The sequence below is a fragment of the Brienomyrus brachyistius genome, chromosome 13, assembly GCF_023856365.1.
Source record: "Brienomyrus brachyistius isolate T26 chromosome 13, BBRACH_0.4, whole genome shotgun sequence".
NCBI lineage: Eukaryota > Metazoa > Chordata > Actinopteri > Osteoglossiformes > Mormyridae > Brienomyrus > Brienomyrus brachyistius.
This window is the reverse complement of record NC_064545.1, coordinates 18,338,845-18,444,167: the sequence shown is the minus strand read 5'-3', so window position 1 is coordinate 18,444,167 and position 105,323 is coordinate 18,338,845. Positions and strand designations below refer to the sequence as shown.

At 44.9% G+C, this 105,323-nt stretch overlaps 6 protein-coding genes and 1 long non-coding RNA gene across 41 annotated transcripts; 5 read left to right on the top strand and 2 right to left on the bottom strand.

Moving 5' to 3' along the window:
• Positions 1-10,930: 10,930 nt before the first annotated feature.
• On the top strand, positions 10,931-16,716 carry LOC125705902 (nuclear receptor-interacting protein 3-like). 27 transcript variants are annotated; one of them, XR_007381758.1, is made up of 9 exons: positions 10,931-11,290; positions 12,476-12,658; positions 12,782-12,864; positions 13,139-13,278; positions 13,387-13,439; positions 13,532-13,629; positions 14,332-14,863; positions 15,084-15,171; positions 15,216-16,716. XR_007381758.1 is itself a non-coding variant. In XM_048972245.1 (7 exons), the coding sequence occupies exons 1-6, from the start codon at positions 11,126-11,128 to the stop codon at positions 13,625-13,627; spliced, it is 720 nt and encodes a 239-aa protein (XP_048828202.1). In that variant the 5' UTR covers positions 10,931-11,125; the 3' UTR covers positions 13,628-13,629; positions 14,332-16,716. The 27 variants fall into 27 exon arrangements, 1 of the variants encoding a protein (XP_048828202.1); XR_007381749.1 differs by adding an exon at positions 14,996-15,039 and having other exon boundaries at positions 15,084-16,716; XR_007381752.1 differs by adding an exon at positions 14,908-14,951 and having other exon boundaries at positions 15,084-16,716.
• Positions 16,717-18,494: 1,778 nt separating this feature from the next.
• On the top strand, positions 18,495-21,163 carry LOC125705905 (transmembrane protein 9B-like). Of its 2 annotated transcripts, none has more exons than XM_048972248.1 (5): positions 18,495-18,766; positions 19,102-19,193; positions 19,417-19,525; positions 20,000-20,134; positions 20,393-21,163. In XM_048972248.1, exons 1-5 carry the CDS (start codon positions 18,674-18,676, stop codon positions 20,546-20,548), a joined length of 585 nt encoding a protein of 194 aa, XP_048828205.1. In that variant the 5' UTR covers positions 18,495-18,673; the 3' UTR covers positions 20,549-21,163. The 2 variants fall into 2 exon arrangements, with proteins under 2 accessions (XP_048828205.1, XP_048828206.1); XM_048972249.1 differs by lacking the exon at positions 18,495-18,766 and adding an exon at positions 18,855-18,971.
• Positions 21,164-21,293: 130 nt separating this feature from the next.
• c13h11orf16 (chromosome 13 C11orf16 homolog) lies at positions 21,294-26,607 on the top strand. The gene is made up of 8 exons (XM_048972244.1): positions 21,294-22,180; positions 22,372-22,600; positions 22,786-23,142; positions 23,283-23,419; positions 23,841-23,994; positions 24,168-24,399; positions 25,056-25,667; positions 26,049-26,607. The coding sequence occupies exons 2-8, from the start codon at positions 22,397-22,399 to the stop codon at positions 26,216-26,218; spliced, it is 1,866 nt and encodes a 621-aa protein (XP_048828201.1). The 5' UTR covers positions 21,294-22,180; positions 22,372-22,396; the 3' UTR covers positions 26,219-26,607.
• A 2,488-nt stretch (positions 26,608-29,095) lies between these two features.
• Positions 29,096-77,585, top strand: LOC125705856 (DENN domain-containing protein 2B-like). Of its 2 annotated transcripts, none has more exons than XM_048972143.1 (20): positions 29,096-29,242; positions 47,125-47,229; positions 52,824-54,083; positions 55,959-56,092; positions 60,092-60,225; positions 60,769-60,972; positions 61,527-61,623; positions 61,743-61,787; positions 62,260-62,444; positions 63,964-64,073; positions 65,037-65,106; positions 65,845-65,922; positions 66,860-67,000; positions 67,282-67,430; positions 72,493-72,670; positions 74,321-74,362; positions 74,626-74,737; positions 75,584-75,823; positions 76,610-76,696; positions 76,988-77,585. In XM_048972143.1, exons 2-20 carry the CDS (start codon positions 47,156-47,158, stop codon positions 77,020-77,022), a joined length of 3,375 nt encoding a protein of 1,124 aa, XP_048828100.1. In that variant the 5' UTR covers positions 29,096-29,242; positions 47,125-47,155; the 3' UTR covers positions 77,023-77,585. The 2 variants fall into 2 exon arrangements, with proteins under 2 accessions (XP_048828100.1, XP_048828099.1); XM_048972142.1 differs by lacking the exon at positions 29,096-29,242 and adding an exon at positions 35,309-35,514.
• On the bottom strand, positions 63,036-63,957 carry LOC125705858 (uncharacterized). Of its 2 annotated transcripts, none has more exons than XR_007381718.1 (5): positions 63,858-63,957; positions 63,634-63,689; positions 63,373-63,493; positions 63,214-63,316; positions 63,036-63,157 (listed from the first exon to the last, which is right to left on the bottom strand). It is a non-coding gene; the product is annotated as an uncharacterized LOC125705858 (long non-coding RNA). The 2 variants fall into 2 exon arrangements; XR_007381716.1 differs by having other exon boundaries at positions 63,036-63,120; positions 63,233-63,316; positions 63,373-63,465.
• An 897-nt stretch (positions 77,586-78,482) lies between the features above and the next one.
• Positions 78,483-80,203, bottom strand: rpl27a (ribosomal protein L27a). The gene is made up of 5 exons (XM_048972144.1): positions 80,115-80,203; positions 79,613-79,676; positions 79,440-79,515; positions 79,126-79,300; positions 78,483-78,653 (listed from the first exon to the last, which is right to left on the bottom strand). Exons 1-5 carry the CDS (start codon positions 80,115-80,117, stop codon positions 78,525-78,527), a joined length of 447 nt encoding a protein of 148 aa, XP_048828101.1. The 5' UTR covers positions 80,118-80,203; the 3' UTR covers positions 78,483-78,524.
• A 21-nt stretch (positions 80,204-80,224) lies between these two features.
• On the top strand, positions 80,225-103,755 carry LOC125705854 (tripartite motif-containing protein 66-like). 6 transcript variants are annotated; one of them, XM_048972138.1, is made up of 20 exons: positions 80,225-80,245; positions 81,117-81,246; positions 81,787-82,066; positions 84,032-84,144; positions 85,365-85,518; positions 87,135-87,264; positions 87,733-87,849; positions 88,404-88,518; positions 88,641-88,787; positions 89,026-89,143; positions 89,312-90,204; positions 91,568-91,732; positions 97,259-97,376; positions 99,526-99,595; positions 99,696-99,876; positions 100,382-101,253; positions 101,390-101,522; positions 101,637-101,711; positions 102,278-102,430; positions 102,550-103,755. In XM_048972138.1, the coding sequence occupies exons 3-20, from the start codon at positions 82,012-82,014 to the stop codon at positions 102,784-102,786; spliced, it is 3,846 nt and encodes a 1,281-aa protein (XP_048828095.1). In that variant the 5' UTR covers positions 80,225-80,245; positions 81,117-81,246; positions 81,787-82,011; the 3' UTR covers positions 102,787-103,755. The 6 variants fall into 6 exon arrangements, with proteins under 6 accessions (XP_048828095.1, XP_048828093.1, XP_048828094.1 ...); XM_048972136.1 differs by having other exon boundaries at positions 81,114-81,246; XM_048972137.1 differs by lacking the exon at positions 80,225-80,245 and adding an exon at positions 80,252-80,579 and having other exon boundaries at positions 81,114-81,246.
• Positions 103,756-105,323: the final 1,568 nt, after the last annotated feature.

The following is a 105,323-nucleotide window of genomic DNA, read 5'->3' as shown; positions in this document are numbered from 1 at the left end:
ACTGCCAGATCTCCTGGATAATTCACACCCAGATCCGCTAAAAGTATATATTCCAGGAAACATTCCAGTTTTGACTGTCCAAGTGTAGGAATTTGCACTAGCTTGTTGGGGTCTTGCCCATCACATATCATTCTCTGGATATTCTCTTTGATCTAATTAAGGGGTCTGTTGTATCGCTTCCTTTCTGGCTCACTTTCACGTCCGGGAAATGTATATTTATGCTCTGAGGTAATTACAAGAAACAGCCTGAGGATGAATTTATCTTGATAAGACTACAGCTTCTGCAGCAGAGTGATACTTAAGCTCATGTGCGCAAAAGCAAAGGCTCGCTGAAAGTTCACACTGAACCTTGCATATGCATGTTCGGGCTGATTTAGGCGTACAAAGGCTCATTTCACTGTGGCGACTGATTACGCTCCCAGCATTTGGATTGATTCAATGGAGGTGAATGAATGTAAACAGAGGTGGAGGCTGATAATAATGGCTTCCCACTGAATGTCTGGGGAAGCCAGCATCCTCAGGGCCTAAGCAAGTGATAAAGCTTAAACATGTTGTGCTAAATTACATGAAAATCTAAAATTACAGGATAACTCCCACCACTGTTTACGATAATCCATTGGGGGATGATAGGCTCTTTGTCCAATTACTCATAGTCACATGGCAGGAAATGGCTGGTGCTGCTCGGTCCGAGCTTAAGATAAACAATCCCTTTTGTCCTTTAGTTGTCTTTTATGCTACTTGTTCTATTCCATTGACGCAACAACAATCAGCCTCTTATTCATATATTACATTACGGGGACCAAAAAAATGCACCCTACAATGTAAAAATAACAGGTTTTTATCACATTGTGGGGACATTTGGAAGCTCAATTTTATTTTTACTGTAGGCTTATGCCCATAGAAACAAATAGATGGTCTCCATAAAGATATGAATGCAAACTGTGTGTGTGTGTGTGTGTGTGTGTGTGTGTGTGTGTGTGTGTGTGTGTGTGTGTGTGTGCGCGCAGATCTCCTACTAAGCACTGCCACCATCCTCAAGGGCAGCGTTGATACACAGTGACCCTGTGTCTGATGAGTGAACTCCACCCCCCCCCCCCCGCCCCCCCCCCCCACTCCCCAAGGCCCCAGAAATCAATTGAAAGGGCATGTGGGTTTCCATCTGCCAGGCCTCACCGGGGCAGCTCAGGACAGTTATGTCACCAGCGGCTTCTCCTGCACCTCAGACCTCAGTAAAAGCATCTTCTTAAGTCAGTCCCCGAAGCCTGCCAGGGTTTAATGGAAGCATCCTCCTGTATTAACGCATGCCAAGACACTGAATAATTTAGCAAACTAATTCATTGACCATCAGCAATGATGTAGTTCTTTAAGGAGTGAATTCATAGGGCTTCTCTTTGCATTGCGCAGTTAGTAGGAGCAGCTGGTGTTGTTTATGTAGCATGTTGTTATGCGTTTCCAGGGCACGGGGCCCCAGGATCGTATCACCCCAGCGGCACAGCACCGACGCTCCCAGTCAGAAAGGGAAATCCCAGGGGACTGTATCACAAAGCAGGGTATCTTGCTTAGGTGGCTAACTTGCTCGATGTAAGGCACGCCGGCTTAAATGGACCATATCTTTGTTCACTTACATTTAGCCCAGATTACCTTCAATCCAACAAGTTATCCAGGAACACAAGAAATCCTGCTTTTTGATACAAACCCTAGAGGCATGTGTGTATGACAATATAAATAATATGGGTTATTCTTATTATAAATACATATCATTTGTTGTGTTGCCTTATGCCTTCTTATGCCTTTACTGGAGAAATTCAAGGCAAATGATACATTTTGGTTAAATTTTGGTTAAGCGTACAATTGCAGGGGCCCATAGGAAACCCCCACTAAGAAAGGAAGGTCGTGTTATTAATGACTTACACTTTACTGCTAACTTTATATAGAACAGTGAGATTAACATGTTCATCAAAATAACATATCTCGCATTAGTTTGCTATTTCCTTGAAATTTGAAATTTTTATTTATATCTTATTTTCATAGCAGGCATGCCTATCCAAAACTGCCATCGTGTCCTGTATCAGTGGGAGCCAAATCTGTTTATAGAAAGTTATGGTCTAGTTTGTTTTACATTTGGCCCATAATAATCCTTCTGGAGGAGTAGAAGTCGGTCACATGACTACTGCTGAAAGCAATGTAAACAGTGTACAGTCTGGGATGTGAAATGCTGTCAGTGAGGCTTATTTCCACATCCAAACTGCTCTACAAACAACAGCAATTAGCTTAATCATCAGCGATCTACTTGTGTGTGTATTAGCCGTCAAAAACAGGTTATTGTTACTGACATGTAAGACCAGTCTTACTGTTTGAGACGTTAAAAAGTAGGGCCCAGTGTAATTCAATTATAGGGATTTTCTTTGTCTGAATGAAAGGTTAGTCATTTCCTCTCCTCACGAAGGTTATGTATCTTTTGAATAAACGGATGCTTTATACTATGAGTTGTTTTGTTTGTTGACCGTGCCAACCTACTCTGCAGAGGGAAAGGCATGAATTAATGGCAAAATGCCAGGGGATGCAAGATTGACGGCTTCATCTGAGCGATAGCTTTCATACTTCATGGTAGCATTAGGAGCCGAGGTGGAAATTTCATGTCCAGAAAGTACAAATCCAGACCACAATTTTGTTTCAACCAACCTGTGGAGTAGTCTGTAACTATGACCCTTTATCTTCAACTGATTGGCTGAAAATAAATCATGGTCTGGATTTGTACTTTCTGGACCTGAAATTTCCACCTCTGGTTAGGAGCCTGGGAGTAGATGTCAATGTCACAGGTGCTGAGCTTGGTGTGATCTGATGAATTTACATCCAACGGGTTTATTGTGAAATTTGTCCTCCTTCTCTGTGTACCACAGAGAAGAGTTAACACAATCACACTGCGTCAAATCCTTCTCTAAAAATAACAAAGGTCAACTTAAAAGCCCCTTGGCCTATTTGTGACGTTGGTTGGTTTGTTTGTCCAAACTTAGATCTTTCTCAGGGACTGGGACGAGACCTTTGACAACATCCTGCTTCTGGCAGAGGGGCGTGGTCTCCACGGCCAGCAGAGGGCAGGGATAAGTGCATGGGGTCATGGGAACTGGCCCAGAGGGGGGGGGGGGGTGACTCTGTGGTCATGGGTCCCACACACAGAGAGAGGACGGTGTGTGGGAGACCCAACGTGGGAGCCTGGAGAACAATGTAGCGCTTACCGGGGGGAGGGAACGGCTTAGGTGGATTCGTGCGGCATAAACGGTGGAGGTGGGACATAAAACCTGCCCTCTTACGAAAGAGGACAGCCTGCTTCCTGCTAACGATTCACAAGCCACAATCCAGCCTCCCTCTACCCTCCAACTGCACAATGCCAGCACCCAAAACATGATATAATTTCCCTGTTTCTGTCATTATTAATGTGCACAAAAAAGTCAATGTTTAACTCTGACTCTTAGCATAAGATTTTGTACAAAAACAATTCTTTCCATTCATCTGTTTCCTAACTGCGTATCCTGTTTCGGGTTGGGGGTGGGGGGGGGCTGGACTCTCACCAGTGATTTTTAGCGATGAAAATGTTTTCATTCCTACATTTTTTTATCTCCTGATTTCACGTGCAATGCTAAGGCGTAAAGTGGAAGACCACGCCTATCAGCATCAGGCTAACTGCTCATGGTGGATGAGCAGTATATATTGGACCTGTCTGCATCATTCTCCCAGTGACCCGGGCTGGCGCAGAATGCTAATTACTAAAATCCATTCATCCACAGGACACCTATTGTGACCTTCTTCCATTTCTGTCCCTGCTGGTCCGATGGTGCTGTGACCATGGCAACAGAACCATGACAGTCACCGAACAGGTGTGGCATCAAACACGGGGGACTTGGGAGGGGGGGGGGTCATCATCATATACCTGGGCAGAATAAAGAAACGGTATTGTCTGATCCTCCTGTGATCTCTGTTTTGCACATGATGCCCCAGGCACTTCCTCTCACTGGGCCCAATGATTGGCTGCAGTAGGAGAGAGTTACTAAACAGTGGCCATCATCACTGACAAGCTGATATCTTGACATGTCAACATTACTCTGTAGGCCTCTCAGAAACGGAAATCCAGTAAACTCGCTTGAAACCACTTAAAGTTCTCCTGGTACAGTGGGCAACATTAGTTCATTTTCCAGAGCAAAGTACTAATTGATATTGCTTCAGTCAGTACTTCATAGGAAAATATTTGATAAATAAATAATATGCTCATATGCGTTAAAGATGATTGGATATCCGCTCTTTTGCTTAGAGTAATTTATTTCCAGCGAAAATGAAGGGGGATTTGAGTATTACGCTGTATACTTTATTATACGTGCACTGGACATACAGGAGAGGGCAAATTATGCTTCAAGACATTTGATCAGTTGTTTGTAAACAGAGATGATAAAGTAATATGAGAAATGGAAAATGTAGAGAGTTAAGAAATGTCTGGGATGAAGGGCACGGTTCCCAACCAGCTGTAAATTTGTGGCAACAGCAACTGTGTGCCAAGGCGTAAACGCACTGTAAACACAGAGCTAATTAGGTTCTGTTTACCATCACAGATGAAGGTCATCCAGACGAAGGGTCACCCAGTAGCTTAGCGAACTTAGCATACTTTCTGAGAGTACATTGACTTAAGGGAGGGTTTTCCAGTCTTAAGCGCTGCATGCATAAAGAGCACCTCTCAGAGGCTAACTGCTCCAAGTATGTAATGGTGAGCTGTTTACAGCAATAGTGGCCAGAACACTGAATAGCACAAGATTTATACAATGGACTTGAGATCTACTGAAGGGTGATATGTGTGGATTTGGTGAAACTCAAGTGCTTGGGGCTGAATACGTGCAACTCGAGAGTTTGTTTCTCTCTAAGAGCGAAGGTGGGAGGAGCCGGGGGTGGGAAGGATGTATGTTAGAAGCCCCGGGAGGTCTTGGTGGGGGGGGGGGAAGGGGGGGGACAGGACAACCAATGTTATGGAAGGAAGGACAGACAGAGTACGTGACTATCAGCCTTGCTCTCTGACTCCCTGGTTTCCTCACACTTTCTGCAACACACACAAACACATGCTTCTTGGATTGCAAATCCATCCAGTCCACACGTAGTTTCCTTCTCTTTGATAACATTCGTGTATATTTGTGTTTGCTGTGCTGATTTTAATTCCCGCACAAACTGACCATTAGAGAAAACTGACCTTGGGAAGCTGTTGTTTTCCTTACCTCAGATCCCGACGTAAACAGAGTTGACGCCCAGCTACCGAAGCCTCAAAGAAAATCTGAGCTATTTAAATGGCTCTTTGTGACTGCAGCTCACACTTAAAAATAGTCAGGAATTCCTGCGGCTTGGACGTGCAAGGCTCGTTCTCCCCTCCCACACATCACACCCTTTTTTCTGCTCCGTCTGCAATAACAGCACCGCCTCTCCTCTTTTGACAAGCCACCGTTAACCTTGTTTTGCACTTGTGTTTGGCGAGAGCTGGACTATTTATACGGTGATTCTGAGCTGTAGTCCAGTCAGGGTGCTTGTTTTTGTGGAGTCCAAAGCATTTTTGCAAAAGATTCGGTAACATGTGTCTTATTACCTGTAAACGGCAGAGGTGACCCTTTACCTCAGCAGTTTGTGCTATAGTAGTTTTTTTGTGGGATTGGACCAGAACGGGCAACTCTACGCTCCCCACACGCACCAGTAAGCCTTGTGTACCCATGACCCTGTCCCCGGGTCACGGTTAGCGTTACGCGGTCCATTTATAAGGTACTGACCACGGAATACCGGGAACACCCCACAAGACCTGCAGCTTTGGAGATGCTGTGACCCAGACTTCTACCCATCACAATTTGGTCCTTATCGAAGTCACTCAGATCCATACTCACACATTTTTCCTGCTTCTAACACATCAACTTCAAGAATTGACAGTCCACTTGCTTGACCGGTGCCATTGTAATGAAATAATCAGTGTTATTCACTTCACCTGTCAGTGGTTTTTATGTTATGGCTGATTGGTGGATATTACATGTAGCTGTTATAGAGTCTCGTCAGTATACAATAGCGCCATCTGCTGACATTTTCAGTCCTCTGGTACAGTTCATTAGCCACGTGCTGCTGATGCGTTTACTTATTCTTGTTATTCTAAATTCACATTATTACAGAATTGCTACCAATACTAATGCCATTGAAGTTTGCGCGTGTCATAGGGTTTCCTCTGGGTTTCCCTACATGATCCAAAATCATGCTGCAACCTGGTCCTTCTCACTGTATTGACAAGATCTGTTTTATTTATTTATGAGCTATACCTTTATATTTATCGTACTTTATTTTGCTTGTTTACCTTCTCCCCCTTCCCTTAATTTATATTTTCGAGTTATACGTATTTGGTATGTGTGTTTGTATGTGTAAATATTTGAGCATCACCTCTAGCATTTCATTTTACGGATAGCAGTACCATACTGATCGTTTGACAGATAAAGACTTTGACGTTTCAGCGGTTTTTTTTACGTGGTATAGAGAATCCTGCAGCTTTAAGAGAAAAGCCGGGGAAACGTCACGTACCACCTTTCTCCACTAGGTGTCAGTGTTGCTATACAGAGCATCCAGCTTTCATCTCATTTGAAAGTCTGAATTCCGCTGTAAAACATAAAATTCCTGAACTTGTCTGGGTTCTCCTACAACATTTTTCTCAGTCTCTTTCTATGTGAGTGTTTATGTTTGCCGTGACGTAAATCGTGCAGACGCTGCACGGCCCATCCCAGAGAGAAATTGTTCGAAGCCTCATTTCTACAGGGCCGTATTCCAGAAAGCGGGTTTAGCAAGTAATCCCAAAATTATAGCTCAGAACTCGAGGTTTTTCGTTACAGAAACTCATTACCGTAGCAATGCATGACAGAATATCCAGATCTAAAGATCGAGGTTGCGGCTTTTCGTTAGTTTGCGGTCTCGGGTCTTGCGCTGAAGCGCTGATTGCATTTATGCCCGGACTTTTATTACGGTTTCCCTGCCTGCACTTAGGACATCATTTACAGTGCTCCTGATTCGTGTGCACTCTCAAGATTATTTCGCTGCACTGTGCAAGCGATATTTAATATCCACGCGAAATGGCGAGGCTCTATGTACAACTTATATATTTATTAGGGAATGGGAATTGCATAGCAATTGTACACAGGGTCTGTAACATCAATTTGTAGCTTAAATGAACCCAAATAGAAATGTGTAGCATGGTGATTATTGGTTTCCACTGTAGCCTCACCTCTGGGAGCCGTATCTGAGTGTAAACTGAACTGAAATTGCCAAATTGTAAGTTAAAATGATGTAAATGCCCTGTGATGAATCCTGGATGGATGGACCACTGGCTCACAGACCACTGAGACGTCATTGTATTTTTCTCACATATTTTTTACAACCACCACAATAAAGGAAATAAGTGAAGTTTCATGCATGATCTCTGTATTGCTTGAAAACAAAAATGATGAACTTTCAGTTTCTTGGCCATTTCACAACTTGGAAGAACTGGCCATCTTCCAACAATCAAAAAAATAATTATTATTAACTGGTATTCTAGCAGTTCAATTTCTAAAATAGGGCTTCCCGAATGAAGATCGGCCATTTCTCCTAAGCTGTCATGTAACTAAATACCCTTGCTAAATAATAATAGTTATTATTATTATTATTATTATACACTATATGAACCTTTACACTTGCGCCTTATACTAACTAGTACATTATATCATTTTAACAACAAACTCGCCGGTGCACATAATCAATGCCTGCACTTTGCTAATGTCTCAGTTCAGAAGCAGATTTTTCACAGAACACCAGTCGCCATGTGCAAAATAAACAGGCCCCGCCAAACTGTTTAAGGAGGTATGTGTGATGACATGAATCACATTTGCAGTTATGTGTGGAAAGCAATGAAAAATGTCCCCTACATGAGAGCAACGAGTCATGTAAGATATTTGCTGGGATGTATGTTAACTAATGTGAACAGGAAATGGGGGAAGATGATGTTCTGCATTCCCTGGGGCAATGATGAGAGCAGCTTGAGCAGAACAGAGAGGTTTACTGCTGATCTCAATCGAACTGCAGAAATCACTGCTGCCTGCTGTGTCAGTTTTTAATGGTAAGATACCACAGTGAGACTCACTTCTCACATCTCAGGGGCTGACACTTCCTTAGCAGAGGACTGCAGAATCAATTTGCACATGAAAGCAGACCTTGTCACTCAGTCTTACAAACCTGCAACAGTCCCTACTTTTTGTGCTTCAAAATTAAAAAAGACAAATTAACGGGTGCTAGTTTATTTAATATTTATTTGAATATTAAGGACTCTGATTCAGGAAGGTAAATAACTGTCATGATAAATACGCATCCTATTTCTACACAGTCTGGTGGGACTTCTGCTCCAGTTATCAGCCAGTGTTATTTTTAAATCCAGTGCAGGAAAGTGCAATTTTAAAAAAAGTCAGGAGAAAGTGATGCAGGACTATTTGTCTTTTTTGTACAAACAGGACTAGCTATAGATAACGTTCTTTTGAGTTACAATTAATGTAACTAAGCAATGCAGTTCTATTTCCGTAATATAGAATGGCAAGAGGGGCGGCATGGTGGTGCAGTGGTTAGCACTGTTGCCTCACACCTCTGGGACCCGGGTTCGAGTCTCCGCCTGTGTCACATGTGTGTGGAGTTTGCATGTTCTCCCCATGTCGTCGTGGGGTTTCCTCCGGGTACTCCGGTTTCCCCCCCCCAGTCCAGAAACATGTTGAGGCTAATTGGAGTTGCTAAATTGCCCATAGGAATGCATGTGTGAGTGAATGGTGTGTGAGTGTGCCCTGTGATGGGCTGGTTCCCCATCCTGGGTTGTTCCCTGCCTCGTGCCCATTGCTTCCGGGATAGGCTCCGAACCCCCCGCGACCCAATAGGATAAGCGGTTTGGAAAATGGATGGAATGGCAAGAGTTTGGCAATCCCACTGCATACATTGTTCTCATGGTGGTTTACAAAATGTTACATAATTTCACTGCAAGGTCAGTTCATTGCTTTTAAAACACCAATGGCATAAAACGGAGTCTCATTAACCATTGTGAAATTACTGTGTCTCTGTCTTTATTACTGTATTGCGAACTACTGGGAAACGGACCTGATATTTACTGATACGCCCAATGCGTGCATGCTTCACTTTGCCACATGTGCTTTTTGGTTGTGGACGAGGGGACATAATGTACTTTTTGTCATCAGAGGTAGACTGTGGACAGCTGTGGTCAGTGTGCATGTAGGCCAGATTTTTGTATCTAGTGGAAACCTTGCGCGACTGCGCGCGTGCAAGATAATTGATTAGGTATTTCCAGTATGTGGCAGCACCAGCTTTCACAGATCAGCGGTCAACGACAAAAGAGTAGAGGAAGAAGAGCTGTTGCTGTTGTAGTTACAGCGTTACCAATTTCACTACACTGCTTGTATTTGTGTTTGTTGCAGTACATCTGGCCTCCCTTGGTCTGCTGGAATATCACTGCTGTATGCAGCACCGATCGCAACCACCCGCATCCGCAGCCAAATGTAGTATGAACGCAAGCTGCCACACGTGATCGTCTGCAGCCCAAAAGCACACTTGGAAAAGTATCAGGTTGAGTGGATAGAGGCCATGCCAAGGATGCAAACAGAAGCACCTGATGCTGGAGCACCTTGAGGACCAGTGTGACCTTTAAAGCCTGCAGCAGAGTGGTGTGTCTGTGCCACATCCACCCGCTGTGTAAATCCTGCTCCATTCTTACTCTCCGGCGATCTCCTGGCCACAGAAGCAGACCCCGCCCGCTAGTTCCACTGGAGAGCTTGCTAGGAACCAGCTTCCTCTGGTTGTCGGAGGCAGGGAGCTGCAGAAGTGAGGAACTGGGTCTTGAGGACAGTGAAACCTTCACCTGCAGCTCGTTTCACAGAGATGGAGGACTCTGATTTCTTCTTCCTTAGTGTCACTCCCCTTAAAGGGCCAGTACACAGAGACCAATGATTTGCCGTTGACTATTTGAATGAAAACCATCCCATTTATTTCCATCCACCCATTAACTTTGTGTAAACGCTTGTTCTACTGAGGGGGTCTGGAGCCTATCATAGAGGCTATGGTTGCAAGGCAGGGAACAACCAAGGATGAGGGGCCAACCCTTTGCAGGGCACTTTCACACACCATCCACTCACAGATGCTCACCTATGGGCAAATCGACAACTCCAGTTAACCTCAGCATGTTTTTGCACTGTGGGGGGGATCCGGAGTACCTGGAGGAAACCGCAGGACGACACGGGAGGGGCGTGCAAACTTCACACTCACAGAGCCACTATGCGCCCCCCCGCCCCCCCGTTTGTTTATTTAAAAAATATACTATTGTAAAATAGTAGCTATGATACTGATATACTGATTTGTATAAGCAAAAGTTAATCTAAATTATATTATTTATCCATTAGAGGTATTTTTGGAATCCTGGATATATAAGGTAAAGTTAAGAACAACTAACAAGGAGAATTGTTTTTACTCTGCCTTTGCCCATTTTAGTGTAAATTCATCGTGCAGTATTATTCTGCTTCATGCAGCAGTGTTATGATGTCATTATATAGCTGGTTAACTGCACATCTGATTAGTAATAAATTTTCGTGACTCCTTGTTACTACCCTCTATGTACTCAAACGTACCAAAAGACTCGACCTTTTTCTTCGACTAAGTCAGAATTTTGATGTTATGTTGTAATCTACAATAGATATTACTGAAACCTTGGCAGAATAAAACCTGTCATCACTTTTCGATGACTACTGTCGTGACTTGAAAATGTCTATTCTTCCCCATCTTTTCTGAATAGAAATCAATCTTAATAAAGGAACTCCTTCTAGTCAGTATTATGTAACAGAGAAAAAAATAATCGATTATTTGACGCAATAGTGTCAAGAACAGAACTGAGGCTAGCGGTTCCCCCCACGAAGCTACACCCATTTCTTGAAGTCTGATGTGACCGGTGACTTCGATCTTAGTCATCGTGCGACACGAGTCACGTACGTCAACACGCCGCACCTGTGCTGATATAAAGCGGCGATCGCACCGGCTTCCCCCGCCGCTCGGAGCTGCGATGCTTCACCCCAGGATGCGGAGTGACGGGAACATGGAGAACCGGGAATCTGCAGCCATACGCCAGCAACGGAGGATGAAGCAAACCTTGCAGTTTGTTCACAAGGACTCTGCCGACCTACTGCCCCTAGACGGGCTCAAGAAACTGGGAACCTCTAAGGAAATGGTAACACTGGTTTTGTTGCTAAATGTATAAACTTGGTAGCATCGTCGGTGGCGACGTTTATATTCTACGCCACCCAGAGTCCTTGGTCACTAAAGTAGAAGTATTGAAGGGTGCAAATCAAGAGCAATTTAGCTTTAAAAGCCTTAATAACAAAAACTCAGAGCGCCACATTTTAAGTAAAATATTGTAAATGTAGTATTTTGGGAATGTATTTTCTTTTTTAGTACATGCATCTAAAGTGACGATTGACTTTACTTTGCCGTTCATATACGATTATTACCCACTAAGACCTTTATTGCGGGAGATTTACTGCCTCCTCATGGACTTGACGCGCTGGTAAACATCAACAGCTGTTTTACTCCGGTATGATGAACAATTGCAGTAAATATCGTCTGTTTTGAATGATAATTAACAATCCAGCTGCTCATTTATACATGCAAAGATGCGAAGATTCTTACGTAAGGCTGTCATGGTGCTGAAGCAGCGGCTCCGCAGAGGACGGGGGGAGGGGGGGGGTACAATGAAATATCTCCCGGGGGTCTCTCACTGCCCTGCGTGTGTGTCAGTAATGGGGTGGTGAAGGCATGGGGGGCGAAATACCTGAATATGAGCAACTTAACGTATGGATTGCAAATCGTGGGGGGAAGGGGGGGGGCACAAATACTTTGTATTAACTCTGTTACTATTGAAGTACAAACCAAAAACAAATATAGTCGCCACTTAAGACCCGAGCTCAGTATTTCACTTGTTATTCATTTCTTATTCCTTCAGTAGATCACAAAGGTTTACAGAATTAACAAATATAGTAACTGCTTGAGATAAAACATGCGTCACGATTCATTAATGATAAATTAACAAGCGATCAGTATGTAACTAAGACTTAGTTTGTGGTTAATTAATACATAAGTAATAACGTAGTACTACATTATTTTTGTAATAATGTTTAACATGCAAATCTAATGTATGATCACGTAACTACTTCTTCCTTGTATTTAAGTTTTCATCTGGTGAACAGACGGAGACCCATTTCACCAGCGCATGTAACATGTCTTTTAAAATGTTTTATGGTTATTGAATAGATTTGGATGTCAGTCGTCAGGGTGGTACCAATTAAAGTACTGGATTTATGCTGAAGATATATGCGTGGATGCATCAACTGGAAGACTCGTTTTTTTTTTCCTGCAGCAACCGCATAACATTTTACAGAGACGGTTGATGGACGCCAATCTTTCAAGATGCAAACAGAACAATCGCGGCGTTAAACCGCTTAACAATGGTCCTGTACTGCAAAGCATCGGGCCTCACCTGGGAAAGCAGGAGAGCTTCATTCAGCCAGAGGAAGACGACTATGTACTTGTGAACTGCAAGGTACCCAACAGCAGCCTGCAAACGAGCGACTTTAATTAACCGTCCTCCCTGTCGTGCCGATAGTTTTCATTTAAAGCCGATGTGCTAGTAACTGATGACATGCATCTCTCTCTATCACTTCAGTGTTGGGGGCGGGAGATGAAGGTTTTGATTGACACTGGCTGCAAGGCCAACCTCATGTCCACAGCCTGCGTTGAAAGACTCGGGTGAGCAGTACATAAATCAAATGCTTGATTTCTTCATTGTAGGGTCGTTTAAATGTTAACGAAGACAAAGGATAAAGTGAAATTTTGCATTAAAAATATAGACCAATGCGTACAATTATTTCTTACCTTACAGACACATTATATTCCTATTAATTTTTTTGGATATTGAAGGATTTATTTTGGCCCCAAACTATGACAAGTTTTTTATGAAGTCCTGCTTTTGCTGCTGTAACAGCCATTTGAAGATTACTTAGAAATGTACCGTCTTTTTCAGCTTAAAGGAAAGAGTGAACATGAACAAAACTGAGACGGACTCCTTGCCACTGTGCCGAAACTATCAGCCTCAGGGGCACATCGAGAAAGTCGCGCTGGTAATCGGACAAGTGAAGATCGAGTGCACAGTGACAGTCGTTGGTAGGTCAAAGTCTGTAATCAATGACAAAAACTGCATGGTTGATTTTTTCCCCCCAGATTTGCACTTAAATTGCATTGTACTGAGGTCATTTCAATATATCTTTGCAGAACATGAGAAGCCTTTCATGTCTCTCGGTGCCAGAACCTTGAAATCACAGAGGGTAAAAGTTTACTACCTTGATTCCCCTTGATTTCAGGCATGCGATTAATATAATGACTCTAATAGTTCTGCTTTTTCACTGCGTTGTTCCAGTGCGTGATTGACATGGAAAAGCAAATGCTGGTGCTTGGCAGGGTGGAGAGGGAGCAAGTCCAGTTTGTTGATTGCAGAAGTGGACTGCTGGACTAATGGTGCGTATTGATGATTGAGACTTTGGTCTCATTGTGGTAATAGTGACTGAAAGACTATTATATCAGCTGTTCATATTGTCTCTGACAGTTTGGAATTTACTACAAGAGTAGTATAATGAAATAGTATTTATTATCTGAATATGTAAGGATTTTTGTTACTGAAATTTTGAAATATCTCAGAATTTATTATATTTTGTATCTAATATTTTTTTCAGTTGAATTTGTCCACTTAATGGCTTTTAACCATTAAAAAAGGGTCACACTTTCTGTGAGGGGACATGAACAATGTAGTAGGACATGCTTACTTAATGCATTAATTAACCAGTAACTAAGTGTTAATTACGTACTGAGCCCATGTTCATTGATCATTAATAAACCACGACAGTTCACATATTCTATTCAGACTATATTAGTTAACAGTTAACTAATTAGTTAATGGTAAGACCACATGAGGGGGCAAAAATTACTATTTGCTCGTTTGCTACTGAAGAACAAATTATGAGCAAATCGCTGGTTTCCCCATGAAATACATGAACTGTCATGATTGATTAATGGTGAATGAACATGGGATCAGTACTTAACTAACAATTAGTTACGGGTTAATTAATGCATTAAGTAAGTGTGTACATTATTCATTTCCCACTGGATCTACATATGGTGCAACACATCATACATCTCTTTTTTCCTGTCCTCATCTGTTAGGTCTCCCTGACTCCAGGAAGTCTGGTCCCTCACCATACTGTGTGGAAACAGATCTTGAGGCCTCTAGCCATAGGAATGAAAAGATGCCCCCCTCTGCAATAACTGTCTCTTCACAGAAAAGTAAACAGGAGTCACCCAGCCAGGTCAAAAACGGAGGTCCGCATTCAAGTCCTGCTCCTGCTGCCTCAGGAGCTCACTGCCCTAAAAATGGCCACCTGTCTCACCGTTGCCAAGCTGAACTCTATGTAAAGTTGATTTTTTTTATATGTATACATATAGTAATATTACAAAGCAACACCAAATAATCCAAATATTATTGGTCAGTACTGTTATTTTTTAGGTAAAAACAAAAAAACAAACAAGTTAGAAAAACAAGTGCTTTGTACAAATGGTTGTGTACTGTTCATAGGACAAACGTAGCTATAGGAACATGTGTGTAGGATAGGTGTAAATCTCCACACTGCAGCCCTGTGTTGTGTGTAGGATAGGTGTAAATCCCCACACTGCAGTCCTGCCCCTGTGTGTAGGATAGGTGTAAATCTCCACACTGCAGCCCTGCCCTTGTGTGTAGGATAGGTGTAAATCCCCACACTGCAGTCCTGCCCCTGTGTGTAGGATAGGTGTAAATCTCCACACTGCAGCCCTGCCCTTGTGTGTAGGATAGGTGTAAATCCCCACACTGCAGTCCTGCCCCTGTGTGTAGGATAGGTGTAAATCTCCACACTGCAGTCCTGCCCCTGTGTATAGGATAGGTGTAAATCCCCACACTGCAGTCCTGCCCCTGTGTGTAGGATAGGTGTAAATCCCCACACTGCAGTCCTGCCCCTGTGTGTAGGATAGGTGTAAATCTCCACACTGCAGCCCTGCCCCATTGTGTAGGATAGGTGTAAATCTCCACACTGTAGTCCTGCCCCTGTGTGTAGGATAGGTGTAAATCTCCACACTGCAGTCCTGCCCTGTTCATCCTTTAGAAGGTTTTGCATTGGATCTGTGTTGTTATGAAGAGACTTCCGTCTTAATTCATCATCATCTACGAACACAGTTTTTTTCCAGCAACTGAGTTGTTAGTCTAGTTCAGCACTTCTCTTTTTGTTTTCACAGTCAAGGTTAGTATTTTAAAATGTTTTTGAAGTATTTTTATAACTACAGGTAAATCCGCTATATGTGATGCTTTAGGATAACTAGATACCAATAGTTTGCTAATTTACACAAGCTGTACCTTTCTCACTAGTTTTGCTATAGTATTTTTATAGGGATACAACGTTAACACTGATCTTCACACTTAAATATGAGTAATGTTGTTTTGTAATTTGTATAAAGTACTGTAGTATATTGCTTATGATACATATTTTGTGTACTTTCAATGATGTCAATCTGTACAATTTATATAGATGCATTTATCAATGTTATCAATACAGTAAGTGAATCACATTCTTGTATTTTTAATGTGAGTAAAACTGATGTGGGAATGTTAACAGGGGGCAGCTTTTCCATTACGATCCAAACATTTGGTGATGTTCACGTACAGAGATTATGTCACTGGCATCTTTATCTTATTATTTATGGAGAAGCCAGATGACAGATTACAATTTCAGCATCAGATAATCCCTCTGAAAACGACCCTTACTCAACTCCTGTGTGTGTGGTTATTTGGTGCCTAAAACGAATAAAAGAAAATCTTCACTGATCCGTTATCTTACACAATCACAGGGCAGAGGAGAGAGCGTAGCACATCATATAACAAAGCATATTCAGAGGCAACACATTTCCAGAACATTCTTAGAACTGCAAAGGAATCATTCGGTGTGCTCCTGTCTTATGGTTGTACATTTCCAGGAGGAAATTCAATAGGGAAATCCATTTACTGATCTTCTATAACCACTTAGCCAGTACAGGGTCACATTGTAAGCAAAATTCAGCCAGAAGTAATTACTGATTAAATGGCTGAGCGGTGCTGCTGGAAGCAGCCATGAGATAAATATGTGTGGGTGTCATTGTTAATGATCTGGCCAGTAACAGGTGTGTGTGCAGGGTGACAGACCGTAGGAAGCTTGTTAACAACCGCTAAAAAATAATTGTCAGGCCTGACTGGATAGGAAACACAATTAACCAACCAAACGCAACACGAGCCCAGTCTCTGAGGCAAAATCTTAATTACAGACAACCAGATGGACAAAATTTACCTATTTCTAATCCTGAATAGTGTGATTTCCAGGTGTTTATAAATAACAGCCATGTCTCAATGCTCTGCTCCCTAAAGGGCAAGTTGCAATTGGTTCTATGATTATGATCTCTGTCACTTTGAAGAATGCCTTTTGATGTGGTTACGTTCACACTCTGGGCCAATTACAAGAGCTCAGGAAATGAATCGAGTTAAGGATTAATAAAGCCATCATACTTATTTATATACAGTAAAATGACTTCCATGTTATTTCATGAACAGCTTGTCTAATTGCTGCAATATGATTAATGCATTTGATTTGAAGATTTTTTTTTTTTTTGGACTGAAGCACCAGAGAAATGTTTCATTTCCGTTTGCCAGTGGACCTGGTCTCACCCTTTCTGAAACTCCCCATGTGGGCTAAACCAATTTGCAATGTGACAAACAGTGTATAAAAGCCCAGACTCGACTTGCTGAATCACGGGTACCATCACAGGGCCGTGTAATGAATGTGAGCAGGGCGCATGTAATTTTCTGCTCCTTTGGTCACAAGCCTGGTGAAGGTGAGAGAACTTGCAGTCTATCATATCCCTGGTACTCTCACCTTTCCTGGTATTTAATAGGTTCCAGGAAACTATTACCTGAAGTCCATGTAGTGCTGGACTGTAGAAAAGAGTAAATCAACTAACAAAAGTCAAACGGTATTGTTTTAGCTAGAGATGTGGTGTGGTGATACTTTACTGTACATTATCTACTTACACTGCAGGGCTATTTTCCAATAGTTTCAGGTTAGGTCTTTGGTGCATAGAGGAAATGGCAGAATTCCTGGGGACTTTGACTTGCAAATATTTAGTGATACATACAGGTCTTTTCCCACAAGAATGTATGCTGTAACAGGCAAGTTTGGAGAAACCTAAAAATGAATTTCAACCACTGATGTACTTGAAAATGTTACTGTGGGAGGTAATTGGCTAGAATTATAATTGGTGTACATTATATTTCAAATCATCTCGTTTTATTTGGGGGGAAATAAGTCGGAAAAAGTACACGGCTGAATACTCAGTCTGAGATGATGAGAAATTTACTAAACATTTAGTTAGGCTGCCTTAGCACATATTTATTCATAACAGGCTTGGATGCACAATATATTTTACAGTTATATCAATAAAGGCCACGAAAGTTAAGAGAATAGGATAACATCTGTTTCAGATTAAATTTTCATTATTGGGATGCAGGATGGACCATCAGTGAGTTAGGTCAGGGGTTCCCAAAGCTCTCTCTTCCTCCCCCCTCCAGTCAGTGAAATAGGTTGTAGCAAGTCTCCAGTACTGTTATTTTGGGTCATGGGCTGAAAGTCCAGGAACCCATGATCTCAATATATTATTGGGTCTTGCATCAATACATTACATTTATCTTACATTTACATATATTTAGCAGATGCTTTTGTCCAAAGTGACACGCAGCTGAGGATCAGAGAGCAGGGTTAGCCAGTGTCTCTGGCCACAGGATTTAAACCAACAACCTTATGGACACGGAGTCCTAACTTGGCGAGCTGCAGATGCATCAGGAAGCTTTTTGAAATACCACATTTTCCTTTGTTATTAAAGCTCCCTAATAAATGTCATGGTGGAGCACAGCGTGATCTACAGTGCTCAAAGACACAGATGGCAGGATGTGGGAGGGGAGGGGGGTTGCGTAAGTCAGACCCTCGCTGAGAGATAAAGAGGGCTTATGAGTGCTTTTATTATTTTCTACCTCTAACCAAGACGTGAAATGTTAATAAGACTAAACTTAAATATCCCGGCTATATTGATCAGTAATGGAAAAAGTACTTGCACAAAAAATATACTTTTAAATTCACTACTTTAAAAAAAATTGTAAAATGCAAGCTTTACTTAGGTAGAATAGAACATTTACATACACTGTATAGCTCATTTTGGCCCACGGTATACATACATTGGAGAGAGGACATGGGGCAGCGTAGACCGCGTCGCTTGTTTCCGGGGGGAAATATTACCGGGAACACCCGGAAGCATTTGACAGTTTACGAAGCGATATTACACGTCCAACGAAAACAAACCTATCGAAATTCCACGCAGCACTTTTTCTTTGTGCTTAAATAAATACATTTTAAGCGCATAGCTATATCTAGTAAAATCGCAGATCATCGTCGAGTTGACAATGGACCAGACAGGCACTAGGACCTGCTTTCGGTTGTTTTTACTGGCCTGTTTCTTGTTTATTTTTGCAACAGCGCCAGTAACAGATGCTAAGGTACAGTGACAGTTTAAGTGTTTACCGTATATTTTTTATTGTGCTTGTTTTAATCTGCTAATCTTTCTGTAATCACATGGTTATAGATCCTGCCCGCAAAAGCCCATTTAGTTAGCCGCTGGCTTTAGACTAGCTAGCTGCCATTCGCTTTTGTACGCAGACTTACAGTGATTACATCTTTTACGCTATTGTAATGACCTTCTCAGTAAGCTTATGTAGTATGCCCGACTAATTCAATTAGTCTAATATATAGTGACGTTATTTCTTATAAATATGTTGTAAAAAAATATTTTTAATGCGACCTGGCGTGATGCAGTTTTCTTATGTCTTTACAGAATTCTGAAGACATCCGATGTAAATGCATTTGTCCGCCGTACAAAGATGTCCTTGGACAAATCTACAACCAGAATGTCTCTCTGAAGGACTGGTATGTGCTTTTCCTGCATGCTGCTGTTTCTCATTAAAGAAAAATGAAGCGGTCTATGATGTTTTATCGAAGTAATACAATATGTCATCGTTTGATTGGTAGGGCTTAGCCAAGGCCCCTTACGTTTACAGTATCTCATGGCATTATGCTTTTCTTGGCTTTTGAACATAGTAGGAGGGCATGTGTGTGCGCTGCTCACGCTGCATGCATTGTGTTCCCGCAGTAATTGCTTGCATGTGGTGGAGCCCATGCCGGTGGCGGGGAAAGATGTGGAGGCCTATTGTTTGAGATGCGAGTGCAAGTATGAGGAAAGGAGTTCTGGCACGATTAAAGTAAGCATCCACCGTTCTGCCTTTTGGTGCCCGGTCACTGCTGCAGTGTGCCTCTGTATTTTGAAACCCTTTATTGTCCTGCCTGTGTTCTGGTTGTTGGCATCTTTGTATTTAACAAAGTTGGGCTTTTTAATTGTGATTATGCTGAGAGAGACCACTTTTATCCAAAACTAACTTTGCGAAAGTGTTCGTCCAAAACTGCTTTGCCCTGGACCTTGATCTAATTTGTATGTCTAAAGGACAAATTCCCTCCTTATGGAGTTTTTAATATTTTGTTTTTAACCCTTATTACTTAACAAAAACTACCAACATTTCCTTTTAAGATGCAATACGTATAGTTAAATACAGGATGAGTACTGATCTTGACGGAGTTAAAGTATTTTAGAAATTCCTACATAAAACGACTTACTGAAGCGATGAGTTCCTGTCCAGTCCACCCCCCAGAAATGACCCACCCCCTCTTCTCTGTTCCAGGTCACCATCATCATTTACCTGTCCGTCCTGGGTCTGCTGCTCCTCTATATGGTGTATCTGACCCTGCTGGAGCCGGTTCTGAAGAGGCGGCTCTTTGGGCACTCGCAGCTCATTCAGAGCGACGACGATGCTGGGGTATGTACTGGGGACGATGTGCAGAGAGCTTTCGCATGCCGCCCGGGTTGCGTGTGTTCTGTGTTTCTGTTACAAATATGAGAGGGCATACTCTGTCTTTCATTTGGTGGTACAAGCTGATACATAAGATACGTAAAGAAATGTGGATCGAGCAGAGAGGGCTTAGTTATCCGACGATATTCTTACGACTGCGAACAAATGGAAACGCAGAGTCTGGTGGCTCAAACGAAGCACTACTGACACGTCCACTGTTCCCAGGACCAGCAGCCCTTCGCCAACGCCCACGATGTGCTGTCCCGCTCCCGGGCACGACCCAACGTGCTGAACAAGGTGGAGCACGCGCAGCAGCGCTGGAGGAGACAAGTACAGGAGCAGCGCAAGTCCGTCTTCGACCGGCACGTGGTGCTCAGCTAGGCTACGCCGGCTGGATGGACAGAGGGAGGGGAATTGCTGCAACACAGTGTCCCATGCCCTCTTGTCCCCCCCCCACCCTACTTTCTTTTTGTCATGTGAATGCAAATGATGATGGAAACAGCTGGGTCTTTCTAAATTGCATGTAGGAAAAGTGATTGATTTATGCGTAAAATCCGTTCAGTACCGTGGGTGAAGAACTGTTAAAAAGAACATACAATAGGTTACAATAGATTTTGCTTAGTTTTCCTGCCATATGTTGAGTTAAATGTCTGTCCGTTCTCTACAAGCAAGAAGGTATCGAGGGGATAAAACAGATTTTCAGATTTGTGAAACTCAATGCACTAATTAATACTGTTGACTGGGGTTCGAAATAACTGAAACATTTTGTTCAGTTGCACTTTATTTTACAAAAAACAAAACTGCAGACTCCTTTTTCTTTATTATTGCCCCTAGCTGGATTTGCAAGCTTTCCATAGAAGTCTGCTTATGCCACTGAAATTATGACTGGAGAAACGTATAATGCGTCTGTTTTTCTGAGTTTCTTTAAAATCTGTGTTTTTATGAAATATGTTACCTAATGTAAAACCTTGATTAAATGTGGAGTATTAAAATGCAGACGCTGCCATTTTGATGATTACTAAATATTGCATGTTTACTCGTCTCAGAAGTGAAGCTTTATTTTCTCTATGTGGTGCAATGAAATACATGGAACTAGTTTTTATGGAGGAGTGTTTAGAGATCCCTGAGCCCCTTTTGAGTGCCGCACTACATCCTGTCTGTCTTCACTTACGTCCAGATGGAGGGTCAGCAAACTACCGCTAAAGAAACATTTAGAAACATTATTCAGACATTTAGTTTAACAGCAGTATACCCCCCTCGATTTAGTTATTTGTTGAACCTATGCAATTATTTAACAGTATTAAGTGCTGCATCTAGCAGCCTACAGACCATTTCGGTTTTTATGTGCATGATTTTTTTATACGAATCTTTAAATGTTAATCTTGGGTTATAATTTTGTGTTATGTAAAATATGTACCTACCCACAATCCCATCTGCCATAACTGCATATTCAGTACAGGATTACACTGAGTCTTAAGCCTGATCCAAGGAGGCGTAAGGCCTGAGGCAGGGAAATGTGGCTATAACGATTCCAATTTTCATTCCGAACACTCCAGATGGGATGCTAGAATGATCCAATAATCCACTGACTAGTACAGTTTGCATTACGAAGTATTTCAACTGTTTATTTATGCATTATACGTACACAGGCGTGTGTGTATATATAAAATTACAGCTGAGCCCTTATGTGACACTGATTATGCTCCCTGTGTCACTTCCGGTGGATGTTTTTTCCCCTACATGGTATATCTGTATTTTAAGTTTTTATTTTATTCTTCAAACGTGTCTTTTTAACCATGAATGGTAATTATTAGTTGTTAGCAGTGTGACTCGGTGTGAGCTGGGCCATAGGCTGTGTGGGGGTGTTGGGCCCACTGCACGCGCTGCAGACTGGAGAAATGCAGGCCTCTGTGTTGCCAGGGCAACCACCATAAACAGTAAAACAAAAGCTCCCATTGCATTCGGTGGAGACGGACGTTCAGCAGATTTTAAATCCCAGGGGAGACCACACTGGTAAGTAATTATTAATCATTATTACCTGCAGTATGGTTTCACTGTCTTGTATTTAATCTCGTCAAAAAACATAACATGTTAAAAGAGGACGATACTTTGCTGGATAATGTCATTTTTCATTTGTTACTTCTGCCTTTAAACAAACAGGGATGGATAAATCATTCAATGTAGGCTGTCTTATTTTATTGCAGTGTTAGGGAGCCATACAGGGAGAAGATGCCTGTTAGTGCACAATCACTCTCGTGCCATAGTGCCCTGCCTTTGTTAATGGGGCTGAGGCAGAACGTCACCTTCGCCATCGACACCTCAGAGGGCATGTACTCCGTGCTGCGCGCAGCCAAAGACCTCCTCGTTCAGACGCTGGCGGCCAAGGCAACACTCCGGGACTCTCTCTTCAACCTCATTGGCTACTCGCACAAGGTGAGTTAGGCTTTTTTGACTCTAACACTAGGTCGCTAGGACAGTCTCTGTCCTAGGACAGTCTAAGTCCTAGCTATGTCCAAGCTTAATCAACTAACTCTAACTACAGAAAATGTGTGCCATCAGTGCTGGCAATCCCTGGTCTTATGGACGTGCACGGTCTGTGGGTTCCCCCTTCTCGCCAGGTGACAAAGTGGCGTAGCCATATGGTCACCTGTTGTCCTGACTTGGCCTGTGAGGCACAGGGCTGGATCCATGCCCTATGCTGTACCCCGGGCAGGAATCTTCTGGCTGCTCTGTCGGAAGCCTTAGCTGACCCTGCCTGCCAGGTAGTCCACCTACTGACCAACGGCTTGCCGGATAACCCTCAGGAGCTTTTGCGAGAAGTTCCTCGCATGGTGAAAACTCGTCGGGTGCACATCTTTTATCTGTCCGATAAGGGCTTTCCAGACCGCAGGACACGGGAGTATCTGCAGTGTCTCTCTCTCTCCACCGGGGGGGGTTGTCATGTCCTCTCCCTCTGCTCTTCAGGTGCTGTAGAGGTAAGAGCATGTCGACCGCAGCATTTGGGATGAGTTTTAAGTACATCCATGTGTCAGATCAGATCGGATTTAACGTTATTGTCAAGTACAATGCCAATGAAATGTCTGTGTCAGCCTTCATGTATTGGTATGGTTGATAGGTAAGGCATCTGTACTTGAAAGAATGCTGTCCCACAATGTCGAGAGCCACTGATGTTAAGTACTGCAGTGCAGCTGGCGCTCATAACACCCCCCCGTCCTGGGAGCCACACGTGTGTCTGTCTCACCTTCCCCGCAGGTAGGTCCCATCCCATTATTTCCAGAGCCTTAGAGATATGCATAATTTTAAGTCATTCTGTACGGTGGCCCTGAAAGCCCAAAATACATCAGCATCACGTGGTCTTTTTGCTTTTCCTTCTTCAAAGCCCTAGCTTTGCTTAATTTAAAAAAAGAATAACATCTCAATTAAAGGAGGAGCCGTTTGCTGTTATATTTCATCGCTTGCCGGAAAAAAGTCACACTTAAGGTGTCCAGTTTTTATCTATGAACCGAACGCATTTTTTCACTCTTCATCTATTGGGTGACTGTGCGACTGATTAAACTTCAGATGTTTCCCTGAACTTTGGCATTTGGGTAACAAATGAGTGACGTATCTAATCACCCCAATCAGGAGCATCAGAGATAACTCGGGTAACTCTGTGGTATTTTCCCGTTTTCAGGTGGACATCCCCGGTTTCTACTTGTCACATGTATTCCTGTGACCTGCAGAGGCGCTGCCTGAGCAGCCCAGAGTTAGCGACAGGGAGTCGTGTGCTAGCGCAGAGAGAGCTGGACGGATTTTACTACCTGGGCACGATAAAAGACATAGTACAGGTGAAGCCAGATGTTGTTTATAGCGAAAGATCTGTATGATGCTTAATAGATCCATAGGATGTTTTAGCTGTTTGTCTGGAGATACAGAACATTCTATAAATGGTGTGGGGATACGTGAACTTTGTGGGGGATGGAGGACTGAGCAGATATCTCTGTGATGTTACGGCCCACAGGGCAGAAGAGGCGTGTTCTTGGTTGAGTTTGACAGGCCGACATGCAAGGGAGCCCCGTGCGAGAGCCTGTCCCTACAGCATGCCAGTCTGACTAACATTGTCCCTCACGTGGAGGCGCACCAGCACTGCCTACGCCCCGGGGACAAGGTGCTGGCCCCCAGCGATGAGCAGCTCAGCCGATATGAACCGGGCAGCGTACTCCTTGGGGAGGAGCTCAGGAACCCGCTTGGTGGTAAGATTTGGGCTAAATTTCGCTTATGGCAGGTCTGTGGCCAAAAATAAATTTGATTTTGCTGACTGGGGGGGGGGGGGGGGGAAGGTCTCTGTCGGTGGAATGACCACCTGTATCTACCCATAGTAATGCCCCCTCTCCCCCCACGTGAAAATCTTGTGCCTGTCCATCAGATTTGTTCAGACACCGACATTGACACATACAATTCCAAAGACTTCTTGCTATAGTTCTATAAGTGATGCACTTATAACTGATATTTTTGCATCGCAGAGGTAACTCTGCCTGACCGAGCACATCGGCTACTTATTGAAATAATTATGAGGAAACTTTTTTTTGCATCAAATAGGGAAATGATAGCATTCTTATTGTGTAAACATTTAACATAAAGCACAAAGCAATTCTTAAATAAAGATTTAACGCAAAGCAGTTTTTATGAGTAGGTTTTTCAGGGGCTGTTGTAGTACAGAAATAATCACGGATTGTAGGTAATGAGTAATGGCAGTGTGTTTTGAGTGCTTTGATTTAAAGCCCAAAGTTTTCTCGAAGATCAGATAAAGGTCCTATAATGGAACCAGAGATTAAGTGCTCTATAGCAGGAAAGGAAGAGTAGTTTTTGGGAGAGTCCCAATATTGTGGTTCTAACTCATCTCCACCAGCGAGAAATATGAATAGTCTCCAGGTGTTGTTCTGGAACGGACGGCAAGCCATGGTACCAGGGGATCTGGCAGTGTGGATTTCGCCTTCCCTGTACGAGCGGATTGTGAGAGAACTGCAGTGGTCCCCGCCAGGAATCCCAAGAAGGTGTTTCCCGGGACAGTGCCGCCATGGTGACATGTGTCACCCACCCTGGCCGTCTCACAACTTTAGCTGCAGCCCGGGTTGCCCCTTTCCTGCTTCCCCGTTCAGCTGCCCATGCAGGCAGTGGAGGCCTCTTCCCTTGTCCACGTGTCATGTGATCAGCCTCAGAGATGAACGAGACGAAATGCCCTGGGAGGACCTGGAGAGGAAGGTGGACTTCCAACTGAAGGAGCTTCAGGAGGAGAGGAAAATTCCTTCCTCCTTCTATTCACACTCATCTGGGGGCAACAGTGAAGCTTCAGATGGAGCTTTAAAGTCTTCTGGAGTGGAGATGGTGAGCCAGGCAACCAACACTGACCTGTGTCTCCCGCAAAAGCCAAGTTCAGCATCACCAGGACGACCTCAGTGGAAGTACTGGAGAAGAAGTCAGACTGAACCCCAGCGCAAACTGTCCAGTGTCCCTGTGCACAGTAAGTATCCTGCATTAGCTGTTAACCTAAAATGTCAGATCGAGGACAGTTAATTTCAGCAGAATTTTCTCATACCTCAGGCAAAACAACACAATTTCAGCGCTGAAAGTAAAAACATTTTATTTGTTAACATACATTTAATAATATTGCAATCTAGTTTAACAACCATTCTCCATATTGTCAATCATCAAACTAAAGATTCATCGCTATATTATAATTATCTAGTACAGACTCACATAAATAGTTGCAGTAGTAAAAGAAATTACAGAAGTGAAACCAGCTGCAGTGGGATTGTGCATCATCGAGGCTCAAGTCCACTGACGTGCAAGCTGAGTTTTTGTAGTTCTGCAATTTATTGACTACGCTATTTATTTTTCCCAGGTAGCCTGAGGAAGAAAACTTTCAATGCAAATCGAAAGTCCGAGAATGGAACGGAGAGCTCGACCAATCACAGCTCGCTTTTTCAACCAGTCCCAGTTTCTGGTCGAACAAGAACCACGGTAAAGGATGCGATAGGTCAGAGTGACATCGCAGAGTGCGGCTTCAGCTAGCCCGCACTGCTGAAACTGTTTGTGTTGGACAATGGTGAGATCTAATCAGCTGACTGAAACTGGCAAACGTGATTGTGCTGCTATTACCAGATGTTTCTGCATCGCATTTAAGGTTTCAGTCTTTCAGTCACGATTGTTTTTCAAATTATGTACAAGGCTTTTTGAATGAATAAACATGTCAGAAGTCAGTAAGGTAATAAGGTTTTGAAATGTTATTGTAATGGGTGGGTTTAATGTGCTCATTCAGGGATTAATACAATAAATTTCACATATCTTTTGTAAACATGTCTGCCTTTTGTATATTAATATCTGCTAGATATTAGGCTTCTATTTAATATTATCCAGACCAATGAATAAAATGTTTCTCTTGCGGCTCCAATAAGATGGACAGTTGGTGTTTTTCTGCCTCCCCATCAATCACCTACAAGGGCAAATCTTTCTTGATCCAAGATACACAAATGCATTGTGGATGTAATTTGCGAGACTTGTTATTCTAAAGTTGGGATTTTTGGAAAACCACATTCCATTTCATTATGTTATGGATATGTAAAACAGTAAAACTCTAGTGAGTAGTCAAGTTAGTAAGGGCTATTACATCTGTTCTTATTAAATTTTACGTTAAAATAAGAAAGTAAGCTTTGAGTTTTCTGGCATACCATCGCATTTAATTCATAAACAGGCAGATAGGCATGAAATAAATTTATAGGATTAAGTTGAATTGAACTTAAAATAATGACGACATTATTTCTACCTACTGTAAGATCAGTCAACGTGGAACCAATATGCATGTGCCCAAATCCAGATGTTTCCCTAACAACCAATGTTCACAATTGTATTTTTGTTATGAGAGATGTCTGCCCGTTTCACAGTGTTAAGATGACCCTGATCTATCCCAGACAAATGATCTCCTACTAATATATATATGATTTTAGTGTACTTCAGATTCAGTCTGGCACTTCAGATGTAATATGTTACCTTAGATTGGTGTTTAATTACGCCTAAAGGCTTAGAAAGATCTGTGCCAGTATGGTCTCCTTCTGGAAAATGGTGTTCTGCCATTTTTTTGCTGACTTGAAAGAATTTGCCTCTAGAGCAAAAATCTTTTGTTATATTTGTCAGTTTTTGCTTTCAAAAAATCCTACTTATAGATTTGAATGGACATTTAAAAGGGGTAGCAAGCTAGAAACTGCTACCTATAGTTTTTGGTGTGGCATTATAATCTTGGAACATTAACTTTCTTTTATCAGTAAACTCAACTCTTTTTGACTCATAAGACATGGACATGGGGACATGGTGGTGCAGTGGTTAGCATTGTTGCCTCACACCTTTGGGACCTGGGTTCGAGTCTCCGCCTGGGTCATATGTGTGTGGAGTTTGCATGTTCTCCCCATGTCATTGTGAGGTTTCCTCTGGGTACTCCAGTTTCCTTCCTCAGTCCAAAAACATGCTGAGGCTAATTGGAGTTGCTGAATTGCCCATAAGTGTCCTACGATGGGCTGACCCCCCCATCCTGGGTTGTTCCCTGCCTCGTGCCCATTGCTTCCGGGATAGGCTCTGGACCCCCGCGACCCAGTAGGATAAGCGGTTAGGAAAATGGATGGATGAACACGCAGACCTCGCTTTCAAAACATGTTGTAATGTTTTGTGTCGAACAAATATAGTTCCAGGTGAAACAACAGGTTTACATTTCTGTTTAAATGAAATATGTATATTATACAAATTTTTATAATCTAAAACAAAGACCACAATGTATATTAGTCTCAACAAATAGGTGTACCGTCGAGTTTAATGGTAAAAATCTGGAACTTGGAGTCCGTAAGAATACAAACATTATAACAATCACCTCGATTTGTTTAATGCACGTAATAATCACAAATTCCAACAGAATATGAATAACGTTTAATATAATCCACGTTAAAACTAACATACAAGCCCCCGCTTCTGCAAAACACGCAAGAGGAGCAATCTCCAGTTCGAGCTACCACAACTCGGAACAAACATGGCTGCCTCCATGAATACGATGCTGTGTGTTGTTGCTTTATATTTTAGCAGTTTTGGAGTAAGATTATTATTTCCGAGAGACAAACAAACAAGAAACAGGAACTAGTCAAACCATATTAAAAGCTTTTAAAAATATTTTAGTACATTCCTAGCGATTTTCTCTTTTTTTTCGAGAGGCAAACAAACTACAAACAAACCAAAAACACTAACAAGTCTGGTAAAAATCTGATATTGCATGCTAGGATACTGTTTACGGTCACGATACGGTATTCTCTAAATCGAACAGGTGCAATTACATTTATAATTGTTAATATATTTAACAAAATAAACATTTTTAAAGATTTGTAAAATAGAAGTACTGTTGAGTGTGTAGGCTACCATGATGAAATTACGTCACTGGGGCAACTCGGACAAGAAAATGAGGGAACTTCGTGCAGTGTTTTTTCCCGTTACTCTTGTCTTTCCGGGGGGTATAATGAGGAAAATTCATCCCAATTGTTGTTATTAGATTAGGACACAGCCATACATAGCTAAACCTGGAAAAAGAAAAAAATTCCAATTGGAAAAGATATGTAAGACGTGATTATGTATTTGTTTACATTTATTTTAGTTAGCTTCCAGTGGGTTTTTTTGGAATTTTTTATTCTAATATTCTAATTTTCACTCTTCAGCAGTCAGTAATATAAATTGACTCGTTTCGAGAAAGTGATAACTCGTGATTTTTTTATAGAAACGTACTTATTCAAACAGTCCCCTATAAAAACGAAAAGCGAAAAGACTCGGATATCGTTCTGCAGTTCCACATAACGTTCCCAGAGCAGCCGTCATCGCTTCCTGTTCTTTTCCCCTTTTCGCTCTTTTTTCTTTCTTTCGTTCTTTTTTTTTTTTTTTGCATTTCGCTATGCTAACATTGTAGCCTGCGCTGCTGAGGCAAACCTTCCACAGATGCAGGACACAACGCTTCGCTTCACCATGGCTTTATGAAAAGTGCTGTACAAAGAACACATTACGAACTCCTAAGAGGTAAGGCACCTATTCCGTGTTACTCTTTTCATAATAAAATGTATCTAAATTACAACCGTGGGTAAGTCTGGTGAAATAATTCCATGTATATGATATTTTCTAAAGTTTTAAACAGCCTATGCTTTAATTAGCGAATGCGATCACTAAACGAATTTGGTTTATCATGTAAAGTATCTGGACGGGAAGAAAGCATTAATCCATACTATTATAAGAGAACAATTAAATTTGTATATCTGTTGTCTCTAGTCTTTGTTCAACCGTTATGTGTTTCATCTGGCACAAACGGCAGTGCTACTGGATACTTTGCTTGAAATAACAATGATGTAAAATATTCCTTATATGAATATGAGGTATTTACAGTGGGACCCTCTCCAATTATGCATATTATCAGACACCACTTCGCTTTTAAACACTTAGAACGAGGTACCCAGCGGCGTTGGTACAGCGGTAATGCATTAGGTACGCTTACCAGGGGGCGCCATTTAACCTAATATGAGCCTACATTTGTCCAAGTTCAAGAAGAAAATTTTTTTATTAGGAATTGTGGTTAGAGATCTGTACGTGAAGATTCTGCATAAAGTCAAAGCAGAGAGGAGTAAGTCCATCTGTTCCCCGTCTTGTGTGCAGTCTTTATTTCTGTCAGATTAACGACCCTACGAGGCCCCCACTATTCGCTCTCTTGCCCAAAGAGTCCGATTATTTTTGAAAGTCTCCCTTTGAGATTTTCAATGGCAGCCTGATTGTTTTTCAGATATGCGCTGGGTGAATATTGGTCTGCGGTTTACTGCGCAACAGTGTCGTTTATGAAATTCTCCGTGCGATTATTATTTTATTCGATATTATTATTAACGCAATTGTTTCATAACGCTCGGACACGTCGCACAAAGCAGCACCCGCAGGTCAAGACATTCACAATGTCCTTCCCCCTTCAGCGGTGCAAATGACAAGCCATGATAGCAGTTTATGAGCATATGGAAGTAATCTAATTTCAGAGGAAATAGCCAGGCTTCTGGCCGCTGTTTCCTTATTTATTGCCACTGTCAAGTGTCAACAGTAATAGTATTTAAAAAACTTACTCTCAGTCCTCTTTATCCTGGTACTGCTTAATAATAAATAATAATAATAATAACAATAATAATAATAATAATAATAATAATAATAATAATAATAATGGTACAATTGTAAAAACATAAGAGTATGCTGGGGGATGGATGATTTTTTTTTCTGTTGCCATGGTGATACTGCACAGTTCCCAAATGGTTATATAGTTCCCTCTGCTTGAGACCTGCTCTGTGGGTCAAGGGAAATGATTGCACTCCATATGGACTGCTGTGGTTCTTCAAGTATTATCTGTAATTATAGGTTTACACCCAGGTCCCTTTCCCAGCAACTGTGTTTTGTTTAATTCTCCGATTACATCTTTCAAAGTTGCTTGCGGGGTTGGTCTTCCACCTATTTGCTTGGTGTTGCATTTCCTGATTTTATGCATGCTGTCCTTACATTTCAGTATGACAGGGAGTGTCGCCAGTGTAGTATGTGTGGGCTGTATAATGCTCAGGTACTTTTATCTGTAAGTGTTCTGATGGCATTTTGTCCCCCTGCAAGCAAAAACCCACGAGAGCAGAGTATTAGCTCCAACAATGTAGTCCAGTGCTTGTGCGGTTTCTCTGCATAGAACTGTGGGACGAACACCAGAAAACGCAATCGACCAAGGAATATGGGAACAGTTTTTGTCCTTTGAATGACTTCAGCAGGTGTTCATTGTGGACTGAGATGGTCCTTCGGGACGTTTGTCTTGAAGTGGATTTACAATGTGAAATGAAGACGTACTAGACGCCGCGATCGTATTTTATTCAAATCAGCGTAAGCCTATTTGTAAATAAAGCCCTATTTCTATCAAACTTTTCCTTAAAATGTATTTATGGTATGAAATTCTTTATTTATCTATGTGGAGCATCGCAGTTCTATCCGGGGAAGCAATATGGCAAATAGCCATGCCGTTAAACGAATATTGAGGAAGATTTGGAAGCAGAGCCTGGAAAGTATTGGGATGGATTCCAGACATATCAAGTTAGCCTTTAGCTGCCCATCAACAAAAGAGCTGCCTTTGTTTCCATGCTACGGCAGTGCAGCTGTTGACAAACATCATCAAGCCGCCTTATCACTAGACCTAGTGGTAACACCTCGGGAGAGGTCTTTAAAATGTTGGTGCGGTCTGCCTCGTGGCAGCCAGACAGCTGACTTCCCTGTCTGTGATCCTGAGGTCTGTATGGGGCCTGATTTCTTTGTCCTCAAACGGACAGGGCTCTGTAGGCCACACGCCAAGGTATGCGGCATTGTGCTGCGTGGCTCACAGAGGGGAATTTTCTGATCCCACTTCTCTCATTTCTACGCCTATCTTTTATTTTTCCTGTGTGAGGTGTGGTCCATCTGGATCTGGTTTTAGCAGCTGCTTTCTTAAATTATCTTAAATCAGTTTGACCAAGCTAAGGTCATACAATAAATGTATAATGTGAGGTAAACAATGAAGCATAACTAAGTGGCCCAACCATGGTGCATCTTGGCACAACCCCCCAGGAAAGAGAAGCCATGTATTTGGACTGTAATGCTTCGGCGTTGACCTGGTTGGGAACTTAATAAAAAGAAGCTGGGATGGAAGAGCTGTCAGACTCTGACACAGACTCCAGAATGCCTGTACTATCCCTTGTAATCCCCAGCTCAGCACTCCAGCATGTCAAAGCCAAGCTGTGGATTGGATGGAGATGGTTACTCCAAGAACTTAGGCAGGAATATGTAATTCACCTTAAAAATGCCTAACTGAATTATTAAATTATCTATGACATGTAATCACATTTGCAAACAAATTGTTGTTCTGTGCTTCTTTTGTTGTCTTGTTTCTTTTGTGTAACCTAAATCGAAATCACCTCTGCCTGCCTCTTACAGAGCCCCCCAGGAAAGTACTGCTTCAAGGTAAACGATGGGTCCTCCTTTGCGGCCCTCTCAATTATGACTCGCCATACCGATTGGAAAATGGTGTGCATAGCTTTGAGATAGCCCAAACTTTAGCAACAAAACGACCCACAAATATTTGCATCCTGATGTTCCTAACAGGTTTCCGGCAATGGGACATATGTAGTCTATCTTCGTCCAGTAAGCTTACTTAACGCAAGGGAAGATCCAGGGTGGGAAGGTACAAGGTGTCTATCTGTCTATCTGTCCGTCTGTCCATCCATCCATCTATTTATAGTTGGATTGGTTTTTGATTTCCCCATATACGACTTGGAATTACTGTTTATCTCATTGCTTAGACTTCCTCCCCTAGCTTTTGTTCAGTCTGTAAACATTGGCTGATATTTTGCTTATCCCCGAATGAAGTCTCATTTGAACCTTCAAACTCCCATCACCTCAACGGCGTTTTCTGCCCAAATTCAGTGCTAATCGGCCTGGATTTTGAAGGCCCAACTTGACCTCATCACCTGGAGCTGAAATGGGTTTGGATCATTGTGAGCCACATGTCTAAAGGGTAGCAGTTTGGTCTCATAGAAAGCCACAGATTTAAGCTGTTCTAATTAACATCCCTCTAGTGAGTATGAGTTTCCAAACAGTGTCTCTCCGCCACCATCAGACCTGGTTCTCTGTGCGGAAGCTGCATTTAAATTAAATACAGAATTTCAAAGCAGACATATTTATAAAATTTGCTATTAAAACAAAAGGATCCTGAACACTCTTAGTACAGGAACCAACTTGGATAATTACACTTTTATCTACCTGTACTCTCTATAAAAGCAATGAAATGTGATTTATTACACAAGTGAAACAATCATGTATATTTATTGTTGCATTTGTGCATCGAATGCATGGAAAGTACCCCAGGTTCATTAGCTCTCCAGAACTTGGACTACAAACAGATGTCTTGACTTCCATTCCTGTTAAAAATCCTATACGCATATACTTCATACGTTCCAAAAAGCAGATATTCCTCAGTATTCTTATAGGTTTCTGACAAAATGTGAAATGACTGACAGCACGCTCATTCTTTCTTTTCAGCCCCTTCTCTCTCTGTCGTGAGGCTAACTTCCCTCAGACTCCGTCAATTAGTTACAGATGTATGGTCCATTCCAGAGAAACTTGCTTGGCTTATAATCACACTCTGATGTCCACTCTGTCCATCTACCATTTCAGATAAACCGAAGGAAGGGAAAAAAACGTCCTTCACTTATACACATAGCATTTAGCACCTCTCTCCTCTCTCTTTCCCAACTTTCCCAATTTTTGGAGCCTGCAGTTCTCTTGATGAGGCTGTTTGGACAGTACTAAGTATTTGTTAGAGCAGTTGTTAAAGGTTACAGTTTTTCTTTCATACCAGAGTGAAGCCAAACCTAGATTGAATTGCCATTTATATTTTGCAATGCTGTGTTGATGATTCACCAGGCAATGACTTGTAAACAGCCTTGTGTGTGAGATGGAGAGTTGACTCCTGATGTGCCATTTGGTCACAGGACCCCTGGCATGGTTTATGACTAGCTGTTCCTCCACTGCAGCCAATATGTTCAGTCGGCTTACTTTTATTCTCAGTGATTTTTATCAGCATGTCTTCCAACGAAGGCAAAATTTTTCTGTCCGCGTCTTCTGATGAAATAAACTTGTCTGATCGGATCATAGTGCAACAGTGAAATGTGTTTGCAAACATGACAGTTAAACAGAATCTATAAATATTCCTTCCCTTTTTCTTTCAAATAACCCATCTTACATTATTATGCAAATCATTCTAAGCCTCATTGTTAAGACAGTTTTTGAAAACCCTTTAACTGTTTAGGCATGTACCTCTTGTCAAGCCAAATCTGGAAGATGTCCGTACTTGGACACACCATGTAAACGCATCACGTGAGCCTACAGAAAGCATATATTTAATGCTCATGAAAATCTGCAAGCTTGAACAGCTACAGCAGTTAACAGCGAACAGTATTGGCCTTTCATTTACTTGATACTGAAACAGAACTCTTCAGTGCTAGAAATTGTTTCCAAAAGGCTGTTTATATCCCCCTCCTAACATCAAAAATGCACTATAACTTGGAGATATTTCAGATTTTCAACAACAGGACAATTATCCAAGCCTGTACATGTTACACAATATATCAGGTTCCCCAGTGGAACATTCCAGTGGAAATCAATAGCCCTAGTAGTATCATTTCAGCTTGATTTATGGACTGACCTGTTCTGCCGTACTAGTTATGAGGACATTGCAACTACTCTTTCTAACCCACACCAACAGACCTACTGGATAGTAACAAAGGCCAGCCCAGCTGCCCTAACCCCCTGGAAACCAGCTGAAAAATCGTTTCCACATTATTTCAAATTACATTATTGAATTGTTTAACAGCCACGTTTTTCCAAAGGAACTATACTTAGTTTTAGAGCTTTTGAGCTGTATGTCAGCATGTGAGCAGTATTGACATTGTCTAAAGAATGAGATGCATTGTCCACAATATAAGCCCTAATTTATAAAGCATGTCCTATTTGTTAGGTTTCCCCAATGTACGGCAACCTAAGTAAGTTTGCCATGACTGTTCTATGTCCAGCCAATCCGTTATTTCCTCGTCTTAATTAAAATGTTTTTTTTTATCTTTATCAGATCTCTCAGCCAAATATGGGTTTTCTGTTTGCTACATACTGTAGTTAATCCTTGTTGCCGTTATTAATCTTTGCCGTCAGACCTGAAATGCTTATTCCTTTTGAAATGGTGTTACCCTCTGGATTGCTGTATTACATAGAGGGTCAATCGTAATTCTCTCCGTACAGTAACGAAAGATAAAGAGCAAAGTAAACGGATGAGAAACAAACTTCGGGTAAACTCCGAAGTGTCTGTTCAGGCAAAAAACAGCCTCGGACTTCCATAGAATACGTGGACAAGAAATCCAGATGAAACCTTCTAAGAAATCTGTTTAATGTTTGGAAACGTGAAGCGGAGAGTCGACCCCGCTGGTGATGACGGGCGTGTGAAGGAGTGCGTGTGTGTGTGTGTGAGAGAGAGAGAGAGGACTGAAAGCGGGGCGAGTGTAGATGCGGGGGGGCAAAACACACATCTCCACGGATACCAGCTCTAGCTTTCTCGTGGGGGAGGGATTCAACTTGGAAGGTCATGCTTAGGGAGCCGAAGTAAGAGCAGCAACAGGCGTCATAGAAAGGAGAGGATGGTTACAGTCTAGCCATACATCTGTCTGGGAAATATCAACATAAAAATGGCGTGGGAAAGGAAACATTACCATTTGGAGGTAACCTTTTATGATTTCGCTATTGCAGTGGATCGCTTGTTCTATTGTGGTTGCAACACGCAGTCTCCAGAGAGGCTTAATGAATTTTATATGACTGGTTAAACATGATAATGCCGAAGCAGTGGAACCCCGTAGCAGATGTGTACCAGAACAAGAAAAGCGAGACTTTTACAGAGATGTGACCATATTTGGCCATTTTCTCAGCTCGTTGACTTTTCTTTCTTTTTTCTCCGTGGCACCGACAGCAAACACCGATTGTGTTTCGCTGAACTTGTAAGAGCCGGCAGCGTTTCTACGAGTTGCGGTGTTTTCTTTGAGTGTCTTTAAATGAGGTGATGGAGGGGGGTTCACGAAGTACGAGGTGATCCCAGTGCTCGAATGTTTTGTGAGATAAGGGGGCACGTCTGTGGATGACATGTGTAAATCCCATTAGCGCGTGTTGCCCGTGCACCGGCAGTTCGCTGCGCATAAAGAACAGCAGCAGCGCACAGACAAATTATATTGTGACTTTTTGGGCACCAAAAATAATGAGAAACACAATCCGTTATTATGCAGGATTTATATAAAACAAAATCCTTGCAAAACATGCATTTAGCTACATTTCACTAATCAATCGGTCCCATGGCGGAACAGGACTTCCCCAGTTAAAAGCGTGTTTGTGCGGAACACACTGACCGCCTAAGGGATCCAGCCTGCCCCCTGCTATCAGCAGCCGGAGAAGGCTCTCTCTCCTGAAGCCTTCCGAACAGACGGCCCATTGTGTCCGAGTAACAATGACCTTTCCTTCTGATTGGAGCGAGCCGAGGAGTCCCACACACCCTCCGTGTGTTTTCTCAGGCCGGAACCTGCGCTGGGAATATGACGGCGCCAATTCGGCATGTGATCCGTGTCAATCGGACTCTGCGCAAATATGTCAAAAAGGTTCTCACTTTACTTTTGGGCGTGTTTTGTTGTCATTCCATAATGATTGCAAGCTGTAATAATAAAAATGTGTTTTAGATAATTTTGTCAAGACACAATACACAGACGCCTCTCATCTCCAGTGGGGTCGACTCTCCACTTCACGTTTCCAAACATTAAACAGATTTCTGTAATACAAATCCTAAGCTGGGTGCACTCTTCCTCTAGAACTGAATACATTTTGATATATACTATCTGTATATAATACAGCTTTCCAGGCTAAGAGTGTCATCAGCTAACAGTGAGTTTTCCCCCTGTTCTTGGTATGTGTTTTTCTTGTCAAATTACAGGGTTGAGTTTGACGAAACGGGTCATAGGCTATGCTTACCATGTTTTTGTGTCCAAAGCTGTTTCTTGCTAACCGCCGTTATGAGATACGCTGGTTTGAACACAGAAATCCTTGAGAGCACCATACATTTAACATACTTCTCAGAATAACGCCTCAACCAAATGAGAATGTTTACACTTTGCCACCCAGCTGTTCGTCAGGTCATGTAGTGGGATGCTTTCTTTGAAAACTGTGGAATTTCTTTATTTATTTACCTAATCACAGCCGATGTAAAACCGGACTTCCATCCTGTGGCACTCTGGAGATAAAACATCAGGATTGCAAAGGGAAATGAGAACCCATGACCAGTTGAGGCTTATCGCAAAGGCTTATGGGAACCCAACATCAGTTGCATTCTACCCCCATGTCTTGATATTTAACACCGACTAGAAAAAATGACTTTGCTGGATCAAGGTCACCTTGAGTGTGAGAGCAGCCCAGCGGAGTCTTTGACAAACATTTAGAAAACTCCAGAGGTGTTTGTGCCATTTATGGCTTGGATGGAGAATAGTTTAATGTGTGTGTGATGAGGGGGGTGGTTGGCCTGTTTATGCAAGTTATCCTTTGGGCAAGGCTCCTTTTGGGGCTAGGGTTCCCCTTCTGTGTCTCTCCTGGGAGTCTGTTCAGCCCCGTCTCCCTCTCAACTTGCAGTTGGGAAGCCCAGGGCACAGATTGCTGAATCACCCGATGTCCCCTCCCCCACCAAACCACAGCCACTTCCTAGCAATAGACAGTCACAAAACCAAGGTTTTCCCAGATGTTTCCTGTCTTATTTTTGTTTGTCAGTTCAGGCAGGACTTTGATGAACTTCTGAGTTTGCAAACCACTTATCTTCTGTGACCATATGCAATGCCTGAGTGACGTGTATCATTACCCAAAGAGTACTGACTCAAATTCTGCTTGAATGACTCGCCTGTCATCCTACTCACCATATTCATAGCCTTTAAAATAGAATTAAATTCAGTTTGGCTTGAAGTGCAATAGCAGTGAAAACTGAAAGAAAGACAGCAGTGGCATGATCATGATGAATACCGAGTCATTTTTAGATGCAGTCATGGTTATGCTTGTACTTATTCTGGAAACTGAGGAAGTTCACCCTTTCCCAGTCTCTGCTCATGCAGTTCTACTCTGCCAACACTGAAACCAGCAGGTCAACATGTACTCCTTCCACGAACAAGCTCCAGCGGCCTGTGTGGTCCGCAGAGGAGGTCATCATCTGCCCAGTGGAGGTTCTAGACCATTTCAACCTGGGGGGGGATTGGGTCCAGATGCATTTGATCTTAATGTCTTCCACACTAGATTGCCAGCATTAACAACAAAAGACAGTTTTGAAAACCAATAAGTTACTTTCAGCCCTGGAAAAAAATGAGAGACCACCCCTTCTATTTTTTTAAATCTGCATTTTTAAATCCTGGTTTAATCATGGTTCTGCTGGCCAAATGCTTTGCTAAGCAGCAGGTTGCTTCCAGATTCCAATTCCTAAGACAGCAGTACTCAAGAACAATGTGAGATGAGGAAGGTGAGGAAATAGGCTGGAGTTTGCAAAAAATATTATTCACAGACGCACAGCCATAAACTGAGTTGAGTGAAACAAATTGTGTGGTGATCTCTTAGGTTGTATCCAGTGCTTTGCTGTTACATTTTACAGTTTTTACAAATACGTAACTCACTCTGATTTCTTGTTTAGACTGTCTTGCTTCCACAAGCTTGATTATTTTTTTCTGTCGTTAACTTCACTTTTCAGGATTCAACACACCCACGATAAAGAGTTCTTCAAGAAAATGTGCTTACCTTTACATTTCATCATGCCGATGAACTGCTGAAGCTGTGCAGTGTTTTCACAAGTGACGCAGAGTATTGAGTACATTCGTCATCGTGAACCATTGTTGTCCATAAATTGGGCGTTCTTGGCCTGGGGACAACCTGGATTGACTCTGCACTTTATCTGCTATCCACCTTACCCTCAAGCACTGCCGTCCTTCCATACCGTTTCTTTAGCAACATATAATCCTCCATGACTACTTGCTCAGCTATCAATCTTCTCCCATAAGATCAAACTGTATTTATTTATTTGAATATTCTAACACAACCCTAATTATCATGGTTACGTGTGTTTGTATGTATGTATCATGTAATGTAACCACTGGGGGAAAAAAAATCTTGCTGTGAGTGTGTGAATAAAAGTGATTATGACCATACAAAGATATATAAAACAGTTGCATTTTGGTGATGATGATGACAGCTAGCTAGTTGTTTCAGGTGACATGTGGAAGGAACAGGCAATGGATTTTTTATGATGGATTACAGTAAAAGCTTAGTTTCCCCTCTGCATACCATTTGCTGATATGACTGGAACAAACAGAAACATAGTTTGTTTCCATGAATATGGCACATTCTTGGGATGCCAGTCGACTTCTAGGGAAATGACAGACCTCTTTTTTAGTTAGCAGCCGATGAAACAATCTAGTGTTGAGTGCCGGCAGTTACTCAGTTTGCCGGAAGCCTTGCGTCGTACAGGATCGAATTTGGCTAGGAGGTGATGTACCGTGTTTCCTCGAAAATAAGACATGGTCTTATATTAATTTTTGCTCCAAAGGATGAGTTAGGGCGTTTTTTCAGGGGATGTCATTTTCCCATGTACACCAAACTACAGTACATTTACTGGTATTGATGAACAAAAATCCACTTTTATTCAAATACAGACATCACGTCATCTTCCAACCGTATCTTTCCATGTAAATAATCTAACGATACATTTATTCTTGAACAAAAATCTACCGTGTGTACATTTATTCAAATATTAAATAGATAAATATTATCTCCTGTTTCCTGTTTACATATAATTGCATCTCGTTCTAGTTACCGTACAATCCGTGGGACAGTAACTAGGGTTTATTTTTGGAGTAGGGCTTATGTGAGCATCCTGAAAAATCACGCTATGGCTTATTTCCGGGGAAACACGGTAAGATCCTCCAGACCATCAGACTGCTCTTCGATTTCCACCAACCGCTATAAGATTGCGTGTTTAATATAGGGCTATAAGGGTACACATATTCGTCTAACTCTAACTCATTATACTCCACTGGTTGATTTTTACTTTTCTGGACATTAACTTTCCACCTCCTTTAAAAAGACGCATGGCCTTTGGTTTACAACTGTTCCTAAGTATGTTTGAGTTTTAATAATAAATAATTTCAGTACAAAATATGTTTTCCCTGTATACCAAAATTGCACTGAATCGTGAACCCATAACTGAGGTTTGTGCCGAACAATGAACTTTGTCCATTACACCCCTAGTTTAATATGCATAATGTAAATGCATGATTTTCCTCGCATTACTTTACTGAAGAGATGCCATAGTACTGCCTAATCTAATCGTTTCTACGGACATTCTACAGTTATCCTTTGGAAGTACCTGATAATTACCGGTGGCTTAGGCTTAATGACCACTTTGCAGACTAAGCTGAACTTACTTTGCTCTCAGTGCTGGGAAGCCGTAAGTCCCGTGAACCTCCTTTATTTACATACCAGACCAGTTATAACACTCTGTTACGTTCCTGGGGTGATCAAACTGAAAGTGAGACTTTCACCTATGTAAATACTAGCTGGAGGCTGTTTGGTTTTTACTGTGCTTACTCGCTTTGTGCTGTGTTATATGAGAGGCGTGCCTGCTCAGGTGGGGCACAGCTTTCTCTGTGTTCTACAGTCATTCGTTGTCTGGTCATATTGTTATAACTCCTCCTGAGTGGGGTATGTTGGATGGGGAATGACTGTTTCATCACTTCTGAGCAAGCTAATGGCATTGAGGGTCACGTTGTGGAGCGAGTGACGAAGATACATAACACAAATGGCTACAGTGTTATAGCCAGCAGTATAAGAGTAGTTTGCTTAATGGTGCATGCTGCCTGTGCTACAAATCACTCTGGGCAATTTTTGGAGTGCTTTGCCTTGCACTCCCCACCCTCCCAGCCCTTGGAGGTGCACCAGGTGTGCTATCACCTGGAGATTTGTGTGAACACTGAATTTGCGGGAATTAGAGCCTCTTCCAAGCGATGCGCGTGAGAAGTTCTCGTGTCCCCGTGGGAGGACAGGCCGCTCCGGTGCACAGATCCCGACAGCTGCAAGCAGTCGCGTCCAGGTCGCGCTGCAGAATCTTCGAAAAACTGAAATCTGTCTTTGTTTCCCCCTGGAAAACAAAAAAAATAAAAAAATCCGTAAACAGCTGAATGCAGGAGAGAGAAGAATGAATAGAATAAGGCTTAAAGAATTGGTTCCATCTGCCCCGTGAAGTGAGTGCAGCAGCAGCCGGGAATCGTGGGTATTGTGCTGGCCTCTTCAGGCGCCCCGAGCCATGAACGCTCGCGCCCCGTGATCTGCTGGAAGGCCGATTGAGGCCCTGCAGGATACCTTTCAGAGGGGCCTTATGCAGCAAGGCTCCCCCTGCTCTGCTCCACTCCGGCCTGCTGGAACTGTGTCTGAGGGGCTGTGCCGTTCAAAACCACTGCGAGCCCCCCTGCCTCCCTTCGGAAGGAAACAAAGGGCGGACCAGTTCGACACCTGGGCGAATTGAGAAATCCTCCGTCTGGATGATCGGGAAGCACAGGAAGGACTTTGGAAAGTTTTTTTTTTTTTAATTACAAACATAAGGCTATTTTAGGTAGAAACTTTTTAGAGGAAAAAGGGAGACATTTTTCATGTCCCGAGCCGAAGCACAGCATACTTTTGTAATGATGGCAGGCATCACGGACCCATACCTCACAAACAGCCCCACAAAGCCTTTATGAGGACCATATGACCTTGTACTATGGAGTCCCCAGTGGCTCCTCACTCCCCCCCCCTCTCTGGCATATGGATTTCTGACCAATGGAGGCCGTCGTCTTGAGGCAGGTTCAGAAAGCCCTCAGCGGGTGTTAGCTTATGAACTGACAGGCCTGTTCAGTCACGTCGCATCCCCCTCTACGCATAATGGTTTCCCTCCTCACAGCTTCTAGATGTCATGCTTTGCTCTGCCTGAGGTGACAGACATTGTAGAAACCTTAGGGCAACTTCACTGCCGTGGACACAGGGCTACACAATCGGGCAATTTATAATTTTTTTTTGTGAATTTTTTTCTTGAGTCTTCCAAATGCACATTTATATTTTGACTGACTGCTGTATGTTTTAATTTTTAATAAAAAAATTCTTCACATTTTCAAGAAAGATAAACTCTTAGACGGTCTGGTTTCTAGCCTAAGGCCTACTAATCTCCAGTTCGGTACATCCAGGAAGCTGTGTGATACACACAGCCTTGTTATTAGACCTTGCCAGTAGAGTGAAGATAGCATCCAGGGTTCATCCCCCCTCATTGTCAAACACTGAGTAACGTGTTGGGAAACCAGACCGATGTGGCAGAATTCCTGTCTGGCTTGTTACTTCTCGGTGAGCATGCCAGGGATCGACACAGTCAGCGACCTCTGCTTACCTCTTTAACCTGCTAACCTCAGAATTCCTGTTCTGGGGATCTGTGACTGCACCCAACTACCCAACCTTCAAGGATCCAGGACTTTTTCCCACTCCCCCCCCCCCCCCCCAATGCTCAAGGACAATGAACAAGTAGAGTTTTCAGTATCCTGATAGTTTCTCCTATCACAGGTACAGAGAGCTCTTCGTATCTAGACGTAAGAAACTCCTTGGCACCACACGTGAACCGCCCGGTTAAACACTCGGCTTGCAGGATTACAATGTTAAATAAACCACCGTAAGTGTCCAGGACCATAGTAAGATCCGCTGTACTGGATGTCATCAGAAAAGCACATGGAGGGCATTTCAAATGCAAAAGCAATTTCAGTCCCTTCAGCTGAGACTTCTTCATTAGGACATTTTTAAATGGCCGGGTGAAGACAATACTTTCACAGGTGCTTCTAGTGGAGCCTGTCAGCTATACCTTAGCCAAGTAGGCCACCACAGGTCACATGACCTCACTTGTGTTTGGGCACCATTGGGGTGACTTGTGATGCTGTCGGCAGTGTCTGATTCGGTAGCGGATGTTGCAGGGATAGGCTTTGGCAGACGTCCTGATGAATGCGGCTGACACGTTGAGGAAGAACAGCAGAAGGCGAGCGCTCATCCGCCATTTTGGTGCACCTCGCGATCATCTAAAATGTCCCCATACACGTTTTCTTCTTGGACTTAGACTGTTGTATACAGCATGTAGACATTGTTAAAAGTGTTTTAGTTGTAGGGTTAGTTCAGTAATTGTTAGAAAAAGTACATCTTCTGCAAACAGAGAGAATGGTAATCAAAATGGTTTGGCAGGGCTTCGACTATTTTTTTTAACTGGGTTTTATTTTCTCTTGTGAAGTTACCTTCTGGCAAAATTGCCACATCAGTGAGATGAAACAAACCAAGGCTCTTGACAGTTTTTTGGGGCCTGCTACTTCATGTTGGAGTTATTGTGAAAACATGGCCGGTTCTCCCCAGGGGACGTACAGAATGTTACCTTCATACGGGCAGAATAACGAGTCAGCTGGTGCAGACCCTTTTTTGCTGAGCAGTCATGAAGCAGCTCATTGCCTGCGCAGCTATAGTGCATTTTGTTCACCTGACTGCGGAGCAATGAGACTGCATCACAGGACTGGAAGCTTCCATTGTTACGCCTGCGCATGTGACAGTGCTTTGGGTCTGATTGACCACATCAAATTACACATCAAGTTATAAGGCCATGAGTGAAACATGGTAAGCTAATTGATGTCCATGCCGTGATGGGTTGCTGTTTATCCTGGGAGATTTGTGTACTTGTGGTCATGGCAGTCAGGTGAACAGAATACTTCTGGTATTAAAATGAATCTGTTGACGAGACTAATAGCAACCTGCAGCTATGCACTGCGGGCCAGGTGGGTGGGTCAGAATGACATCATCTCTGGGTGGTAGTAATGCAACCGTCTCTTCTCTCATTGTGCAAACCTGCTGTGATGCGTAGCGTTCCGGCTGCGGTAGTTCAGCTCTGCGGTATAGGGGCATACAGGGTACTGACATCCGTGTTGCACGTGTGTAGGAGAGCGTTGGTGAAAGCGTGTTAAAAATGCGTGCTCAGGCATGGCAGGCAGGCAGGAGTCAGCGTTCAGTGAGTCAGCGTGGGAGGGACCCTCTGACTCTCACACCATGAGCTCTGAGGGTGACTTTATGTCATTACAGGAGATCACTCACAACACTCAGAATGAGCTGAAAGGTTATTCAAGGCCACTAATGTAGGACAAATGTGTCTCAACTTGTGATTTTCAACAAAACATTGTACTAGAGTTTTCATAAGCTATAAATTTACCAGTTGTTTATGCTTAAGAGCAAACCAAAAATATAAACAATTAGGCACAGTACAGTACCGTATATATCTCTGTTAGAAATTTTAAAGGATGGATGAATGGATGGATGGATGGATGAATGGTTGGATATATTATCAATCATCATGTGCCTGGTTATATACCATATCCTACTGCTTCAACTCAATACCCACCTTTGGTTCATCCTGACCGCTCTTCTTTGTATTTAATTTCCCAGAATGTCTCGCAAACCAGTAACCAGATTTTACTGTCCATCAGTTATAAGACACCATTGCGGTCTGATTTATGGAGCTGGGCGGGAAGCCATAACGGAGAAGGGAGTTAAGCAGTCCAGATCTTTCCTGGCCTTAAGAACCTGCTGTTGGTTCCTGCTGTCTCCGCTCCTCTGGCTGTGAGCTGCCATTGGCCAGTGGCCTGCACACAGTCACCAAAGCGACACTCAGCGCGACTGAACATCACTGCGTCAGGCTGCCGTTCGCGATACACGCACACTCTGAATGTTCAAGTTCGGCCATTTAATTCCCCCGTGTTCGCACTTTATTAACCTGTAGGAGTAAAAAAGTGTGGCGGCTACAAGTAACAGAGGATGGGGAAGAAGGAATCATCTTCATACTGAACAATAACTAGGACTCTCCTCTTCCAGTTCACCGGGCAAATGGTATGCGAGGTCATAAACTCTGACAACCAGCTTCAAATGTATCTAGAAGGCTGGGACTGAACACAGATGGAGGCGATTATATGTCTTCTTAGACATCGTTTCTATCGGATGCACAAAGCTGCATTCCAGGAGTGGCGAGGGAGACGACGCAACAGTCCAATCACATGTGATGGAGCAAATTTTTCGCAGTCATAGAGAATGTCAAGAACTCTTTGAATGATTCCTAGAACTAGCATCCGTAAATGATCAACGTCCCTTTCTGGATTTTTCACTCCGCCCCCATTACAGGCTCTGAGGGTCAATATGTGTGGCTACTGCATGTTTCTTACTTCACTGCAGATGGCTACATGACAGTTCACTTTAAGGGTTATTGTCTGTTTCTTTATCGATGCCCAACTCGTTCATCCATGGCTTATAAACGGTTTTGTTTTAAGTTTAGTTATTTTTTTTGACTGTCATTCTTGTGGCAGGAGGAATCAGCTTGACCTCTGTCATCAGACCTGCTCTATTCTTCCTCTCCCTCACCATAGTCAGAGATGGAAAAATACTTTCAGGATGAATAGGAGAAGGAGCTGGCCAGGAGCTTGCCAGCGCTGGACCGAAACTCAGCTCTGTGTCCTCCACTGTCCTCCGAAACAGGAAATTGCTGACAGAAAGAATGTGGCAGACTTCTCCCTCTTTACCCGCGTCTGTGTAAAGTTCAGCCATCGCCTGCTTATCCTTTAGATGAGGCTTCCTGTAAACAAACAGCTGCTCCTCTGGCTCGCTGCTGAGACTCATGCTGACTTCTGTGTTGACAGCAATAAAACCGTAAAAGGTTATTTTTTTATTTTCTTCTTAAGAGGAAGAGAGAGCAGGAATCCAGTGGGGGCATTTCAGTTCTCTCTACTTCTCTTTCATTTATTTTGATTGACCTTGGGAGTTGTGGGAACAGACGTTAAGTCAGTGGAATATGGCAGCTCAAGCAGTTTATTCGGATCCTGTGAAGACAGTCCACGGAGGCCGGCTTCGACGCTGAGTTTAACGATAAACCAGCATCCACACAGGGAGCGTCCCAGCGGCTGGCCGTGTGCGGTAACGATCGCGGTTTAGCTGCTGTTCTTCCCGTGCGGCATTTCTGTTTCAAACCCGTGCATAAAATGGACACTACGTGTGGTCAAAGTAATAAGACTTTGGTGTTTTGAAGACAAGGCTCCAAACCTCTGCTTTCATCAGCTGTCCCTTGATGGTTGTCAACACAGTCGTCAGAGGAAGCGGCTCTCGCAGCGTCTCGCCGGAGCGCCGAAAGTGCCGCTCTCCTGCGCACCTTATAAAACTAATATCTGCAATAAAAACACAGCCAGGCCTTCTGAGTGCACATGTTCATGGGGAAAAGTAATCAGGCATTAATGGGCCAGGAGAGCAGCCTGTAACTGTTAATCTTGGCTGCTCCCTTTGAACAGGTAAACAAAACCTTAAAAACACTCAAAGCTTTATTTCACTGTTCCGCTTAATGCAAAATAGTTGGCTACTCTCGCCAGTGGCATTTTAAGAATGCTGAAATTGAAGGCCACACCATCGCTACCTCTTGGATCCCGCCGTTGTGTTTATTTAATGCTACCTTTAAACAAGTTTATCCGTATTGCAGCCTCATATCCAACACGGGGTCATGGGGCAGGACTTAAGCAGGTGTACAGGAAATTTATGGGGGGCAAGGAGTCAAATTTGAAATGTCATTGCAAACAACATTACCATAAGGTTATTGTTGAGTGTGTGTAATGAAACATTCTCGGCAACAGATGGATCTTGTATTGGGATGTTGGGCTTTGATTCCTAGTAAATTCTTCAGTGGAGTGACCTCAGTTATTTAGATAACTACAAAAGTTTATCACTCAGTGGTAAGTTTATAATAATAATGCAACTATAAGAGCAAATTGTGTGAACATTTCTTTTTCCCTTTGTTTTGGGGGGGGGGATGTTTGACAGTTCTGTGAGGTCACATGTCTGCCTCATCTTTGATTTAAGGTTAGTATTCATCGCAGAGTAAAGCAAATACTTATTCATTTGCTCCAGGATCCTCATGGAAATAAGTTACAGCACATGTGGTTTCTCTGTGGTTTTCAGTGCACTGGCAGTATCTGTTTGTGGGGGGTTAACTGCAGCGTGCATTTTTAAACACGTGACGTGTCTGTAGCGTGTCTGCACACTTGGATTTTTAGCAAACTGAGGACAAAAGTTTTCTGGAATGTCGCCTCCGGAATGTGTCGCCCAGCCTCTCCCAAGACCGAGGGCTGAGATTGAGGCCTGTTAGAGGGGACTGTGAGTGGGTCACAGTCATAAACCTGATCGTCCTTTCCCCTTCTCATCAGGTGAGCCGGACATCGCAGAGCAGAGGCGACGATGACCGCCAACAAGAGCGCCAAGGCTGCAGCGCAAGCTGGAGAAAGTAAGATCCCTCGGGAAGTTCCTGACAGGTGAGTGATGTCAGCCATTGTGGGAATCTGGCAGGGCGTTGTTTGTGATGGGAGAGGCAAGGCTTGGAAACCTGCGATGGGCGGGGTTTGTGTTTGCTTTTAATCACAAACAGGTTCCAGCCTAATCTTGTTACTTGCTTTACCCAGTTCTTGTGGAGTCACACCAGACAGTGATTGACAGTGCTTAGTAATTCGGCTTGCTGTGGGTTTTCGCACATCTGTGTCTTCCCAGGTTAGTAGGTGCGGGATTCGCTGTGGGAATATGCATTCAGGCAGGTATTTATTTATCTTCTTTCAGGAACTGAGATCGGTCCATTGCCATAGCTGCCTTGATGCTGCATGTTGACAACAGACAGCTGAGAAACTGAGCACTTTGTCACATCTGGGGCATGGGGCTGCGTTTGTAAACGGCATGCCTCAGGAACTTCCCGCTCACAGTCGTATCGTCTTATGTTCTCTGAATTTGGTTTGGGCATCTTTCTCTCGAGAGCGAACCAACCAAAGTCGCTTGACGCTGTTTTGTGTCTTCGTGTTGGTGTGAGTGTTGCGTCGGCTTCAACTGAACGCACTCCTGCATTTTTCGCAAGCAGGGACAAGCCCTTTTATCTTGCTGCTATAGGTGCATGTTGCTCGTGCTCAGCTTCACGCGTGCAGATGCCACCCTGGCGCAGAACATGCCCGGCACTGGGTTTTAGAAAGGAGCCATGCAATCATAATCCTTCACGTTACCTTTCAGTAATGTTTTTCAGCTGAAGAATTTCAACTGCGACATATTATTAACTATGGTGATTAGACATTGAGGGCTGTATTGTTCCTAAGCATGATAGACTGCTTCTATGATGCGTTCTAGCATATGGAAATTTTACGTAAGTTTAACTGTAGTATATTTACTTATGTGCTTCTAAGAAATCTCTGTACATGACAGGCAAAAGATGATCAATATTAGTTCTCAGCATCTGTAGAAGCCAGTGGATAGAGAAAGCTTGTCTACATTACTTTCAAGCTGTAACTCTTGCTGTCTAGTTGTACATGACCTGTTCATCTAGTGGCTGATGTGGAAAAGTGAAGTAGTCCTCAGTCACTGTTTGCACAGTTTGAAGATTGATCATTATGTTCTCTGACCACATTGGCAGTAGGTTGGCCTGCTCATTCTTCTGATGATTGTCGTGTGGGCTGTTTATGACTGTTCCGATCTTTCCAAGTGATTAAATTGAGGTGTTGGCCAAAATATTAGTACAACACCAGGATCCTCCACGGGTGACCGTCTGATCCTGAGTCAGATGGATGAAAGAAAAAATTTGTGATTTGCCCACTAAAATTACATCCATCTTTACTTTCCCTATTAAAAAAATTTAGTAGGAAGCTAAAACTGTATGTACTTTTCAGATACCAAAGATTTTCATGCCTCTGTTGCAAAAACTTTCATTTAGAGGAGAGTTAATCTGTTTTCGGGCTGAATTTTCTCCACTTAAAAAAAAATGAGTCTTAGTGCACTGTGAAATGTGATATGTTGTTCAATAATTCGATGCGAGGAAGGAATGCTAAAGAAAGTTAGACTGGCGGGGATCGGGGGGGGGGGGATGAGTTTTCCTGGCCCTCTCACTTTTGACCTGCGTAACTTTTAACCTCGGCTGTAAGTTATATGCTTTCTGACCCTGCCAACAAACAGGAAATTGCTGTTATCGGACACACCCGCCAGCTCTTGTCTGGGCCATGACTGGCACTGCATGCACTATGTTCCTGTCATTCCTTGGCACCGGTTCTGGTCTTATTCGTACTGGTCCATGCCTGGCACTGGCGCTTTCGGCCTTCAGTCCGAAACTGACCCAAGGAGTCCTGGCTTTGGAAGCGACACCCGTATTTTGCCGGGAGAGGAACTGAAGGCCTCGTAGGGGCTACACGTGTTTAATCGCTGTGTAAGCCATTATGGCAGAAGTGTGGACAGCGGTTATTTTTAAAACGTAGTCTGCCACTCTACACCATGTTAAATTTCTATCTGTGCTAAAGATGTATAATAAAGGCGAAGATAGATAATTAATAGGTAGAGTAGCTGAACTGATTATACTGCAAGCGCAGTGAGTTAGTGTTACCTACATAATGATGAAAACAAACATGAAAAATAGGAGGTAATTACAGGCAGCAGAAATGTTATAATATATGTTCTTTTTTGCTTCCTTTTGTTTTCGTTTCAGGGTTACAATTTCATCTGCTGGAGAAAGGCTTAATATGTCATCTGGGGTGGTAAACCCTCATATATATATATATAGGAACAGGGCATTCCGGGTAAAGGAAATATGAAAAAAATATCAAAATAACATGACAAAAAATGATGTATGATTTATATCCAGTACGGTCAAAAGACAGTAAAAGAAAATGTTTAAGGTTATTTATCTGGGCAGTAAGTGTATATTTGCTCAGGAACACATTAAAAAAAACAAGAATTTCTTCTGTTCATCAAAAATTTACTGATAACTCGTTGGACGGCTAGAAGAACATCACTGCAGGTCCCAAACCTCTCCTCAGGGGCACCTCAGCCACTCCGTGTGTGTGTGTGTGTGTGTGTGTGTGTGTGTGTGTGTGTGTGTTCAACAGATGATGTCCCCAATATGGGAAAACCTGTTACTTTAGCTTATGGGACATTTTTCAGGTCCCTGCAATATAAACCTCAGTTGTATAAAAATCTGTCAATGCAAGTAAAACGCCAAAAGTCTTGTATTTTGTTTGATTGCTTTCCGTTTAGGTTAGGGCTGGGTGGGGGTTTGAGTTATCACATTTCAGATTAGAGGTATGGCCATAGAAATGGCAGCGTTATGCCAAATGTCCCCATAATGTGATAAAAAAAAAACGTGGACATTGTGGGATATTTTTTCAGTTCCCACAAGGGGAAACTCAATTTAATAAAAATCTGTGACTGCAATCAAAAAACTAAAAATGGCAAAAGTCTTGTATTTTGTTCGGTTGCTTGTGGTTAAAGTTACCATAGTTAGGATTATGGTTATGCCCATAAAAGTGGATGAAGAGTCCCCACAATAATATAGATACTTAATCTGCGTGTGTGTGTGTGTGTGTGTGTGTGTCTACTTCTTTATCTTAAAATGATTGGGAGTATTCATTTGCATAGACCTGGATTTGTCAATACTGATTTTATAACCTGAAAGTTTACTTTACTGGGAAGTAAGTTTCTTACGGGTGTATTTAGAGAGCAGCCTGCATGGACCAGGAAACACAACATAATGGGCTGTTCAGTGAGGCCTTCCCATCGTAGACTGTATGAAAACTCCCCTCTCCTCAGTTTGTTGTGTCTGGATCGATCTCACTTTTATACAGCATGTGGTGCATATTTTTCACCATCCAAGTCATTATTGTAAGGAATCACAAGAATTTCTCTTGTTTTATCCAAGTTAAACACCTTGCATTAAAACGATCGTCTTAAAAGCATGGAAATCAGACATTTACGCATGGTATTACTTTCAAGATTGTTGATATCCGTGTGGAAATCACCAGGGTATTAATTCTGCTGAAAATGCGTTGTTACTTTATATGTGAAAATAGCATCTCTCAAGTGCCCTGTTTTGCTTTGCGGGTACCTGTCACGGTTGTTATATGAGGGGTGTGATTTGACAGGAAACCTTTCAAGACACTTCGTTCTGAACCAAATTGACTCTTTTTCTTTTATATGGAAGTGATTACTTCCTTACAGACTCTGTGTCAAATTTACAGCACAGAACAGAAACATGCAGCCCCCCCCCGCCTCCCCGCATGGTTTCCTGCGTCGATGTAATGAAGTTTTACGACGACGAACCGCAGCTATTTAGGAATCCTTGCTTGGCTTCAGGCTCCGCCGTCGTCATTAGCGACGTGAGCGCGGGCGGTGCACAGGGAGAGTCGTCCTTCCAATGTTCCTGAAAGACGGCGTCTGCAATCATTTTGTCACGGAACTTTGAAGTTCAAGCTTTTAATTTTTTTTTTTTTTTTTTGAAAAACTTTGACCTACATTAAAATCCGGTTCATTTGAGGGAAATATAACGTACATTGTTCCAGAAAAGTGTTTCTTTTATTCACCACTAAGGCTGCTAAAATCAATTCTAGACTTTTATTTGCATTGCTTATTATTGTCCCGTGTGCACTTAAGTTAAAATAGTTAAAAATCCTTCTCTTAATTAAAAGTTTGCCAGAAGGTAATATCAGTTCCCCTGAGGTTGAATAGTAAGCTGCGAAAGTCTAAGAGTATTGTCATTTACAAAAGAGCTGTTTGGTGAGAACGGAGAGGCCACACACTCCCTTTGTTTTAAACACAGGTGTGGCGTGATGTGTCCCAACCTGCACTGCCGCTCACTGGCATGGTTCCCCTCCCAGCAAAGCACTATTTTCAGAGTGTATACAGCATCTAACCTCCTAGCATCAGTTCTGCACAAGGGGGACCCTTGCTCAGTCGCCTGGTGAGAGTCCGAAACCATCAGTGACGTAATCGGGTTTCTGTGGAAGCAGATTCGTGGAAAGTGGCCTGGTAGATTGTAATGGAAGGATTTTTGGAATTGGTGATGAAACCTTGTGTTTCTGTGGATACCAAATAGAAATTTCGCAACACAGTAGCTCAGCAGAACCGTATCTGTGACTAAAGAGAGTTCTGGGTCTAGGTCTGCCTATTGTATTGTTGAAACCTTTGGAAAATGTGGAGCTTCGGCGCTCTGACCAAACAGTGGAAGGTACGGCCATATTGGCGCTGGCTGCCTGGTTCTGTGGTCAAATGTGTGGGGTCCGCGTTCCACTTTAATCGCTCTCGTGATGTGGAAAAATCCACACTCATGTGTCCTGTTGAAGACTTCATGTTTGCCTTGGCCTCAGTTTAAATCCGGCTCTGCCAAAGTCATGTCAGACTGATGACGCACTTTCCACGGATTAATTTACATGTTGGTTACTACCTGAAAAGAGGGGGTGTTAAGATCCGGACTTTCACCACATTTCCAGGGGGTGCGTGAGTAGCTGGTCATGAGCTCTGGCTTGAGGTAACCATGTAGTTTCTCTTGCTGTGTCATCAGCCTGGTTACAAAACATCCATCCATTGTCTGTAACCACTTGTCCTATTCAGGGTTACCAGGGGTCTGTAGCCTATGGGCACAAGGCAGGGAACAACCCAGGATTGCAGGGCACACTCACACACAACTGGGCACAAGGCAGGGAACAACCCAGGATTGCAGGGCACACTCACACACAACTATGGGCACAAGGCAGGGAACAACCCAGGGTTGCAGGGCACACTCACACACAACTATGGGCACAAGGCAGGGAACAACCCAGGATTGCAGGGCACACTCACACACAACTATGGGCATTTTGGTAACTCCAGCTATACTAAGTATGTTTTTGGACTATGGGGGGGAAAGCGGAGTGCCAAGAGGAAACACCATTATGAGAACATGCAAGCTCCACACACATGGAGTCATGGTGAAGACTTGAACCTGGGTCCCAGAGGTGTGAGGCAACAGGGGTAACCACTGCAGCACCTCTCACTGCTTCTTAAACTGCCATCTAAGCTCTAGGTTGTTTTCCATTTTCAGAAGATGGTCATATGTCATCATGACTGCTTATTCCAGGTGCCAGTCCGCATCCCCGCCTCCCATTCTCTCCAAAGCAAGAGCCCCAGCTTACCCACTGAGTGACAGCGAGGACGCCCGGGAGTGGACCCGGGAGAACAGGGTCGCCGAGAACCAGCCCCTGCGCCTGAGGAACTGGAGCAATAGGACTGACAGCCTGCGCTGTGTGTCGCTGCGATCCACCAATTTCCAGGCCCAGAACAGGCTCCTCAAGGCCAGGAGTGTTGCCTGCTTGGACAACAGGCTCTCCATCTACAGGCCAGTCAGTGGCCAAGAGCAGAAGGAGAACCGGCAGGACGGCGGCCCGGCTAAGGGGGGGCTCAGCACAGGCCCTCGTGGCTGGAGCACCCTGTCCTTGGGCCCTACGTCCCAACACCACCAGCGTACTCTCTCCCTTGGCCGGCCCAGCGGGTGCTCCTCGCCTGTGGGCGTCCGCAAGAAGATCTCCGAATGGGAGTGCCGGAGAGTGGATCTCCCTAGGATGAGCCTATGCCTAGACAAGAGGCCCATAAGTGAGCGGATGGGTGGCAGTGACGCTTGCCCCAGCCTCTTATCCTCACCCTGCAGTGATAAGACCTTTGACTTTAAAGGTGTGCGGAGGATGAGCACCGCTTTCTCTGAGTGCTCCTACCCGGAGACGGAGGAGGAAGAACCAACCTCAGAGCGGGGCGGCTCCAACGGAGGGTCCGGAAAGAGGCCCATCCGGACGGATGCCGCAGGGCTTCTCTTCCGCTCCTTCTCTTCCCGCAAAGAAAATTCCGCTGTCCTCAACCGGATACAAAAGATTGAGCAGGCACTGAAGGAGAGCCCCCCACCATCCTTGCCCTGCTACCCCAGCAGCTGCTACACCCCGGACAAACTACGGCGTAAGGGGGAGCCGCAGAGCGGATGCCCCCGAGAGCGGAGCGGATTCCGCACCATTACCCCAGAGCCAGAGGCCGCAGCAGTCACCTCCAGCCAGGACAGGCTGCCTGAACTCAAGCAGAGGTTCAGCATAAGCTCAGCCAGCTCTGGCAGCCCTGAGCTGTCTCCTCCTGATACACGGGGAGGCGTGCAGGTCAACCCCCTACCTAAACCCAAGCGCACTTTTGAGTACGAGGTCAACCGGAACCATGAGAGCCATAAGCCTACGTCGCCAAGCAACGGCCTACCTCCTAGCAGCCCCTCCGAGTCCCCGCCCCCATTGCCCTCTACGCCAGCACCACCCATGACACGAGTCCAGAAGTCAGAGGGAAGTTTCCGGAAAAAGCCTCATGACAGGTAAGATTCCCTTCCTTCTGGTTATCTCATTCTTTTTCAAGTCAACATCGGTTGGTGGAAAAAATAGGAAATTGGAATGGAATTGTGGAGGGAATACATATTTTTCTACCTGAAAGGTATGGATAACTGTCCTTATATGTTTATTCAGCTTTTTCAGTGGTAACCATCAAGGGAAATTTTTTCACATTGTTCCCGTACTCTGTAACTGGCCCTCTGCACTCTGCACTCCAAACTAGCTTAATAAAATTTGCATTATTTCAGCTGAGAGACCCAACACCGCTTATTTATCTCTCCAAAAAAAACAGGAGGATGAGTTTGTTTAGCTCCCTTGTGAAAGCTCCCAAGGCAAACAGATGATTATTTTTTAGGGGATTTGAAGCACCCAGGCATCTCCTGAGAATGTAATGAAGGGTAAGGTTGCATGTCGAGCATGCACATAGTTGATGTTGTTCTGGAGTGTGAATTGTAGTGTCTTGAATTCCGTGTTTGTTGTGTGTGGGATTTGCACGTTCTTCCCATGTCAAATGGGTTTCTTCTACCAGGCATGCATTTAGTCTATTCGGTGTTTATGTATTTATTAAATTGCCTACAATGTGTGCACATATATGTCCTGCAATGGACTTGCATCCCATTCAGGATGTACCACGGTCCTCTGTTGCTTGGGATAAGCTCTGGGTCACCCCAGTGACCATGACCAGCATAAGCAATTAGAAGATGGATGGAAGTCATATTTTGAGTTTTTCTTTTACAAGCTATTGTGTTATACACTAATCTGTCATTAATGGCAATGAAAGCTTTTCATATATGTAGCAGATTGAATGCATCTGAGCAATGTCAGTTGCCGTTGCATTGTAATTGACTATGAATGAGTGTGAAGAGGAATTAAAGTGAACTGTTGGTGAGGCCGTGACCTTTTATTTGAACTCCCTTAGGCAGCTCAGGACTGTGCAGCACTTTCCAAGATACCGTCATGTGAAACAACGCTTACACATTTCTCTCTCACTGGATCATACATATTTATTTTGATTCCCCGCTGTCATGGGCTGTGGGAAGCTAACAAGGGCTCAGATAAAGCTGTTTAGCCTTTTAATTTGTTTGGTCTCCATAGGGTTCCAGATTCCTGTCTAGCTATTTGATTCCTTTGGGTACTTGGGCTCTCGCATGCTGGTTTTGTTTCCCAGCCCCCTCCCCCTTTAAGCATCCAAAACTGCTAGGCATTTTAGCACAGTGTCCGGGGGGCATGTCTCGTATCATAGTCTAATGTTAACTTTGGCTCTTCGTTATCATAGCGATGTCCTAGCCATAATTTTATCGCATTGTGGGAGCTACAACATGAGCCCGATTTCTTATCAGGAGAATGATTTCTTAATTTAAATATTTCTTTTGCCCCATGGTACAAGTCATCACAAATTTATTTGCCATCTTTCCTTCCACAACTGCGACAACATCCAGCATCAGCGATGGGGTGGGAAGTCAAGTACTGACAGCTAATTGATGCTTCCAGTCCGTGGCTAAATGCTTAACATCATGGCTGGCGGAGGAGGGATGGGTTGTATGGGGGTGCAGTCCTTTGACATGCAGGAAAACCTCCCTATGAGTCTATGAGCTGAGCATGCCGTGATGGTTATAATTTAAGGTGGTCCTTGTTTGCTATGACCTGTGGATTGTGCACTGTTTGCAGTCAGTGCGTTTACTTCTGTGTGAGTATTCAAGACCTCCATCGCCTTTGAAAATCAGAGGTGGCCTCGATTCCCTCAAGATTGATTCAGGTTCTTCTGGACTCTGATGGATGGGGAACTAAATCCTGTCACTCGTCCCTCTGTCTCCTGTCTCTTACCTCTTTCTGTCCCTGTCGGGGTTCCGGCACTCTCCCAGAGAGTCGTGTGAGTCCGAGGATGCCTCCAGCCTCCCTCCCTCGCCCGCGGAAAATGGAAGCGGTTCTACGGAGAGTCGGAGCCGGCCCAGCTCAAAAAGCACTTTAGAAGAGAACGCCTATGAGGACATTGTAGGTGAGTGAGCAGGAAATGAGCAGGGTGCAGCATGGGCTCACAACCTGCATGGAAGAATTGTACATAAGTTGGAGCATGTTGAAGCTCCAGTAAAGTAGTAAACATTGCAAACCGCATTAGTCATCCAAGAAAGCTCTTTCTAAGAAGCATTTAAGAGAATTGTGGGTGTTCACACAAAATGAAAAGTTGGGGTTGTTGAGTCTTGTGTTCATGTGGCAGCTGAAGAAAGTTCAGGTTTGACTAGTTTTCACTAGTTTATCTCTTAGACTGAAAAGAATACTTTGCAAATTATCTGCCCCTAGCTGAACCTTGGATTTGTGAGCAATCACAATATGACAGCGAGGAATGTAGCTCGTGGTCTAAATTAATTTACATCTTCTTTTTGTAAAGAGACAAATATAGATGACATTCATTCTGCAGTTTCGTCTGTTTTATTGATGGGCATCACTTATATGAAGCATCTCCCTGTGATTTCCCTGGAAAAACCACACCTGCTATGTAAAACAAGCTCTTGTTTGGTTTGTTTTCTCAATGTCTTGTGTCGAGACCCAAACATGTGGTCTTGCACTCATATCAACACTGATAACATGTTTTGTTGTAGAGGGTTGACAAGTACGGGCTTTAGATTTATTTGCGTCTCCACAACTCTACCGTTTATTGATGCGGGATCTTACCCGGTACCTGTGTAGGGTTAAGTGACACACCAGATAAAATTTGGACTTCTTCTAGTCTAAGAACTTCGCTGCGGGTGATGGGAAATGCAGCACAGTTCTCAAGGCGAAAGTGTTTTCCTGCAATTAACTCTTCCGTAAATTAACTGCAGCTTCAGTTTCGATGGAAGCTCTCTGCTTTGGAAACTTTGAGTAAGTTTTTCTTGGATGTTCATCCCGCCAGCAGAGGCTCCTCGTCGCCGCCCAGCTGATTGTAGAGGCACACAAACTGTGGCCCAGGGCATCTCGTTTTGTCCTGGGTGGCCCAGTGTAGGCATGTCATGCTGGCCCATTTTTAAGGGCGGAATTCCTCATTTGCAAGGAAGCTGGGCGGAAACTGAGAAAATCCACGAAATTGTGTATATTGCGTGGTGGCATATTCCAGGAAGCCCCCCTCCCCACTTCCTGGATGTCTGGATTGGAGGAGATGTGACAAAACAACGTACAAAGTCACACTCTTAAATACAGATGAATATAAAAATATAGATGTCTGCTTGGCTCGGGATAGCAGACGGGGAAAATGGAAACTAAATCCCCTCTCATTTCAACTCGGAGTTTCATTAAAAGCAGCACTGCATTTTCTTTCTACATTATTCATTAGTATTGAGGTTGATGTCCGGGTACCGAGGCTTTTGCATAGGCCATGAGCCCAAAGAGAACTGAGGTGACCTTTGCCCTTGCATCCTGAAGCACCACACTGTGTCCATGCAAAACGTACAGCTAGCGACCAAAGAGAGGAGGCTTCGAAACCCACAGTATCTAGCCCTCGTGTAATCAGTGACACTTCACTTCTTCCCATTCGACTAAGCCAAGTTGTTATTGACAAGCTATGCTAATCCCAAGTACTCATGGCCTCATTGATTCCACCTCTCATTACCCAGAATGCCTGGGGCAGGGGCGCCAAAAAAGGTGGGAAAGTTCCAAGGGCCTTTTACTTTCAATTTGAGGTTTTTTTTTGTAATCTCAAAACCACTGGAATTTTCACCTGTGTTAACACAGTTAAAGTTACACTTTAATTTCCTCAGTTTTACCCCTCTTTCATTGCCGACTTCTTGTCTACCATCCAGCTACTTTTCAGCAGCAAATTCTGACGTAGCAAGGAGCATTTTGGACTGCACTCCTAAATATTTTTTAATTTGTCAGCTCATTTTTGCTTATTTACTTGTTCGTATGTTTATAGGTCTTCCAGTTTGAGCATTACTGTTGCATATTGTTTTCATAAAGCTGGCAGCTGGCATTAATCTCAACTCAATTTCAATTTATTTCTATATAGCACCTTTCACAACAGAGTTGCCGCAAGGCTCTCGACATGGGCGTGTCGTGATACATTCCTGCATCATTTATACAGAAAAAAAGAATGAGAGCCAGATGACATTGGAGGAGAGGAACCAAAGAAGGGAGGAAAAAAACCTCTGCGGATCCAAGGTCCACTAGCTGCCCACTCCCCCATGGGCAGTAAGCTGGAAGAACCAGGGTTCCCCAGTTCCACTCTATAACACAGTTTGTAGATTTTGCCGCTCAAATACACCTTATTCTGCTCGCTTGCCAATCGCCAGGTTTAGCAGGTGTGTTTGAGCAGGGAAATCTGCAGACTGTGTTGCAGACTGGCCTTCCAGGACTGGAAGTGGGGATCCCTGTAATCTGTGGTCCCGGTCAAAGCCAAAGTCCATCGATGAGTCGGTTCTCTGTGTCGGCCTGTGTCAGTTGGCAGATCGAATGCTGCACCCACAGGGTCTGCGTCCAGCCCACGGTGTCACGCTTTTCTGGGACTGAACCAGGACCCCAGCTCAGATGGTGCCCACCCCAGCCACCATGTAGACATGTGGGAAGGAACGCTCCTGTGTTGATTCCAGTCGGCTAAAAGCCAAATCGCGATTGCTAATTTGCCTTATTTTCATACTATTTTTTTAATATAAAAATAAAAAAACTTTCTTTGAATTTTTTTTTTTTTTTTTTGGTAGCATTTTTCTGTGTGATTTCTTCTACTTTTATGTTTCTTGCAGTTGAATTCCAAAGTCTGGACTGCAGCTGTTACTCTTGTGATTAAAATTATTTTTCGGTCACGTGACTCAGCATCTGACCTCGACTCATGGCCACACATGATGTATCTAGATGTCTGTCAGCTTTCACTCCGCGAGCAGCGCGTGTAAGCTATGGGCTCCGCGAGCAGCGAGTTACATCCTCAGCTATTTTTCCGGGTTATCCCCTCAGTGATACGCTGGCTTGTGATTGTTTGCACAGACGGATCTTTCCGTCATCGTAAGCAGAGATGCACGGCTCCTGGCGTGCACGCTCCGCCGTACCGCTTTGTCTTCCGTGCTCAGCTGCTACCTTTTGCGGTCGTTAGTAGCCGGCGAAAACATAGCGCTCCACTGCCAGCTGTCATCATCAGGGCTAAGCGCAGGCTTATCAGAGCGTTATCGCTATGCGCCCACTAAATACCAGCTGGCCTCTGCCTGCACTTTTCATGCGCTCTTATGATATATGTCAAGATGCTGAGATATGATTTATACGGTACATTCCTAACAACTGAATGGAAAGAGTGGAGATTTGCACAAGTGAGCTGCAAATGTGGTTGTGCGCAAAGCAGTAGTAGAAGAGCAAACAGAGCTTCCACTTTTTAGTTCATCACACGCGGAAATCATAACACTTACTGTACAATCCACGTACAACTAGTATAGTGTTGCTGGCATGTATCTGAACTCTGTAGGTACTGCGCTATTGAACGCATGCCAGTGTGACGTGATAAATAAGTAGCGGTCAGCCCCATGGTCGAGGTACAAAGGGAGCTACTGGGTCGACTCTTCTACCACATGTTCCTATGGAGACCAGTGAGCAGATGACAGGTTTATAGCGTCTGATGGCGAAAAAATGAGAGGAATTCAGATTTGAGCCTTTTGAGCTTCCTGTGGCACATTCAACGGTTTCCTCTGCAGACAGACAGCCACATATCAAATGTATTACAAAGACCACCTGCTCAAATATGAGGCCTCTGTTGTCTTTGTAATTTATAATGTCCATTCCTGCTGAATATAGACACCTGTTAGCTATTGACGCTGTCAAAATAAATGGGTGTCGCTCATTGTCATTGAGTAGCTTTTTATGCTGGTCATTTTCAGTGTAGTTCTGCAGACTGTCTCGATGACTCCCAGTCCTGCAGCATCCTTTTCCAGTCATTCATGGGGTTATTCTGTGCTTTTCTTTTTGATCCAGTCACACTAAAAATCTTGCTGCACTTTAAAAACAGAAGTTGCCGGTCTCCCCCCCCCCCCCCCCCCCCCCCACGCAGAGTCCCCCTATGAGGATGTGGTTGTAAAAGGTCGGGAGCTTCGCCGGAAGCCTCGTCTGCAGCCCGAAAGTCTGCGGGAGGCACGCCACAGGACCCCGGCCCCCCAGGACGGGAAAGTCAGCACACCTTCCCAGGTATTTTATCATTGGATAAAACCAGCCTCTGGAGATTTTGAGCTCTTCAGTTTGGCAAATTCAAAGAGTCTCAGATGTAGAATGTGGCTGGATTTGTGTTATTATGTCTGGAAGGATCAGAACAGCCAGACTGCTTTCTCCTTTTAGCTTGTACATGAAGTGGTTCTCAATCTTTCTGTAGGGTCAGCCATAGTTTCTGTATGGTCTTAGCCTGGCATTAATCAGTGGTAGATAGTTCAGGTCCAGAAAATAAAAGTACAAGCCAAGCATTTGTTTCAACCAACCTGTGACTGTCATTCTTTATACTCAGTTGGTTGACTGAAACAGAATCTTGGTTTATATTTTTATTTTCTTGACCTGAACCATCCATCTCTGGTATTTTGTCCCACATTGGTTTTTGTAACCATGCTCACCACTGGTTGAGGGGAGGATGTTTGTCTCGTCAGAGTATTGGATGACCTCCTTATCTCACTGAGTAACTTTGGCGCATTGAGCCACTGACCCACTGCCAGTGACACCCCAAGGCCTGTTTTCTCCCCACAGGTGCCCAGTGCGCAGTCCCCACGTCTCCCAGGCTCTGCGAAGGACAGGAAGTACCGACGGGCAACCTGTCCGACCAAGCGGCATGGCCAGGATGGCACGTCGCCCGTGAGCCAGTCCACCGCCCGGACTTCCCCATGCGGCTTGCTGGAGGATGGCCTCAGTGGGGACACGTTGGCCTGCCATCACCACCGGAGGGTTCCCAAGGTAAAACTCGTCATCTGAAGTGGGGCAGTGCGAGCCCATGACGCAACATTTTTCCACCTGCTCCTCTTTTGCTTGTCCTGAGTGCTCCTCTTGTAAGTATTTCATTTTTGGAATGAAAAAATCCACAGGAACACATGGCTCATAGTGTCAGGGTCAGCCCTTCATGTCACTTCCACGCTTGGCCAGCAGGTGTTGCTGGCCATCCTGTTCCCTCCTGTCTTTGTGCTAGGCCCTTGTGTGTTTTCCCTACTTCCCGGACTGCCGCATAGCTCGATGGGCTGAGTTTGTGGTACAGAGGCTGTAACCCTGCGCTTGTGGGTTTTAGGCCAGCCTTGCTAATTTTGTACCGTAATTGATTAATTGATTGGATTGTCCTCACCTGCTCCTCGTTGCCCCTAATCCTGTTTAGCCACAGCTGCCCCTTGTTAGCCATCGTGTTCACATTATTTAGGTGCCTAAAGGGACAAGAAACATTCTTTCTAAACTTTAGCCCATTACTGTATTATGTCACGCCACATTGATACTGGCCTGATGATGTTTCGCTCCGTTGCCAGCTGGTGCAGAGGATAAACTCTATCTACTGTACGAAAAGAGGCAGGAAGAGACTGAAGAAGCTCACCCTGTCTGGTATTGAAGCCCCTTCTCTAAGAGGTACAGTCTTGCCCATTTTTATCCATTTATATAACGCGGTAACTATATTTTTACATATCTGACCGAAGTGCTTGTCCGTTTCCTGCCGGTAGTCACTGTTGCTCTCTATTTGCTCACAGAGGATAACAGCGAGAGTGAGAGTGACTCAGATGACCGGTTCAAAGGTGAGACGCAGTACAGCCTGGGTCCTTCCTGGGCTTGGGGCAGTTTCACCCTCCCCGAGAGTCCTCGGCACTCTCTGTCACAATGTTGGGAAAGATTATATACGCACAAAATCCTTTTTGTCCACGACTATCTGGATCACGGTCATAAACAAACAGGCCTCATAAAGACGGGACAAATATTTTTGTATCATAGGAAACGAATGTGAGGGGAGACTGTCTGCTTACATAACATGTTATGAATCGCATATTTGAGCAAGTTCTGGTATTTTGAAACTGTAATTTTCTATTAGAAGCACTAATGTGCTGTTTTTAATGACTTTGTTTCACTATGCCAATCATGGAAGCTGTGTCCCCCTTCCTGTGCTGTAGTGATTGTAGGTGGTCTCCACTCTTTAACTACTGCATTGAGAGTCAAATCTTGTATTTTGTATCTGCATTTATGGTTGATTCAGTGTCTTGTCCCCCCCCCCAGCTCACACGAGGCGCCTGTTAAAACTGCAGTCTATGCTGCAACAGGCCCCCAGTTACCGCACTCTGGAGCTGCAGTTGATCGAGTGGCAGGAACGAGAGCTGTTCGAGTATTTTGTGGTGGTGTCTCTGAAGAAGAAGCCCACCAAGAATTTCTACGCCCCAGAGGTCACCTACCAGTTCCCCAAGGTCAGGAGAACCCGAAGGGCCTGGCACAGCCAAACACCTGGAACTTTCTTCAGTTTCCTTTGATGTTTGCCTAATTCTAGTTTCGTCTTTCTGTTTGGCAACACTAGAGGGAAACAATTTCATTTTATGTCCTTATTTAGGCTACTGAAATTTGGCAGCTTGTTTTCGAATAAAGAAAAAGTTGTGAGTGATTTCATTGTCAGTTTATAGTGTAAAAAGATGCTATCGTCAAAGTGTTAGAAGAACCTTCCAAGAAAGACATGTGGGTGTTGTCTTTGTGATGGTGATAGTGTCCCCTGAGAAGTCTGACTGAGTCTACCAGAGACCTGCTCAACACATATGCCTGGATCAGAAATAGGTACTAGGAAGGGAATGTGAAACTTTCCTACAAGAAAAAAATAGCCTTCTCATCAGGTGTGACCAGAGTTTTCCTCTGTCCCTGTTCCAATCTGACCATCTCTGAGCTCAGTACAGATACATCCCCGTTACAATTCTCTGTTTCTGAGCTCAGTGTAGATCTCACCACAGGCCAGATTGTCTCTGAGCTTGGTTACAGGTAGATGTTTCTGTTCCTCTGGCTGTCTCCGATTTTGGTGCTGGTATCCTTCTCTGTTCTTCAGACCATCTGTGATTTCCTTGCAGGTCTACCACTCTGACCTTCTGGTCATCTCTGTACCTCTCTGTCCTTCTGGTCATCTCTGTACCACTCTGCCCTTCTGGTCATCTCTGTACCACTCTGCCCTTCTGGTCATCTCTGTACCACTCTGACCTTCTGGTCATCTCTGTACCACTCTGCCCTTCTGGTCATCTCTGTACCACTCTGCCCTTCTGGTCATCTCTGTACCACTCTGCCCTTCTGGTCATCTCTGTACCTCTCTGTCCTTCTGGTCATCTCTGTACCTCTCTGCCCTTCAGGTCATCTCTGTACCTCTCTGCCCTTCTGGTCATCTCTGTACCACTCTGCCCTTCTGGTCATCTCTGTACCACTCTGCCCTTCTGGTCATCTCTGTACCTCTCTGCCCTTCTGGTCATCTCTGTACCACTCTGCCCTTCTGGTCATCTCTGTACCACTCTGCCCTTCTGGTCATCTCTGTACCACTCTGCCCTTCTGGTCATCTCTGTACCACTCTGCCCTTCTGGTCATCTCTGTACCTCTCTGCCCTTCTGGTCATCTCTGTACCACTCTGACCTTCTGGTCATCTCTGTACCACTCTGTCCTTCTGGTCATCTCTGTACCTCTCTGACCTTCAGGTCATCTCTGTACCTCTCTGACCTTCAGGTCATCTCTGTACCACTCTGTCCTTCTGGTCATCTCTGTACCACTCTGTCCTTCTGGTCATCTCTGTACCACTCTGCCCTTCAGGTCATCTCTGTACCTCTCTGTCCTTCAGGTCATCTCTGTACCACTCTGACCTTCTGGTCATCTCTGACCTCGATACAGGCGTACCTGTCCTTCTGGCTGTCTCTGACCTAATTGTAAGTGTGCCTCTGCCATTCTGATGTGGATATTCCCTCCCAGCTGGATCAGCCCACCAAGCAGATGAGGGAAGCGGAGCAGCGCCTCAAAGCCATCCCACAGTTTTGCTTCCCTGATGCCAAAGACTGGAGCCCCGTGTCAGAATATAGCAGGTAGGGCCCACGCTCCCCCTGTGAAGGGCGCAGCCATCTCTGCCAGTGTACATGATAAACATTGTTCCATGACGTAAAGGAAGTGTGAGGATGTTGTGGGTGCAGTATTAACAGGCACCCCACGCTTCATGGGAATTGGTCACATGCTTTAAATGGAAACAAAAACAAAACCAATGCATATTTATTGAAACACAAAAAAGTCTGTGTTTCAAGGTTTCAATTGCTAACAAAGAGCTTATAGCCCAAGAGAAGCTTCAGCGAGTAGGAGTTAGTCTGATGGAGACATTTCAGAATTCTGTATTTTCTTTGGTATGAAGAGGAGCTCCACCCTGTTACTTTGAGTAGAATTAAACTATTAAAATAAACAAATTATTACCAATTGTCTTAAAGAAAAGGAAATTTTGTTAGCAAAAAGGTGCTACACACAGAGAGTGTGTGTGTGTGTGTGTGTGTATGTATATATATATTAGAGAGAGAGAGAGAGAGAGAGGACACACACACACACACATATATATATATATATATATATAAATATACTGTATATATTCAACCAGATGATGTAGATACTGGAAATAACACAAATATCCTATGTATTCTGGAGATTCTGAAAAGGTATGAATGGACACAGAAGAAAATGCCCATGGAATCTGGAAATGGAAACCAAAGTTTTGAATTGCATAAGCTTGAACGGAAAGGAGTTTTCCTGTTTTTGTGAGCTGACCGTGGTATTGTAGTCTTTCTCAGAATGGAACAACACACTACTGGATCTAAGTGAAACATAATCCCATCCTAGCCCCTGAAGAACGGAATCCTTCTTTGAAGAAATGAAAGGGCGCCTCTATTGTACGACGAGTGTGTTGCTTCACACACCACCACGTCTACGGTGTTAACTATCGGGTGCTTTAAGTGGAATCCCCGGTAAATTGCTGATGTGTGGTGCTAAGGTTTGGTGTTCCCCTGCAGTGAGACCTTCTCCTTCATGCTGACTGGAGAAGATGGAAGCCGGAGATTTGGGTACTGCAGGAGGTTAATGGTGAGCTGCTAATCTCACCTTTTATTCTGGCCTGTTTTTTTTTTATTTCACTTTGTTTACTGTGTTTATTTAGAGGTTCATTGTTGGTTATTGTAATGCGTGACGTGGATCTCAAGGCTGCAGCAACATGAGCCACAAGCACAGAATAATGAATATCATTTGACTAGTACAGTTTTGTCAGTTATGTTTCCCAAAGAGCTGTACAATCTCCTCTGACAATAGAGAGGAGGCCGTATTCGTAGACGTTCGGGTGGTGCAGAGTGAAGCAGATTTTGCTGAACTTCTGTGTGTCTGTGTGTGTGTGTGTGTGGGGGGGGGGGTGGGGGGGGGATTGGGGCTGCCGCATGTGAGCATGAACGTGGGTGGAGATGGCGAGGGGTACAGTCCTGTCCATGATTCAGCGGCTGTGGAGTAGGCGACTGGCTGTTTGTTTAGTAATGAGCTAATCCTTCGACGGGCGTGTTTCTCATATATTCAGAATGGCACGATTGTCACTCTTATCTACATTAGCTCCTCCAGATGATATGCTCTGCACCTGAAGCACTCCTACCATTGATGATTCTAAACTAAAGATGAAAGGGACAGGGTGTGTCGTAGCCTTGGCTGTGAGTGTCAGTGCTGGGTGGGGCTTGCTGCACATGCTGTGTGGGCACCTGCATCTATCACCCACGTCTGAAACGAGAGACAGACCCAGCCTCTAGCTAATGTGATTAATGTGATGTAATTTCTCTTACTCAGCCCAATGGGAAAGGACCTCGCCTGCCTGAGGTTTACTGCGTCATCAGCCGGCTGGGCTGTTTCAACTTGTTCTCCAAGGTGAGCTCATCCGTGAATCCAGGTCGACCACCTGGGATGGGCAGCCGTCTGCCTCCTCCAGGGTTCAAGGGGTGTGGCGCGGCGTCTGTTGGAGCGGCGTCTGTTTCGGCGCTCCAAGAGGTCCTGCACTGGAATCGTTCTTAACACCTACCAGTGCTGCCATGCAGTGGGATTTTCTGCAACAAGCACCTCCCCTTCCTGTAGCATAGGTCTATGTTCCTTTAAGAAGCAATCATCCCTGGATCCTATGACCTGTTAAAAATAGCAGATATTCGCTTGTAGGCTATGAAAGGCCCTGCTCCAGGTAGGGTTAACAAAAGAGATCGCCCGGTATGTGCTGAGTGACAGGATACTGGGGAGTTGTCACTTTCGCTGTTCGCCGATGGCCTTACAGGTGTTATGCTGATACCAGAGCAAGGACCAGCCCCATCATGCCGGTGTTTCTTCGTGTGCGTTCGCATTCAGTGGCACTAAACTCACCGCAGGACTCTGAGCAATACCCCAGTGCGAACATCGCATGTCACAGAAACGCAGAGGCTGTAATGTATTGCCTGGGTATTTGAGTTAAAAGCATAGGCGTAGGCACACTGAAATAGCCAGGAATGCTGTGATTTTGATCACGTCGCAAAGATCAAGCACCACTTTGCGCACAGTTCTAAACAGTTTTCGCCGGGAGGAAAACAGCATTTGATCATAGAGTGACAGAGGGAAAGAGCAATACTTTAAGGATGGTGAGCAGAGATGGTATCGCATGAGCTTTGATGCTAATATTTAGCCAGTGAGTAACTCCGATCACCAAGACGGTCCCTGAAGCAGATGCTATTTGAGTCAGAGCTTTCTGCCAGTCGCTCTCTTATGCCGGGTACTGTCTCACGCTCGGCACTACCCAGAGAGTTCTTCAGCAGAGGATGAGCTCACAGTGGCATTTTCCATGCAGATTCTGGACGAGGTAGAGAAGCGGCGAAGCATCTCGGCAGCGCTGGTCTACCCCTTCATGAGAAGTCTGATGGAGTCGCCCTTCCCTGCTCCGGGCAAAACCATCAAAGTCAAGACCTTCCTGCCTGGTGCAGGGAATGAGGTTAGAGCTCATGAAATGTGAAGGGATGGTCTGAGTTTCATAAGACGTGTCCCACTGTTGATCCCGTTGAAGAAAGCTCTGACTTCTGTGGCCAAGGTTGGGTTCGCGAGTGTCTTACCATCTGCAGGGGAGGGCATGAGTGTATCCTGAAGGTTGAAATCTGCTTGGAATCCGTAAAGATAACATTCAGTATGGGCATTTAGTCATTAATGTCAGTGCTAGACCATGCCTTGTTTTGTCAGTAAGTGTCCACTACTGACCTGCATGGGTACTGCTCCCAGGTTATGGAGCTGAGGCGACCCATGGACTCCCGGCTGGAGCATGTGGACCTGGAGAGCCTCTTCAGCTGCCTGAGCGTGCGTCAGGTCATACGGGTCTTTGCCTCGCTGCTCCTGGAGCGCAGGGTCATCTTCGTGGCCGACAAACTCAGGTAAACACACCCACGGAAGCTCAGGTATTGGAACGATCACAGTAAAAAGGAACAGCATCTATTCTGGTTGTAAGGGACGTTGTAACTGGAACGTTGCAAGTTTGTGTCCCTGAATGACCATGCTTTCTTACCTGTATGCAAAGTATCTAACGTGAGTAGCTACAATCCTGCTATGTGAAGGGGTGAAACTCTGAGGCTCTTGGCATAAAATTCTTTTCACTGCCACTTGTTTAAAGATGTTTAAATTACAGAGTGCATGTCATTAGTGAGCATGCACTTATATGCGCCTGAATAACATCTGCCTCTGATGAAGTCACGTCCCTGTTTCTATGCAGAGTTTCTTCCTGGCCTATCATTCATCTATTTTTAATATTCTGCAGTTGGGATCATTGCTGGAACAATGTCAGGATTGTGCAAAGAACGCTGTGTCCGGTGATCTGGCCTCTTGCACCCTTCTGCAGATCCTTTCATTCCTTTAGTTCGACTGAACTTGTGGTTGACCGTGGCAGATTCGACTGCAGAGCTAGACCTTTTGTCCCCCCAAGCCCCCCTCTCCTGGGTAATGTTTGGTGGGGGGGGGGGAGTGGAATCACATGTGCCTCATGATCAGCTCTTTTGCAAAAAATGGTACCAAGTCCCAAAATCCCCAAAGACTATTTGGGGGACATAAGGCTCCAAACTCCAGTTTTTGCGTAGAGGATGGCTCGCACAAATGGTTTGGGGGGGGGGGGGGAGAACAGAAACAGCACAAATGTTAATGGAGCGTATCCCAGAACGTCCAAAAGGTGTCGCCGTAAAGGGGAATGCAGCTCACTGTAAACAGTATTTGCTATTTTGATATCACACGTAGTCTCATAGCAGGCTAAATCTCTGCACTATTATGGCAGCGATGGTAAATCCTCTGCATGTGTTTACAAATGCGCTACATCAAATCCGTGGTGTGTATCATAGCGACAGAACTGTTTATTTTAACTGTGGATTAGCAATGCAGCACAACGCCACCTAATCATGATCCTTTTTTTCCTCGCTGCGTTTTATGGCCTTGATGTTTATCGTCATGCTATACCATGGCTTGCATGTACCTTGATAAGCTTGGTAATGGGAAATACCGGGATGGACTGACCCACACCCAGAATGTAAACCTCGTATCAGTACCCTGGCAACAACAGGGGCTCTGGGATCACCTGGGTGAAGTTTCCCTTTGAAAATAAGAGACCTGGAAAACGTGCCTCGCAAGGGTGTGAGCATCCGGGTGGGTCTGTTAAAACCCAACCCCAATCCAGCCCACCGGCAGCACTTGTCATGTGTAGCAAATGTAAACATGTCAGTTAGCATCTTTAGCATAGCGAGAAGTCCAAACCTCAGATTTCTGGCGAAGCATCGCTTCAGACGGCCCCGGGACTTTCGCGTGATAGTGAATCGCGTTTCAGTTCGGAAAAAAGGGGCAAGTGGTGTGTCACTGTGGGTCAGACACCCCAGAATGGTGTCAGCTTCAGGTTTGCACGTTTAAGCGGGAGCATTTGCTGCAGGAAGGGGTCACACTGCTAACTGCTAAAAGGGGGAAATGTCTTTGTTTGGATTGAATCGCATTCACCTAAACATGCCAGAGCCAGCAGGAAGGCAGGACATTTTGCAAGCCCCCCCTTTTTAATTTTTAATCAAGCAAAAGAAAGGTTCCTTATCTACGTCGGCCCCTTCTGTGTTTAGACTGCAACTGTCGTCCTGGGTACGAGCTGAAGTAAAAATGTGGCAGTATAGCTGAACATACCTCCCCCGGGAAGCAAACTGCCTGTGGGGGCTTTGCCATGGAAGTGCAGGGAGACGGCAAACGTTCCCTGTCTGCAGACGCTCCTCCTGTATCCACGGAAAATTCATCAAAATGTTTCTTTTTGTCCCTCTTTCCTTTTCTGTTCAGCGGCAACACTTATTTGTTTGAAAACTTCAATCTGCAATCTCCACATCCCCCAAACCCCCCAACACGACATCTGAAGTTGGGGGGGGGGGGGGGGGGGGATTAGCATTTGAATACTGGGTGCACAACATTCCAAACCTGCATCCTGCCCATCGCGGAGGCTGGCTTTCGGTAACAGATGGCTTTCCTGTGTTAATCCCACAACTATCTTTCTGTTTATAAAGGGTGGTTACTTTAACCCGCTACCGTGTTTCTCTCTAATCAGAGAGTTGAGTTTACGCTCTTTGTTCCCTCGTTCGACACAATGCGTCATCATGACCGACACGTCATGCGATTGAACGCAGAGTATAGCTGGGGGGCAAATATGCAGCAAGTGGAAGCGAGTCTCCCTTCTGCCATACTCAAGAGCCGACCAGCAGACCGTGGTAAGAGACTACACTTTAGTACGGACACATGCTCGCTGAGTCACGGCAACATCACCACGGCTCGCAGGGAACACACTGGTGCATCACGGAACAACGCTCGGCCTTTGGCCGGTGGGCCATTTTACTCATTTGCGAGTTTCATCTGGCGACCAGACGTTTCGGCCCAGCAGGAGAGGATAAGTGAGAACCCAAGGGGGTCAGAATCTTCGTAATGCAAAATGTGAAATATATGCATGAAAAGCCATGCAAAAAGCATATTAAATATCATCCGTCAAAAGGCATCTTGAATTACATTTGATATACCTTCTTGCTCTACTGATTAAGGTGCTGCCTTCCAGACGCCAGCTGGAATGTCCCTCCCTTTTAAAATGATACTGGTTCTAGGTTCCAGTAACCCTGATCCCTGTCCCACCATCAAAGTGTCAAGCCCCCCCATGGAGCTCTTTGTTTATGGTGATCATGTCGCCATAATTGTGACAAATGTTTCCTGATATCTCAGTGCCTTGGTAGCCTGCTGCGATCCCTGCTGTAAGCGATTACATTAACCAGTTGATGGATTGTCCATGTCTAGTGTTATTTCAGCATTTGACCCTTTTAATTTCTAACCTCGGCGACCTTTCCCGTCATAGCTCGTGGAAGAGGGAGAGACACACACACATACACATACACACATACACACACACACACACACACATACACACACAGACACTGGCCCCGCACTGTCACATGCACACAGACGTGCGTGCCCCAACAATTAATCACTGGTTCACTGGCGAACATAAGGAGCTTCCTTCTTGCTGCATGGTTTGCATTAGTCCCTTTGTTCACTGATCTCACTTAATGAGAAGTTTGCTTCTGAGAACAGCCTGCAGAGGGGACGGCTGCATGGTCAGCCAGCCCCCCACCCCCACCACACTCCAGCAGTCAGAGACAGAGAGCGCCATTGATCCCCAGCTGCCTGGGAATGCCTGGCCCACGCGTGTCTGGACCTTGGCCTCGTTACGCCGCACCTCGTTTTTATTTTTTTCATTCGTTTTAACACCCGTTGTGACACGCTGACTGTTTTTTCTCGAGAGCAGTGGCTTTCCGGTAATGATGGGGCTGTGTTTGCTTCTCACAGGCCTCCCGCCATGCCCTTGGCACTCCTCCCTGGGCAGTACGGTGTCTGGGCTCGCGTGGTTCAGCTTTAGGATTTCGTGACAGCTGCGATGATGCGGGGACCGCCTCTACACGCTGCTGCGGAGCGGGGGGCACTGAGTCCTGCCCGCTGCAGCCAGGGGTTCGGAGCCCAACGCTGGGGTGTGACCCTGTCATTACTGTGGAACCTGACATGTTCGCCATCCCAGTCACTACATCTGCTCCTTTCCCGAAATGTTAAGTGCGAAAGAACCATCTGCGAATTCTGCCAATCCAAAGCATATTTTGCAATGACTCTTCCAGATACCCACCCTGAGAATAACATAAATCCAGGATATGGGGGGGGGGCGCTGTATTGATTGTGTGCTTCCTCTGGTTCCGGTTTTGTGTTTTTTTGTTTTTTTTTTTCACGGTTTTATGGCTCATTTTGTGAAACTGCACAGGAAGGAAGAGGCAGATGATGTTTTTTGAGTCTTCTAAAGGACGTGCCGCTTCCAGTCATACAGGAATACGAGACTTTAAAGAGTCACTCTTTGTGCTTTTGGCATGATGATGATGACGATGATGATGATGACGATGATGATGATGATGACGACGATGATGATGAATGACTAGGCCACAGACCTTACAAAGACCAAATCCAAGGACCGTAGTTTTTTTATTTATACAACACAACATTGTTTATTTATTTATGCTGTGACGTTGTGTATGTCGGTGTATACATAGGAATTTTTGTCTCATTTGTTCCATTGTTGAATTTGTATATTTTTTCACAGATTGGCTTAATTATTTAAAACTCCAAGCTTTCCGGTCAGTGTCACCAGTAGTGAAATGCATTGGACTAATCTATATATAAAATTTTAAATTTGCTTTACTGATTCACGGTTTACAAGGTTTAATCGAACCAGTGTTTCGGAAGTGCACAGATCTGAGTTGGAATGTGCCCGTATGAGCACTCGATTGGAGACGGGCAGGAGCAGAGGCGGATAGCGGTGCCAACCCGCATAAACATAAGTGCCCTTGACATTTCCTGGTGCTGTGATATTAATTCAGTCAACAGCTCAATCAGTTTTAATGACAGCTTTGTTGGAGTGGAACCCAGCATGGCTCGGGGCATGAGAGAAGTGGAATTTCCAGCCATATAACTGCAGTATAAACTCGCCAATTGTGGCCATGTGGCCAGGTTAGGCCCCGCCCACACACATTTTTTCCCACTTATTTCTTGATATGAGGTCATCACTTTTTTTTTTGGTCAGGGGGTAATAGTCACTCAATTGAATCTCATGCTTTACATGCCAAAAAGACATTGTCTGTGTAATGGGAACCTGTGATTACGGTTCGCAGTCAGGCGTGATTGCTCAGAGAACACAAGGAAAATTCACTTCTTTTGTAGTATACTGTGGGATGGAAAAGGTGTTAGCGCGTCTTTGCTAAAGTTCTCTGACATAGCACTGAATGTTGCCAAGCGCTAGGCTAATGGCAGCACTTGCTTGCTGGCATGGAGCGTTCAATGTTTTGTTGCATCTTACTCTGTGCACACAAGGCAAAGATGGCTGCCTTTGACCCCCACGGCCCCCTGTCCCCCCAGCACTCTGTCCAGCTGCGTGCATGCAGTGGTGGCCCTGCTCTACCCCTTCTCCTGGCAGCACACCTTCATCCCCGTGCTGCCCTCCTCCATGGTGGACATCGTGTGCTGCCCCACGCCCTTCCTGGTGGGCATCCTCTCCAGCTCGCTGCCCAAGCTGAAAGATCTCCCCGTGGAGGAGGTGGGTCTGTCCACGTGGACCTTGGCCGTTGCTATGTGACATTGCAGATGTTTGGTTCAAGAAATTATTAACACATCAGAGATATGCCTTTACCATTTCTATAATCTTAATGTAATTGTTGAATATATTTCCTGTAGTCCTAATTGTCTGACTCTTGGGGTTAGGAAAGTACTAATAATGAATAAAAATAATTATTAAAAATAATAATTAATAGAATAATCTTGGTTTCGTTTCTGGCATGATTTGAAAATGTCTTTTTAAAAAATCCATATACAATGGTGTCACAGGAAGTTTAGAGAGAAAGAATCGGTTGAGTTGAATTCTTGTAGCTTTACAGAGTCAAACTCAGACATTTCCACAAAATGCCTAAACTGCAATAACTCGGTAATGCTGATATGTTATGTAACTCGGTAATGCTCAGAAAATTGTAAATATTTCTCCGGGTGTTCGTACAATCTATCCCCATAATCCTAAAACCTTTCCAGAAGTGAAATGTCTGTTTACCTATAAATGTTTTTGATTAAAAACAAAATGTCCGTTCTCCAAAGAAACATACATGTCTCCGCAGTGATTTGCACAGGAAAGCACGTTTCCCTCTTTATTTGCTGTTTAAAGCCAATGATTTTCAGATTCTGCATCTTTTCAGAGAAGGAATGGTAGAGACAATGGCGGCTTTTTCTGTAGAGTCTCTAGAGGTCGTATTGCGGATGTAAGTGGCTTGCTGGGGTAGTAGAGAGGTCTGTTGGAGGAATCTGGATGAATGTGGTGGATGGAGCCAAGGCGGTCAACGACTGGACCTTTGCCTTTGGGGGTCCTGGTGCAGCTGGAGGAAGTCGGCCTACTCGGTACTTTGTGTGATAGCGAACCACTGCAGCCTGGCCATCCTCCAGCCTGACCACAAAAGGCTTTGGTCTCACAACCTGATTTCGCTATAGACACAAGTGCAGCATCCAGCTTGTAAGCCATGGATAGCTCCACGCAGTAAGAGTGCCGGGTCAAGCGAATTAAACAGTGACAAATATAGCAAAGGGGAGATGCAGGTTCATGCCGTTTTTTAATAGGCTGGATCTCACCCAGAGAGGAAGCCAGCGATTGAGCTGGTCTCTTTCATTCTTCATGAGTTGACCTGGGATTCTTGGGGTGATCCTGGGAGGGAGAGTGAGGACAGGAGCCATCGCAGCTGCTGAGGGCCCGGGCAAATTGAGAAAAGAACTTAGCACACTTAACTGTATGGACTAGCTGCATGCTACTTTGTCATGCATTACATCATTCTTTTAGCTGATGTAAAGTGGGTGCATGGACTGTGCTTTGTTCCCGATTCTGGCCAGACCTGTTACTCCAGTCGGCAGCAGCCTGCCCTCTATCTGCCTCCCCACGCACTGCGGTTAGTGGCCAGGGTTGGGTCTTGTCCTCTTTGTGGGTTTGCGGTCAGAAGACACTATTACAACACACCACCACTAGTAACACTCATAAACGACTCATAAAATATCCAGTCCTCCTCGAAATAAGAGTCTATTGAGGAACATCTCCTGTCTTAGTATTGCTAGTGGTGTTCATGAACACTAGTGGGAAGTTTCTTTGCAACAATTAGTGACAGCATTTAGCATTTTTTTCTCTAAATATGAAATGTATTCCCTTTTGTTAATTCAGGTTTTAACAGTGGACCTGAGGAAAGACCGGTTCATTAGACAGGTAAATACATATGGCCTGTGTGTGTTATAAATCAAAGTCAGCTGACATGTCAATATTTGTGGATCTCAATAATTATAGGATCTAACCATAAGGGAGAGCAGAGTAAACTTGTACTCCCCAGTCTTTCTGTTTTAGGACCCAAGTATTCTGAAAACAATATTTCTAACCCGCATTTCAGACTGTTTTTGTCCATTAAGGTTTGGTAGAATGACTGCCCTCAAGTAGATGCACATCATTTACAATTGCTGTGCATCCATGTGTAGATGGATGATGAGGCCACACTGTTGCCACGGAAACTCCAGGCTGCCCTGGAGCACGCTCTCGAACAGAGGAAAGACCTCATCAGTCAGGACTCTGACAGCGAATCGGATGAAGGTAAACCTCTGATCTAGTCACCCAGGGTCCAATGAGGGATGAAGCCCACCCTGTGATCAAGGCTGCAGTTTGCTCAGCAGTCCGCAAGGAAATACGCATGATGATGTTAGAGACTGAAAGGGTTAATAGTCTTGAGTTAGACAGACCACTAACTCAAACCCTGCATGTCATCTTTAAGGGACGTGTATTTTCACGGATATTGTTGACATTTGTGTTGATTATTTTCAAAGATGGGAGCTTTATACCTCATTGTTATGAGCTGAATATTTCCCTTGCAAAAACAGAATGGAAATTTCCTGGCAAAGCCGGACTGTAAATATTTCTGATGTTCGCACAGTTATGATTTGGCAGGGGGATCCACCAATTCTGCTTTTCCAAACACAGAAAATGGCTTTTTCACTTTGCGTTCTCAATTCACTCCAGATGAGACACAAATTCTTCTTCTTCAAAAAAAAAAAGACTTCATGAATTGTCACAGCTCATCGACAAAGCATTTGACAGGCACGGGTGCAGGAGAGGGGAGGAAGACTTGGCCTAATGACATTTTGCTCTGAAAAAGATTCGATATTCAAATGTGCTGGAGAATGTTTGGAATGAACCAGAAATGAAGGTGCTTCTAAAGAAGGCATGCTTGTAGAAAGGATGATACTTTTAATAAAGGACCCTACGCTACGCTATGGACTCTACTCTCTATGCTATTTATTGTGTAAAAAGTCATGTTCTGCTTTTGTTGAAGTAGTGATGCATTTCTGATGCAGGTAGCGTGGTCTTGTGGAACATTAACTATGAACAGTTGTTTATATAACTCTTTATAAGTGTCTGATGAAGATTTCCCTGTTTTGACAGAATGTAACTCCCTCAACAATGTGGTATCGGAGGCTTTTATCCGCTTCTTCCTGGAGACGATTGGACATTACTCCCTGTTCATGACCCAGAACGAACAGGGCGAGCGCGTTTTTCAGAGGGAGGCCTTTCGCAAGTCTGTGGCCTCCAAGAGTGTCCGCCGTTTCCTGGGCGTTTTTATGGAGTCCCAGATGTTTGCTGGTTTCATCCAGGACCGGGAACTCCGCAAGTGTCGAGCCAAGGGTAGGCAGTGTCTCTCTGGGTACCCTGCTCTGGTCCTCTCTAGTAATTTCAGATGTATCCTATGCCAGTGTTTCCCAAACCGGTCCTCGGGTACCCCCACAGGGTCCACCTTTTTGCTCCCTCCCAGCTCCCTGCCAGATAGTACACATTTTTACTCCTTCTCAGCTCCTGGGAAACGCAGACTGTCTGGGGGTCCCAGAGGACCGGGTTGGGAAATACTGTACTATACCATGTAATAAGAGTGTACTAATTGGTTATGGATGATATTACATATATTCTTAGAAAACACGTCTATGCAAAGTGACCTGCAACTCAGGGTCAGCCAGTCTCCCTGAAGCCCCTAAGGTTAAGGGCCTTGCTCGTGAATTCCTCCAGACTGGAACCCAGTACCTTCAGCAGATCCCCAGCAATCACCCAGCTGCAGTGGCTCCAGTTTAGCGACGGCAGCATGCACCACACCAGGGATCCCCAATTCTGGTCCTGCTGCGTTTGAGCAGGGAAACCTGCAAACTGTGTTGCAGACCGGCATTGGAGATTGGAGAACCCTGGTTTAGTGCTATTGTATGCAAATAGGTTCTTAATTTATATCAAGTAGATAAAAAGCTTCCTTTATCAGTGTGTAGATGCCCCCTCCTGGTAGAAAAATATATTTGACTTGTCGCCACTGGGATAACGGGGAACCAGTGACCCCCCCCCCCCCTTTTTAGAGCACATTAAGAAACATTTTTATTTTTAAACAAATACAGTAGTTAATAATATGGTTTTCTGATACCTCCTCTGTCACAGGGCTCTTTGAGCAAAGAGTGGAGCAGTACCTGGAGGAGCTGCCCGACACTGAGCAGAGCGGGGTCAACAAGTTCTTCAAAGAGTTGGGTGAGTGGACCACTGCATCGCATCAGGAGATCACCTCCTGCAGCTTAAACTCCTGCGCAGTACTCCAGAACCATTTTTCCGAACAACGTCTCAACACGCATTTATAATTCTGCATTAGCTTAAAACTAATTTTCCTGTCGAAAGACTTTTAGCCTCCAGCGGTAGCTGTGAAGCTGGAGTTCATTAAGCTTAAGCCTGTGGGAGTTCATGCAATGGGAGACACAGCCACAGTGTATATTAACCTCATGAGAGCCCAATTGGATTAATACTTTTTTTTTTTTTTTTTTCCAGGTAGTAAAATGAAGTTTCTGCACAAAAAGAACTAAAGGAACCCCATTCTACTGTACACATTTTACCAAATACCAACGACGGTGAAATATTCAGTCTTATTGCATAGCGTGCACATTACAAGACCCGGTATACCCAATACATGGATATCTTCAATATTGGGCTGTACCTAAGTTCATATTTTGTACAAAGAGAAATCACTGTAAGCTTGTTGTCATACCCGTTAGGCTTCTAGTTACTTTTGTAGATTAATTCCAACGGGGCTTTGAGTGGTTGCAATGTGGATGGTAGCTAATGTGCATTTGACTGTTCCCAGAATAACCACTGACTTAGAAAAGGTATGTGGAGGATCAGATCACATATGAAGAATGGCTCCACCAAGTGCTAGATCTCTCTCATTGTGTGAATGTTGCTTTTGTCTGCTGTCTAGCGTGCTACACCATCATGGTACTTTAGATGAGGACAACCTGTGCATTAAACAGCTGGAAGTTTATGTATATGCGTTAAGGTACATGAAGAACATACTTGTTAACAACCCAATTGCTTTGTATCTTGTAAATTTCTAAAAAAAACAATGTTTTAAGAACATGTGTGAACTTCGCCTTGAACTCAAGCTGTTTATTCGGCGCACACACAGCTGCCAGATGCTACTTTTAGAATCTAGGGACAGAGCGCCCCCTTTTGGTGGTGCAGAGTTTCCCGTTATGGTCACTGGACTAGTAGCACATTTGGTTGTTTTAGGTTAAAGAAAAATGAAGTTATTGTTGCAGTAGCGAGAACATCTAATTCACCAATGCACCGATGACTTCCACATTCACTAAGTTGCAAAATATTTCCAGTTACTTGTAATCTTCTAGAAGTACAGCGACTCCTGGTAACACTCTCACCTCCAGTGTTAAAGGTTCTAATCCCATCTCTGCTGCAAAGGAGTTGGGGATATTTTATAACTAGGGATATTTTCATTTTTCCTTCCAATATGAAGATGTGCAACTAGGCTAACAGTATGGACATACTTTGTAATGGGCTCCAACACCCTGACCAGTAAGCGGATGAGACTGATGTTCATCATGAGAATTACTTTCAAATTCAATACACCTGATCCCCAAAGCATACCAGCTACCTGCATAACCCGAAAGAAAAATTATGAAGGCAATTTAATGTTAGCTGTCCCAATGGAACACCAGCCCAGACTGGCTCTGGGTATCGCACTGATCCCCAGTTATGTAAAACTGAAGTCCTGATCATAAAAGATCCATGGGCATCTTTCAAAGTAGCAGGGATGACACCCTGATTTTCTGGCTAAAATTGCCCACTGTGACCCTTTCCTAATCATCTCCTACATCCAATTGAATTCTCCTGCCCCCTTCACCAACATAGCTACTGTGTGGTGATTGTACTGGCACAGAATGCCTGCCATCACATCATTCAGGGGACTTCGGGAATCTTGGAAACTGCCATACAAATGTAACATAGTTATTACACAGAAAACAAGCAGGGATTCTTTTTATACAATTTATTTCCAATAATTGGTGTCAGATGCTCATGCCATCAGTACACAAGCTCCCCCAACTCCCTTGATCTTCTCCTCAGCCTTTCTGCTGAAGAACTTGGCCTTCACAATGACAGGCTGCTTGGGCAGTTTGCCTTTGCCCAACACCTTGAAATAGCCCTGCCAAAATAAAAAGGACTTGGATGAGCATGTGGTTCTCCATCCCTTTACACAAACTCCAACTTGTGGTACTTCTGCACAGGAAGATGGCAGCTCAGTGGTACAGATTTGAGAAAAGGTTCCACAACATGTATTAAAGCTAACATTCTCGGAACTGTCCCATGGGAACTGAACACGTTTGAATGTTCTTCATTATTGATATTTAGTTAAATGCATGCAGTGCAACCGTTGATCTTGGATGGCACACAGATATTCAAATACTACACTATACTAGTTCAGAAACCTTTAAAATATAACAACTTTGTAGAACATTTATTAATTTAGCCAGAAATAAGTAGACAGGAGAATCCGAGTACAGTCATCCATGAATGCAGGCAGCACTCCAGTGTACCCATGTGATGGACAGACGGTGCACAGCTGGTGTTAACACAAAATCCACAGTTAATGTTAAGACAATCAGGACGCTACTCACAGCACGCACGACATCAATGATAGGAGCTGGGCCTTCAGGCTTCTTGGCGTAGTTGACCCTGGTCTGCTCACTGACCAATGTCCAGAGCTTGTCCAGGTTGATGCTTGGGCAGAACATGGTGTTCCTCTTCAGATGGTAATGTCTCATACCGACTTTACCAAAGTACCCTGGGTGGCTAGTTAGCAAGAGCAAGATAAAAATCACATGCGTGAATCTGAATGGCCAAGTACCGAATAAATACTGAAGAAAAACTAACACCAGAAACCAGAGACTTTCCCCAGAACCAGCATCACAAAAAGCCGTTTCAAACTCACTATTTGTCGAAGTTGATCCTGTGGTGGTGCATGCCACCAGCGTTACCGCGGCCGCCGGGGTGCTTCCTGTGTTTGCCTAGGAGAAAGGAGGGGGACACGCCGGCTTAGTAACTTAAGATCGCCGACACGCCAGCGACATACGACCACGCAAAGGACAACAAACCGGGTCTCACCGACTCGGCCGTGGCCGTGGCTGACGTGCCCCCGGAGCTTCCTGGTCTTGCTGTTCCTGGTGGGCTATTAAAAATTAGGAGGAAAAAGAAAAACACGCATGAACGTACGCGCAACGTGAAGTCTACCGGGTGGAGGAACGTAAAACCCGGTATAAGCGAGGCTGCAGGTCCGATCTACCATAACATGCTGCCGTCCTGAGAAAGGAGTATAGAACATTTTACCAATTTTACGATATATGTATACATACACATGTATATAAGCCATTTGCGTCTTTGAATCAAAAGACGAGTTATGTTGTAGTGTAGGCCAAATACGTCCACCACTAAAACTGGTAAATGGGAACACTGTAATAAATACTTATTATAATTCTACCCGATCCACGACTGATTATGTTCTGTACATCATATAAAGCAATCCGCGTGTCAGTATTTGGTAGTAAAAAGGAAGATGACTGCCGATTTACTTCAAAACCAAAAGCCAGCGGCGAAGAGCGGCACTCACCATTTTCGAGGGTTAGTAGGAAAAGGAGGGTTATTTTATAATATCGCGATTATATGCGAGACTTCATTCTTCGGGAATGCCGAAAAAACGCGGGCGACACCCACTGGCCTGGAGAGGAAGAGCAGCTCAAGGTAATGATGAACTTAATGTGCTTGAAATAAAACGGTCCTGACAATTTAGGGTTTTTTATACCGGTCCTTAAGTTATTGTTCTGATTATCCGGCAAGCGTTTTTATTCTAGCGAAAATGCATGAAATATCATTCGGACTATTATGATGAGACCGGGATGAAAAAAGTTTGCATCCTCAGCCCATTATTACTGTAACATTAGCCGGCTATGTGGCTAGCAGCGTTCCGTGCTGGAGATCGCACTGAATCTGCAGCTAACCGCGAAAAGATATTGCGTAGGGGACTCACCCTTCTGTCGCTATGCCGTTTTCACCGGACAAAGTGCATAGATTAATTGTATGGAATATTTCAAAACTCGACCTATTTGGTGCTGGGCAATTTTAGATATTTGTGATAACTGTAATATAGATAAATTTGGTTTTGCGAAACGCGAAGTACTGTCCTAAATTGGCAATTGCGCACCTGGAAATTACATGCGTGCGGATATAGTATGTGTGTGTGTATATATATATATATATATATATATATATATATATATAAACAACATTTATTATCAGTGTATTAATTTATAACACCAATCCTTAAATACTATGTTCGTTTTGTTTGTATAAGCACCTTCTCAGGTGTTCAGTGGTCCAGCGCAAGATAATAAAAATTTATGTTAGATAAAGTCAGCTGACATATATTTGACACGGATAAACGATCTCGTCTGTGGCCAGAAATTAATATGTATTTAAATGTAGAATAAAATTGTGGATTTCGTGTTGGTACAGCCATTTCAAAGTCTGAAGTGTGTCATTCGGGAACCTATCTTTTTATATAAAAGACCAATTTTTTTTCCCAACCTGATTGTAATTCATTTCGTTGGAGGAGTTCGGTGGCAACATGAGCGGTACTGTAAGCCGCGGCAGTGTGAAGACGCGCTGGGACGCCCAGTGTCAGATAGCCGCAAGGATCTGCTCAGCACTGCAGCCACTACCCTGACTGCTGCCCTGCTCTCAAGGTGAGATCCTTCACCTGCTCCTCCAACATCTACCTGCATGGCAACCATACCAGATACGTTTACATTGGCTGATGCACTATAAAAGCGTTTCAGATAAATGCCTATTTCCTTAGTGCTTTTAAAAAGTCACCCCAAAGCTCAGGGTGGTAGTAACTCTGCAAAACAGATAAAACTTAAGAGGTCACAGTTTAGGTACTTCCTGTGGTTATGTGCAATCCGTGTTTGTATGTGAGGTTTATGTTTGATGTCGACACTTGAGCTGAACAGAACAGGCTGATAATTTCAGAACCAAGATGCCTACTGACATAAACACTGAGGATTCCCAGACTTAGTATTTGCGCCCATGAAAAAGATGCTGGTGGAGAAGGTAAACACATCAGCACAGGGCGGCATGTCTAACCAGAGTGCAGTGAACGCGGTCATGAGGGGCTGCTGTGCATACAACCCAGCAGGCTGCTTCGCTGATTTGATTCTCACAGGAAGTCGGGTGTAGCTGCCTTCGAATAGCTGGTGTCGCTGAGTCTATCCTTCCCTCCTTAGGTCCTGTGGTGTCATCTACGGCTAAAAACAGGGTCATTTACAGTAAAAGTTCACAGAGCAGGTCCTCCTTTGGTTGAGTGGGGGCCATAATGGGTTGTTGTGCCACGCGGATCGTAACAGGAACACCAGTGAAGTGAGTACGGTAAAGATGACGACAGCTGATCTCGTTTTCATTCATCCTCCGCAGTGTAATGAAAATAAGAATCAAATCAATAATGATTCTAGATGATATGTTTGGCGCTATTGACTGGTCTGGCTGACTCAGACTTTTCAACTCTTGGTACGTTTTCATCATTTTCTTTGGCTGATATTTGGCCATTTTGATCTCTATATGTACTGCATTACTGTCCTTCATGTGTCTGTGTGTGTATAATGTATACTGTGCATATATACAGTGTACCTATGTACTGTGTGTGTGTGTGTGTGTGTGTGTGTGTGTGTGTGTGTATATATATGTATATATATATATATAGTGCATGCATATGTGTGTGTATTTATATATAATGCACAAGCATATTTTATGTGTGTGTTTGTGTGTATTGCGTGAATTTACCTATCTTTTGTAATGGATGTTATTAATACATATATACAAAAATAAACTGTACTTAAAATTCTAAATGCGCATTAAAGCATATGAATCAAACATCACTGTAAAATTTTGCTCAATGTTCCTTTATAAACAAGTATACTGATTATAAATAAAGAGCAATTTAGTTTGCTGAGGGTTGTCTTGAGGGATATCAGCCTATATTGAGTTATGGTAATCTTATTTAAATTACTTTATATGTATTATGTTATATATAATTATTAATTTTCTCTAATTTAAGTAAATTGTTATTGCTTAAATGAAACACTTCGGTGAAACTTTGGATTGTGGTAATCTTAAAAATATCTTCCACAATGAAAAAATAAGCCCGTGTGTCGTCTGTCTGCAAATGAAACATCCTCTGAAATAGATTAAAATAACCCAGATCTTCATCCACGGACATGGTGAGCATTAAGTACTGACCACTTAATAGCAGCATAGATATTAATGCATTTTGCATGCAGCATGAGACTAATTAGACTAATCTTGGGCTGCCTCGCGCGGTGCTTTTGCTTTGTTACGTAGATGAGCTTTTAAGGGAGCATTTTGTTTGCAGTTCCTCTGGAATGCAAACTGACAGAGCTCTCCACACTCAGGGTTAAAGATTCGAGTTCCTTTACTGGCAGAGGTTACAGCCGCAGAGTATTTCGACCGGGAGGACGGAGAGAGGCAGCAAGAAATGAGCACGGTAGAGCGTGCGGTGCGGGGGGGGGGGGGAGCCGGCAGTGCTGGCTTTGTTTAGAAGGATGTTCTGAGATCTCCTGAGGGGTTCTGGGCCTCTGGGAGGAGGGAGTTTGTAGGTCAGGCTGGGGAGCCATTTGCCAGGCGGTGGTACATAGTCACTGCAGCCTCCATCTTTAGCCTGCAAAGGCCTGGCTGTTTGGCTCCGTCTGAATGCCAGTTCTCCTACCTTTTATAAATATGAAACAGGCAAAATCTGTATCATCCTTTCATTATCGAGTTTCGATTTTTATTGGTTGATACTGTTTTTTTTTTTTTTTACTGCCGTCGTTAATATGTTGTTTTTGTTGTTGTTGACTGGCTTAAATCCACATTACCCGTGTATGTTTTGTTTGTCTTTCTGCTCTTGTTTTACCATACTCCCCCCCCAACACCTGGGGACTTAGCAGTGATGTCTTAATTGACTGATGCTCTGAAGGACACCCTATTGGTTCATCAGGATCTAATCCAGTTCCCAGCAGCAGCTGACCCCAATAGGTGTATGACGCAGGGGCGAGCGAATTCGCGGGGGACCGAGGCCTCTCGCGCGCACCAGGATGGGGATGAGGCAGGGCGGCGTTGGCCGGCGCACGGCGGCCCACCCAAATCCCCCCGTATTTGCGGTGCTTACCGCTCTCTTAAATTTAGGTCACATGGCCTTTCATACCATTTTGGGAAGGGCTTTGGGGGATCTTTTGTCCTAGAAAGAAAGGAGGAGAAGAAAAAAAGGAATTATCGTCTTGGACCTTATTTTTCACAAGGCAGAATTAAAAAAGCAACATGCTCTATATCGAATTGATGGATTTGCTGGCGGAGTCGGGATCAGGCGCCGAAGGGAGTGCAGGGTGTCGAATGTGACATGTGGGCCCCCCCCCCCCCGCTGGGGCTTCCTTCGGACGGCCGGCTGACACGTGTGCTGTGGGCTGTTTCCCTGGGCAGGTGAAGCCCCCGGAGCATCGTGGACGCCAAAGGCGTTTCCCCCCCACCACTGTCCAGACATGAGCTGTGAGACGCGCTGGAGGACCTGGCATCCGGAAGCCCACATGGACAGGGTAGGTCTGGCTTTGCCTGCCACTGCTTTTGACGTCTCGGGTAACTATTTAAGGGACATTTATCAGAATCATAGCTTGACTTTTCTATTTAATCACTAGTTTAATAATAAATGTGCAGTGGACTGCAGAATAAGAACTGAAATGAAAGATAGTGAAATAAGAGATGGTAATTATTCGACATTTTTGGGACTTTTCTGGGGTCTTTTTTTGGCTGGGGTCGTGCAGTTTGTGGTTTATTCGCCGGATATTGTGGTGCTGGTAGGCTGGTCGTCTCAGGCATCTTTGCGTCCCGCCAGTTGCAGCCAGGATGGGCTAATGTCCCCAATTCCCAGACCGCTGTCCAAATTCAGCCATCTTTGACATTCCCAGCCCAGCTGGATTCCATCTTAATCCTCAGTGTTTGTTTTGTTGGCGACCAAGACGTGAGTTTGGTCTGTTTCACAGAAACAGATTTAGCAAGGTGCGAATGTCTCATCATCTTTTAAGTTAACATTCGCATAGCGATTCTAGCCTCCCTTTAATGTGTTTTTCAATGCTTGTCAAGACAGCTGAAGCGAGTATTTAAATGTAGGCAGACTTGAGGAATGCGCTAAAAAAATCTGACAGCAATTCCCAGATGATGGCAGTTAAAATAAGACTTTGATTCCTCAGGTGAAATTGACATCTGAGGTGTGCTAATATGCTTTGGCAGCTCCACGATAAGCTTCAGCAGAAAGCATTTTACTATTTTAAATTGCAGTCCTCTGGGTTCGACAGCCAGATATTCTGTTTTACTGCTTTACTGTTAGCCTCTTCTCTCCCTAATAAAAAAAATTGTGATAAAATATTATTGTTATTGTAAATTAGCTACTGGCAAGTTATTTTTTTTATATTATTGGAGTTAGCTAAACGTCAGATATAATCAGCCTACGTGTGGTGGGAGACATAAACAAAGGATTCGAAGTTAATTATGTTACTTTGTAACGTTCTGTAACCTTGTGGGCACCGTCACTGTATACTGTGTAATGTAGAGTAAGGCAGGAGGCCATGTGAACTGCATGTAATAATAACAAGAAGAGCAACAAACAATAATTATTATTTATTTGTATTCTTTTATTATTATTATTTATTATTATTATTATTATTATTATTATATATTTATAATGCACTTTTCAAAGAAAGAAAACAATTCTAAAAGATCTACCCCCCCCCCCCCCCCCGGCGTGTGCTTCCCACCGCAGCTCTGTGCCGACTGCCAAGCGCCAGGAGGGGCCCGGGGCCTGTGCACACTGTGCAACCAGCACCTGTGCTGCCGCTGTGCCAGCCTGCACCAGCACGCCAGCCGGACGGCCCCCCTGCCCGCCTCGGACATGGCGGCGCACCCCTCCCCCATTGGTACGCCGGCACTCGGGGGCATACAGGTGCCCCTCACCCATTCACGCACTGCCATTTGCTCCCAGTTCCACACGGTCACCGTTGCCGCGTGCTCGTGCCGTTAGTCGATCCTACAGACACCATGCCGTCGGTAGGATGACAAACCAGGTTTATACGCACTGCACCGGGTTTAAGTTGTTTATCCATCACGTGAATAGTACCTGTTAGATGTTTATGTGTAGTTTGCACGGTAGCTCATGACGGGGCACAGATAGTTCATAATAACTCAGTAACTACTGAAGTACAAATCATGACCAAGTATAGTCGCTACTTGAGATAAAAGATGCGTCACGAATCATTAGTGATGAGCAAACATGAGATCAGTATTTCACTCGTGTTATTCATCACTTCCGGCAGTAGTTACAGATATAGTAACAAATATAGTCTGCTGCTTGAGATAAAACATGCATCACCATTCATTAATGATGCCTTCACATAAGATTAGTACGTAACTAAGACTTAGTTTGTGGTTAATTAATACATAAGTAATTGCAGAATACTATATTATTTGTGCCCTGTCAAGTAAAGCATTACCTTTTGCATTAGGTAGTGCATGTGTTGGGTTTTCGCCACTCACTGCTCGAGTTAGTGGGTGCATGTAGCGTACTACATCGAGAAATAGCTTAGTTACTGGGTGCATGTAGCGTACTACATCGAGAAATAGCTTAGTTAGTAGGTGCATGTAGCATACTACATCGAGAAATAGCTTAGTTAGTAGGTGCATGTAGCGTACTACATCGAGAAATAGCTTAGTTAGTAGGTGCATGTAGCGTACTACATTGAGAAATAGCTTTACTTTCCATGCAGTACTAAAATGACCCAGCTGAGCTTCAGACACTGGGGTCTCACAGCTGCCCGTCATGCTGCTTGTATTTCTTTGCGAGAGCAGAAGCATACGATGCCGGAGAGGGACGGGTGAGGGGCCGTAATTGTGCAGGCAGGATGTGGTCAGCCCTCAGCCTGAGGTGATCGGGTGTGAGGCGCCACCACTCTACAGCACACAGCGCGGCCGACTTTTTCTGTAGTGCATCTCCTGCATGAGTGTTGCTAGTGAGCATCCACTGCCAGTCAGAGGACGTCACATCATTGTGGTTTCGCTCACACAGGATATAAATGCTGCATATCAGAAATGGCTTTAGCCCAGCATGTTGTCTGCTTTACAGTCATTAAATGAGATTAGAGGCAGGGTCAGGTTTTTGGTAAAGAAATCTGAACTCTCGGCCTGCAGATACATAATTCGTGTTGCAGTTCATTTAGATTCTGTAACACAATAGACAGTTTGTATTAGTTTTCATTAAAAAATGTCTGTTGCAGGAAACATTCTGGCTGTGCTCCAAGAGTTGTAGTGTTCTGTTGGAAGTCCTAAAAACAGAGGTTTAGTGCTCTGGTTCTGGTGGTGTCCTGGTTTCAGACCCAAAGCAAAATGCAAGCACCTTATAGCTCGGTTCTGTAATACACAACAGATCAGTTCACACACTAGGTTCACTGGCATGAAATATGAAGTAGGACATGAAGCAGAGTCTGCTAGTGTTTCTGAATATGGATAGTAATTCATCACGGCCTGTCGTCCCTCCCAGACACCAGCTGCTGGCCAAACAGACCCCCCCCGTGCCACCTGCACGGACCGGAGCCCCTGGAGCTCTTCTGTGAGACCTGTGACCTCCTGGCCTGTAGCAGATGCCACCTTTCCAGCCACGTGGATCACAGGTGACGTCTGCGGGGCTGAATGCGAGACGGTGCAGCGTGACGTTCTCTGAAGAAGGACAGTCTCCACAAAACAGTGGCTGTTCGCCTTTGTCAAAGGTCCCACACCCCCCCCAAGCAGGGACTTTTTAACCCTGGAGTAAGAAGAAGATGATGGATATGTGCAAACTCGCTGGCACGGTCCGGGTCATTTCTGTACCACAGCAGCATTTAACTAGTCATTCTGTTACTAGTCTTTCTCAGGCTACGGCGTGATGAATCATCTAGGTAGTTGTATATTTTATTGATCTCGAGCAGTGGATTCAAAACGTGCTATAGTGAGGTCGTCAGTACAAGCACAGCTCGGAAGTAAACAGTGTATGTCCTTTTAATTAAGGGGTGAGCTGGAACGAAGAGCAGTTTGCATGGTGAGGTGAGCTGCCGGACGCTCACTCGTGGACGTGGCGCTGTAACCGTCTTTGTCGCGCTCAGGTTGGTCCATGTGGGAAAGGCCCTCCGGGATCAGCTCTGGCTCTTCGAGAGGCTGACGGCCCAGCTGGAAGACAAAAGGTCCGCCGTGGAGAACTCAGCCAAGCTGATCGAGTCCAGGTGAGCGGTGTGGCCGGTGCGCCGAGGGCAAATGAGGCTCAGAGTTTTTGAACCTGGGTCCTTGCATCACAGCATGTAGTAAATTAAGCCAAAAGAAATTAAGCAGAAATCTATCTCTGATTCCACTTCTGCTGGTACGCTGAAGAAAATCACCCGGGATCACTGTAAAAATAAGGCGGGAGGGACACAGCAGACTATCCAATCCGCTCAGGTCTTTTGTGACCCCAGGAAGGCGATTGGTCGGAGGGGCTGTCACTTAGATAGCTTTAGCGTGAGTGACTGTAAGTGAAGCACAAGTGATCGGTGGCCTGGGCGAAGCAGAGAGTTACCCAAACTCACCCCCATTTCCCTGGCTGCTTGCTAGCGTATGCAGATAACATAATTGGGTGCACCGGTTAATGATAGAGCTAATCTCAGATATCTCGGAAGTACCACGAACTGACACTTGTGTAGACTGTAATTTATAGCTATCGAAGTCATTCATTAATTAGCTGCCATTTATAGCTTCGGTCTCAGAAAATCATACTTCCTTTGTGTTTTTTTTTTTGTTCCAGAATACATGGACTGAAGATCCTACAGAGAAAGGCAGAGAATCAGATTAAAATGGCAAAGATGATTATAATGAATGAGCTCAACAAACGAGTCAACTTATTAACAGAGCAACTTAAGGTAGCGTCGTCTTGTTCCGTGTTTGATGTCCTTTTAAATACCTGTGGTCCACATGGGGAGAAAAAGGTCTCGGGGCACACCTCAGGAATTCATCTGGTTCTTCTCGGCCGTCTCCCATGCAGAAGATGTCTGGCGACTTTCGGCAGCAGCTCGAAGGGCAGCTGCAGGGCCTGGTGGAGCTCTGCAGCCAGCTGGGCCAAACGCAGAACTTTCTCAGCTGGGCCACGTCCCACCACCAGAGAGGCCAGCTGCTCTTCAACAAGGAGCTGGTAGGCCGCCTACCGTCATGACCGTCCTGCACGTCATGGCCTGCAGGGAAGCTCCCACAATCTGCTTCTCCTGATAGATACACAAACACCGGGCGTAATATCTCAGGGCATACCCATCCGGGGGAGGAGGCCGATCTCGCCAAAAGTGCCGGGACACCAGTGACGTCTCGCGCGTCGCCTGTTCTGGGAGTGTCACCTTTTCAGGGAGATGTTCCTCCTTCCCTTTTCTTGCACGCAGATCATGTTCCAGATGCAGCAGTTGCTGGAGTCCCAGCTTCAGTGTGACATGGAGACCCCTGTGAAGATCAAATTCAACTGGGATGCCAGCTTGTGGACCAAGCAGATCTCAACGTTAGGTAGAGTGTGACGTCTCGCTGCCGGGCTGCATAAATGATTAAATACTCAGAGTACTGCCTTGATGTCTTCTTGATGGCTTTTTATGGAAGTGCTTGGGCACTTTGACAGGAACGCTCTTCTGCGGGGTGCCGGCTTAACCACGCTGTTTTATCTCCAACCGAACGCAGGTCATCTGACAGCAGAGGGGGGGTTCCTCCCTCATTCCGAGAGGCTGTCGTGTTCCGGCCTCCTTAAGCCACACCCCCTTACCTGCCCCGCCCTCCCAGCTTCCATGTGTCCCGGAGCCGTGGAGCAGGGCTGCGGATTTCAGACCTGCTTCCAGTCGCAGGCATGCTGCCCTGGCTGTGTGGCTTCCAAGGCCTGCGAACCCCACCCGGGCCTCCTAGTGGACCTCAGCCTGGGTTCCTCAGGGCAGAAGGGCAGCTGCCAACCTCTTAGACCATATCCTGACAGGCAGCTGGAGCAGCCGTCTGCAAAGCAGCCAGATGAGAAGGGGCCGGAGCGGTGTCACGCCGGGTGTAAGCAGCGTAGACAGAAACCTGCGGCCCAGCGCTGCACTCCTCTGCCAGGCCCCTTGGAGCCCAAAGGACCTCGGGCTCTTGTCCCCCATGCAAAGAAGCTCCCCCAGCAGCGTGCCAGGCAGACGTTGTCGCCCACGGAGGATGCCCAGGTGCACTGCCCCAGCGGCAAGCCCCCGGAGGCGCAGCAGTCAATGGCCGTCTGCTCCAGTCTACAGCTCCTTCTGCAGTCTCCACATCAGTCCTGTAGGGGGCAGCAGCCAGGGAGGGCTCAGGGGTGGGTGGACTTGGACAAGCTGCAGCTGGCCATGAGACGCAACGGGACGGGTCCAGGTGGCCCGCAGCCTGCCGTGAAGCAAAGAACCGCCGAACCAGCCAGGGTGGGTCCAGATGGACTGGGTGCAAATGAACTGCAAGAGCCCCAGCGACAGCTGCAGGCGCTAACACCCTCGGCAGTGCTGGAGCGTGGCGTTGCCCATCAGGCCGAAGGGCAGCCATCAGAAGTGCTACAGCTGCTTGAGAGCAACACCTGCAGCTCCGGGGTGAGCTCGCCTCATGCAACCACGGCTTCTCATACGTGTCACTGACCACAGCTCTCTGGCCCTGTCTTCACTGTCAGCTTCAAAGGGGGGGAGGGGTCTCTCAGCCCTCACTGTCTGCTGTGCTGCACAGCAAGCGGGGCCCTCACAGCACTGGCCGTAACCTCAAGGCCGGTAAAATGGATAGAGAGCCATGAACGCGCCGCGCGGAATACACCCCACGGGGGAGGGACTCGGGGTGCCCGTTTGTTTGCAGGACGGAGCAAAGGCATGACAGAGAGGGTGTGAGAATGATGACAGCCGCATGCGCTGCGCGGGAGGTGACAGGAATGGCTGCGGCTTTTGTTTGCTGTTTTATTTTTTTTCAAGCCAGAAAAAAAAACTGTATGTCAGGGCTGAGAGAAGTGTCAGCCCCCCCGCGCCCCCCCAATCCACCTCCCACACCTTCCTTTCACAGCAGTGTCTCCACAATGTTCTGCTGTTTTCCCAACATTAGACAGGAAGCTAGCACTGCTGGTCACACTCCGCTGGCCGTCCAGCATCCCCGACACCGTCTTGTGACCGCCCCCCCCCCCGGCATTTTAGCGCGTTTTCTTTCTCGACTGAGTGGCCAATCGGGAAAGGCGACGCCGTCAGTGTGCCCGTCGGTAGCGGATCCCCCTCTCCCATTCCGCTCACCGGAGCCTGGCTGTTTAGCTATTTGTTCCTGCTTGTCAGTGACTGCCTGCCTTCTTACCTTAACGAGACACCGGGGGATTAGCGGTGGCCGCTGGTTTGATTTGACTGCGACTCCTCCTGCTCCATTAGCGCCTGTTTCCCCCCCCCATCCTCGTCTGCCTGCTGGCCCTGTCCTTAAATCCTCCTCCCTGCACCCAGGTTGCCATGCACTTGTCAGCGATGGGAAAGACTCGGCGCAGGTACATGCGTCTCGGTTGCGACGGCCTGTGCGCAGCTCGCTGCCCGAGCTTCCCTGCTGGGCGACGCAGTGGCACGTTAGGGAGGCAGAGATGCAGATAAATGTTTTTTTTTTTGATGATTTTGTTTGTGACAGGTTTACAAACAGCTTGTATTAATCATGTTATTACCAGGCTGGTAGGATGGTGAAGGGGAGAGAGGTTATTCATGCTGTGGTGCTCTTAAATTAATGGTGCTAGGCCAGGCATGGGAGGGGAGCAAAAGGCAGGGGCTTTCAGAGAGGCAGATTTCTGCAGCGCGACTTTCACAATGAGCCATCTTAACCCTGCAGATGGTTTCAGTTCGTCCTGTGAAGAGCAGGTGCATGTCTGTGTGGTGGGGGGGAATGGGGGCAGGGGGGTGTGACTCTTCCCCCACTCCCTACGTGACCCTAACCCGCGTCTCCCATCAGGAATCTGGCTTGTCTGTGATGTCGACACCGGCCCAGGGGGGCCCCACCACCGAGCAAACGAGGCCGCTGGGACCACCGGCTCGTGCTGCCCCCGAGGGCCAGCCTCCGAGGGCCGCCCGCAGCCTAGCAACAGCAGGTGGGGAGCAGGGCAACGCGGCGGGCCAGGTAACCAACCACAGTGATGAACCAGTGGGGGGCAGGGTGGAGAAAGGAGGGAGGGGGAACACAGGAATGGCGATTGTCTGCTATGTCTGAGTCACGTAGCATACAGGGTATAAAAAATGCTTAGAAAAACTCCATCACTGCCCAGGACTAATCTATGTCTACATTACGTCGTGCCTTTAGGGTCGGGCAATATCTAAAAAAATTATAATATTATAAAATAATATTTAAAATATTGGGATAAACGGTAATATCTGTTACGACCCAGTCTAGTGTTGGGTCGCGCAGAATGGGCTGAAGGGAAGTGAAATATGGACAAAGGGATTCGGTTCTACGGTGGTCAGATTCCCCCCCCAACCACAGAAGCACGAATGACTGATACTCGCTTAGGATCAGTCATCAGAGCTCTCTGGTACTTTAGTTCTTTCTGTATTTTAGATGCAAGCAAATCGCACAAACTTTGTCAACTTTGTCAGCAAATTTTGCTGAGCTTCGGTCGGGGGGGGGGGGGGGGAATTTTCATGGATGAAAATGGGACATAGCATTTTCTTTTACTTTTCAGTACGCCACAACCGACAAGCTTTTCAAACTAATTTAGAGCTTAGTCTGGTTCATCTACCAAAATTGTTAATGGTTATTATTTATATAAACAGTTTGCGTCTGTGAAGACCACTGTCTCCCATGAATGAAAGGATCTAGAACGTTGGAATTTGAAACTAGGTAATCAGGTTGCCAGCAGTTTCCTTTAAATGGAATTTATTGTTTGACATTTTACATAAGTTAGGAAGCTCTAAATTCCCACCAGTTCAACTTGCACCTAAACTCCTGGCATTCTGGCTACTGACTGGAACATAGAAGATGATGATGTGACGATGTCAACATTCTAAGCTTATACGAATGGCAAACACATTATTAATGAAATGTTGTGCTATAATAGCCATATTTTGTCGGAAAGCTATAAGGCTGGACTGCAATCCTTCTGTTATCCTACTTGTCGGATATCTTTGATTGCCGATAATACCATCTTTTCGCCCATCCCAAATTTACGTGTGAGAAAAATAAATTATAAACGCTTTGGGAATATTTGTATTTCAAAGTCTTCTAAAATGTGATCTAAAACATGACATAAAATATATATTGTTTAACTATGTTGCTTCTTTAAAAGGAAAGGGTTAGGGTTCGGGTGCTTTAAAGAAGTGCTAATCACAGTAAGCAAACGGTTAAAACAGTCAAGGTTATTCATAGCAAATAGGGCTGTAATTGTTCACGTATTCATGGTGTGGCTTTCGGTTACATCATTTTCTGTTCAGAACACACAAGAAATGAATGAATACATTTCTTGACAAGGGCGAAACCAAAATTCCCAAGTAGATATTCAAAAGGGAAACATTCTGGTAATTGTGAGTTGAACCTGTCACACTCCGATGACGGCGTGTAGGTGCACGGACAGGCAAAGTAAAAAGCAGGCAAAGTAGCCAAGGTACGGGGGAAAACGGGGTTTAATAGTGGTTCGGGGAGCAGGGAACATCAGACGCAGACTAACATCAATGACAGACCCTGGATTAGTACACAACAGGAACTTACATACAGGAAACAAGGCAGCAGGAAACAAGACACGACTGGGCACAATCAGGGAATCACACGTGGGTAATTAGAGGGCGTGGCACACACGAGGAGTGGACGGAGCGGGTGTCACAGAACCCCCCCCCCAAAGGCGCGCTACACCGGGCGCGCCCGGGAGGAGGCGAAGGACGGGACGAGACGGGGAAACCAGGACCCGAAAGACAAAAGCAAAACCAAATCAACGGGGAACAGGGAACAAGACAGACAGGCAAAACTGACAAAGAGGCAGGAGCCAAGACAGGACACCACAGAGGACAGGAAAGGCGGACAGACAGACCAGAAACGGGGACACAGAGGGAACAGGCGGAACAAAAGGGCCAGGAGTGAACAGAGGAACCCAGAGGGAGCAGGAGGAACCGGAGGAGCAGGAGGAACGAAAAGAGGAGGGACAGCAAAGGAAGGAGGAGAGGGGAACGTAGGGACAAAGGCAGGAGCAAAAGGAGACAAGGAGGGGGAATAGAGGGGAGCCCGAGGGAGACCCAGCGGGCGACGGGAGGCAGCCGGAGGGGCTGCAGGCGGCCGGGAGGCCGGAGCCGGAGGGGACCCCGGAGGGGCCGAGGAGACCGGGCGAGGGAACGAGGCAGGGGCCGAGGAGGGAGCAGGAGGGGCCACTGGGGAAGGGGACGAGGAAGCAGGAGGGGCCCTCGGCGAAGGTCCCAAGGAGGGGGGAGCCACCGCAGGCGGCGACGTCCGGGAAAGGGCCGGAGGTAGAGGCCCAGCAGGGGACCGAGGAGCCGTAGTCGGGGGACCTGCAGGAGCCCGACGAGACGCCAGACGAGGGACAGAGGCAGGGGGACGAGGCATCGAAGGGGGACCGGCAGGCGACTGCCGACCCGGCGGGCCAGGACCCGCAGGCGCCGAGCAAGCCACAGCGCAGGCGAAGGAGGGCGAGCCAGGGGGCCGGGTGGGAGGGGCCCCCGTCCTGCGTCTATGCCCTCTCCCCCTACGGGACACAGACACCAGGCCCCTTGGTCGGGGTCGGGCACGTCGGGGCGAGGGCGAAAAAGTCACAAGTAGGGTACCTGAGGGGTCCCACTCAAGCTCCTCCACCTCCGAAGAGGGAGGAGCTTCGGTGGAGTCCTCTGGGACCACCTCGGGACCTTGGGTCGAAGGGATTGGAGGGGGTTCGGGAGCAGGAGTCTCAGGGGCCAAAGTCAGGGGAGACTCGGGGCGCACCACTGGGGCTGCAGCAGGCGGAGGGAGCGCCTCTGGGGCTGCAGCAGGCGGAGGGAGCGCCTCTGGGGCTGCAGCAGCGCGGTCAGGGACAGGGACGCGGTCAGGGACAGGGACGCGGTCAGGGGTTGGAGCTGCAGGCTGTGGGGGCGCCGGCCCGGGAGCTGCAAGCTGCTGCAGTGGGGGCGCCTGCCCGGGAGCTGCTGCAGGCGAAGGGGGCTGCGCAGGCAGCGAAGGCGGCTGCGTGGGCGGCGGCGGCCGCACCGGAGCGGGGTCCGCGGGCGGTTGCGGTGTCGGCTGCGCGGGATGTGCAGGTGGCAGGAGCGGAGGGAGCTCCTCAGGTCCGATGGCTGCAGCGAGCAGCGGAGACGGCTGCTCTAGCTGCGCATCGGCCCAGCGTGTTCTCCGGATGGGGGAAGCTGCCGGGGAAGGCAGCTTAGTAGCGCTGGGGACCTCTGTTGTGATTGGAAGGTACTCCCGATCACCTCCAAGAAGAGAAGTGGGGACGACGGTGCACGCCCCCAGGGCGATCGTCGGGGCAATCGCCGGTCTCTTCTTCCTCTTCCTCCGGCGCACGGTGGTGGCGGGAGGCGGCGCTATGTCCATAAAGGCGGACGGCGGGAGGATAGTCCCTGGTTCGCTTGGCGCGACGTACTGCTCGGTCCGGAGCTCAGCCACTCGCTGGAAGTTCGCGCACACCTCCTCCGCTAGGTGCGCGTCCTCTTTCAGGGAGATCCAGGAGATCCCAACTCCAGCTAATGAGATCCCGGGCTGGGGAATCCTCCCGGATGCTGGGCTAGGCTATCCAAAATAACAGCTGTTCAACGTAACTGAGGTAATCTTCCTCAGTTACGGAAGCTGTTTTCCCTTTGACGGTCTGTCATTCTGTCACGTTCCGATGACGGCGTGTAGGCGCACGGACAGGCAGACAAGTAAAAAGCAGGCAAAGTAGCCAAGGCACGGGGGAAAACGGGGTTTAATAGTGCTTCGGGGAGCAGGGAACATCGGACGCAGACTAACATCAATGACAGACCCTGGATTAGTACACAACAGGAACTTACATACAGGAAACAAGGCAGCAGGAAATAAGACACGACTGGGCACAATCAGGGAATCACACGTGGGTAATTAGAGGGCGTGGCACACACGAGGAGTGGACGGAGCGGGCGTCACAGAACCCTACTACATCGCTTAATATTTGGGTTTCCAAATAGTGTTATACCAACATTGGAGATTAGTTTAAAAGACTAAGACTGTCTGTTAGTCCTGTTGTACTGAGTGAGATGGGACAGGCAAAAGGAGAATTTCCACACAGGGATTTAGAAAGCTTTACTACTTTTATTTTTTCAAAACAAATAGTGTTTCCCTGCTGAACCGAAATTACACCGAACCATAAACCCAAAGCCAGAGTTAAATGTGATTTCTGAGTAGCACTGAATCCCTAATGGAAAATTATGTGAATGTCCAATACAATTAAAGTTTTCCAATGAATTGAGGTGGATTTCATCCATTTGTCTATTTCCCTGCTTCCTTCCCTGCTCTTGAATCTTTCCAGTCTGATGAGCTTCAGCTTTCCATGTTACATCTTCTGAAACTTCTTTCATTGAGACATATTGTACTTTAAAATAATTCTGGTGTAAAAAGGGCAGTGTCAAACCTACACCTAAATTAATTAAAACATTTGACTCCAGTCTCTTTTCTAAAGGTCATCATGTTAGAAATGCAGTTTCCATCATTGACTTTCTTTAAATCATTTGCTCGAACATAATATGGCAGAATAAGAGAAATAAGTTGTTGTTGCATTAATCTGAATCTTTATGACTTAGATGAAGTTAAGATCTAATCCAGTACAGAAATCTAGAATTTCCAGCTGGGATCACCAACATTTCAAAGTTATGATGTACTAAAAAGAGGGGATTGATCTGATTGGTTACTTAGTGTTGGTGAAACTTTCAATATTTTCCTCTGTTCTTGGTGGCTTGTTGTTTTAGCTACTTAGTTTTGACAATTTTTTGTAGTAGAAGCCGGATGCATGAATTAAAGCTCAGTAATGCGTAATAATGTGTAATAATGTGTAATGATGTGTAATAATGTGTAATAATGACCATATTACTGAGTAGTACATATGCTGCGATTTTTTTTTTTCTATTCCCAAGGGACTTTATTCTGAAAGCTTTTGGTTAATTTGATCTTGTTTGTAGGCCGAACTGTGCAGAGACAGACTGGAGTCAGCTCTCTGAGGCATTTTTAATAACCGTACTTGCAGTTTGATGATGGGTTTATTATTATAGATAATCTAATCACATTCTGCTTACCATTATCTCCTTAACAATATTGTTCAAAATGAAAAACATCCTCGAAGCTGATGTATGTGAATGTGTGTATGTATATATATACATATATACAGTTGCTCCTCAATTTATTCAGGGTTCAATAGGGCAAAATGAAGCGTATGAGGATGAAAAAGACTTTTAAAAAATAGCCAAGAAGGCCTTAAAAAATAATGTATAGCAACTATTTACATGGAGTTTGCATTGTATTGAGGTATTTTGAGTAATCTAGACATTATTTAAAGTGTATAGGAGGATGGCTATAGGTTATAGGCATGGACTTTGGATAGCAGAAGGAGGTGGGAACCAAACAGCCATGTTAGTCAAGGGCTGACTGTATAGCTTTTTTATTGATGCATTGGTTTTTATCATGTTGACTCAGATCAGTATTTTCTACGGACAGGGTCAGAGGAGGTCGGCAGCAGTTGGGCCAAACCAGATCACTCCCTCTACCCTGAATGCTCATGGAAGGATTGTTTTTCTTTGCTTGTCTTCACCGACCTCTTACAAGACAGAGTCAGGTACAGAGCCTCACTGACCCCTCTAGCAGAACTGAAAAACTACCAAAATGCATGGTAATCTGAAACAGTTCAGTGGCCACTATAGGAACAAAAGGTATACATGATAGAAATGTAACAACTGCCTCGGATGAGGCCTACTGTTAATCCCACTTTACAGTAGTTTATAGTGCCTTGCAAAAGTATTCTGAAAATTAGATGGTATATGTTTTACAGAAAATCAAATACTGGAACATTTTGCTTATTACCAGTGACACCTTTAAGTCTTTGACAGAAGTTGCGCTTTGCGCTCTGGTCTGGCCTCACTGGATTATTCATGGCCTCATCTTGGCCTCCCCTTGGAATATTCATGGCCTCTCTTTGGCCTCCCCTTGGAATATTCATGGCCTCTCTTTGGCCTCCCCTTGGAATATTCATGGCCTCTCTTTGGCCTCCTCTTGGATTATTCATGGCCTCATCTTGGCCTCCCCTTGGAATATTCATGGCCTCTCTTTGGCCTCCCCTTGGAATATTCATGGCCTCATCTTGGCCTCCCCTTGGATTATTCATGGCCTCTCTTTGGCCTCTCCTTGAATTATTCATGGCCTGTGACCTCAACTGGCCTCCCCTTGGATTATTCATGACCTCTCTTTGGCCAGTCCTTGGATTGTTCATGACCTCTCTTTGACCTCTCCTAGGATTATTCATGGCCTCTCCTTGGATTATTCATGACCTCTCTTTGGCTCCTCCTTGGATTATTCATGGCCTCTCTTTGGCCAGTCCTTGGATTATTCATGGCCTCTCTTTGGCCAGTCCTTGGATTATTCATGACCTCTCTTTGACCTCTCCTAGGATTATTCATGGCCTCTCTTTGGCCAGTCCTTGGATTATTCATGGCCTCTCTTTGGCCAGTCCTTGGATTATTCATGACCTCTCTTTGACCTCTCCTAGGATTATTCATGGCCTCTCTTTGGCCAGTCCTTGGATTATTCATGGCCTCTCTTTGGCCAGTCCTTGGATTGTTCATGACCTCTCTTTGACCTCTCCTAGGATTATTCATGGCCTCTCCTTGGATTATTCATGGCCTCTCTTTGGCCAGTCCTTGGATTATTCATGACCTCTCTTTGACCTCTCCTTGGATTATTCATGGCCTCTCTTTGGCCAGTCCTTGGATTATTCATGGCCTGTGACCTCAACTGGCCTCCCCTTGGATTATTCATGTCCTCTCTTTGACCTCTCTTTGGATTATTTGTAGCCTCTCTTTATCCTTAACTGGCTTCTCCTTGGATTATTCATGACCTCTCTTTGACCTCTCCTTGGATTATTCATGACCTCTCTTTGACCTCTCCTTGGATTATTCATGACCTCTCTTTGACCTCTCCTTGGATTATTCATGACCTCTCTTTGACCTCTCCTTGGGTTATTCATGGCCTCTCTTTATCCTCACCTGGCTTCTCCTTGGATTGTTCATTGCTTCCCTTTGGCCTTCCATATTCACGACCTCTCCTTGACTTGCCTTGATTTCACCATGGCCTCTCCATGCTATCCCTCACATATTTCTTTCTTGCTTGGACACGGTGTGGAGGGACAGCTTTTTCAGGCTGGTGTGAATCATCCACCCTCTGCTTATTGATCCAGGAATGCTTGCTGGAGTCTGTCCAAAGACTTATAAATAGTGTTGAACCTTTTCCTAATCTTCACATTTGAATCCCTTTATCTCTCATTTCTTATTTTCAGTTTAACGTTTCTTTTTCTTATTTAAGATCTAACAGTTCATCTCTAAATCTATTTTTTTTTAGTTTGAAAAATCTCTTTGCTGGGGCACAAGCAGAAAAGCAAGATTAAATATTTATGCAGTCAGTTCTAATCTGTTGCGTTCTTTAATCTTTTGTTTGAATGTGTGAAGTTTATAACATATTTATTTTTAATTGAAAATGTAATGAGTGACATGTTTTGTTGCTCTTAATTTTTAAGGGTAAAGGACAATACTTTTACAAGGCACCATATGTATATCTGAAGCTTTCTTCGTAGGTCATATTATTCTGGTCATTGGTCATATTATGTCATATGAAACATTAGGGAAATTAAAAATTGCTTTTAAAGTTGTATAAGATGCCACCCTGTTTTGCTCAAATATATTTATGTTGTATTTAATGCTTGTATTTTTTACTAGGTAATATTTATGCATGCAAGGAGACAGAAACTGAAGGTAGACTTGGACCAAGATCTCAGGACAGTATCAGGTATAACTGGATATTATAACTGGATATTAGCATTCAAGAGCCAGAAAGAGGCTAAAATAACAAATATTCTCCATTTCTACCGGCTCTCCGACCGCTCTAGGGAAGCATCGGCACTCCCCAAACGTCCCCGAGCCACGCGCGTACGGTCGGAGCGCTCGAAGGCCCGAGCCACGCCAGGAGTGAAGAGCCGACGAGGTCCTCGTGCAGATCCCATGCCTGCAGGGGACGCTGTTGCTCCAGAGCTACTAGAGTGTTCAGCTGCTAAGGAGTTGAAGGTTGTGGTGCGATTTAGGTTTTAGTTCATTTCAGTTAAATTGTTGTTATTCTTTATATGAATAGGCTTGGGGAACTGGAATATTTTCTTTACAGCTGTCCATCTTCCTAATTTTTGTGACTCTATAAGTCTTTTATCACCATTTCAATAAGTAATATATATTTCCCTCATGCATTTCAAGTATACAAGCAGTATACTTTCCTCATACAGTCAGAAGATAATGATGAAAAAATGTTGTCTGTTATGGTAAATTATGTACGAGACATGCAGGGCTTGTGCGTGCAATGAGGCAGGTTACATGCTGCAATGATTCACACACTTTGCTTTAGCCTTTAGAGAGAAACATTTTTACTGTATGTTCAAGACTCAGAAGAGTGATATTTATGGATCGATGAATATGTTTCCGGTTTTGTTATGACTCTGTGCTGCCACAGGTATTAAAACACTATATTTGCTTTATACTTGTGATCTGTACAGTTCTCATTTCCTCTTTCACACATACTTTGCTGCAGGGAGGACACAGAGATGGAATGATGAGCACTGGCCAGTTGAGGGTGGACCTGTCAGAGCAGCTCACAGCCAACAGCACACCGCAACTCACGCAGTGTGAGAAAAGAGGAGCAGAAGAGGAGCCCTCACCAGCCCTCCCTGAAACACAGACTGACCCAAAATCCAGTCCAAGACCAGAGTCTGAGACAGAGGCATGCTCTGAAACAGAGCTAGAGATAGAATCGGAACCAGAACTGGAGTCTGAGCCGGATTTAGAAATAGAGACGGATCAGGGAGCCCTGCAAAATCCAGGGTCAGACCAGAGTCTGGAGTCCGAGACACAGCCAGACTCGGAAGCAAATATGGACACAGAGCCGGACCTGGTGTCTGCTCAGCAGCTGGAGACAGAGGCTAATCTGGAGTCAGGGATACAGGCAGGGTCACAGCCCAGTCTCGAGTCAAAGACTGATCTGGTGTCAGAGCTACTGCCAGGTTCACATTCCAATGTTGAGTCAGAGCCTCCTCTGGAGTCAGTGATATCAGGGCTACAGGCAGAAACCTGCTTAGCATCAGAACCTTTTCTGGAGTCAGGGCAACAAGCAGAATCACAGTCTTGCCCAGAGTCGGAGCCTGAGCTCGAGGCAGGGCTACAGACAGAGTCACAGTCCTGCCTAGAGTCAGACTCGGGTATGGAGGTTGATCCGGAGCTCCCACCGACCGGAGAGCTTGGTGACCACATAACGGCAGAAAACGGTCTCGCTCCGGGGCATGTAGAGATGGAGAATGAGGACTTCTGTGGGGTCTGCCTGAATGGGGGAGACCTCCTATGCTGTGACCGTTGCCCCAAGGTCTTCCATCTGCTGTGCCATGTCCCACCTCTCCTCAGCTTCCCCACGTAAGACCTCAATCCTTGTTCCTTGTCTCGCTTCTTCCACCTCTCCCAGCTACGTCTAACAGACATTCTTCTCCCCACTGGTGCTTAACAGACATTCCTGGCATTTTATGGCAAATCTTTCTCTGCTGCCCCCTAGTGGCGACTGGGTGTGTACGCTGTGCCGGGATCTTGAGCAGCCAGAAGTAGAATATGACTGTGAGAATGTGCGCTTCTATACCAGGAACGAGGGCAAGGCGCTCCAGCGCGGGCTGTCCGAATTTGACTTGAGGGTGAGTATGCAGACCATTAGCTTGCTCACTCAGTCTCTGCTTTTGTCGGCCACATGCAAAATAAGGACAGTTAACTTGGTGGCTCACATCTCCCATTGTGATCACATTCCGCAGAAGTGTGAGAAGCTGACACTGTCCATCTCCTGCAACATCCTGAGTGCACCTTTCCAAGAACCAGTCAGCCCACTGGTACGTGTCTCTGTCCCCGGTGCACGACCTCCGCCACGAATGTGAGAGATGCTACACAGGACGACACTAACCAGTATCTAATCACATCCGGCCAATCTTTGCAGCACCCAAGATATTTAGAGGTCTTTATGTATGTTTACAGGGAACTGACAGCTGACTTGATAGTAGTCGTTTGTATACAGATCAGAACTGGGTTACGATGGTCAATGTTATGATATTTCGGCATGGGTCAACGTTTTTCACTTTCAGTACATAATTCAATAAATTACATGAGATATTCAACACTTTATTATAAAATAGACTTTGTGTTAATGATTTTGCCCGACTGTAGGCTAATGTAAGTGTGCTAAGCATGTTTAAGGTAGGCTAGGCTATGATGTATGTTAGGTTAGGTGTACTGAATTAAAATGCATTTTCACGCTGCGATATTTTTACGTCGCGGTACTTTTTATCAGAACGAAACCCCACGGCAACCCGAGGAGCTTTCTGTAGTTCATGGAGCCACAAGATAAGAAATTAGAAATTTAGTCTAATTTAACTTTGACGTGTTTATTTTTCTACCCCAGGCGCGGCATTATTACCAGATCATCAAGAAGCCGATGGACCTCTCTGTCGTCAGGGCCAAGCTGACCAGAAAGAGCCGTCAGCACTACCACACTCCCGAGGAATTTGTGGCTGACGTCCTTCTTATGTTCAGGAACTGCGCAAAATTCAACTACGTGAGTAGAAGTGCCCCATGTCTGAAGCTGGTAAGGTGCACACTGATCTCAGGCCTGGGGGGCTCTGAGCTGAGGTTCTTACCACTGACCGCGGCATCCTATCTGTCTGATCTTCTCAGCCGGATTCAGAGGTGGCCCAAGCGGGCCGGAACCTCGAAGAGTTCTTCAGCTCCAAGCTGAATGAGATCTACCCCGACAGAACCTTCCCAGCCCTGGAGGATGACTCCGACAGTGACAGCTACGAGGAGGCGCACGGCGTGGGAGTGGCCGGCTTCCCTTGGCCAAATGGGAAGGAGCACTGCCACAGGAAGAGGAAGAGGAGTCACTCCCTCAATTGGAGGAGACACCATTTCTGAAAGACTCCTCTTGGGTGTCTCATATGTAGATATGGGCAGTGTGGTGTCCAGCTTTTTTAACCTTTCTCATGATATTGTTTAGACTTAACCGAGGCATGAGTGACACATTCTGAGTGGTCCGCAGGGCATTTTATTTTGTACGTAGCTTTTTAATATATTTAAGATGATTGCACATTAAAAAAGCGATTGTTATTTTTAACTGAAATCCTTAAGCTGGGGATACACTGCGAAAACTGTAACGCTGCAAATCCGGGAAGCACTTGAAATGCTACGTTGCGGAGTCACACTGCTGGTTACATTGTGTAATATAGAGGCCAAACATTTCACCGCTTTCTGCTGCCCGGTTCAATTCAAACGTCTTTCTGTAATTACATGAATTGCTAGATTGACAAATCTATTTCCCTTGTTCATTTTTTATGATTAAATTATTGCTTTTTTTTCTAATTGGCTTAATTTTCATGTCCTGAAAAAATCTGTCTCAACTGAATGATGATGCAACATGATTCAAGGTTTACCGTAGTAATTTTAAATAACCACAGTCAATAAGTTAAACCCAGCAGTATTCAACTACTAGCACAACCTTGCGAACGATACATGTGTGAATACACTGCATAAATATCAAATATACACACATTCTGTTCCCCGTCTAACTTCCTACTGTCAAACAGACACGTCACCTTGGACAAGAAGGCCTGATTATGTACAGGAAGTAGATGATCCATTGTTTGATCACTTTATAACAGTGGGTCACCAGTTTGAAGCCTAGATTCATAGATTCATAAACCTTTGATGTCTGGTAGTGCTTGCCAATACTATTCCTATATTGTCATGTTTATAGGTTGTATATATTCATAACTTTGATTAAGCGGTGCCACAGGCTAATTTTTAAATGTATTTGTTAAATGCTGCTCTTCTTTTGTAGAGGGTCCTCATCCGTCTGAGTGTGATGCCCAGCAGTGGGGCCTTGGGTGAGGGGGGGTTCAGGGCGGGGGGGGGGGACTGAGCTGGCTTTCTGACCGGGGCGGTACATGTCATCTCTGAAACCGGCCTTGTTTTTTCCAGAAGATTAGAGCCCCCAAAATTGGTTTCTAGGCTGCCCTGGTGCATTTATGGAATTAATTAGGTTACATTTCACCGTGTTATCACACATGCAATTCAGGGGGTCCACGCTGTAGCCATCGCACAAAAAAAACTGGTCAAATCAAACTGGTAGCAGCTGAGGGCTTGTCTGTCAGCTGTGTGAACAGTGAAAATGCTAAGTACTCATGTTATGATCTGCTTATTCATGCTTGCTTCAATTAGTCAAATATTTACTGTGGTAAATTGTTTTTTTTCTCTCTCTCTCTCTCCACTGACCCACATAAAACATGCCCTGTGTAGTAATGAATAACAGAGACTGGTCGTCTTTAATAACCTACATGAATTACTGAAGTATATGGTCATGTTGACTTAGTTTGGCACGCTAATAAATTTACTCTGGATGGTACGTCGCTGTCTTTAGTTTGGTTTATGTTCCTAAGTGTTTGGGTTTTAGTTCTTCACTGTCACTCCTTCTCCTGCCACGTTACTTCAGTTCTCCAGGAACCTGCACTAGCTGCATCTCATCTTTCCATTATAATACAGATTAATGGAACTGCATCTTGGAATTTTGCTCTAATTGTGTCATTTTTATTTCAGATTCTGTTGCATCTTATTACTCTTTATTCTTTGTTTTTGCTTTTTAAATTCTAATCACTTCCTGGAGCTACAGTATTAAAATAGCTAATGCCTATTTTAGATCACTGCATCCATTCTCATATCTTACAAGATGACCCTGTCATTCTCTGTCTGGAAAGATGTTTACAGTTCCCCCCTCCCCCTATTTCTCAACATTCACCCATCTTCTGGGACTTGAGGCCAGAGGTTTGACAGAACGAGGTTGTGGTGTGATTTAGTTCAAGATTTTATGTATTACTTGCACAGTTACACTGGTACAATTTGCAGTGAAAGGAAAATCCGGCTCGCTTCTCTGCCTGAAAAACAGTATGGGGGGGGGGGGGGGGGGGGGGTGTAGGATAAAACGAAGGATAACAAAAGAAAGAAAAAAAAGAAAAACAAAAGGCTATTGCACTGAATAGCATTATATACAGCATACATGCAAGTGGTGCAGTGAGAGGCATAAATAAATAGCAGACAATTGTAAAAAAGTAATTTGGTATGTCTATGTTAAAATGTTAAAAAGCCTATTGGTCTGAGGATAGAAGCAGCCCTTGTGCCTCTTTTAGCCATCAGACAGCAGAGGCTTGAGCATACAGTGTGTGAGTCTCCAGTCACATCTTTGTGATTTTTCGACCTCTCAATTCACCCACCACAGGGTCTCCCCGAAAATACTTTACAGTATATTTAGTTGCGCAGAAGGTGTGATATTTTATCTTGCGTAATTCCTGTAATGACAGCATTCGGCAAAGATGCAGCGATTTCTTGAGTTTTCATGGAGACGGTCGGCATACGAGTTTTTCACTTATCATCTTATTAGGAAATACTGTACTGCAGAATAA

What these genes read in the sequence shown, in the direction of transcription:
- LOC125705902 (XM_048972245.1), top strand. Translation starts at nt 11,126, where the DNA reads ATGCTTCACCCCAGGATGCGGAGTGACGGGAACATGGAGAACCGGGAA. An exon ending in ATGTACTTGTGAACTGCAAG is followed by an intron (nt 12,659 to 12,781) that starts GTACCCAACAGC and finishes CTATCACTTCAG; the next exon opens with TGTTGGGGGCGGGAGATGAA. An exon ending in GAACCTTGAAATCACAGAGG is followed by an intron (nt 13,440 to 13,531) that starts GTAAAAGTTTAC and finishes GCGTTGTTCCAG; the next exon opens with TGCGTGATTGACATGGAAAA.
- LOC125705905 (XM_048972248.1), top strand. Translation starts at nt 18,674, where the DNA reads ATGGACCAGACAGGCACTAGGACCTGCTTTCGGTTGTTTTTACTGGCC. An exon ending in AATGTCTCTCTGAAGGACTG is followed by an intron (nt 19,194 to 19,416) that starts GTATGTGCTTTT and finishes GTGTTCCCGCAG; the next exon opens with TAATTGCTTGCATGTGGTGG. An exon ending in AGAGCGACGACGATGCTGGG is followed by an intron (nt 20,135 to 20,392) that starts GTATGTACTGGG and finishes CACTGTTCCCAG; the next exon opens with GACCAGCAGCCCTTCGCCAA.
- LOC125705854 (XM_048972138.1), top strand. Translation starts at nt 82,012, where the DNA reads ATGATATGTTTGGCGCTATTGACTGGTCTGGCTGACTCAGACTTTTCA. An exon ending in CTCAGACTTTTCAACTCTTG is followed by an intron (nt 82,067 to 84,031) that starts GTACGTTTTCAT and finishes TTCCCTGGGCAG; the next exon opens with GTGAAGCCCCCGGAGCATCG. An exon ending in ACTGCGCAAAATTCAACTAC is followed by an intron (nt 102,431 to 102,549) that starts GTGAGTAGAAGT and finishes TGATCTTCTCAG; the next exon opens with CCGGATTCAGAGGTGGCCCA.
- rpl27a (XM_048972144.1), bottom strand. An exon ending in CCACGGCCACGGCCGAGTCG is followed by an intron (nt 79,516 to 79,612) that starts GTGAGACCCGGT and finishes CCTTTCTCCTAG; the next exon opens with GCAAACACAGGAAGCACCCC. An exon ending in TCATTGATGTCGTGCGTGCT is followed by an intron (nt 78,654 to 79,125) that starts GTGAGTAGCGTC and finishes TTATTTTGGCAG; the next exon opens with GGCTATTTCAAGGTGTTGGG.
- c13h11orf16 (XM_048972244.1), top strand. Translation starts at nt 22,397, where the DNA reads ATGCCTGTTAGTGCACAATCACTCTCGTGCCATAGTGCCCTGCCTTTG. An exon ending in CTGTCTCACCTTCCCCGCAG is followed by an intron (nt 23,420 to 23,840) that starts GTAGGTCCCATC and finishes TCCCGTTTTCAG; the next exon opens with GTGGACATCCCCGGTTTCTA. An exon ending in GTCCAGTGTCCCTGTGCACA is followed by an intron (nt 25,668 to 26,048) that starts GTAAGTATCCTG and finishes TATTTTTCCCAG; the next exon opens with GTAGCCTGAGGAAGAAAACT.
- LOC125705856 (XM_048972143.1), top strand. Translation starts at nt 47,156, where the DNA reads ATGACCGCCAACAAGAGCGCCAAGGCTGCAGCGCAAGCTGGAGAAAGT. An exon ending in GGTACTGCAGGAGGTTAATG is followed by an intron (nt 65,107 to 65,844) that starts GTGAGCTGCTAA and finishes TCTCTTACTCAG; the next exon opens with CCCAATGGGAAAGGACCTCG. An exon ending in AAGATCTCCCCGTGGAGGAG is followed by an intron (nt 72,671 to 74,320) that starts GTGGGTCTGTCC and finishes TTGTTAATTCAG; the next exon opens with GTTTTAACAGTGGACCTGAG.